At 45.7% G+C, this 144,179-nt stretch overlaps 4 protein-coding genes across 4 annotated transcripts in view; 3 read left to right on the top strand and 1 right to left on the bottom strand.

Moving 5' to 3' along the window:
* The window catches only part of lrfn2b (leucine rich repeat and fibronectin type III domain containing 2b), an 83,023-nt gene extending 50,905 nt beyond the window's left edge, over nt 1-32,118 (top strand). Inside the window, exons 2-3 of the mRNA XM_056294692.1 lie at nt 5,601-6,997; nt 30,336-32,118. Coding sequence (XP_056150667.1) covers nt 5,622-6,997; nt 30,336-31,323 — 2,364 coding nt within the window. The 5' untranslated portion in view covers nt 5,601-5,621 and the 3' untranslated portion in view covers nt 31,324-32,118. The remainder of the gene's footprint in view (nt 1-5,600; nt 6,998-30,335) is intronic.
* A 26,423-nt stretch (nt 32,119-58,541) lies between these two features.
* On the bottom strand, nt 58,542-111,478 carry cenpe (centromere protein E). Its single transcript, XM_056294224.1, has 46 exons — nt 111,388-111,478; nt 106,248-106,366; nt 106,040-106,159; nt 102,695-102,769; nt 102,553-102,604; nt 102,262-102,349; nt 101,600-101,729; nt 101,303-101,422; nt 99,956-100,108; nt 99,704-99,857; nt 99,457-99,550; nt 98,689-99,055; nt 98,435-98,491; nt 97,652-97,819; nt 96,986-97,060; nt 96,536-96,604; nt 96,018-96,149; nt 92,393-92,570; nt 91,631-91,785; nt 90,798-91,058; nt 90,338-90,484; nt 88,407-88,427; nt 87,993-88,172; nt 87,343-87,510; nt 87,051-87,203; nt 86,112-86,753; nt 85,871-85,963; nt 85,695-85,778; nt 84,070-84,186; nt 83,705-83,821; nt 82,733-82,816; nt 82,389-82,550; nt 80,864-81,439; nt 78,269-78,685; nt 74,970-75,041; nt 74,667-74,852; nt 73,744-73,953; nt 72,412-72,624; nt 71,880-72,083; nt 70,780-70,956; nt 70,520-70,632; nt 68,883-68,980; nt 68,309-68,444; nt 67,873-68,198; nt 67,736-67,789; nt 58,542-58,672 (listed from the first exon to the last, which is right to left on the bottom strand). The coding sequence occupies exons 1-46, from the start codon at nt 111,476-111,478 to the stop codon at nt 58,542-58,544; spliced, it is 7,539 nt and encodes a 2,512-aa protein (XP_056150199.1).
* A 28-nt stretch (nt 111,479-111,506) lies between these two features.
* Nucleotides 111,507-126,601, top strand: ddx51 (DEAD (Asp-Glu-Ala-Asp) box polypeptide 51). The gene is made up of 17 exons (XM_056294223.1): nt 111,507-111,690; nt 111,886-112,226; nt 112,756-112,949; nt 113,122-113,272; nt 113,728-113,873; nt 115,218-115,289; nt 115,380-115,486; nt 117,535-117,643; nt 117,855-118,000; nt 118,778-118,994; nt 119,883-119,998; nt 120,121-120,237; nt 120,951-121,052; nt 121,591-121,654; nt 124,294-124,428; nt 126,058-126,161; nt 126,439-126,601. The coding sequence occupies exons 1-17, from the start codon at nt 111,668-111,670 to the stop codon at nt 126,599-126,601; spliced, it is 2,307 nt and encodes a 768-aa protein (XP_056150198.1). The 5' UTR covers nt 111,507-111,667.
* On the top strand, nt 126,075-142,845 carry katna1 (katanin p60 (ATPase containing) subunit A 1). The gene is made up of 11 exons (XM_056294787.1): nt 126,075-126,161; nt 129,139-129,336; nt 129,505-129,644; nt 131,286-131,481; nt 131,801-131,916; nt 132,700-132,805; nt 133,244-133,402; nt 138,251-138,377; nt 140,303-140,437; nt 141,095-141,221; nt 141,883-142,845. Exons 2-11 carry the CDS (start codon nt 129,175-129,177, stop codon nt 142,079-142,081), a joined length of 1,467 nt encoding a protein of 488 aa, XP_056150762.1. The 5' UTR covers nt 126,075-126,161; nt 129,139-129,174; the 3' UTR covers nt 142,082-142,845.
* Nucleotides 142,846-144,179: the final 1,334 nt, after the last annotated feature.

Below are 144,179 nucleotides of genomic sequence, written 5' to 3'. Positions count from 1 at the left end.
TTATCCAACAGATCTTTCAGTATCTCAGTTAGTAACTCAAATTCTTACTCAGCCCCCATCTTCTGTGGTGTCCCCCAAGATTCCATAATTGGTCCAATCTTTTTCTCCATCTATTTGCTTCCACTAGGCCACATTACTCAAAAACATAACATCCTTCTACTGTTACAGAGAGAGATCTACCTCCCCCTAGAGCCTAAAAGCTACAACAAACTAACTGACCTCAACAACGGTCTTCTAAGACATCAAATCCTGGATGGCTGAAAACTTTTTTCAACTCGATGAAAATAGAAGTGAAGTGATTTTATTGGGACCACAAAATTTGACCAACATTATTTCTCCTCATCTTCACCCATTGGCCCCCTCTGTTAAATCACATGTAAAAAATCTTGGGAGTCATATTCGATTCAGAATTAAAGTTTGACAAACAAATCAATCAGGTAATAAAATTAAGCTTTGCAGCTCCGCTCCATCTCCAAACTCAGATCAATTCTCTGTATTTATTTGTTTGTTTGTTTGTTTGTTAGCAGAGGTACCTGGTGTTGCCAAGCGAAAATGTTCTCCCCAAAACAACCAACACGATCTGGTCTTTATGATATAAGCGATGATGAAATATAGGATAATTTGTGATACGATACATGTGATAAACGAATGTTGAATATACGAATCTTATTAACAAAAATTATCAAATGTCATAATTTTCAATCCACTCATCAAGCTTCTTTGCCAATGTGTGTATTATTCGCTCAGTGCTCAAGCGCCTCAGGGTAAACCACGTTGTGTGCCGTCAGGCTGGCATTGACAATGTTAGGTGTAGTGCCTCCCTTGACCACTGGAAGGATTTGCCGGAAGTCCCCACAAAGCATCACTGGAATGCGTCTTTCGCAGATAAATCAAAATTTTTACTTGGTTTTTGAAATATTTTTCTAACTGTGCAATCCTTGGAACGTGCTGATTCTAAAGAAACCTTTCTTTTTGTTCTACAATGAGTATTTCTGGAGTTTTAAGCGAACATACAAAAATACACTCTTGCTTTATATAGATTTTTTGGGGGGATTTTTCCCCCACGCCTTTTCTCCACAGTTGTATCCAGCCAACTACCCTACTCTTCCGAGCCATCCCGGTCGCTGCTCCACCCCCTCTGCCGATCCAGGGAGGGCTGCAGACTACCACATGCCTCCTCCGATACATGTGGAGTCGCCAGCTGCTTCTTTTCACCTGACAGTGAGGAGTATCCCCAGGGTGACATAGCGCATGGGAGGATCATACTATTCCCCCAGTTCCCCCTCCCCCCCGAACAGGCGCCCCAACCGACCAGAAGAGGCACTAGTGCAGCAACCAGGACACATACCCACATCCAGCTTCCCACCCGCAGACCCGGCCAATTGTGTCTGTACAGACACCTGACCAAACAGGAGGTAACATGGGGATTTGACCCGGCGATCCCCGTGTTGGTAGGCAACAGTATAGACCGCTACGCTATCCGGACACCCCCCAATTTTCTGTACTTCTGAACTGGATTATTGCAACTCGTTATATTTTGGTATCACTTAGTGTTTTTTATCCCGTCTCCAACTAGTTCAGGATGCAGCAGCAAGAGTTTTAACCAGATCAAAAATGAGGGAGCACATCACTCCCACTCTTACTGCCCTACAATGGCTGCCTGTTAGCTACATGATGGATTTTTAAATCCTGTTGATTTTAAAATTCGAATGTTTGTCTACAAAGTGTTAAATGATCTCGCCTCCTCTTACATTACAGAACTCCTGTCCCCATGTATCCACACTGTGAGACAACTGAGATCATCTGACCAAAGACTTGTGTCTGTCCCTAGATCCAGGACTAAGTGTTATGGGGACAGGGGCTTCTCTATCGCTGCCCAAAACTAGGGAATTGTTTTCCTCCCACCTTCCAATTCTCCCCCACTCTTGAGATTTTCAAGATTCATCTTAAAACACACTTTTACTCATTATTTTATGTTATTTTTACATATTATATTTTTAGATATTTTCTACATTATATTATTTCATATTTTACTCATCATTTACTCATTAGCCTTGAAATGTGCTTACTCAACCAGCTCAGGTATTTTTCTGAAGTCTCTGTAGGTCTGTGCTGTCATTATGGGCTCTGTGTGGCCATGTGCCCTTACTATTATTATTATTATTATTATTATATTATTGTTGCTATTAGTCCTGTGGTGGACTGGCAGCTTGTCCACGGCGTCTCCCCGCCTGGCGCCCAATGACTGCTGGGATAGGCTCCAGCATCCCCACGGCCCCGATTGGGATAAGCGGCTTGGATAATACATGGATCATTATTATTATTATTATTATTATCATCATCTCTGATTTTTCCTCTCTTGTGTTTGTTTCCTTTCATTTTTGTTCTCCTCTGTGTGTGCTGTAAAGCACGTTGGATCAGCTGTGTTGTGTGTAAAGTGCCATATCAATAAAACTGAGTTGAGCTGATCGTAAGATTACTTTATGATTAGGGTTTTATCTATGCCTGAAAGCCATATGATGCCAGTGAAATTGACCCGAGTCACATGACATGACTTCCCAGATAGAGACCATTGCAGTGTTGCTGGGGGGGCTTTAAACAACCAGCTAGCCTTACAAGACAGATACAAGATGAAGTGATTTAATCATACCATGTTTGAGTAGATAGTGTACCACCAGATGCTTTAATATCCCACGGGAACTTTTAATTCTGTCATCTTCTTATTTGTCTTGCTTGGACATAGGTAGGACGGCACGGTGGCCCAGTGGTTAGTGCTGTTGCCTTACAGCAAGAAGGTCCTTGGTTCAAACCCCAGGCCGTCCCAGATCCTTTCTGAGTGGAGTTTGCATGTTCTCACCGTGTCTGTGTGGGGGTACTTCAGTTTCCTCCCACCATCAAAGACATGCGTGTTAGGGTTAATACTCCTGCCTGTGCCCCTGAGCAAGGCAATAGGAAAAAAGAACTGGAGTTGGTCCCCGGGCGCTACGCTGCAGTTAACCACTGCTCCTAGCATAGGATGGGTTGTGTTGTATGTATGTACAAGGACAAAAAGATTCAAAAAAAGGACTGGTTGTTAAAATCCCGAGTGTTTTCACTGCAACAGTTTCGGTGGGAATTAAACTGGAGATGTCTGCCAAGGTGACATTGCCACCACCAAGACACATCATCAGTTGTGTACCTCAGCATTACAGGGTGTTTCGGCCTTTTATCACAAGACACCCTCCGCTGAGGCAGGCCCACCACAGGTTGATCGGTCCTGGGCGTGTGACCTGTGGTTAGCTGTTCATACCTGGCAGCCCAGACGGCGTCTCTCCTTTTGATCCAGATCCAGTGGCTAGTCCTCAGCAGTGTTGGCTAGCTCTTTGATCACTCTCCTGTGGGCCTGCCCCCTGACTCCTAGTTCCCTCAGGAGTTTTGCTGTGGAGCTGGCAACAAAGCCCCTACAACCCACCTCCACAGGGCGCACCTTCACCTTCCAGCCTCTGTCCTCTGCTTCGGCTGCTAGGTTGGCGTACCGCAGCTTCTTACGCTCGTACGCTTCATCGACTGCATCCTCCCAGGGGACTGTCAGCTCAATGATGTAAGCGAGCTGGCAAGAATTGGACCAGAGGACGAGGTCTGGTCGCAAGGTGGTTGTTGCGATCTCTGTCGGGGAGATGAGCTTCTGGCCTAAGTCCACTCGCATTTCCCAATCCCTGGCTGAGTTTAGTGAGCCTAAGTTGGGAAGTGAAGGGTTGGCCTTCAGTTTATCCCCCTCCCAAACGAAAGCTGGAAAACGCCGGGGCCCTTCCTGGTTGTTGGAAGGGTTGGGCATTGATGGAAACCCTCTTGTGATCGAGTTCAGCTGCCAAGCACCTGATTGTGTCGCCAGGTGTATCGGCCTTGGGTGAGGCTGGTCTTGCAGCCAACCAAGATGTGCTTGAGGGTTGCTGGGGCTGTACACAGGGAGCAAGATGGATTCTCCAAACCAGAGATTTAGATTTGTGGGAGAGGGCAGGACATCATATGTGGCTTTGATGATGAAACAAATAATAAAGTGTATCTGTGTCTAGGTATTTTCCTAACCAGATAAGATATAGAAGATATAGAAACTTTTTTAATTTTGAGACCCCCCCCCTTTTCTCCCCAATTGTATCCAGCCAATTACCCCACTCTTCTGAGCCATCCCAGTCGCTGCTCCACCCCCTCTGCCGATCCGGGGGAGGGCTGCAGACTGCCACATGCCTCCTCCGATACATGTGGAGTCGCCAGCCGCTTCTTTTCACCTGACAGTGAGGAGTTTCGCCAGGGGGACATAGCGCGTGGGAGGATCACACTATTTCCCTAGCCCCCCCCCCCAAAAAAAACAGGTGTCCCGACCAACCAGAGGAGGCGCTAGTGAAGCGACCAGGACACATACCCACATCTGGTTTCCCACCCGCAGACACGGCCAATTGTGTCTATAGGGACACCTGACCAAGCCGGAGGTGTTGGTAGGCAACAGAATAGACCGCCACACCACCTGGACGCATAGAAGCTTTTTTTGATGCATTTTCTCTGCTCACTCTCATTTTCAACTCCCTCTCTCTCTCTCTGTCCCCACCTCTCCCTCTCTCTGCCCCCCCCCCCCCATGGCACCAATGAGCATGCTGTAAAAGTGGAAAAGTCAGGGATCAAACTCTTAGCTCTAACGCCTACGGTTATTTTGACAGCCCTGCAGCTGGACTAAAGACTAGTAAGGATCAATACACCTCAGCATGGGTCCTTGGGGTCTAGTCAATGGACTGTAGGCCTTGAAGTCTCAATCCTCTTGGCCAAATCCTGCAGGGATTACTTAAAACAGCAGCAGCTCCCTCTCCCGTGTCTGCCAGATGAACCAACTCGCATCCGATGACGGCCTGGGTTAAACTGAGCCCCGTTTTGATGAGGTGTTCTCTCATCGAAATCCCATGCGTGGTTGGCAGCTACTTCCAAATGCAGGCGCAAGGTTTTTTGTTTTTTTTTTCTTCAATCAAAACTGAGAGACGGGATCATGTTTCGACCTGTTTTTCCACTTTCTCTCTCTGTTTTTGAAGATTATTTTACAGATCTCTTCCTCGGCGACATCTTGGCCTGGCTACATCCAAGATCCTTTTTTTTTTTAATCTACTTTGAGACAATTTGCAGCACGAGATTCTCGGACAGGAACCATCCAGAAGAAACAAAAAAATTAGCCTCACTTTTATTCATTGATTTGTTCTTGAAATCCGTTTAACCCAGTTCAGGTCTGCAGGAGGCTGAAGCCTATCCCAACAGACATTGTTCCGAAAAATGGGGGATACCCTAGAAAGCTCGCTAGTGTATCACAGGGCCCACACACAATCGTGTCTATTGTTATTCATTCCCTGGGGGCAATTTAAAGTCTACGATTCAAATCAAACCTATGCTTTTGTGCCGTAAGAGGGAACCCACGCAAACAGAGGGAGAGCACACAAACTCCACACAGAACTGGGATTGAATCCCATTGAAGGACCCATTTCTGTAAGACAACAAGGCACTGTACGCTGAGCCACAACACCACCCATTTTTAATTTAATTGTCACTGTTAATTTCTCTTTCCGTCTCTCTTTTTCCCCTCTCAGGTTCCTGTGTATGACTCTACCATGGACCACATCATTTGCTGCCTGCTGGTCCTGGGAACCACAGTGATGTTCGCCCATGCATGTCCCAAGTACTGTGTGTGCCAGAATCTGTCCGAGTCCCTGGGCACATTGTGTCCCTCCAAAGGTCTTCTCTTCGTACCGCCGGACATCGACCGGAGCACGGTGGAGCTGCGGCTGGGGGGGAACTACATCCTCCGCATTACCCAGCAGGACTTTGCCAACATGACTGACCTGGTGGACCTGACCCTCTCCAGGAACACCATCAGCTACATCCAGCCTTTCTCCTTCGGCGACCTGGAGACGCTGCGCTCACTCCACCTGGACAACAACCGGCTGATGGAGCTGGGCCCGGATGACTTAAGAGGCCTGGTCAACCTGCAGCACCTCATCGTCAACAACAACCAGCTCGGGCGGATTCATGACAAGGCTTTCGAGGATCTGGCACCTGCCTTGGAGGACCTTGACCTCTCCTACAATAACCTGATGTCCCTGCCATGGGACTCCGTACGCCAGATGGTCAACCTGCACCAGCTCAGCCTGGACCATAACCTGCTGGACTTCATCCCTGAGGGCACCTTCACTGACCTGGAGAGACTGGCAAGGCTGGACCTGACATCTAACCGCCTACAGAAATTGCCCCCGGACCCCATCTTTGCCCGCGCCCAGGACTCAATGATCCTCACCACTCCCTATGCCCCCCAGCTGTCCCTTAGCCTCGGTGGGAACCCACTGCACTGCAACTGTGAGATGTTGTGGCTGCGACGGCTGGAAAGGGATGATGACCTGGAGACCTGCGCCTCGCCACCTACTCTGAAGGGCCGTTACTTTTGGTATGTCAAGGAGGAGGAGTTTGTGTGTCAGCCACCCCGAATCACTCAGCACACCCATAGGATGCTGGTCTTGGAGGGGCAAACGGCCAGCCTCAGGTGTGAGGCCATCGGAGACCCCGCCCCTACCATCCACTGGATCTCTCCAGATGACCGGCTGCTAGGCAACTCCTCCCGCACAGCGGTGTACAGCAATGGGACCCTGAGCATCACTATCACCACCTCCAAGGACTACGGCACTTTCACTTGTATTGCTGCCAATGTGGCAGGCGAGTCCACCGCCTCCGTGGAGGTGTCAATCATCCAGCTCCCCCACCTCAGCAATGGCACCGGTCAGCCGGCGCAGCCCAAGTCCCGCCTCTCTGACATCACGGGGACCACTAGGATCAGCAAGGGGGCTCCCAAAAGCCAACCAGAGAAGGCTGTGTCCGTCAGCGAGGTGACAGCGGCGTCGGCACTGGTGCAGTGGACGGTCAGTAAGTCGGCCCCCAAGGTGAAGATGTACCAGCTCCAGTACAACTGTTCAGATGACGAGGTTCTCATTTACAGGTAAGAAATTCATTTTAATTCACTTTATCTTGTTTTCTAATTGTTACTTGAAATGTGATAACTGTGGGGATGGCTTATTTCCCATACGTTTCATTGTGCGTACTTGGTGTAGAATTTCCTCTTGGTAAATACGTTTTTGTTTTCCCTCCAATATGCAGCTCTTGACTTATCACCCAGGGAGTCTACGCGGCATGAAAATATTTTATTTAGGAAGCCGTTACGAACATTGTTTGCTCTGATCAAATCATACCGGTCTCCTGGGACTTGGAAATTGCAGTGGTTAATGTGTCAATCTCGTCGGTTTTTAAATAAATTGTGTTGCCCTAACTAGCGCTTCACTGCCAGAAGATCAGAGAACCAACGCAGCTGCAGACAACTGACTGAGTAATGGTGTTTGAATAAGAGAATCGGTTCAGGAATCAATACAGTACCGAAAACAACAGGATACTGTACTGTGCCCTGGAGGAAATAACGCTTCGTTTCTAGAACATTTCTAAAGACAAATAGATGTTGTTTGAACATTAAGCGTCACCTGTTTGCAGGGATTTATTCACAGAACTTCCCAGGCGAGGCGTCCCAGCGGAGCCCGTTTATTGCGCGCACACAGTTCTCCATAACATTATACGGTGGCGGCGTTCAATCCCGGGGATCCATCCGTCATCCGGTGCCCCTGTTGTCCGTCGAGTTGGTTAACGGCAGCAAAAACAACCCTCACCCCCCTTTCTCCTGTTGCTTCAACTTCATCTGACGTCTTTCTCACGGAGCACTGTGCTGCGCTGGACTCGATTATGTCCGGTAGCCTGGAACGAGGGGAATTCCTCAGCCCGGTGGGCGGGCGTTCTATCAGTATGCCGGCATTTGATGGGGCTGAAACTGTACTAGATGAGACTGGATTCGATGGGCGTTGCCTTTAAAATGAACGTGAAACTAGATGGAGGACAAAAAATGAAAATCCAATTACTTAATGCTGTTTAAATTAGTTTGTCTTTTAAAAAAAATACTGGGGAAAGGCAGATAATTACAAGTGTAGCCTAAAGGAAGTAAGTAACCCTTTCATCGTGAAGGCCATTTTTTAAAATTTTACGCTCCTGGTGAAATAGCGAGAATATTTTTCAGACAGATTTACTTTTCTGAGTTCATGTAATTACATATCACTCCGCGGTGCATAGCGATCCATTTAATTACACGCGATATCGACATTTTATCGTGGTGTAATCGTTCGGACAATGTGCTGTTTATTAAGTTTCCACCCATTGGTCAACAGTTCATCAGGTGTCCTGCGTATCGTCGTTTCAGTTTTAAATGTAACAGTTTAAACAGACGTCACACCGATCAGCCAAAACATTAAAACCACCTGCCTGATATTGTGTAGGTAGGACCCCCTCGTGCTGCCAAAACAGCTCTGACCCGTCGAGGCATGGACTCCATAAGACCTGTGAAGGTGTCCTCTGGCACCAAGACGTTAGCAGCAGATCCTTTAAGTCCTGTAAGTTGCAAGGTGGGGCCTCCGTGGATCGGACTTGTTTTTCCTGCACATCCCACAGATGCTCGATCGGATTGAGATCTGGGGAATTTGGAGGTCAAGGCAACACTTTGAACTCTTTGTCATGATCCTCAAACAGGGTTGGACAACCCTGGGGTTCGAACCCAGGACCTTCTTGCTGTGAGGCGACAGCACTAACAACTGCGCCACCGTGCCGCCCTGGTCACTGCCGTCAGGGAATACCGTTACCATGAAGGGGTGTACTTGGTCTACAACGATGTTTAGGTAGGTGGTACGTGTTAACATCCACATGAATGCCAGGACCCAAGGTTTCCCAGCAGAACATTGCCCAGAGCATCACACTGCCTCCCCCAGCTTGCCTTCTTCCCATAATGCATCCTGGGGCCATCACTTCCCCAGACAAACAATGCACACGCACCTGGCTGTCCACATGATGTAAAAGAAAACATATTCATCAGACCAGGCCACGTTCTTCCATTACTCCATGGTCCAGTTCTGATGCTCACATGCCTACTACTGTAGGTGCTTTCGGTGGTGGACAGGGGTCATCATGGGCTCTCTGACCGGGGTGCGGCTACACAGCCCCATACGCAGCAAGCTGTGATGCACTGTGTTTTCTTACACCTGCCTATCATAACGAGCGTTAACTTTTTCAGCAATTTGAGCTACAGTAGCACTTCTGTGGCATCAGACCAGATGGGCTAGCCTTCGCCCCCCCCCCCACATGCATCACTGAGCATTGGGCGCCCATGACGTTGTCACCAGTTCATTGGTTGTCCTTCCTTGGACCACTTTTAGTAGCCACTGACCACTGCATACTGGGAACAGCTCACAAGACCTGCCGTTGTGGAGATGCTGACTCAGTCGTCTAGCCATCACAGTTTGTCCCTCGTCAAAGTCACTCGGATCTTGCCCATTTTTCTGTTTCCCACACATCAACTTCAAGAACCGACTGTTCACTGGCCACCTAATATATCCCACCCTTTGACAGGTGCCATTGTAACGAGATAGTCAGTGTTATTCACTTACCTGTCAGTGGTTTTAATGTTTTGGCTGGTCGGTGTATATTATCGTCATCTTCTTCTTTCGGCTTATTCCCTGTTTCTCAGCACCATTGGCAGCCGTTGTTAACCCAGGACTTCACTAATCTGATATGGAGTCTCAACCAATCCGGTATGGTCTTGTCAATCCTCACACTGATTTGGCAACATTTTAGGTCGGATGCCCTTCCTGACACAACCACTAACCTTATGGACGGGGGCACAGGCAAACCGCTGGATGCCATCCCAGTATTCATGGGCTTGTGCCCATGCCTGTCACTACTGCTGATCAGTGTATATAGCACATACATTATTCTAATAACTTCACACAAAATCAGCGCACTTGATGTATATTATATCATATTCTGCATGAAAATTATGGCTAACAACTTATCAGTTATATCTGGCCGTCAAAATAATGAAAGTAATCAGCCATTTTCTCTTCAAAGCCTGTAGTTGGAAGACAGCTATATTTATCCGCATCCCTGCGCTAACAGAAGCAACTTTTCATTGTAATTTCCTTATTTTTTTTAAACAAGGTTTATTTTCAATTTTCAAAACACACAGCTACAACCTCAACCCGCTGCCCATCCACCCTCCCCACAGACCCATACAACATCCCCCACCACACTCCCACAACGCCTGGCATGCCCCCCGAAATAACACGAATTAAATTATATCATAACAAAAACTAACAAAGTAAACAAGTTACAAGCATAAATTAAATTAACAAAAGAAAAGGGGAAAAATTAACTAAAAAGAAATAAGCAAAAGAATAAAAGAGAAAGGGTTGAGAACTAGATTTCAAGCACATCAACCCCAGCCACCAAGTGAGCATCCAACTGCTGCACAAAGTCTGAAAAGGGCTTCCATGTCGAGTGTACTTTGGATATAGATCCTCTCATGGTGTATCTGATCTTCTCTAATTTCAGTGACTGCATAAACTCTGCAGTCCAACATGTGAAAGTAGGAAGGGGAGCCTACTTCCAGTTGAACAGTCAGTCTCCTCTCTAATAGAGTGGTGTAGGCCAACAGATTTGCCTGAGTAGCAATTAAATGTGCACCAGCTGGAATAACCCCCAAGATGGCACTCAGAGCAGAAGGTTCAAGTGGGAAACGTAAAACAGCGGCCAAGGCCTCAAAGATGGAACGCCAGAACTGGGTTAGTTTCGAGCAGGTCCACAACATATGTAAGAGACTGGCAGTGGCTTGTTTGCACCTGTCACATGTGCACCAATGAAGGCGGTGCCCTACTTTGAACTGGATTATGCCATGTCTTGTACATATACAGGGGGAACGTATCCTCTTAATTACTAGATCCCAAGTTTTCCCTGGAATAGACATTTCCATATCACTCTCCCATCGATTTTTTTTTTTTAGGGGTTCAAGTGGTATTTGATCGAAAGTATTAATTGCATAATAAGATTTACTGATATACCCTTTTTCAGTGAGATTAATTTCAAGAATGTAGTCCAATTGAGTCTTTGGAGACAGAACTGGGAATCGATTGAATTTAGATTGAGCAAAATCATGAATCTGCAAATATCTGATAAAGTGACTTCGAGGTAAATTAAACTTCTCAGACAGCTGATCGAAAGACGCAAAAGCGTCATCAATAAATAGGTCCTTCATTGGGCGTCCCCACAGACACAATTGGCTGGGTCTGCGGGTGGGAAGCTGGATGTGGGTATGTGTCCTGGTCGCTGCACTAGCGCCTCCTCTGATCGGTCGGGGCGCCTGTTCGGAGGGGGGGACTGGGGGGAATAGCGTGATCCTCCCACGCACTACATGCCCCTGGTGAAACTCCTCACTGTCAGGTGAAAAGAAGCGGCTGGCGACTCTGCGTGTATTGGAGGAGGCATGTGGTAGTCTGCAGCCCTCCCCAGATCAGCAGAGGGGGTGGAGCAGCGACCGGGACGGCTCAGAAGAGTGGAGTAATTGGCCAGGTACAATTGAGGAGAAAAATGGGGGAAAATCCATCCATCCATTCCATTATCCAGACCGCTTATCCTGCTCTTAGGGTCGCGGGGATGCTGGAGCCTATCCCAGCAGTCATTGGGCGGCAGGCGGGGAGACACCCTGGACAAGGCCGCCAGACGTGTCAAGAGAAGACCATTAGTGATATTTCAGCTGGATTGCAGTAAGGCCTCAGAGCAACGCTTACACCCTGTAATGGCTCAAGTGTTGCATATCATGTGATTTAACGCCTATGCATCTGTGCTACGAAGATGCATTTAAGAAGTAAAAGCAAACCCCGGGGGCGATTATTATTGGGCATTAGCTCAGCTGAAGAGACTGAGAGATTGGCGGAGTACTTTGTGTCCGCAGGAACATATTGAATTGATGGCCGCTCTGTGAGAATCAGCATCTTTTTCACCATGAGGTAAGTTACAGTTGTTTGCCCGGAGCAACAACTTGCTGGGTAAATGTGATCTATGAGTGTCAGAATCAGCGTGTTTTAATGGGAGTGTGTTATAGATGTGCAGGAATTCATCTTTGTGCGACTGGATTTTAAATCACATACCGAGTTTGCTCCTGCAGAGTTATCCAGTACATACTCACAAAACATTGTAAGGATACCAGAACTTACAGGATTAGCGGTGACCGAAAGGAGCTGGATCAAGTGCAACTGGACTTGGTATATATCCGTGAAGACGTCTCGCCTCTCATCCAAGAGACTTCCTCAGTTCGTGCCTTTCTGACTAGACCAAGCTAGTCTGACTGGCTGGTGATGAGACTCAGTATTTATCCTCTAGGAGTCGTTGTCAGAGCTATTGATATACGTGGCTCTTTGTGATCAGATGTTTACCAACGCCCGTCGCTAGCAGAGCCATAGATATGGGTGGCTCTTTTGTGTACCGATGTTATGGCCGCGAACGGGCGCGGCCATAACATCGGTACACAAAAGAGCCACCCATATCTATGGCTCTGACAACGACTCCTAGAGGATAAATACTGAGTCTCATCACCAGCCAGTCAGACTAGCTTGGTCTAGTCAGAAAGGCACAAACTGAGGAAGCCTCTTAGATGAGAGGCGAAACGTCTTCATGGATATATACCAAGCCCAGTTGCACTTGATCCAGCTCCTTTGGATAACCATGACCTGGATCAATGAGAACATTCACAGACATTAGCTGTGACAATTTTACAAGTCTGTTCCCGTTTTGTATTCACCACTCATGTTGTACATACAGTGGATATAAAAAGTCCACACACCCCTGTTAAAATGGCAGGTTTTTGCGATGCAATAAAAATGAAACTGAGATAAATCATGTCAGACCTTTTCCCACCTTAAATGTGAAATTGCAACGTATAAAATTCCCAGTGAAAAACAAACTGAAACCTCTTAGGGAGGAAAAGTGACGAATCTGGTTGCAGAAGTGTGCACACCCCTCCCTACACTATTACTTTGTTGAAGCACCTTTTGACTGTATTACAGCACCCAGTCTTTTTGGGTAAGAGTCTGTCAGCTCGGCACATCTTGACTTGGTGATATTTCCCCACTCTTCCTTACGAAAACATTCTGGATCCATCAAGATTGCGAGGGCATCTCCCGTGCACAGCCCTCTTCAGGTCACCCCACAGACTTTCAAGTGGACTCAGGTCTGGGCTCTGGCTGGGCCATTCCAAAACATCGATCTTCTTTCGGAGAAGCCATTCCTTTGTTAATCTTGATGTATATTTTGGGTTGTTGTCGTGCTGCAGACTAACATGCTTCTTCTAATACATGTGGAGTCGCCAACCGCTTCTTTTCACTTGACAGTGAGGACATCGCCAGGAGGACGTAGCACGTGGGAGGATCACGCTATTCCCCCCAGTTCCCCCTCCCACCGAACAGGCGCCCCGACTGACCAGAGGCGGTGCTAGTGCAGTGACCAGGACACATACCCACTTTCGGCCAGTTGTGTTTGTAGGGACGCCTGACTAAGTCAGAGGTAATACGGGGATTCGAACCGATGATCCCCATGTTGGTAGGTAACGGAATAGACCGCCACGCCACCCAGACTCCCTGGATGTATTTTTGTTTTTTTTGTTTTGGTCAAAAGGCTTCCATCTTGCCACCCTACCCCATAGTCCAGACATATGAAGAATACAGGGCGTTGTTGTCAACCCGAACTCTTGGCAGCCTCCCTGACCACTTTCCTCCTTGTCTTCTCATCAATTTTGGAGGAACGTCCTGTTTTTGGTAATGTCACCGTTGTGCCATATTTTCTCCACTTGTTGATGATGGTCTTCACTGTGTTCCATGGTTTATCTAATGTCTTGGAAAGTCTTTCGTACCTGGCCCCTGATCTATACCTTTCAACAGTCAGACCCCATTCATGATTCGCAAGCTCTCTGTGGACCAGTTGGATGCAACCAAGAAGATGTCGGTGAAGTCCTACAAGAACGGCTGAACTTTATTTGGGGTTAATCACAGTCACATTAATTGATGGCAGGTGTATACCAACTACAATTTAACATGAGTTTGAATGTGATTGGTTAATTCTGAACACAGCCACTTCCCCAATAATGAAAGGGTGTGCACACTCATGCAACCAGGTTATTGTCAGTTTTGTATTTTTTTTCCCCTAAACTGTTTCTGATTGGTTTTCACTTTATGTTGCAATTACACATTAAAGGAGATAAATGTTCTGACGTGATTTATCTCGGTTTCATTCCCCCCCCCCTTATATATCCCAAAACCTGCAGTTTTAACAGGGGCGTGTATACTTTTTCTATCCACTGTACGTACATTTCCGTGCAATTAATAGAGGGCAAATCCACAATCCCCCACGGCACAGACAAACATGATGCTACAGCAGCCCATCCATTATCCAAGCCGCTTATCCCAGTCGGGGTCGCGGGATGCTGGAGCCTGTCCCAGCAGCTACAGCAGTCCATTATAGTGAATTCCAGGGTTCATGTTAAAAATTTAGTTTTTTTTTTATTGCTAAATAAAGTGACCCCTGCTGGTAATCACTTTTAGGCTGTGTTGTGGGACGGTAAACCGAACACTGTGTAAGGGAATTCCACACTGGAGGAGGATTGTGGATTTGTACCCCGTAAGTAGTGTAACCATGGTTACTGTACACATTTTAACGATTATTTTATTTAAACATTTACATGTGTAATATTTAAGTTGTTATTTCATGTCCCCTTGCCTACTACTGCTACTACTACTTTCGGCTGCTCCCGTTAGGGGGCGCCACAGCGGATCATCCATTTCCAGCTCTTCCTGTCCTCTGCATCTTCCTCTGTCACACCAGCCACCTGCATGTCCTCCCTCACCACATCCATAAACCTCCTCTTTGGCCTTCCTCTTCTCCTCTTCCCTGGCAGCTCCATATTCACCATCCTTCTCCCAATACACCCAGCATCTCTCCTCCACACACGTCCAAACCATCTCCATCTTGTCTCTCTTGCTTTGTCTCCAAACCGTCCAACCTGAGCTGTCCCTCTAATATACTCGTTCCTAATTCTGTCCTTCTTCATCACTCCCAATGTCCCCTTGCCAACAAAGAAACATTAGTTCCTACCTGAAATTGTTTAGGAGGGACAGTTGTGAGTGTCACAGAGAGTCTGTAACCCGGGCGTGTGGTTAGTAAGCGGGCTACAGTTTCTTTTTAAACATCTTCAATTTGCACCAGCATGGCAAGATATTACAGAGCATCCAACTTCCCTCTCTCGGAGTTCACCACCTTCATCGCATTTCCCCCACTCTACCACCACACGTGTTACTTCCCGTCTGTGACACTCATAACTGTCCCTCCTAAACAATTGCAGGTAGGAACTAATATTCACTCGTAGGCAGGGGGACATGAAATAACTTAAATCTTACACATGTGGTGGCGCAGTGGTTAGCGCGGTCGCCTCACAGCAAGAAGGTCCTGGGTTCGAGCCCCGAGGTAGTCCAACCTTGGGGGTCGTCCTCTGTGTGGAGTTTGCATGTTCTCCCCGTGTCTGTGTGGGTTTCCTCCGGTTTCCTCCCACAGTCCAAAGACATGTAGGTCAGGTGAACCGGCCGTACTAAATTGTCCCTAGGTATGAATGTGTGTGGGAGTGTGTATGTCGGCCCTGTGTGATAGCCTGGCGGCCTGTCCAGGGTGTTTCCCCGCCTGCCGCCCAATAACTGCTGGGATAGGCTCCAGCATCCCTGCGACCCTGACAGCAGGATAAGCGATTCAGATGGATGGATATTACACATGTAAATTTGTAAATAAAAATATATACTTGGCACAAAAAGTAAGGAAATGTGTGTTTGGTAGATTATTTCTTTGTTGTAACAGTGCTTCTTGGCAATAAATCTCATACCGTTGGGAAGCCTGTTTATTCCCCTTTTAAATGGCGCCACATGTGTAAGGAACATGCATTTGTGGGATGAGCAGCAGAGCTGAGTATGTGGGTTGCGCCCATGAAAAATTTACCAAATCTTCTCTGCCAATGCCAAACAGCTTATTTTGCTGCTGCTATTGACTCTTGTTTTGAGCTTCTGGTACCCCAGGTGCTGACAATCAGTTGCCTGATATAAGATTTATTGCCAAGAAGCATCATTACATCAAAGACATAATATACCAAACACAAATTTCCTTACTTTTTGTGCTAAGTTTAGTTAAAATGTGTAGCGTAACTAAGGTTGCAGTAGCACTGAACTGTCGATGGCGAGACAGAGCCGGGTGTCCAGCATGAAGAAAAGGATGGATGACTGAAAATGAATCTTACCTATCTCTCTACATAGAGATGGGTAAGACTCATGTGGTACATGCACTACATGAGCAATGAGTACGAAATAAAGGATTCAAAAACTCTCAGTTATTCCTTTAACATGTAGCTTAGGGGAACAGCAGGTGAGTGTCCCGCGGACAAATGTACCATAAAGAATTTAAAATGAGAAAAAGTAGCTTTAAGACGAAGCATATTACCAGACCCTGGAGAACTACACCGCTGTGAAAACTGTGCAGTGGTTGCGAGGATTAGAAGTCAAATCAATTTGTCAAATTGCATAACCAGTTAATGCGCGCCGCTTCACGAGCCTCTATTCCCAGTTCACATTAACAACACTGCGAGCCTCATTTCAGGGATTGGAGTTCAAGAAAGTACAATTCTGTCTTGACAAAGCAAAAAAAAAAAAAAGGGCAGCAAGACTTCAAGTTGGTCTGAAAACGAGTCTGTCATTTTTTTTTTTCTTCCTTAGTTGACGTGAGGTCGGAGCAGGATAAGCGGATCAAGCATCACCTCTAACCAAGTCCACAAATCGCCCCGTTTTTAAAAGATCTTCCAAGTAATTTAGCGGCGCAGCGTAAAAAAAATGTCTGCAGACATTTTTATTGGTTTCACACTGTGAACAGAGAACTCATCTGGCTCTGAGGATTATTGACGCTCCGCTGTGTGTGTGCGAGATGGGATCATTGAGTGTGTTTTATAAAGGGGAAATTTCCCGGCGTCAGACATTGGCGTACGTCCCTTCTGTGCAACCAAGATTACTGAACTGCTACAGCGTCAGTACTTCAGAAATGTCATATTAGTGCTGGGCGATACGGAAAGTACTACTATTAGTATTATTATGATCAAAGAGAGTTTCCGGGGAAATCAAAATATATCAGCTTACATAAGCAGAACTATCAAGTTTAAGAATCCGACTGAGGTTCATCACATTGAACTGTTTGGTAGTGCAAAGTATGACGTCAAACCAAAACTAGTTTTCTAATAATACTCCGTCATGGCAATTATTCAATTCTGCTCTGACAATAAATGAGGAGCGAGACAAAAATCTCTTAAAGTATTGTCACACGTTAATATATGTTCATGAACAGACACACAAAGCACAGAGACTTAAGTGCATGCCCTGATCTCAGAGCGTACTCCCTTCATACCTTGCAGCACAAACTGCTGAGTCGTGCTTATTGTCAACAGTCTGACTTATGATCACAATGGTATGTACCCAGAGCTCCTCTCTAATCCTGTTTGGAGGAAGAAGCTTATTTTATTGCTGGACTGTCATCCTAACGGATAAAAGAACTTGCATATTGTTCAAAGAGTTCATAGGTCAGGTCTCCTCTCGTCCTTATCTTCCAGCTCGTAATTCTCCAGGGCCGTTCCTTCAGACCTCGCTACAGTCAAATGAGCTTCCCATACATTCCTCTGCTGTCAGCTAACAGTTAATAATAGGCCTTTATTATCTCATATGGAGAAGACACTCCATAACACTACCTTTGTTCTGCTACACATGAGCTTTAAGCATCGATCTAAGCAATACAGACTAAAGTTAAACACAGTATAGATCATACACAGTCAAAGATTAAAAGTAAGCAAACATTATATATGATTATATGGCAGACAAATTGCCTTCACAATCCCCCTTTTGATTACTTACAATCAACAACAAACTCACCCAGATAAAACATCAATTGAAAACATGACAATACATCCTGGGGAACAGCTTATCTCACGCAGAATAACTGCGAGGCCTGTCTGTCAGTTGTAAGCCAACTGAAATGCATCAGGTTTACATCAACACACTCCATATAAACTCACCAGTCAGACAGAAGTCACAATCATTCTATGCCCTCTCGAGCCAAACACTTGACTAGAAATGAGTAAAAGACTCGAGAGAAATTATCTACACTATCTGAGCAGGCACATTCCGGAAAACCCAGAGTTGACATTTGGGGAGAACCTATGCGAATGCTCAAAAATGATCTAAAAACACAGCATAACTTCCAGTAACCTTAATCAATGATTAAAATTATGAAACAATAAATGGGAGATTTGATCATAACTCAGAACGTAACCCTCAACTGTAAAAGTCATGAAACAAGTACACATGTTGATACGAATAACAAAACATAACAGTAATACAAACTGTACTCACGTCCTCTTCACCTAATGTGAGCATTATTATGGCTCATCCGAAGGCTGGCCCCATGAAAGTAAGGGGTCAGAGGTTACTAGCACATGAACTCCGCTTACATATCTGTGAAGTCTTCATCCACATTACAGAGTTGTTGCAGTCGTTGAAGACAGTTCTCATCATTAGTATAATATGCTGGAACCCAGTGATTTGGAGAATATCTGACTTGTATAGCGTTAAGGGCAGTCTTAATGCAATATTTACGGATCAGCCCAATCATACAAGTAATGAGGGACAAGATAATGCCCACAATCAGGGTATGAATAAATGACGCACTCACAGATGCCAAGGGGTCAAACACTACTGAAAAGGGATCCCATCCATGAACAGTATCCAAATCTTTTACCCTTTGTTCAGTGTCATGTTTCAATTCAGATATTTCAGCCATCATTGCTAGTAATATATGTGCAGCATTCAGTAGAGATTTACTTTACATACACCAACCTGTGAGGCTAACAGAAGATCCAACACCATCCTGTTTTCCATTGCTACGTGTCCAATATCATCTAAGCATCTCGCCGTGGCTGTAATGGCAGCTGTAGAGATGTTGATGTGATGTTCTAACACCATAGAGTGACTTGATCTCTTCCTGGGCTGCATATATACCGCACGAGAGTGTCAGTGTGCTAACCTTGTGCTGAGCAGTTGATAAGGCATGTTTGGCCTTACGATGGATTGATAGTAGCTGTCTGATTAAGGGCACGACAAATGCAAAGTAACACTGACTGTGGGTTTCTCTTGGGAAACAGATATAAGCTTATAAGCCTGATCACCACATATCTTTACTGTCTTATTCCAGTGAATAGTGTCTGCTATGATTTCATAACCGGGATCCTGTACACACAGAGAAAACATCAGGCAGGGCATGAACACGTAGAGTAGGCCAAGTAAATGAAGAGCTATGAGTCAAAGACTTAGTAGAGCATATGGGCCTAGAGCAATTATGTAAAACCTAAAAATGCCAGCTGTATCTGCAATTTCCATGGGGCTGAATACACCCCAGCCTTAATATAATAAATATATTCTGGATCCATTACAGGCTTACATTCTACATTGTTACTGCAGTTACAGCCAGGAACTCTACACAATATTGAAGCCTTGCATTTATCGCTGTTTCAAATTTAGATACCCTCCAAATGGAGATACCTTCAAATTTAGATAGCTGTGCGGTTTAAGTCATGAGGCCTGTATACTTTATTTAATATGGACAAGGGAAATGAGATTATATCTACCTTACCATCGAGTAGATCATAATGAACAAGTCCTGAGACAGAATAGTCTGAGGAAGTGTCGAATAGGTTAATATTGTATACCTTACAGTCTGCTGTAGACAACAGTACTGGAAATACCATAGGTGATTGGGATGATGCAGGTAGTTGTTGACAAATCCGACAATTAGTAAAGTTACGAGAGGTGGCCCATTCATTCATCATAGCTGTAGCCAGATTTCCCCTATAGGTATGCTTAAGAGGGGTTTCAAAAGTTTCAGTGGCTACCGGGGGCTTAGCAATATCTTTACATAGTTGTGATTGATGCCCTGGTGGCCCATCTGAATCTGCACGGCATGTGTGTTTTCCATCTTTTTGGCAGCAGACCGCAGACTGTTTCAAGCCCTTAGCTATAGGTTGGTTTGTGACTAGCACCTTACAGTATTTTGTTCCACATGTAGTAACACAATACCATTGCTGTTTATGACCAATAAACTTTGCCTAGCCGACCATGATAAACTGTAGGGTTAATGGTTAGTAAGCAGATATACACTCACCGGCCACTTTATTAGGCACACCTGTCCAACTGCTCGTTAACGCAAATTTCTAATTAGCCAATCACATGGCAGCAACTCAATGCATTTAGGCATGTAGACATGGTCAAGACGATCTGCTGCAGTTCAAACCGAGCATCAGAATGGGGAAGAAAGGTGATTTAAGTGACTTTGAACGTGGCATGGTTGTTGGTGCCAGACGGGCTGGTCTGAGTATTTCAGAAACTGCTGATCTACTGGGATTTTCACGCACAACCATCTCTAGGGTTTACAGAGAATGGTCCGAAAAAGAGAAAATATCCAGTGAGCGGTGGTTCTGTGGGCGAAAATGCCTTGTTGATGCCAGAGGTCAGAGGAGAAGGGCCAGACTGGTTCGAGCTGATAGAAAGGCAACAGTAACTCAAATAACCACTCATTACAACCGAGGTATGCAGAAGAGCATCTCTGAACGCACAACACGTCGAACCTTGAGGCAGATGGGCTACAGCAGCAGAAGACCACACCGGGTGCCACTCCTGTCAGCTAAGAACAGGAAACTGAGGCTACAATTCGCACAGGCTCACCAAAATTGGACAATAGAAGATTGGAAAAACGTTGCCTGGTCTGATGAGTCTCGATTTCTGCTGCGACATTCGGATGGTAGGGTCAGAATTTGGCGTCAACAACATGAAAGCATGGATCCATCCTGCCTTGTATCAACGGTTCAGGCTGGTGGTGGTGGTGTAATGGTGTGGGGGATATTTTCTTGGCACACTTTGGGCCCCTTAGTACCAACTGAGCATTGTGTCAACGCCACAGCCTACCTGAGTATTGTTGCTGACCATGTCCATCCCTTTATGACCACAGTGTTCCCATCTTCTGATGGCTACTTCCAGCAGGATAACGCGCCATGTCATAAAGCTCGAATCATCTCAGACTGGTTTCTTGAACATGACAATGAGTTCACTCTACTCAAATGGCCTCCACAGTCACCAGATCTCAATCCAATAGAGCACCTTTGGGATGTGGTGGACCGGGAGATTCGCATCATGGATGTGCAGCTGACAAATCTGCAGCAACTGCGTGATGCTATCATGTCAACATGGACCAAACTCTCTGAGGAATGTTTCCAGTACCTTGTTGGAATCTATGCCACGAAGGATTAAGGCAGTTCTGAGGGCAAAAGGGGATCCAACCCAGTACTAGCAAGGTGTACCTAATAAAGTGGCCAGTGAGTGTATGTATCTCTCCTGCACAAGAAAGACAATCTCCTGTCATCTGCACGTTTGGCATTTGGCAGTGGTGGGGGTGAAAGGGAGTGGATTAGAATGTAACAGGGGTTGTTGTTACATTGTTATCTTGTAGAGACTCAGAACTCATTAAACAGGACTGACAATCACAGTAGTCATTGTTGCAAGACAACAAACACATCGCTCCCCTGAGACCAAAACCCATTCTCCCTAAAGGATGCCAGGGCCTGCTGTCAGGCACTTGCAGTTCCTGCTTTGCCTTGCTGGTCCATTTCATCACTGTTTTAACCACAGGCTTTGCAGATTTTGGTTTCTGGCTGTAGGTTGGAATAAGATGAACCATGCAGTGAACAGAGTGCCCCAACGCCGCCCAGGGGATAGAGTGATATGCATCTTTAAGAATTGTGTAGCAGTGGCCCAGTGCTTTGTTATCCCTGGTGGGACAATTAATATGCTGTTTGTATTTTGGTAGTTCATGGTTTAATTTTCCATGAGACTTCTGGCCAGCCTCCTTGCACTCTGTCCCATTTCAGTTTCACCCTCAGCTGTATCTGGCTGATATGGAGGTGAAGTGGTCACTGTGCTCCATACGACAGGCTCTGCTGCTGCAGCTAGCTGTGCTTGGGCCTCTTGATATAGATGGGCAGGCTGCTGCTGGTCTGCGGCAGGTTCTTGCTGGTCTGCAGGTCTCTGATGAGTGGCTGAGACAGGAAGGAAATCCTGTGAAAGCTGAGGACAGTGATTAATTGCCCCCCCCTCCCCCTCATATCGCTTTTCACTATTCTTTCTTTTCTCTTTCTCCTCTTTCCACATCATAAATGCGTTCCAATCTACTTTTCCCTTTCCCTTTTTTCTTTCATATTTTTCCATCATGTCCTCAGTTTTTGTAGCTAATTTACACTAAAACTACCACTTTCAGGAAATCCAAATTTATTTTCCCACATTGAAAGCTTTTGATAGGGGTCGTCCCCATGTTTTTCAAACATAATTTTTACACATCCTGTCAAACAAGACTTGTCAGTTAAAAGGTTGCTTTTGTTTTTCCCCATTCTGTTATCAAGAATCAAGAACAGTCTATTGTCGTTTCTATCATGTACTTGAGTACACAAAAGAAGCGAAATTTTGTTTCACCCAGCACACAGCAGTGCAACACAAAAGATAAAAACATATCCAAATTTCCAGAAATGACACCACCAAAAACATAGCCTGCAGTCACTCTCTTACCTGGAAATTTCCTAATCCTTACATTCAATTGATAGTACTCATTTTATCATTTGCCAATAGATTGTCACCCCTAAGTGAATGTCATTACCTTCAGACGTCTTTCCATGGCCTTCAATACTGTATCCACATTTAAATAAAAAGCCATATCACACAGTCCCTTCCCCACAATCTCACAAACAGTCTCTTCTCACCCCGGGAGTCAGTTACAACTGTCCTCAGGGGCGGTAGACTTCCTGGGTCTTAAGCGCTTTTTCAACCCCTTCACCAGACTGGCCAGCCAAATTCAATCCGTGCAGAGAGTGGGTCAAGGAAAATGTGAATTAGGCATCCCGGACGAGCCCCCAAATTGTGACAATTATTTCATTTCACTCTGACAATATATGACGAGCGAGACAAAAATCTCTTTACAGTATTGTCACACTTTAATATGTTCATGAACAGATGAGCATAGATACTATGTAGATGCATGCCCTGATCACAGAGCGCACTCCCTTTATACCTTGCAGCACAAACTGCTGAGTCATGCTTATTGTAAACAAGTCTGAGTTATGATCACAATGGTATGTACCCAGAGTTTCTCCCTAATTCTGTTTGGAGGGAGAGGCTTATTTTATTGCTGGACCATTAACAAAGTGTTCATAGGTCAGGTTTCTTCTTGTCCTTATCTTCCAGCTCGTAATTCACCGGGGCCGTTCCTTCACACCTTGTTACACTCAAATCAGCTTCCAACACCTTCCTCTGCTATCAGCTAACAGTTAGTAGGCTTTTATTAGTTCATATGGAGAAGACAATTTTAAACACTACCTTTGTTCTACACATGAGCTTTAATCATCTATCTAAGCAATATAGACTAAAGTTAAACATAGTATAGATCATACATGGTCAAAGATTAGCAAAGTAGCAAACATCATATATGATTATATGGCAGACAAATTGCCTTCACATATGCCCTCAAAATATTTCACACCTCATTTTGTGAGAGATTTTAGCTCATAGTCTCATTATCATTAATTTACAAAAGAAAATTATGTATCACAATATGGCAAAATTCTATTTCATCCTGATACAATAACATTGAAAGATGATAAATGATAGTCCAACCCTATGTCATATGTTATTCTCTCTTAGAGATTGTACAGTAGTTTACTAGGAGTATTAGTTACACAGCATGTTTTGGCCTACAAAATAGTCTCAAGTCAGTTAAACATCCATCCATTATCCATACCGCTTATCCTGCTCTCAGGGTCGCAGGGATGCTGGAGCCTATCCCAGCAGTCATTGGGTGGCAAGTGGGAAGACACCCTGGACAGGCTGCCAGTCCATCACAGGGCTCACATACAAACACAAACACACACACATTCACACCTAGGGACAATTTATATTAAACATGACCATTTTATTGTTGTGTAGTAAATTAGTTTTCATTTGAGGTTTTGTTTTCCATAGGAGTTATTTCAGACATGATTGCACTCACTTTTCCTACAGCGAACGCTTCCTGATGCATTAGCTGCTATCTTTGAAACCTCTTTGTGACAGTTGTCTACCCCATCTGAGCTGTGATTCTGTTTTTAATGAGAGCCAGTTGTCAGGGAGGTAGAGACGTCCTGCAGTGTGGCACAGCACGTCTTTACAAGCCGTGTCATCACATGTACGTCAAGTCAGGGCCTTAGTGTAAATCACCGGCCCTGAGTTACCACTGCCATTTCCTACATCAAGCTGCTCTGACTTCTGCTCTTCCCCCTTCCTAATGTATTCTTCCATTACAGTTAGAGAGAGGGGATGTTTTATTGTGGATCAGGATACACTCAAGGGTACAGACACCGACATGGCAAGATGTCACGGCCCATTTAATGCCACCACTGCTACAATACATCTGCATAGGGCAAGAATGCTTCGGTGAAAGGCCATTAGGGATTTTGCTTATATAAGCATAATCAAATTTCCCAGAAGCACCCTGGTGTTTAGGTTGAGTCAATGGGGCAGGTGACCATTTGGCATGACCTTGTCTGTGTTTGTCCATAAGGAAAAATGCCTTAAGAAATCAATGACGATAATGAATAATGTGTCGGAAAGTAAACTCTTTTCCAGCGGGAGTGAAGCCTGAAGTAAAGATTTATTTCTTTTGTCAGGTCCATATATAAACGGAGAAAATATGGTGAATATTAAAACTCTTGACAAATCTCTTGAGCTTAAAGCTGCTTAAGCAAGTGGCCCCCTCCATCTCTCTCTTTCTACCTCGTTCTGTCTTTCTCCCTTTCGATGTCTCACCATCTCTGACTTGCTGTGCTTCTGTCTGCCTCTCTTTCATTCTGATTAATGTAATGGCCTGACGCCATCACTGGGAACTGAGCAGGGTGCTCTCCAATTTCCCTTTGGTAGCCTGAAGGAGTGTGTGTGTGTGTGGGGGGGGGGGTTATAGCTCATAAGCATGGCCATACGTTTCCCATGACTTCCATTTTATCTCTATGCATTGGAGTTTAAACAAATTAATCGGCCTGAGTAGACAACCTGAAATCAATTGGATGAGGACACAGGAAGAAGCTGTGCTGAGAAAAACCATCAGTACGCCACAGAATTTCTCTCTCAGTTTCGGGCAGGCGATTATAATTGTGAAATAGACCATATCAGTAGTGTGTTAAGGAAGTGGAAACTTAATTTTTTTTGTTCCTTTTACTGTGAAAAGATCTTCCTCTGGCTTTTTCCTGGTGGCACAGTACACCAAGGCAGTTGCCAGACATGTTTGTGATTCTGGTTTGAATCACATAGGACTGGATGGTATGGAAAATATTAGCATGATAATAATACGAAAACTTGCACAATATCAGGAGATATATATATATGTGTGTGTGTGTATATATACTACTACTACTTTCGGCTGCTCTTGTTAGGGGTCGCCACAGCAGATCATCTGTTTCCATTCCCTGCATCTTCCTCTGTCACACCAGCCACCTGCATGTCTTCCCTCACCACATCCATAAACCTCCTCTTTAGCCTTCCAATTTTCCTCTTCCCTGGCAGCTCTCTCTCTCTCTCTCTCTCTCTCTCTCTCTCTCTCTCTCTCTCTCTCTCTCTCTCTCTCTCTCTCTCTCTCTGAGGTTCAAAGAAGGTTGAATCAGTTCATCTGAATACGTTTATTGACAGATACGTTTCATCACTCAACTAAGTGACTTCTTCAGTCTAAACTGACTGCAGGTATACTCTATGAATAGTACACATGGCCACTGAAACTCTAGTTAATGGTCACACTCATATTTGCATATGAAACTGGTCATTGGTTTCAGTCGTTATGCAACTGTATCGTTTATAAGGGGTGGGGATACCTGCAGTCAGTTTAGACTGAAGAGGTCACTTAGTTCAGTGATGAAACATTTCTGTCAATAAACATTGTATCCAAATGAACTGATTCAACCCTCTTTGATATTCTGGATTAATGAGGATGCATCAAGACAATACAACTGAGGGTTATTACATTGAACTGTTTGGCAATGTAAAGTATGATATCAAACCAAAAGTGTTTTTCAAAAAATACTCCCTTAAATATTTCAGAACTTATTTTGTTAGATATTGTAGGTCATAAGAGTCTCTTTATCATTCATTTAGACAGCAAATATATTTATCACATGACATTATCATAATTTCATCGTGATACTCCATTGAGAAATGAGAAGTAATGTTGAATTATTGCCCAGCCCAAGACTCACATATCAAATACTGGATTCTCTCTCTCTAGCGCCTTAAGAAGGGATTCACCCCCCTTTAAATTTTTCACATTTGTTCCAGTTAATGCCTCAAAAGCTTTAATGCACTGGAATATTTTCCCCTTTCACTAGCACAATAAATGCAACACATTTAAGAAGCAAAAAAACCTTTATTTTAATGCAAAAACATTTTGTTTTTGAAAAATTGAATACTTACTCATTTCTGTTGTACTAAAGTATTCACCCCCCAGAGTCAATTCTTTGTAGGCCTTTGGCAGCAGTTACAGCTGTGAGTCTTCTTGGGTGTGTCTGTTTAAAAAATACCAATTCGATTTTGGTTTTTTTTTCCCTTTCCTCCATGCAAATTTGTTCCAACTCTGCCATATTAGATGGAGAGCATCAGTGGACAGGAATTTTCAGGCCATACCAGATATTCAGTGGGATTTAAGTTAAGGCTCTGATGGAGCCATTCTGCATTATTGACCTTTTTATCGCTTTTCCTCTATTGAAGCACCATTTTAAGTTTTTGCGTGCTTTGGGTCATTTGTTCTGTTAAAAAATACATACTGGTCCTAGACTCTGATCTATTCTCTGACAGAGGTTTGCTGGGATGCTAGAGCAGGGATGCCTTGCTCAAAGGCACCAAAAGGCCAAAAAGCTGGCAAATCTTCAGACAGGGTGAAGCATTTCGGGTGTACTTTCCCCAACTACTATAACTCTTGTTTGCGCTAAATAAAGTAAAATGGTTTACCATAAACATGTTTAACTAAATGCATAGTGTGCGCTCGTTAATATGGGGGTAGTTATGTTTTTGTCTTTTCTGACACCTGCAATTGGGCTGCCTTGCAATTGGAATGCCATGAAATTCATCTCATATTTTCATTCGCATTTTTTTTTTGACAAGGTTCTAATGGTTCTTTACTCATGTAATTTTTACTTGCCACTTGTGGCAGTAGCCTCTGCATTTATACCAGGCATGCAATGATTTTGCCTCCTTCTTCAATAACAAAATTCAGAAAGTTACACAGGTAGTTAGTGCCTCCATACTAGGTACAGGGTATGTGTTGTCCTTGTGTCCACCTAAAACCAACTCAAATAGCATGACACAATTTGATCCCATCAACCATAAAACTTGGAAGACATTATACAACATCTGAAATCCTGCTGCCTTGGTATTCTGCCAACAGGCTTTTTGAAAAATTTTACTGATTGTATGGCCTCAGATCTTCTACAAATTGTCAACAAGTCTCCTCCCACAGGCCCTGAAAACTGCATTCATCAAGCTACTCTTAAAAAGAACAATCTAGACACTTCGCTAATGAACAATTATAGGTCCATCAAACCTCCCATTTCTAGGGAAAATCATTGAAAAAAGCTGATGCCCAGTAACTGAACAACATCTTGGCACTAAACAACTGTTTTGATGTCTTCCAGTCAGGATTTTGACCACACCACAGCACTGAGACTGTTTTTATTAAGGTCTTTAATGACATCCGCTTAAAAACAGACAGTGGCAGAACCTCAGTCCTGGTATTGTTGGATCTCAGTGCTGCATTTGACACATTCGACCACAACATATTACTAGACTGACTGGAAAACTGGGTGGGGCTTTCTGGCTCAACACTAAACTGGTTTGAATCCTACGTAAAGGACAGGGAGTACTTTGTGTCTATACGTAATTACAAATCTGAGCAGCCAAAAACAAAAAAAAAAATCACCTGTGGCGTTCCCCAAGGCTCCATTCAGGGTTCTCTTCTGTTTAACATCTATATGCTCCCACTAGTTCAGATTATGGAAAACAACAACATAAGTTACCATAACTATGCAGACGACACACAGATTTACATAACCATATCACCAGGGGACCATAATCCCATACAAGCCCTGAGTAAGTGCATTGAACAAATCAACGATTAAACGTCTCAGAACTTTCCTCAATTAAACAAAGATAAAACTGAAGCAATTGTCTTTGGAGCCAAGGAAGAATGATTCAAAATCAGCACTTAGAGGGCGTCCGGGTGGCTTGGTGGTCTATTCCATTGCCTACCAACACGGGGATCACTGGTTCGAATCCCCATGTTACCTCCGGCTTGGTCAGGCATCCCTACAGACACAATTTGCCGTGTCTGCGGGTGGGAAGCCGGATGTGGGTATGTGTCCTGGTTGCTGCACTAGCGCCTCCTCTGGTTGGTCTGGTATGTCTCCCTGGCAAAACTCCTCACTGTCAGATGAAAAGAAGCGGCTGGCAACACCACATGTATCGGAGGAGGCATGTGGTAGTCTGCAGCCCTCCCCGGATCAGCAGAGGGGGTGGAGCAGTGACCTGGATGGCTCAGAAGAGTGGGGTAATTGTCCAAGTACAATTGGGGATAAAAGAGGGAGGGGGGGGATCAGCACTCAGCTACAATCGGTAATGTTAAAAACCAAAAACCAAGCCAGAAATCTTGGTGTAGTCATGGACTGAGACCTGAATTTCAAATTAGTCACATAACGATAATTAAAGTCAGCCTACCTGAAGAATATAGAATTAAAGGATTTATGTCTCAGCAGGATTTGGATGCATTTATCTTCAGTCGAGTCGACTACTGTAAAAAGACCCATAGAGAGACCTGTAAAGATGCCGTGTCTACAGGGCTCTCTAAAAAAAAATCGATCAAACAGCTGCAGGTGATTCAGAACACTTCTGCTCGAGTCCTTACTAAGACCAAAAAAGTTGATCACATTACTCCTGTTCTGAAGTCTACATTGGCTTCCGGTCCATCAAAGAATTGATTTTGAAATACTGCTCGTTTATTAAGCACTGCATAGTTTAGGGCAAAAATACATTTCTGATTTTCTGCTATGCTATGAATCATCCAGACCGTTCAGATTATCTGGGACAGGTCTGCTTTCTGTCCCCAAAGCTAAAACTAAACATGAAGAGGCAGCTTTCAGTTTTTATGCACCACATATCTGGAACAAAGTCTCAGAAAACTGCAGGTCTACTGCAATTCTTTCCTTTTAAATCAAGGCTGAAGACTTCTGTTTGCTGCTGCCTTTTATTATATCAAATTTGAAGCTTTTGATTAGCATCTTAAACTGCACAGTTACTTTTACTCTCTCTCTTAGCTATTTTATCTATCTTTTTAATTGTATTTAAATGTCCTTTTATTGCCATAAGTTGCTTTTTTATGCCTTTTATATAAAGCACTTTGAATTGTGTTGTTATTGAAATGTGCTATACAAAGAAATTTGCCTTGCCTTGCCCTTTTGCTCTGTCTTCTGTTTGCATCCTGATTTCCTATTGGCTGGATTCTATTTTCTGCTGTTGCCGGGAGCAAATATCCCACAGGAATCACTATCCAATTCCCCTACGCTGATCATTAAAATTTTAACTAATCTGATCTAAATAGCCGCCACCTGATATGCTCCTCTGTGCTGCTGTCCATAACATGACAGGTCTCTGAGGGGCCACAGCCAAAGGGGATGATAGTCCTGCCTGTTTAAAGTGGACATCGGTCTTCAGCCTTACTGGCTCTTTCCTGCTTTTTCTGTTTATTTATTTAGCACTGCTCCCCAGCTCAGATATCAAATGGACCCCTCTGTTTAGTGCAGTGAGACAGATGGCTGCAAGAGATAAAGCCAATTACTGCTGGCTATCTGTTAAAGCAGAAACTGTGGAAAGACTAAGCAACAGGGAGATGCTTACAGGGAATGCAAATGTAGAATCCTCTCTCTCCTTCAATGAGAAATGGTGTTGTGTTCAGCTTTCATGCCTCTCTGCAGCTGTTAGTTCAGTTGTCCGCCTGCTGAAAATTACATTTGTAGTGTGTTGTTCACATGAGGATAGCTCTATCCCTCACCTGTCTCACTGTAACTCTCTGTTTTTTTTACAGCCACCTCCATGTCATTAAACAAGATATCAGCCTAGGCCATAAGTGGGAACGGGCTTATTATATTTAAACAGTAATCAACCCGTCAGTCTTAATTCTCCTCTCTTGTCTTTGTTAAGGATGATTCCGGCCTCCAGCAAAGCTTTTCTGGTGACAAACCTGGTTTCTGGAACCCACTACGACCTGTGTGTCCTGGCCGCCTGGGACGACACGGCCACCACCCTCACTGCCACCAATGTTGTGGGCTGCACCCAGTTCTTCACCCAAGATGACTATACCCAGTGCCAGTCTCTTCCCAGCCAGCTGCTGGGGGGCACCATGATCTTGGTGGTTGGGGGCATCATCGTGGCCACCCTGCTTGTCTTCATCGTCATCCTTATGGTGCGCTACAAGGCTGGGGATGGTGAGCAACCGGTGGGAAAGCTGACCATCGTCAGCGACACACACTCTCAGACCAATGGGGGTCGGCTGGGGCAGAATGGAATGCTCCTCCCCCAGCCCCAAGCCCCAGCACAGCCCCAACCTCCACCCAAAGTCAAAGCCAAAGCGACGGTGCAGGACGAGGTGGTGGAGTTCAAGTGTGGCTCCCTCCAGAGCAGCCTCACCTCCTCCTCCTCCTCCTCATCCTCGGACTCACTGGCCGGGGACTCTTATAGCCCAAACAGCACACTAGCCAACATCTGGAGGTCGGCGCCCTCCAAGCCTCGGCCCAACCTGGACCACCTCCTCGGGGCCTTCACCTCGTTGGAGCTGCGGGGACCACAGGGCCGAGAATCTGCAACATCCAGTAGTACAGCACCAGCAGTGGCCAAGCCCCCCACAGACAGGGAGCCACTGCTGGGCCGGATGCTGGACTCTAGGCTCAGCCGGCTTCTCATGCTCCCCATGGACTCCAAGCCAAAGAGGAGCCAATCCTTCGACATGGGGGACGTTACGGCAATGGGCGCTGCCCAGCTGTGCACTTACCCACGGAGGATCAGCAGCATCTGGACTAAGAGGAGCCTGTCAGTGAATGGCATGCTGCTGCAATGCGACGAAGAGGGCGACACGGGAGGGAGCAAGGGAACAATAGACAGCGCCGACTGGGTGATGGAGAGTACCGTCTAGGAAAGACGGGGGACATCACACTCCCATCAAACACTGCCCATATGGATGGCAGAGCAGCCATGCCAAGACAAACCCACCACCTGTCAAAGAGCCCTCCCTCCCTGCTGTGCATGAAACGCATCCGTTTTTGTTCTCCGCTCATCTGCGGATCTATTGGAGTTGCACCGGAGTGGTAACTCCTGCAGAAGGAGGGGAAGAGTTCTGTACAATACGACATGTGGGGGCTTCATAATTATGGCCAAATCTTAACTGTGGGAATAAGACCATTGAATTGTTTTGTATATATATGTGGACAGAGTCTTGTTTTAAGCCAGACATCGTTTTAGTGTCCATCAGGACCACAAAAGGAAGTGACAGAGTGATAAACTCTGTGACCACGCCCTTGGACTATGCTGTGTAAAGTTACATGTAATACAAATAAAGTTTTATATTTTTAATTTGCTGGTCAAACAGATTACCCATCGCTGGCCTCCCATCTGCATACAAGCAGGATAAAGGCTGGTATTTACAGTCCGAAGTCTTAATATAAATCCATCCTCATTTCTAATGAAAGAAACCTCGCAGAACCGGGTAAATCCAACCCTGTGCAGTAAGGTTTACCTGGTACTGGTCCAGTGTACATAGGTGTGATGCTACGATTCAAAAAGAAAGGAGAAAAGATTTGTTGGCGGAAGCGTGACGTGACTCTATTCATTTCTATACAGAGTATATATTTGAGGGTGCACTGAATAATTCTGTATGGTGTCCATATTAAATTTTATGTGAATACATAGATTATGAAGTAAATCAGCTCCTAAGCCATGGGTGTATGTGAACATTGAATAAAATGTTAACTGTTGACATGCCAAACTATTTAGAATTCTTCTTCAGTGAGAAGACCGTTTGATGACGACCGCATCTGATTTTTGTTTTGGTTTTTTTTCAGTGGTTATCAGTACAAAGTTGTATATCCCATTTTTCTTTTCGGGGGGGGGGGGCAGCTGTTCCTCATTTCTTATCTGTAAAACATACAGGCACTGGTCTGTCAAGAGTTTTATAACTTTAAACAAGAACTTAAATAACTTTCTGATTTAAGCTTGTGCTAACAGTCATTTTGTAAGGGTTGCTGGTTTTCAAACGGTGACTCGCTCATTTGGGCACGATCGTTCCCCTGCCGTCCCATGAGCAGTGGAAACCGGACTCCAGCCGGACGTGTCAAAACCAATAGACGCGCTGCGACTGGACCATTTTGTGGTGTGGTGGGACGCAGCGCGGGTGGTCCGTGTCCGTTGAAGTCGTTGGCTTTTTTGCTGCATGTTCTCAGACCAACTGACCCGTGAGATTGTTACGAGTTACAGTGTAATACCAGTACACTCTGTGTGTGCTGGCTTTTCTTTTCTTTTTGTACCGCACTCCAGAGGTGTGTGCGTTCACAGGAAAGACCTGCACTATTGAGTCGCTTCCCTCCTGCGGAGAGGAGGAGGAAGAGGAGATGCCTCATGGGGTTGTTTTTGCATAACAGCACACGTTTCTGACGTGGAGCTGTAAAAGACGTTTGTGTGGTTTTTGCTACAAAAAGATGAAAACAAAAAAACAAATGGATCGGCCGTGTGTATGTTGCAGTCGTAAACAAGGACAGTTCGTTTAAGTTGTTCATGAGGACTGCATTTTAGTAGCAAGTCCTATGAAATGCTGGATTTATGTGCCCCCCCCCCCCAACTCTTTTCTACTTGCCTAAGAGCACAAGGGGAGGCTGTTCTCTACATTCCTTGCCCAGGTTTTCTTAGCTGGTCCCCGCTACTTTCTAAAGAGCAACCCACCCACCCAACCCACACACACACACACAACGCCCCCCCATAACCTCTCAAACTGTTTACAGAGCATTTCCCCCCGTGTCACAGGTAGTGACTTGTGGATTCCTCTGACTTCACTGGCTGCTCTGCGCCATCACGCCGCGCCACGGGTACGCGTCCACGGTGAGGTCAACTTCCTTGAAAATCCCAGTTTTAGCTCACCCTGAACTTAGGCCAAGACACCGTCACGTTTCTGTATACCATGTGTATGAGAGGGCGATAGAGATCCATCTTAGAACCCTCCGGTGACCCTTAATCCTGTTTTTGTTTTGTTTTTTTTGCACTTCGGTGAAGTTTTTTATGAGCAAGGAAAGCTTAACAAGCTTCACTTGAAGGAAAAATCATGACCTTTGGAGAATACCGTGGCCTTCTCACAAGAGTTCCTCTTGCTGATTGGATGTTTTCACTGATTACTCACATGTAAAGTGGAGGACCTTGAACAAAACAAATGGCCAAGCTCCACTCATTACCACCCACCTGAAAGCCAATCTTTCAAGAGGATTTTGTCTTCAACAACACTTCAGTTTTACAAGCCAAGTTCTCAAGATAACTTATCCTTGTGCCTCTCGTTCAGGTCCTCAGGTACCACCAGTACTGTTGGTTCTCTAGTCTGTCAGGTGGCTCATTACATTCCAATCATGGAGGTTTTAGACCTGGAACAACAGGCGAGTATAATGAACTATCTGGTAGACTAGAAAACCAACAGTACTTGGTGGCACCTGAGGGCCTGAATGAGAACCACTGATTTAGACTTTTTTTATTCATAGACAACATGTGTTGTACATGCCAGTTAGCAGTCCTCTCATTAAAGAGGGCACTAATTGCATGTGAGATGGATGCTTCCCTGTCTTGGAATGAACCCTCGGTCTCGCATTTCTGATGCTGATAAGGTGAAGCTAATTAGGGGAATTCTGTATGTGTTCCTACAGTCAGTGCAACAACATTAGTGAATGAGACGATATCGCAGTGCCCTTCCTTCTATTTTAATAGCAAATGAGGGTATATGGGTACTGTAATGGGGTTGAGAAACTCAGAATAAAAACACATCTTGAAAGGAAGACTTCGGTACATGTGCACAAATTATCCTAACAACAGTCACAGTAGAACTACAATCAAGTAATCCATCGTCAATCAAGATTCCCACTTGAGACAATGTTGAGTCGATTAATGACAGCTTCTGACCGGTTGGGTGAAGGCTGGCGCATTTTGGCTACTGCTGCTCATTTGGATCCCTTTTCCCCCCCGCTTGTTTTGTTTTGAATACTGGCTTGTCATACTGAATACTGGCTCTAAGTTGAAATCATGGTAAACCTCAAAACGCTGTCATGGATCACACTTTCTACCATCCCAGATAGCAGACATATTTCGGCCTAATGCGGGTACTTACGGCACTGGTAACAGTTGTGTGGGGCCAGACATGGCCCAAATGTAATGAACCGGGCTTGACTTGGGTTACAGCACATACTGTGTGGGCCAGATGTGGCCCGTGTGGCTAAGTTGCGGCAGCCACACTCACCCTGAGTCAATGCCGTCATTCAAGGCCAAATGTGGGCCATATTTGGGCCAAAGATTCTTTGTTAGCTGGGATGCTATCCTCCATCGCCACTATTAACCAACTGAGATACTCACTGGATGAACTATACCAACTTCGGTCACACTACGAACCTCCAAGAGATCTTCGGTTCCATCGAGACATTCTTCGACATCTAAAGTACATTCACCATGGATCTTGTCGTAACTTCAGTTTTGGTGGTGGCAATGCTGAGACTGTCAGCCCCTTCTGGTCAGCAGCTTCACTGTCAGCCTCTTCTGGTCAGCAGGTTCACGCCGTCCGAGTAGCTCTGACCGGCATGTAGACCACAGTGTGCTAACTCCATTAGCTAAATCAGCAGTTTTTACACGCACGACCTGTCATAGGTTTGCCCTCTACAATATCCGATCTATCACCAACAAAGTACAAACTGGACTATTTATGTCTCACAGGAAACCTGGCAGTCACACTTTCTGCAGCTAAATTTAGCAACTCTACCGGAATTTGTTTACATATGCAAACCTCAGTCTTCGGGCAGAGGAGGCAGCCTCGCGTTGATCTATCATGACTGTATAAACTAACGCCACTCTCTCCACCTGATCAATCTTCATTTGAACCGCTGGCTGTTAAGATCTATGGATCTACACCCACCATTATTACTGTTCTGTACAGACCACCTAAAGGCATCGAATATATTTATCACTTAACTCTCAACAGTGCAATGTCTCCGAATATCATCCTAATGGGGGGTTTAAATGTTCATTTTGATAACACTGACAATATGTTCACTAAAAATTTTAAAGCAATGTTAGCTTACTTTCATCCAACAAAATATGTCAACTTTACAACCCAAACCAAGGGTCATATACTTAACGTAGTTTGCTGCTCTGGCAACACACCATATAACATCACCTCTGCTGAAGTACCCATCTCTGACCATAAAGCTGTGTTATTAAACACCAACCTACTGCTCAGTAAATTAAGGGTGCATCGTATCATATCATACTGCAACATTAGACATGTTAATCCAGATGATCTCAGCAGTTTAATTACCTCAAACCCCATTGCTGCTCCCACCTCCTCACTCCTGGATATAATGGACTACTACAATGATAGTTCATCTTCCGCACTTGATACTTTAGCTCCTCTGACAACATGGGTTGTCTTATTTGCCCATACTGCTCCCTGGTACACACCTGAATTACGTCAGCGCAAGACTATAGGTTGTTACCTGGAGAGGCTTTGCACCAAGCCTGGACTTGCTGTTCACAAGCAAATATATTCTGATCATATACCCCATTACAAAAATGCTCTTTCCATAGCTAAAACATCCTATTGTGCAAATATCATCAGTACAGGTGAAGGGAATACTAGAACCCTCTTCTCCACAGTGAAAAGGGTACTCAATCTACCTGAAACTAATATGAAGAATAACCTTTCTAATGAACAATGCTCTGCTTTTCTTTTTTTTCCAACTCCCAAGATTAGTACAATTCATGAGCAGCTGGCATCTGCCAACATCATGCAGATAGACTTACCATCAGCAAGTGCCATGAAACTGACCCATCCACTGTCCTCTGTGACTTCAGTCTTCCAACTGAAAATCAAATTTTTGAAATTATTACTAAGACCGATACCTCACCTGGATCCAATTCCCACAAACCTAGTTAAAACATGCCTGCCCTCTATCATCTCTCTGATAACCTCCATCATCAACTCATCTCTGTGCACTGGTACAGTTGCCCCTTCAGTGAAGGTTGCCATAATCAAACCAACTAAAAAAATCTGGTTTAGACTCACCGCAGCCTTTGATACTATATCCCATCAACTCCTCATGGATCGTCTGGCTAGCACTGGAGTTGGGGGCATTGTGTATCAGTGGTTTGCTTCCTTTCCTACCTTACATGCAGGACACAGTTTACACAGATTCACAATTACCAGTCAGAAAGCCTCATAGTTCGTCATGGAGTTTCACAGGGTTCAGTGTTGGGGCCACTCCTCTTTATTATTTTCCTCCTCCCTCTTGGCAACATCTTCCGGCACTATGGTATCCATTTCCACTGCAATGCTGGTGATAGACAGCTTTATGTGTCCACTAAGCTGACTTCCACTCCCCTCCAGTACCCTCACTGCTTGTCTGCATGGTTTACAGATATGGATGACAAACAATTACCTGAAATTCCACAGAAGGAAAACTGAGCTACTCCTCATTGGCACTAAATCTACACTCTCAAAAACTAATGTTTGCTCACTCCCCATTGCTGGAGCCACCATACCTGTCTCCACACAGGTTAAGAGCCTTGATGTTATCCTGGATAGTACCCTTTCTTTTTCCAGTCATATAACAATGTCTCCTGGATTGCCTTCTTCACATTGTGAAACATCTCCAGACTACGCCCTCTTTTAACACAACACTCCATGGAAGTCTTTGGTCACATCACACATTGACTACTGCAGTGCGATCCTGGCAGGCCTCCCCAACAAACTTATTCACTGACTTCAACTCATTCAGAATTCTGCAGCATGGATTATTACATGTTCAAAGTCCACTGACCATGTCTCTCCCCTGCTGATTCAATTACACTGACTTCCTGTGTCACAGCGGATTAACTTTAAAATTTTATTATCAACATTCAAAGCTCTTCATAATCTGCCCCCTGCTTATCTCACAGACCTATTTCAGACTTACACTCCCTCTCGCTCCCTACGGTCTTCATCAGCAGGTCTATTGGCCCTACCAGCCATCAACCTCAGCACAATGAGTGCCAGGGCTTTCTCCTATACTGCAACCTAATTTTGGAACTCCCTTCCCCGTCCCATCTGCATACTGGACTCCATTACAGAATTCAGAACTGGTCTTAAAGCCCATCTTTTTAAACTGGCTTACTGACTTTAACTGCATCAACGGCATCTTGATTTAACTCCTTGCTGAGTGAGCTATGCCCTGTTGCTTATTGCGTGTTTTATTGTCGATTGTACTGATGTTTTTTACTGCTTTGTTGTTTAACGTATATGATGTAAGTTGACCTTTGAGTGTCATGAAATGCGCCATTAAATAAAATGTGTTATTATATTATTACTATTATTATGATGATTCTCACCGTCAAAGGATTTATGCATTAGTTTACTATCCAGTATTTCAGCATGTCGCACAGTCCGTTAGTGCCTCCTCTGGTTTAAACACACACACACACACACACACACACTTATCTGTACTTGTGGGGACCGACATTCATGTTAGAGTCAAAACCCTATTTCCCTAACCCCAAACCCAAACTTTAACATTTTCCTTAAACCAAAACAGAATTCCAACCATAATTCTAACTTCAACCCATATCTGTGGCATATGTCCTGCCACCGGTAGGGGGCGCTAATTTAGGAAACGCTCCTGTGGGTCGTATTAGAGGGTATACGTCCTATGTGGTCGTATGGGTTGGAGGACTTGGAGATGGGGTGGAGCAGCAGCAGCAGCCGGGACGGCTCGGGAGGGTGGGGTAGTTGGCCAAAGTAAATTGGGGAGAAATGCCCCCCCCCCCTTTAGTACTGAACCCAAGCTTCTTCCTCATTATGACCAAAATAATGTCCCCATGAGGTAGCAGGTTTCTGGTTTAAGTATCCTAACATTTGGTCCTCACAAGGGTGGATAAATGAAAACACAAATACGCCTTACTGCTGGTTCTTAACAGTCCGGATAAATCCGGTTCCTGTTGCAACACTACGACTATTGACACAAACCTGGGAGCTCACGAACACCACAGACAGCGTCTTCGTTCCTGCCAGCCTTGGCAAACGCACAGGACACGTGTGTGCGCGGAGTCACCGCTCCCGGCAGTCCAGCAGGGGGCGTGCCTGAGCCGGCTCCGGGCGCCGCGCAGCCGTGAACGCTCTCAGCAAACAGCAGCGGGGGGCCAGCGGCGCCTCCAATTAGCGGGAAGATTCAAGCGGCTTTGCGCTAGAAATCACGTGAGCACACAGCGCTGTCGCGCGACACAACCTCGGCGTTGCGTCGTTTATTTACACCGACTCAGCGTCGCAGGCAGACCCGATCAAACGACCCAGAGCCCGCAGGCATCACCAGTCGATCCCAGCACAACAGAACAGCGCCAATGTCGATCTGTGCAGACGTAACGCCCGGGCGGCGCAGCTGTAACCGAAGGGCTCTTAGCAGCCGCGGCGATCGAACTGCCGCAGCTCCATGTGAGCGCCGCGACACGCCCCCTGCCGGTCAACAATCGAAATGCAGAAGAATCAAATAAAATCACTCGAGTGGAGTAATGACGTGGGGTTGGTCTGCGGAGTCATGACGTGGATTTGGTCTGCGGAGTAATGACGTGGACTTGGTCTGCGGAGTCATGATGTGGATTTGGTCTGCGGAGTCATGATGTGGACTTGGTCTGCGGAGTAATGACGTGGTTTGGTCTGCGGAGTCATGATGTGGATTTGGTCTGCGGAGTAATGACGTGGACTTGGTCTGCGGAGTAATGACGTGGTTTGGTCTGCGGAGTCATGATGTGGATTTGGTCTGCGGAGTCATGATGTGGACTTGGTCTGCGGAGTAATGACGTGGTTTGGTCTGCGGAGTCATGACGTGGATTTGGTCTGCGGAGTAATGACGTGGACTTGGTCTGCGGAGTAATGACGTGGACTTGGTCTGCGGAGTAATGACGCGGATTTGATCTGCGGAGTCATGACGTGGACTTGGTCTGCGGAGTCATGACGTGGATTTGGTCTGCGGAGTCATGATGTGGATTTGGTCTGTGGAGTAATGATGTGGATTTGGTCTGCGGAGTCATGATGTGGACTTGGTCTGCGGAGTAATGACGTGGATTTGGTCTGCGGAGTAATGACGTGGATTTGGTCTGCGGAGTCATGATGTGGATTTGGTCTGCGGAGTAATGATGTGGATTTGGTCTGCGGAGTCATGATGTGGACTTGGTCTGCGGAGTAATGATATGGACTTGGTCTGCGGAGTAATGGTGTGGACTTGGTCTGCGGAGTAATGATGTGGATTTGGTCTGCGGAGTAATGATGTGGATTTGGTCTGCGGAGTCATGATGTGGATTTGGTCTGCGGAGTAATGATGTGGATTTGGTCTGCGGAGTAGTGTAAAGGAACGTTTGGCGTTACAGATTAATCGGTAATCAGATTACAGTAAATGAATGATTTATCTTTTGCAGTAATAAGAAAAAAGCACCATAATTAGCTCATAATTACCTTTACAAATAGACGTGACTCGTTGTCACAAAATCTTAGAGGAAGAAAAAAGGCCATATAGTTCAGTAAATTACACACACTAATATATTTTCACACATCTTGAAATAATGTGAGCTGGATGCAGATGAGTATAATAACACGCCCCCCCCCCCACCGTTCTCCCCAATTGTATCCGGCCAATTACCCCACGCTTCCGAGCTGCTCCACCTGCTCTGCCGGTCCGGGGAGGGCTGCAGACTACCACATGCCTCCTCCGATACATGTGGAGTCGCCAGCCACTTCTTTTCACCTGACAGTGAGGAGTTTCACCAGGGGGACGTAGCGCGTGGAAGGATCACGCTATTCCCTCCAGTCCCCCCCCCGAACAGGCTCCCCGACCGACCAGAGGAGGCGCTAGTGCAGCGACCAGGACACGTACCCACATTCAGCTTCCCACCCGCAGACACGGCCAGTTGTGTCTGTAGGGACGCCTGACCAAACCAGAGGTAACACGGGGATTCGATCCGGCGATCCCCGTGTTGGTAGGCAACAGAATAGACCGCTACGCCACCCGGACGCCCCGATAGTTATAATCACACTCTTTAAACTGTAAACCCATGAACTGCAAAGCATATAAAATCAATCTTACGTTGCATTCTCTCTAGTTCAAAAGATTTGTTAAGCCGGGGGAAACTCTTCATCATCACCACCCACCTCTCCTACACTGGCATCGAACATGGGAGTGTTATATCCAATCACTGCAGGAGAAAAATGGCAGCCCTGTCGCTCTGAAAATGCACCTGGATTTTAAAGTTGCTCTTAAACTAATCCTGTAAACTTCCCACTCGCAGTTATTCGATGTACATTCATTCACTCATTCATGTTCAGCCGCTTCTCCGGGGTCCGGTCGCAGTGGCAGCAAGCGAAGTAGGGCACTCCAGATGTCCCTCTCCCCAGCAACGCCCTCCAGCTCTTCCTGGGGGATCCCAAGGCGTTCCCTGGCCAGACTGGACAAGTCATCCCTCTAGCGAGTTCTGGGTCTACCCTGGGGTCTCATCCCAGTTGGCCGTGCCCGGAAAACCTCCAAAGGAAGGCGCCCAGGGGGCATCCTACTCAGACACCCGAACCACCTCAACTGGCTCCTTTCGATGCGAAGGAACAGCGGCTCTACTCCCGAGCTCCTCACCATATCTCTAAGGCTGAGCCCAGACACCCTACGGAGGACACACATTTCCACCGCGATCTCACCCTTTCGGTCACTACCCACAGCTCATGACCATAGGTGAGGGTAGGAACGAAGACTGACTGGTAAATTGAGAGCTTTGCCTTCCGGCTCCCCGAGCTACAAAAACTACATAAATATGCGCATAGGTTGACATGTTACCTACAGGCCCCATTTCCCATGGTAACAGGAAGGGCCCTGGATGGTGGTCTGTCTGATGCGTGTTGCTGTCATGACTAAAACATGAAAGCTGGAGGGCAGATGTGGGCAGAGCCTGAGGCGACAGCCATGTTCTCCACGTGCATGCTGCACACAGACCCATGCTGTGTATATACAGTGCATCCGGAAAGTATTCACACCCCTTCACTTTCCCCACATTTTGTTATGTTACAGCCTTATTCCAAAATGGATTAAATTCCTTTTTTTTCTCTCATCAATCTACACACAATACCCGACAATGACAAAGTGAAAAAGGTTTTGTAGAAATTTTTGCAAATTTATTAAAAATAAAAAACGGAAATATTGCATGTACATAAGTATTCACACCCTTTGCTATGACACTCAAAATTGAGCTCAGGTTCATCCTGTTTCCACTGATCATCCTTGAGATGTTTCTACATCTTGATTGGAGTCCACCCGCAGTAAATTCAATTGATAGGACATGATTTGGAAAGGCACACACCTGTCTATATAAGGTCCCACTGTTGACAGTGCATGTCAGAGCAGAAACCAAGCCATGAAGCCAAAGGAATTGTCTGTGGACCTCCGAGACAGGATTGTATCGAGGCACAGATCTGGGGAAGGGTACAAAGAAATTTCTACAGCTTTGAAGGTCCCGAAGAGCATGGTGGTCTCCATCATTCATAAATGGAAGAAGTTCGGATCCACCAGGACTCTTCCTAGAGCTGGCCGCCCAGCCAAACTGAGCAATCGGGGGAGAAGGGCCTTGGTCAGGGAGGTGACCAAGAACCCGATGGTCACTCTGACAGAGCTCCAGCGTTCCTCTGTGGAGGTGGGAGAACCTTCCAGAAGGACAACCATCTCTGCAGCACTCCACCAATCAGGCCTTTATGGTAGAGTGGCCAGACGGAAGCCTCTGCTCAGTAAAAGGCACATGACAGCCCGCTTGGAGTTTGCCAGAAAGCACCTAAAGGACTCTCAGACCATGAGAAACAAGATTCTCTGGTCTGATGAAACCAAGACTGAACTCTTTGGCCTGAATGCCAAACGTCACATCTGGAGGAAACCAGGCACCTCTCATCACCTTGGCTAATACCATCCCTACTGTGAAGCATGGTGGTGGCAGCATCATGCTGTGGGGATGTTTTTCAGCGGCAGGAACTGGGAGACTAGTCAAGATGGAGGGAAAGATGAATGGAGCAAAGTACAGAGAGACCCTTGATGAAAACCTGCTCCAGAGTGCTCAGGACCTCAGACTGGGGCGAAGGTTTACCTTTCAACACGACAACGACCCTAAGCACACAGCCAAGACAACGAAGGAGTGGCTTCAGGACAAGTCTGTGAATGTCCTTGAGTGGCCCAGCCAGAGCCCAGACTTGAACCCCATTGAACATCTCTGGAAAGACCTGAAAATAGCTGTGCAGCAACACTCCCCATCTAACCTTACAGAGCTCGAAAGGATCTGCAGAGAAGAATGGGAGAAATACCCCAAATATAGGTGTGCCAAGCTTGTAGCTTCACACCCAAGAAGACTTGAGGCTGTAATCGTTGCTGCCAAGGGTGCCTCAACCAAGTACTGAGTAAAGGGTGTGAATACTTATGTACATAAAATATTTCAGTTTTTTATTTTTAATACATTTGCAAAAATTTCTACAAAACCTTTTTTGCTTTGTCATTATGGGGTATTGTGTGTAGATTGATGAGGAAAAAAAGGAATTTAATCCATTTTGGAATAAGGATGTAACATCACAAAATGTGGGGAAAGTGAAGGGGTGTGAATACTTTCCGGATGCACTGTATGTACATTTACATCCTACTGCTGAGCACTACATCGAGAGAGAGGTAAGAACATACAAAGATAATGAGAGATATATGGAGATAGAGATACACGGTAGATGTATTTAGATATATATGAATGGAGATGAAGACAGAGACAGACAGGCAGACAGACAGACATAACATTGTTACAGCAAGGGGCGTCCGGGTGGCGTAGCGGTCTATTCTGTTGCCTACCAACACGGGGATCGCCGGTTCGAATCCCCATGTTACCTCCAGCTTGGTCGGGCGTCCCTACAGACACAATTGGCCGTGTCTGCGGGTGGGAAGCCGGATGTGGGTATGTGTCCTGGTCGCTGCACTAGCGCCTCCTCTGGTCGGTCGGGGCACGTGTTCAGGGGGGAGGGGGAACTGGGGGGGGGGGATAGCGTGATCCTCCCATGCACTATGTCCCCCTGGCAAAACTCCTCACTGTCAGGTGAAAAGAAGCGGCTGGCGACTCCACATGTATCGGAGGAGGCATGTGGTAGTCAGCAGCCCTCCCTGGATCGGCAGAAGGGGGTGGAGCAGCGACTGGGACAGCTCAGAAAAGGGGGAACCCCCCCCCCCAAAAAACCAAAACATTGTTACAGCAGTCTGACACAAATCAACATAGCATAGTGCAAAAGCAAATATAACAAATTGTTGAATAGCAAAGGAATACACATAATATAAAATCAAAACTGTGAAAATACAAAAAAACAAAACTATCAGACACATGGAAACAACAGAGCTATACACAAATTAAACAAACTATAATACAGCAGAGAAATGGGTACTTGTGAAATTAAAAAAGAGTACTAAGCAACTCAAATTGATTGAGATGGCTTGGACATGTGTGGAGGAGAGATGCTGGGTATACTGGGAGAAGGATGCTGAATATGGAGCTGCCAGGGAAGAGGAGAAGAGGAAGGCCAAAGAGGAGGTTTATGGATGTGGTGAGGGAGGACATGCAGGTGGCTGGTGTGACAGAGGAAGATGTAGAGGACAGGAAGACATGGAAACGGATGATCCGCTGTGGCGCCCCCTAACGGGAGCAGCCGAAAGTAGTAGTAGTAGTAGTAGTAGTAGTAGTAGTAGTAGTAGTAGTAGTAGTAGTAGTAGTAGTAGTAGTAGTACTAAGCAACTCAAATTCTGCTTAGGCCTCCAAAGAGGCTTGGCCGGCCCTGCGTAGTGTTCTCTGCAGAAAACCAAGTCTCTGAACACACACGTCAGACCACTACCGCCACCAAGTGGCCACACACACACACACACACACACACACACACACACACACACACACACACACACACACACACACACACACACACACACACACACACACACCAGCCCCCCGAGGCCAGAGGTTGGTTTACTCAACATCTTTTGCACATTCACAACTGATGTGGAACTTGGCCATTTTACTACAGCTCCCCAAAATTCAATATAGACACAGATAATAACTAACACAGCTGTTCATCTCACTGATGTAAAACACAGTTTTACATCATAAGAATTACATACGCCTGATTTCATGATATTTACCAGAGGCTCTGCTGCATTATTTACATGAAAGTGAGTTGAACATCTGGCATACTTACACACACACACACACACACACACACACACACACACACACACACACACACACACACACACACAGATATGCCTGTATACGTTAGACATGGATAACATGGACGCTATCATTACTACAGGTCACAGGGAGAAAGTCAGAAAAAAAGTGGAGAAAGAAAGAAAAGACCTGACTGCTGTACAGCACTAGGTGTGTTAGCCGCAGACTCTTACTGGAGACTTGTCCCAACCAGGGTTTGAACCCCTGATCTCCAGCATGGAAAGCTGACTTTCTTACCTACTGAACTAGCTAGCTAGCCAGATGGATGGATGGATGGATGGATGGATAGATAGATAGATAGATAGATAGATAGATAGATAGATAGATAGATAGATAGATAGATAGATAGATAGATAGATAGATAGATAGATAGATAGATAGATAGATAGATAGATAGATAGATAGATAGATAGATAGATAGATAGATAGATAGATAGATGGATGAGTGGATAGATAGATGAGTGGATGAGTGGATAGATAGATAGATAGATAGATAGATAGATAGATAGATAGATAGATAGATAGATAGATAGATAGATAGATAGATAGATAGATAGATAGATAGATAGATAGATAGATAGATAGATAGATAGATAGATAGATAGATAGATAGATAGATAAAAATAAACGCAGTCCATCTGATCTCATGGAAGATGGCATTGCAGCAAGACACTGACAAGAAAGGCCTCATCCCTCAGGGACGGCTGGTATAAATGTGCTGGCAAGGCTAAGCCCTCCCTATCTTCCACAACAAAGACGAGAAAATCATTGTTAAATAACCTTAGAACAGATCGTTTTACATTAGGGTGGAACCCAGAGCAGCAACAGCACCAAACAGTCACAAGAAAAACACAGGACATATCTAAATGGCCTTATTTTTCTACAGCCCCAAACACAGCAGCATCAGCTTCCATTCATCTCCGTAGTGAGTGACAGGCATCATGACACGCCCCCTTGATTTGCTGGTCATTTCGGCTGATCTCAGGCCGCTGATATCTGACCATTGACAGCGGACATACAGAGAACACAGGCGTTAGCATGAACCCACACCCCCCCCCCTTTTACTCCTCAGTTGTACCCAGCCAATTACCCCACTCTTACAAGCCGTCCCGGTCGCTGCTCCGCCCCCTCTGCTGATCCGGGAGGGGCTGCAGACTACCACATGCCTCCTCCGATACACGTGGAGTCGCCAGCCGCTTCTTTTCACCTGACAGTGAGGAGTTTCACCAGGGGGACGTAGCGCGTGGGAGGATCAGGCTCTCCCCCCCAGTGTAATTGTGTATCATTTCATCTGCAATGGAAAATAAATTAATCAACGTAATATGTACTTAGCATATAGAAAAAAGGTAGTCTATACAAAACAACAAGTAAATCATTGTGTGTTATTCACAGTACCGTTCATGTGTAGGTTCAGGCCTATCAAAAAGAAAATAAACAGTGTAATTATTTCTCCCTAAAAACATTTTTTGCCATACAGCCATGGCAGTGTTGGACCAGCCTTGCAGCGAGCGAACCAAAAAAATGGGTGCTGGGGATGTTGGAAGCGGGACAGACAACACGAAGACCAGTCCTTAAGATTGTCAGAGGGCGTTCAAGGAGTGACCTTTTGCCTACCATACGGCAACAAGTTAGAAGTGGCACAAGCTTCGGGCCGGACGAATGGGGAGCACGTCACAGGGCTCTGACACAGGAAGGCTATGTCCGCCACACACACACAGTGCCACCGAAGGAACCCTGTGGATCCTGCCTCCTCAGCCCACTCTCAGCGTATGGAGCAGGCACGGCAGACCTTCGTAGTTGACGCCCGGCACCACAGAGGGAATCGTACAGCAAAGCTGCAAAAAGAGCGCCTCAGATAGTGATCGAATGGGAGTACAGGCAAGGAAGAAACCCCAGATACGGCTTTCTTGGCCACACGATTCACGACATGAAATACAACGTGCGTGAATGTCAGTGACTCTCTCCCTCTTTTTCATTTGATATCTGTGATTTTCTCTCATTGAGTTTGGCTTGCACTACTTTTTCGACATTAAGGGACAGGTTAGTGCCAAGTCACCCCCCCGTCAGTAATAAGAAACTTGGCTTCGTCGACCATTGAAGGGTACTTACAAATGCGGCTTTGGCCACCACTGTGTTAATGTAAAGGAATGCAAGCAATTCAGTGACTTTAAGACTTATAGGGTGTATAAGCATTTCTGAACGGTAACACTACGTTTGTTGTGTACCGTTTGTCTTGCACCGGTGGTTGCTTTTGCATAAGCTGGACAGAGACGACTGAAAGACAGTCTCAGGGCATATCAGTAAAGCTCATTTGGATTACCCTGCGGCTAAGCACTATCATAATGTACATAACAGTAATCCAGACAGCCTTATAGTTGAAGGTCTAGAAACCATCAAAAAGAACATCCGGGGTGGTGCCTGACTGAAACTACTGCAGAGAAACTTTTCATACCAAATGTAGGCCGCAGCATACCCAGGACCAAATGAAGAAATTTAATTTAGCCCTTTTTTTGTAGTTGTTCTGACGCATGTGGTCTGGTGCCTATGTTGCTGTAGACGGGTATAGATTCATACATCCATTTTTTTTTACACATTATATTTTTCTTCCTTCTATACATTTTATGGAGCCATCTAGTGGCCATACTTTGCATTTGTCACCTGTGAGTTCTTCGCCTCTGTGTTCCAGGGGTTCGCAGTTATTTTGTATCTACTAAAGGGGAAACTCGTGTGCTGAGGGTTACCCCCCCCCGAAGAAGGCTGTTGGGGCAGCTACGCGTGGGTAGTAACCTATGGATTCTGTCGCCATAGTAACCCATCTCTATTTTAACACGCACAAGTGTTTATGTTAAGACTTTCACCATGAAATAGCCACGTGACTAAAGGCTTTTACCCCTGTAAACTACTAACGAGACACGTTAGCCCCTAGCTAACGAGTCTGACCCTTTAGCCGAGCGGTTAGTGACGTCGCCTTGTGGTGCAGTACACCCCGTATCGAATCCCGCACCGGGCAAGAAAATAACCGGTTACATCGGTGGCAGCGGTGGGATCCGGAAGTGTGCAGATCCTCAGAAGTCTCTTCGGAGCGCGGGAAGAACAAAGCGCGAGGGCGCGCTTCCGGGAGAGGGTGACGAATGTAAACTACTAATAAGACAGGTTAGCCGAGCGGTTAGCGACGTCGCCGTGTGGTGCAGTACACCTCGTATCGAATCCCGCACCGGGCAAGAAAATAACCGCCCACACCCCTTTTGCCAGAAGGGTGCCTTGGACCTTTCTTGTTTGTTTTTTTGTTATTGTTTTTTTTAGCTTTTGTGTTCCCTACCAAAGAGCACCTTCGCCACGCTAGTTTGAACTTGCGAGCACCGCGGAACTTTTCTCTATGAAAATGTTGCAGTTGAGCAAAGGTTATAAAAAGTAAAAGTCATTTGCATTTAAATTGTTTTTCTGTGCCCTCACCTGTTGTCTTGATGCGCGCTCAGCCAGATGCAGACGGAGCGGGGTTACACCCGAGAGTCTGCAGATGAAATCTTCGGTCAGGGGCCACCGAGCTTACCACACCCTCCAGAAGGGAAACCAGGGCCGGCTGCACGACCAACAGGCTGAGACCATTTTTTTTACCAGACGCTGTGAAAGCCAAACAGGAGCCGATCCAGCGGACCCGCGTCGCGTCTAGATGACGTCACCTTGCACCGCGTTACTCGGGTTCGCGGATATGACTCGTCTAGCTCGGCGCGAGAAGTCGAAAACCAGGCGGCCGAAGAAGTCCGACCTGCTTGCTGCACGCCAGAGACGTCGACGGATAACCGACAGCGCCCCCGGCGGCAGTCGGCGAGACGGACAACTCACCCAGGCGGAGACGGACATCCTTGCTAAGGGGCTCAAGTCCCGCCGGTGGAACCGGTCACAGCCGCGGCATCGGCGCTCCATTAAAACGACACTTGCGCGGACCCGGAAGCGGAACAACTTTTTTTTTTTTTGCTCCCCAATTGTACCCGGCCAACTACCCCGCTCTTCCGAGCTGCCCCCGGTTGTTGCTCCACCCGCTCTGCCGGTCCGAGGAGGGGCTGCACACTACCGCATGCCTCCTCCCATACATGTGGAGTCGCCAGCCGCTACTTCCCTCCTGACAGTGAGGAGCTTCGCCAGGGGGACGTAGCGCGTGGGAGGATCACGCTACCCCCCCCACCCCGAACAGGAACCCGGCCGACCAGAGGGGGCGCTAGTGCAGCGACCAGGACACACACACACATACCCACACCCGGCTTCCCCACCCGCAGACACGGCCAGTTGCGTCTGTAGGGACGCCCGACCGAGCCGGAGGTAACGCGGGGATTCGAACCGGCGATCCCCGTGTTGGTAGGCAACGGAATGGACCGCTACGCTACCGGGACGCCCTCCACCGGAAGCGGAACTGCGGGCGAGCGTTTCAGCCAGCCTCGCTGGAGCCGAGAGGAACGCTCGCCACGCGCGGTAAGGGCGGTGACGTCATTGTAATATTTGCTAGTAATATTTGATTTGCTAATGTCCCTTACGGCTTTCCGTAGCGCCACAACAAAGTCACGTGATGTACGTAACAACGTCAGTCGGAATCCGGTCGGTGAATAAACACCCAGCACGAGAGAAGTCGTCCTTGCTTTATTAATGTTATAAGTTAACATAGCCAGAGGGCACAGAACATTACATGGTGTCAGAGTAGCGGAGTTTAAATACCCAATATGGATTCGTACGGCGTTCCAGCTCCACGGATGGACTGGGAATCGGCGAACTTACCTGAAGCATGGAGACGATTTCGACAAACAACGGAGCTAATGTTCAAGGGCCCCCTGCGCGGGAAGAATGAAGAGGAGAAATGCAGCTACCTCCTGCTCTGGATAGGGGAAAAAGGGCGCGATGTGCACAACACTTGGACACTCAGCGGAGAACAAGCCAAGAAGCTAGAAACGTACTACGATAAGTACACTGAGTACATCACCCCCAAAGCAAACCCGATTTATGCCAGATATAAATTTCATGAAAAGATGCAGGGAGAGAGTGAATCCTTCGAACAATTTATAACTGAGCTAAAGCTCCTAGTCAAAGACTGTGGCTACCCAAATGCCGACGAGATGGTCAGGGACCGCATCGTGTTTGCCACCAACTCACCCAGAGTGAGAGAAAAGCTACTTAGCCAGGGAGCTGAGCTAACGCTAGAAAAGGCCATAGATGTAGCCCGCTCACACGAGCTAGCAAAGCAACAGCTAAAGTCTATGGGCCAGGGCAGCACACATGAAACGGTGCACGCAATAGGCAGAAAGACTTACAAACCGAACGCACCCAAAGCAGCTAACGCTAACTTCAGACAAAGGGAGGGTAACGTTAGCACCGCCGCTAGGGCGTGTAGCTATTGTGGAGGGCTACACGGCGCTAAAGCCACTTGCCCAGCTAAGGGTAAACAATGCATTAAATGCAAGAAGCTCAATCATTTTGCTAAAGTATGCAAGTCTAGCTCCCAGGGACAGACAAAGTACTACCGCGGCACAGTACATGCCGTCGGAGAGAACCCAGAAGAGTACACCACTGACAGAGAGCAGGAAGAACTGTACTTCGACAACATTACAGTGGAGAGCACCGCTGTGGGAGAACAGACAGAGCTGTACATAGACTGCATCTCAATAGAGAACAACGGAAAAAGCAACGAGCAGGCTTACGTAGAGGTTGGAATTGGCACACCTCCACAGAAGGTAAAGTTTAAACTAGACACTGGGGCACAGGCCAATACTATTCCCACCAACCTGTTCCAGGCGCTGTTCAAAAATGTGACACTGAAACCAGCAATACACAGACTCACTGAATATGGAGGAGGCGCGCTGAGCGTGAAAGGCACATGCAAACTCAAATGTAAGTACAGAGACAATGCAATTATGCTGGACTTTTACGTCATTGACACAAACGCCCCACCAGTCATGGCAATGAAAACATGCCGTGACCTAAACTTGGTAAAAATAGTGATGGCTGTGAGCGAGGAAAACAATGTCACATCACAGAGCATAATGGATGAGTATGCAGATGTTTTCCAAGGAATAGGAGAGTTCCCAGGCGAGTGCACCTTCCGCGTCACACCAGATGCAACGCCGGTCGTCTGCCCGCCACGCAGAATCCCCATCGCCCTACGCAGCAAACTGAGGGACGAGCTTGACAGCATGGAGAAAGGCGGCATAATCTGTAAGGTAACAGAACCCACAGAATGGGTGAACGCACTCGTCATTGTTGAGAAGCCAAAGACAGGCAAACTTAGAGTGTGTTTAGACCCCAGAGCTCTTAACAAAGTGATACAACGACCTCACTACCCCCTCCCCACGCTGGAGGACGCCACCACAAAGCTTGCTGGAGCTGAGTACTTTAGCGTGTTAGACGCGCGGTCAGGCTATTGGGCCATCAAACTGAGCACTGAATCCTCAATGTTGACGACATTTAACACAGTGTTTGGCAGGTATCGTTTCCTCAGACTGCCATTCGGAATCGTGTCCGCTCAAGACGAGTTCCAGAGACGCGTGGATGAAACATATGAAGGATTGGACGGTGTGACGGCCATAGTGGACGACATACTAGTGTTCGGCAAGACTAAAGAGGAACATGACCAGCGTCTCAGAGCGATGCTGAAGCGCACAAGGGAGCGAGGGGTGCGGCTCAACCCCGACAAGTGTCACATATGCGTGTCCGAGGTACGCTACTTCGGCCACACGCTCTCACACGAAGGCATCAAACCAGACCCACACAAGGTGAAGGCGGTCAAGGACATGCAACCCCCACAGAACAAAGCAGAGCTGGAGACAGTCCTCGGCATGATCAACTACCTCGCCAGATTTGCTCCACACCTCTCACAGATAAACTCACCCCTCAGACAGCTTCTGAAACAGGACAGTGAGTTTGTGTGGGATGCAGTCCACGACAAGGCGTTCCAAGAGATGAAGAATCTCATTACACAGCACCCAGGTCCAGTACTCTCATATTTCGACCCGCAGAAAGAGCTGCGACTCCAAGTGGATGCATCCAAAAGTGGCCTTGGGGCTGTCATGCTCCAAGATGGCAAACCAATTGCCTATGCGTCCAAGTCACTCAACAGCACTGAAGAAAACTACGCACAGATAGAGAAGGAGCTCTACGCTGTGGTCTTCGGCTGCAAGAGGTTCCACGAGTACATGTATGGACGAAAAGTGATTGTGGAGTCAGACCACAAGCCTCTGGAGGCAATACTAAAAAAGCCACTGGCAGCAGCACCACCCCGGCTGCAACGGATGATCCTGGCGCTCCAAAAATACGACATCCAAATCATCCACCGCCCCGGTAAGGACATACCGGTGGCCGACACACTGTCACGCAAGTCAATAGAACACCACGACAGTGACCTACAGGAAGGGATGGAGGCCCAAGTGCACACAGTCCTCAGCAACATCCCTGTGAGCGACACAAGACTCACAGAAATCAAGCAGGAAACAGCGCAAGATCCACAGCTCACCGCACTCAGACGAGCCACACTCACTGGCTGGCCAGACACAAAGAAAAAGTGCCCGCCCAGCATCCAGGAATACTGGAACCACAGAGCAGAAATCTCAGAAATGGACGGTATCCTGTTCAAAGGTGAGAGAATCATTGTCCCCCAAAAGCTTCGCAAGGACATGATACAGCGCATCCATGCCAGCCACCTTGGCGTGGAAAAAAGCAAATGCCGAGCAAGAGACTTACTGTTCTGGCCTGGCATGGGGAAACAGATCGAGGATGCGGTAGCAGACTGCAGCATATGCCAAGAACGGCGCAGCGCAAATGCAAAGGAACCAATGATGTCACACGCCATACCCGAGCGGCCGTGGCAAGTGATAGGCACAGACCTATTCACATGGAACTCACAGGACTTCATAGTCACTGTGGACTACTACTCCAGATTCTTCGAGCTAGAGAGACTTTACAGCTGCACCTCATCTGCCGTCATCATGAAGCTGAAAGCAGCAATGGCTCGACACGGAATCCCCGAGACTATCATCAGCGACAACGGTCCGTGCTACAGCTCTGGTGAGTTCCGCAACTTCTCACAGACATGGGGTTTCTCACACACCACCACAAGCCCCCACTACCCACAGAGCAACGGCCTCTCCGAGAAGACTGTCCAGACGGCCAAACGCATCCTGGACAAAGCCAAAGCTGAGAACAAAGACCCCTACATGAGCTTGCTGGAGTATCGCAACACACCGGTGGACAACCTGAAATCACCGGCACAGCTACTGATGAGTCGGAGGCTGCGGTCCATTCTCCCATCAACAGCAAAACACCTGCAGCCACAGATCGCCAGTCAGGAGGATGTTCACAAAAGGAGAGAGGTATGTCAACAGCGCCAGCAGGCATACTACAACCGAACAGCCAAACCTCTGCCCCACCTGCCCGCAGGCACACCAATCCGCTTCCGGCAGGAGGATGGATCCTGGAGACCTGCAACTGTGGAAAGACCAGCGAACACAGACAGGAGCTACCACATCCAAACCAAAGAAGGTCAGATCTACCAACGCAACCGTCAACACCTGCGACAAAGCAGAGTGAACACTCACACTACACACACACACACTTCACAGCAGACTGTTACCAGCGCTAACAACAACACACAAGCCCATCAGCAAGAGCATGCTGAACCTCCAGACACGAACAATCAGCGACAACCAGACACACAGCCTGGTTACACCACGAGGTCAGGTCGCACGATCAAACCAAGACAAATCCTTGACTTATGAATGTTAAAAAAGAGAATTTTACACCAACCTGTACTATACCTGCTATGTTTTGAAAAGAAATATTTACAGCGTTCACTTACCTTGTGTACCTACCTGCTGTTTGCAGTTACCAGTAATGAAATGAAAAAAAAAAGATGAAATGTTATTACGGTGTCACATTTAGACAGTGAAGGAAATGTTTTACACTACTTTGTTGCAGTCCAGTTATATAAGAGTTCCATTTTCATATTCTTTCTTATTAAGATTGTATTCGTTTATAAACGTGCTCAACGTGGTCTGTATCTCTGCAGAGAAAGCAGCACTTTTCAGAAAAAGGGAGATGTAATATTTGCTAGTAATATTTGATTTGCTAATGTCCCTTACGGCTTTCCGTAGCGCCACAACAAAGTCACGTGATGTACGTAACAACGTCAGTCGGAATCCGGTCGGTGAATAAACACCCAGCACGAGAGAAGTCGTCCTTGCTTTATTAATGTTATAAGTTAACATAGCCAGAGGGCACAGAACATTACAGTCATCACCCTCCCAGCGGACCGGGACAACCGATGCGCCGTCTCATTAAACCAGACAGGCTGCCGTGAGAAAGTTATGACGTTACTCGGCGACATAAATCCCTATGAGCCCCTGAAACGGGATCCAGGCAGCGGTTACGAGGGAAAAGGGGATCGTCTGAAGCTGTCAGGGCAGGACGACGCTATTGGCAGGATTTTGTAGCATAGATTATACCCAGGGGAAGCCACACCTAGTCTGTATGGGTTACAGGATGTGCCATCATGGCCAACTGTATGATGAACTCAGTGACCTATAACCTCTCTTAAGTCTCTGGCATCTATTCTTAACCCGCTGGTAGGCAGTCATGACCATCACATTCAGGACACTATGTGGATGAGGTGACGGACATCATTATGGAGAGGGGTGAAACGATGGTGCCTTCCTGTTGATGAAGCAGTGGATGGAGGTGGTCCGTATGAAATTACAAAACCACCCCACCCTTAGCAGCAGGACCACCCTTAACACTGACCAAGTGTGTCTGCTCCTGAACCTGTGTCTTCACGCCACATACTTCACATACAGGGGGCAGTACTACAGGCAGAGGCCTGGGTGTGCTATGGGTTCCCCAGTCTCACCTGTAGTGGCCAACTTTGTATAGGGAGGAAGTGGAAAAGAGGGCTCTGATGTCCTATCCGGGGCATCAGAGCCCTCTAGATGCTGAAATGACACAGCATCTAGCCATTGGCTCAGATTTGTGGACGACACCTGGGGTAAAATTAAACCTCAGGACGTACCTCATCTCACCGACCACATTAACTCTGGACAACCATGTCAAGTTCACCAGGGAGGATGTGAAAAATGACAGGTTGGCCTTCTTAGACTGTGACATTGCAATTGGTGATGGGGGACATTTGGTTGATGTTTAGTGTAAACCAACACATACTGATCAGTACGTAAGGTTTGACTCTCATCATCCACTGGAGCACAAACTAGGAGTCATCAGGACGCTGTACCACCGACCCAGCGGCCGGGGGAGGGGAGAAACCCCACATTAAACAGGCCCTGGTTAAGTCAAAGAAGGTTGAATCAGTTCATCTGGAGGCAACATTTATTGACAGATAAGTTTCATCACTCAGCTCAGTGACAACTTCAGTCTGACATCTTCAGTCAGAATAAACGTGGTGTCCAGATGAACTGATTCAACCTTCTTTGAGTCACCTGTTGTTCTTAATCAATTTCACTCAAAATGCTGTATATTAAATCCGTTATATATAATGGGTAGTATGAGTTTTGGCGACTCAAACTTTGGTAATCAGTCCAGTTGAAATACTGGAACAAGTAACAGTTTCACTAAACCAGAGTTTTTGGGTATCGTTTAGTTCAAATAGTTTTACGAAACTAGTAAAGGCATATAAAGCAAACAATTCCTCATAGTAAAGTCAGACCTGTAAGAATAAATGCAATAAAACCAACTGAGGTAAATGTAATACTTTTTTATTATATTTTAAAGTGAAAGAAGTAAAGTTCAAGTCAAAATTTTTGCACCATCAGAAAAACTACATATGGATTTAAAACTCAGGAATTCTGTAGTCCAGGGAATTACTGATTTTTACACATGTCAGCTTGCTTCGGAGATAAAGGCCACCAATCCTCCTTTCCCTCCACCCCTGCAGCAGCTTCTGAAATGACACAGCAACCAGAAAGTACTTCTTAGAACAATGCTAATACACAATAAAAAATACTTTGTACTGTCAAAAGAAAAGAAGAAAGAAAACAGTTGGTAAACAGTGAGGAGACTTTTCCCCCCTGTTGATCAGTATAATGTGAAAAAGATTTTTCTCCAGGCTGTATTTTAGAGGTACGTTTATTTATACATGGAGGTATCACATGAGCAGTTGTGCTATTGGACCTGACACAATGCAAAATAAACATATTCTAGGTAAAGGAAGTGCTGGGGCTGACTGCACCTGAAGTTAAAAAACGATATATGGATATTAAACCCTTTATCACAGATGAAGATTCCATGGCATTCTTAAAGAAGAAAATAGATAATGAATAAGTATATTATGCACAATAACTGTGCCACAAACGCGACAATTTTCAATCAAGCAATAGTTAAAGACATGCAATAAACATTATTAATAAGGTGTCGTTTAATCTCTTGTCCTGGAAGGATTTTCTAGGGGAATTTAAGAAATAACCAAGCCTCAAAAAAGTACTAATCCTGTACAAAAACTGAATTAGGTGAATATTCAAAATAAAAATCAAATGGGCTTAACTTTGCACAATTACAGAATTTGTATTTGGTGTAATTTCATACAGCGTTGCTTATTCAAACACAGGTATAAGGCCTTCAGGTATACGGTGTGTTAATCCCAAACCCACCGCCCACCTGGAATCCGACTGTGGTATTTCTGAATACATTTTGTATTTTATGTACATATGTATGTTCTATGCATGTTTGAACTGCATTCATGTTTATGCACATTCTTTACTTGCTCCCATGTAAGGCTCATTGCACTTTCCTGTTCAAAATGTGCTATATTGTACATAACGTTTGGTGGATCAACTGACTGAGGATTTGAAGGCGTCCTCGTGGGAGTGGCTAGCTCAAGTCAATCCAAGAGGACACCCACCAGTGTCTAAGCGTGCTTTTAAGCCCTTGGATGAGCATTGAATAGTTAAAGCTGAAACTGGAATCAGTGACTGTTTACATGCACACCAGAATTCTGATAAAAGCCAGATTAAGACCATATTCTGTAGGACACATGACCGTGTAAACAGGTTTGATCACCATAACCCATAAGATGCCTTAATCAGAGTTGGCATACTTCAATTAAAACGTGGAATGTTAAGATCTTATTCAAGTTATTTAGGGGCGAGTTAGACATATAAGCCCCTTAATTCACCTTGTACCACTGCGCATGTGTCGGCATTGTTTTACTATTGGAAGGTCTGTCATAAATTGACATTATTTAGTTTTTAGCCTCAACTTTATGTTACTTTTAACAACTTTTGATTAATTTTATGGTTTGTCTGTACTATTTTCTGGATTCTATGGGATCATCGATTGCTGCACGGACTTAATCGCACTGGAGTCTCCGACTCCGTAGTGCTTTCGCCGTGTGTGGCGAAAACTGTATGGACTCAGCTCTCTGCCATGGCCGTAATAGGCGGTTTTGTTTTTGTTTATTTCGACTTCCTCGCTGAGCTTTTTGTCTGATTTCTGGAAAGACAGCCATGTTCCCATTTTCAGTCTCCAGGCTTTGGGAAATGCCTCCCCTCTCTTCTCCCTCCACTGAATGTACCAGCTGTGCCACGCTCAGCCAGAAAATCACAGAGCTTGAAAAAAGAATCTCTAGGCTTTACCAAATACAAGAGAATGAAAAACTTCTTGACACTCTGTTTGCTGCTTCCCAAGCTGATGTCCCAGAACTGGCTGACGATCAGAACCAGGGACATGAAACACGCTGCGAAGCAGCCTTCGGACATAATGAGCCCCATGCTGATGACTATGCGAACACTATTCCCTGGTCTGGCCTGAACCCACTTGAGACCGACACCACATTGGATCTGGATATGTGCTATTGGCTAAACCAGGGAGCAAGACCAAAGACCTGTTCGACCCCCGCAATGTCAAACCCAGAGCTCTGGACAGACGCCGGGGTAAAAGCAGAATCGGACACAACAAGCACAGTTCCACTAATGTCTCACCAGAGGTTCAGCTGGAGAACAAGTTTCTTATTCTGGATGAGCTGCCTGTCAGTCAGCACAATGCTAATGCCACAGTTAGCCCACGGCTTGCTTCCTGCTCGACACCAAACCACCAGTCGTCCTGGGCCAAAGTGGTGCTCCGTGGTCATAAGAGAGACTCGGACGGAGCTGCCTCTCCCCCTCGCCTAAGGCTCCCCAACTACTATGCGACAGTCTGGCGACACCCCGGTCAACCCAGCCGATGCTCCTGTTCCGAACCCCTCTCCTACAACGGTGTGTGCCAACACCGCGGCTTCCACACCTCCTGTGGCTAGCAATATTCAGGTGGTTTGCCACCCCACTGCAAAGCCAAATCATCGGCCCTCATCCCGGTCAATGACTTCCTGTCATAGGATTCTGAGAGAGGCCGTGCTCGGAAATGGAAGTCTTCCTTGTCCAGAGTCGGCAGGGAATCCCTCTCCCAGGTCTGTCGTCGCTGCCTCGTCACAGCACTTGCCAGCCCAGAGACCCTTTCATCAGCCAGCGACATTAACAGCCTGTGGAAACAGATTATGCTGTCTCCAGCCCTGAGAACCCACAGCCGTCAGCTCCTCATTCTCTCTTCCCCCCAACTACATTAATAGTGGGGTATTCCATAATCAGGAACATCCGTGTCTTTCAAACAGCTACACGCTGTTTCCCTGGAGCCATGGTCCCTGTCATCCTGGCTAAGCTCCCAGGGCCGCTTAGCTCGCTCCCATCCTCTACCAACCGCGTGATAGTGCATGTGGGGACTAACGATGCAGCTTGTCAGCAGTCTGAACTAACAAAAAGGGTTTTAACAACCTTTTTAACCTTTTAAGTTCTTCTGGAAAATCTATTTTTATTTCCAGCCCTATTCCCACAGGCCCGTGGAGTAGGGCGCTTCAGCAGAATCCTCAGCCTCCACACTTGACTCCGGTCTGCCTGCAGAGCCCATAATTTGGGCTTCAATGACAATTTTGATTTGCTCTGGGGAGGATTTTCCTTTTTTAGAAGAGACGGTATCCACGCCAACAAGCTGAGTAGCCGCATGTTAGCGGCCAATTTTCATTACGCTGTGCAGTCCTCTATTCATGAATGACTATTTATGCTCCACGCAGTCCCCCAGGTTAGTTTCATAGGTATAGATAAAAAATACCTTTGCTACATAAAACATGTCTCCAGTTCGTTATCACCTGTTGCCCTGTGTACTCCAGCTCTTCTAAAGGTGAGTTCTCTCTCATCCCATGGCTCTTACAATATTCCTGTTAAGATTAGGCCACAGTTTAATACCCACTACCCTTGGCATTATGTGTCTTCAACTGTCAGGCCAGTGTAGTGATTCCAGTCCAACTAAGCCCCTTATTCCAATTGTTTTTGCTCTTTTAAATGCCCAGTCCATGTCAAATAAATCTTTTATTCTCAATTATTTAATTACTTCCCTCAACCTTGACTTTCTATTTCTTACTGAGACCTGGCTTAAGCCTGGGGAGTGCGCCCCTCTAGTGGCGCTCTGCCCACCCAGTTATAATTTCCTGAATGCACCCAGATTAACAGGTTGTGGTAGGGGTATAGCAGCTGCTTTTAAGAACCATTACACTTGTATTGGTCTGGTGTGGCGTGTGTAGAGTCTTATGTGGTCTGGTGTGGCGTGTGTAGAGTCTGATGTGGTCTGGTGTGGCGTGTGTAGAGTCTGATGTGGTCTGGTGTGGCGTGTGTCAAAAACACACAAGCCGCCTAGCGCAATATAAAGCTTCTCCCAGACAAGTCAGCCTCACCTTCTCGAGGTTCAGACTGTTTTCACTAACGGGCCTCTGACTATAGGCGAATCACCGGCATCCTATAAATTAACCGGTACACCGCTACCTTGTGGGATAAGGCTTTTTAGCCAAAAGCTAGGGGTGGGGCAACCCTGAGCAGAAACCCCCGGAGGAATAACCCCCTATAGACTCATTATCATGGCCCACTGGCATGTGGACACGCCCTGATAATGAGTCGAGATAACCCCAAGTTGTGGGTTAAATAACAAAGCTATGGGGATGCAGCGAAGCGGATGTGATATTTCAGCGGAAGAGCCCATCAATGACCAGCGGTGAAACTCACAAGACGCTGAGCGGAAGAACCTTTTGTGGTCAACGGTCAGGGTCACCAACTCAGTCGAATCTGATACTGCTCACGTCCATAGTTGCAGCCAAACATGGACGTGTTTTAGTAAGACTTGCCTAACCAAACAAGCTTATCGAAAGATGAAAAACATCCGAGGACACTCGACCTGATGATGATGAAGATGACACTTGTATTCCTTTTACTTTTGGTTCTTTTAATAGTTTTGAAATGTTGACTTTTAAAATTGTGTGCGACAGCCTGATTTGCTGTATAATCATTTATCGACCCCCCCTCGCAATTCATCTGCAGGTTTTCTCAATGAATTCTCTGACCTACTGTCCTCTCTTGTTCTTAAATATGATGGGCCCATTATAGTTGGTGATTTTAACATTCATGTTGATATTCATAATCCTTTTAACTAATTTTTCATAGATTTTTTTGAACATTTCAAAATCTTTTAACCTTGTGCAGCATGTCACCGGCCCCACACAGAACCGTGGGCACACCCTTGACATAGTTTTCACCCTGAACACATCTCTTAATTCCCTGAATAAGATTGGCCATAAATGTTTTACCTTTGATGCTTCTTTACCACCTACTACACTACCCCAGAAACGTATCATTAACTCTGGCATCTTTAATAAGCAGTCAGCAGCCATGTTTTTCTAGTTATTTTTCCAGTCTGGCCAGCTACCCTCCTTATTTTGCCAACATTAATGACCAAGTTAGTTGGTTTAGTAATTTGTGTACAACTGCCCTTGATTTTTCGGCTCCACATACTTCCAGGGCTGTCCCAGTTATTAACACAACCCCTTGGATTAATGAAAACATCCATCAAAAAAGAAGGGAATATTGGAAGGCCGAACATAGATGGGAAAAAAAATCTACTCTTGAAGTTCATCAACTCCATATAAGGAGTTGTTGAAATTGAATCAAATTATTAAAGATTCGAGGGCTGTTTACTTCTCTTGACTTGATTGAGAGTAATAAACATAACCCTGGGTTTCTGTTTAGTACTATTTATCAGCTTGTGAATCCCTCTCTTCCTACCATTTCTGCCTGTTCTGCTAATGACTGAAAATTTCTTGTCTTTCTTTTTTGACAAGATCGATGGTCTAAGGTCCAATGTTACCCAGACTGCCCCCCCCCCTTTCAGCCATCTGATTTTGTTGTCGGAATTTGCTCCCATTTCTCTACAGTTTCTTGTAAATACCGTAGCCCTTATGCCTCCTTCCTCCAGTCCCTGTAATATGGTTCTGACAACATTTTCAAAATCCATCCTTTGGCTTTGGTCCCAGCCTGCTCTCTATCATCAACTGCTCACTCACGTCCAGGTTCGTACCTGACTATTTTAAAATCACCTGTGTTCAGTCCCTCCTCAAAAAGCCCTCTCTTGATCCGGCAAGGGTAGAGAATTATAGACCAATTTCCAATCGCTCTTTTTTAACCAAAATCCTTGAAAATGTTGTTGCAGACCAAATCCTGCAGCAGACTGAGGGTCATAACATTTTTGATAAATTCCAATCTGGCTTTTGTCACAAGCATAGCACTGGGACTGCATTACTAAGAGTGTCCAATGACATTCTTGTGCATGCTGATAAAGGTGACCATCCCTATTCTCCTAGATTTAATGGCTGCCTTTGATACCATCAATCATGCCATCTTACTTGATAGGTTGGAAACTGGGTTGGCATTTCTGGTACAGCATTAAACTGATTTTGCTCTTATCTGACTAATAGATATTTTAATATTTGTATTAACAATCTTGTGTCCTCGTCAGCTCCCCTACTGTGTGGAGTCCATCAGGGATCTGTCCTTGGGCCAATCCTCTTCTCTTTATAGATGCTTCCTCTGGGTCATTTGTTTAGTCACTTTCAAGACATGCCATACCACTGTTATGCCAATGATACTCAGATCTATTTCTCTGCCAAACCCAATAACCTGAATCAACTGTCCTCCCTCCATGATTTCTTAGCTGCCACCAAAGACTGGATTTACCTTAATTTCCTCCACCTAAACGCCGACAAAACTGAAGTTCTCTTAATTAGTCCTGAGAACTTTGCCACTGCAGTTGATCAGTTTATTGGTCTTCATTCAAACATCAAACCTACTGCTAAAAATCTTGGTATCATCTTTGATCGGAATGTCTTTTGATCACCATGTTACTAAGCTTGTCCAATCCTGTTCTCTTGAGCTAAGATATATTGCAAAAATCAGAAATATTTTGTCTTTTATGGATATTAATTAACACTTTCATTTTCTCCCATCTAGATTACTGTAACTCCCTCTACTCTGGCCTCAACCAAGCTACTTTAAATCATCTACAGTTGGTTCAGAATGCAGCTGCTAGACTACTAACCAGAACTAGCCGCAGGTCCCATATTACCCCTATGCTTGCATCCTTCCATTGGCTTCCTATAAAATTTAGAATAATCTATAAGATCTTATTGATTACATTTAAAGCACTGCATGATCTTGCCCCCAGTTACATGTCTGATCTTCTCATTCTACTTCCTGACCACTCCAATCCTCAAACCTCAGTCTTTTATCCATTCCTCACTCCAACTGCAAAGCAAAAGGTGACCAAGCCTTTGCAGTTTTAGCCCCAAGCCTCTGTTAATAATCTTCCCCAATCCATTAGATTTGCTGAATCTTTGGACTGTTTTAAGCGGCTTCTAAAAACCCATCTTTGCAGGCAAGCATTTTTATAGAGCCCCCATCTCTGTTTTGGTTTGTTTTTAGCTTGGTCTGTTACTCCCTATGCCTTGTTTTATATTCATTCAATTTATTTTATGTATTTATTCGTATTTTCTGTGCTGAGTGTAAAGTGTGTAAAGCACTTGGTAGCTGTGTTTTTAAAAGTGTTATAAAATTTTACTTACTTACTTAATTCGCCTTGTTCACCTCAATGCCATGTTTGATTGACTGATGTCATGGGGGGGCTTAGACGCAGAAGTGCCATAGACTCCAATGTTAAAACGCCACTATAAAAATACTATTACAAGACTAGTAATGAATAAAATGACAGATATCAGACTATGATAATTTCAAAGCCCTTATTAAAAGACTTCAAATGTAACCGTCGTGGTTTTTATGATAGAAAATGAATGAAGGTGAATGGCTGCTTTGCTGATTGGCCTTCAGTCATTCTAAAGCAATAAAACAACGATAAGAAAACACCTCAGCCATGGGAAATGTTTTATTGTATTCGCTGAGACGATTTCTAGCTGTGACTGATTAATCCTATTCTTGAAATTGTATTTTTATATCAGAGTTTCATCATTGGAGTATATGACACCTCCGCGTATAATCCATGATGCCAGTTAACGAAACATGGCGGCAAGGTGAATAATGATCGCTCCAAGTCTTTTGTGTTTTTCTGTCACTTTCCGTCAACTGACAAGTTATAGCTGCATGGACAGCACTCACTTGGTGTTGGCAAAGCTATCATGAAGGACTTAAGTATTTTTTTTTTTTGGAGGAAAGTTCCTACGTAATGTTTTGTCAGAAACTCATATGGCTGCGACAAGGATCCTGGTTGTAATTATAAACAAGGAGAAAAAAAATTGCATGTCAGGGATCGTGACGGCTGTGATCTGTAAAGACCTTTCATGAGTAATTATTTAGAGTTCAATCCATTGCATGTAGACTGGAATATGAAAGGAGAGGGTTTTTTTTTAAACACCTCAAGTAAACAGCTCAATCAAACTATTTTCTCATTTACAATAAGCACCTTAAACTTAATTATAGTCTCTTTTTTTTCTCCCCAATTGTACCTGGCCAATTACCACTCTTTCGAGCCATCCCGGTCGCTGCTCCACCCCTTCTGCTGATCCGTGACCAGGTGCCCTGACTGACCAGAGGAGGCGCTAGTGCGGCGACCAGGACACATACCCACATCCAGCTTCCTTCCTGCAGACACTGCCAATTGTGTCTGTAGAGATGCCCGACCAAGCCGGAGGTAACATGGGGATTCGAACCAAAGATCCCTGTGTTGGTAGGCAACGAAATAGACCGCTACGCTACATGGATGCAATAATATATAATCTTAAACCTTAACCTTGGCATTAAATTTTTGCCAAATCAAATATGCGGATATAAGTCAGATTTCCATAACGGATCAGTCGAGTCCCAGGTTACCAACAACGACCACCGGTACTGTTGGCCAGCAGGGTGCCAGGGAAAACTATGTTAGTGTTAGGCGAAGGAGAAGGAGAGGGGGAAAGCACGTCCAGAGGCAGTGGGAGAGGAGGAAGGGTAGGAGTGTGGAGATGAGAGTCGAAACTTTGAACGTTGGCACTATGAGCTGGCTGATATGATGGAAAGAAGAAAGGTAGGTATACTGTGTGTGCGATAGACCAGGTGAAGAGGAGTAAGGCCAGGAGCATCAGAGGTGGGTTACAACTCTTCTACCATGGTGCAAATGGGAGGAGAAATTGGATAGGGGTAATTCTGAAGGAAGAGTATGTCACAAGTGCTGGACGTGAAGAGAGTGTCAGACAGAGTGATAAGTATAAAGCTGGAAATCGAAGGTGTGATGATGAATGTTATCAGCACATATGTCCCACAAGTTGGCTGTGAGATGGAAGAGAAAGAAGAATTCTGGAGTGAGTTGGGTGAAGTGGTGGAGAGGGTACCCAAGGAGCAGAGTGGTGATTGGAGCGGACTTCAATGGACATGTTGGTGAAGGGAATAGAGGTGATGAGGGGGTGATGGGTAGGTATGGTGTCAAGGAGAAGAATGTAGAGGGACAGATGGTGGTCGATTTTGCAAAAAGGATGGAAATGGCTGTGGTGAATATATATTTCAAGAAGAGGGAGGAACACAGGGTGACGTGTAAGAGTGGAGGAAAGTGCACACAGGTGGAATATATCTTATGTAGGAGGTACAATCTGAAAGGGATTGGAGACTGCAAGATGGTGATGGGAGAATGTAGCCAGGCAGCATCGGATGGTGGTCTGTAGGATGACTTTGGAGACCAAGAAGAGGAAGAGAGTGAAGGCAGAGCCAAGTATCAAATGGTGAAAATTGAAATAGGAAGACTTTTGTGTGGAGTTCAGGGAGGAGTTAAGACAGGCACTTGGTGGTTGTGAAGAGTTAACAGATGGTTGGGCAACCGCTGCAGAAATAGAGGGAGACAGCTAGGAAGATACTTGATGTGCCATCAGGATAGAGAAAGGAAGACAAGGAGACTTGGTGGTGGAATGAGGAAGTACAGCAAAGTATACAGAGGAAGAGGTTGGCAAAGAAGAAGGGGGATAGTCAGAGAGATAAAGAAAGTAGAAAGGAGTACAAGGAGATGCAGCAAAAAGTGAAGAGAGAGGTGGCAAAGGTGTATGATGAGTTGTATGACAGGTTAGACACTAAGGAAAGAGAAAAGGACTTGTACGGACCGAGCTGGAAAGGATGTGCAAGAGGTTAGGGAAATCAAGGATAGAGATGTAAATGTGCTGACAAGTGAGGAGAGTGTGCTGAGGAGGTGGAAGGAGTACTTTGAGGGGCTGATGAATGAAGAAAATGAGAGAGAGAGAGAGAGAGAGAGAGAGAGAGAGAGAGAGAGAGAGAGAGAGAGAGAGAGAGAGAGAGAGAGAGAGAGAGACAGAGAGAGACAGAGACAGAGAGAGAGAGAGAAGGTTGGATGATGTAGGGATAGTGAATCAGGAAATACAGTGGATTAGCAAGGAGGAAAGGCGGGCAGCTATGAAGAGGATGAAGAGTGGAAAGGCAGGTGGTCCAGACAACATACCCATGGAGGCATGGAGATGTTTAGGAGAGATGGCAGTGGAGTTTTTAACTAGATTGTTTAACACAATCATGGAAAGTGAGAGGATGCCTGAGGAGTGGAGAAAAAGCATACTGGTACTAATTTTCAAGAACAAGGGTGATGTGCAGAACTGTAACAATTACAGAGGTATAAAGTTGATCAGCCACAGCATGAAGATATGGGAAAGAGTAATAGAAGCTTGGTTAAGAGGAGAGGTGATGATCAGCGAGCAGCAGCATGGTTTCATGCCAGGAAAGAGCACCACAGATGCGATGTTTGCTTTGAGAATGTTGATGGAGAAGTATAGAGAAGGCCAGAAGGAGTTACACTGTGTCTTTGTGGATTTAGAGAAAGCACATGACAGGGTGCCGAGAGAGGAGGTGTGGTATTGTATGAGGAAGTCGGAGTTGCAGAGAAGTATGTAGGAGTGGTGCGGGATATGTATGAGGGAAGTGCGACAGTGGTGAGGTGTGCGATTGGAATGACAGATGGGTTCAAGGTGGAGGTGGGATTACATCAAGGATTGGCTCTGAGCCCTTTCTTGTTTGCAATAGTGATGGACAAAATCAGGCAGGAGTCTCCGTGGACTATGATGTTTGCGGATGACATTGTGATCTGTATGTCTTGATGCGTGCTCAATAATCCAGGTAAGAAAATCAAAGAAGGTTGAATCAGTTCATCTGAATACAACGTTTATTGACAGAAATGTTTCATCACTCAGCTACGTGACATCTTCAGTCTAAACTGACTGCAGGTATCCCCACCCTTATAAACAATACAGTAGCCTAATGACTGAAACCAACGACCAGTCTCATATGTAAACATGGGTATGACCATTAACTAGAGTTTCAAAGGCCATGTGTCCTATTCACAGAGGATTAGAGAATGTTGCAATCAAAGAGGCCATCTATATTAAGAGGGAACGACCATCCCTTAACCAAGGGGGAGAGCCTAAGAGTACATTTCTCGCCATGCTGTGATTGAAACTATTCCCCAGTCCCCTGTGAATAGTACACATGGCCATCGAAACTCTAGTTAATGGTCACACCCATATTTGCACATGAAACTGGTCATTGGTTTCGGTTGCTGGGCAACTGTATTGTACTGTATTATTTATAAGGGTGGGGATACCTGCAGTCAGTTTAGACTGAAGATGTCACGTAGCTGAGTGATGAAACGTATCCGTCAATTAACGTTGTATCCAGATGAACTGATTCAACCTTCTTTGATTGTGATCGTAGCAAGAGTAGGGTGCAGGTTGAGGAGAGCCTGGAGAGGTGGAGGTATGCACTGGAGAAAAGAGGAATGAAAGTCAGCAGGAGCAAGATGAAATACATATGCGTAAATGAGAGGGAGGACAGTGGAATGGTGAGAATGCAAGGAGTAGCGGTGACGAAGGCGTATGAGTTTAAATACTTGGGGTCAACTGTCCTAAGTAATGGGGAGTGCAGAAGAGAGGTGAAGAAGAGAGTGCATGCAGGATGGAGTGGGTGGAGAAGAGTGTCAGGAGTGATTTGCAACAGAAGGGTACCAGCAAGAGTTAAAGGGAAGGTTTACAAGATGGTTGTGAGACCAGCTATATTATATGGTTTGGAGACAGTGGCACTGACGAAAAGACAGGAGGTGGAGCTGGAGGTGGCAGAGTTGAAGATGCTAAGATTTTCATTGGGAGTGACGAGGAAGGACAGGATTAGGAACGAGTATATTAGAGGGACAGCTCAGGTTTGGAGATAAAGCAAGAGACGGTTTGGAGACAAAGCAAGAGAGGCAAGATTGAGATGGTTTGGACATGTGTGGAGGAGAGATGCTGGGTATATTGGGAGAAGGATGCTGAATATGGAGCTGCCAGGGAAGAGGAAAAGAGGAAGGCCAAAGAGGTTTATGGATGTGGTGAGAGAGGACATGCAGGTGGCTGGTGTGACAGAGGAAGATACAGAGGACAGGAAGAAATGGAAAAGGATGATCCGCTGTGGCGCCCCCTAACGGGAGCAGCCAAAAGTAGTAGTAGACAATAAGCACCTTAATCAAGGTATTGTGTGCATGTAAATGTTGTCAGTGTCGATTCCCAAAATGTGCCCCATGCTGTTCTCCATTCATTCACACAGACACTTAATGTGGCTTCCCCGACACAGTGCACATGCTCCCGTTAATGAAAATCCAGTGATTTCCAAAATGAGATGTATTAATCGGCTTTTTACCCTTCTTTTCATCATCATCGTCCACATCTGTGTTTTCGACAACACCAGAAACTTCTGGTAAAGGAAACAAGCGAGTTGTCCGATTATCTTACAGCAGAATGACAGAACAAGGGAAGTAAACCAGACAGTGTGCTCACCTGGAACGGTGCCAAGGTTGCTGTTGTCGAAAAACTTCTTGGAATAGTATTTGTTAAGGGACTCCGGATTCGTGCCAACATCAAAAAATTGGCTTTTCGGCGAACTGGGGACGGAGATACCCGGAGAGCCCAGTGCTTTCTTGGGCGTGCCCAGGAACCGCTTTGGGGAACTCGAGAAGTTGGAGCTCTCCGAAGTCACTGAAAGACATCGCTTGGTGGGGGTGCAGGGTGACAAAGGCTTCTCCACTACCGCCTTGCTCTTCACCTTGAGCTTAAGGGCTCGGCTTTTCCACTTGGTGCTCTCTGCTTGTTGGCTGGCCACCAAGCTGTTGCGAGAGGACGACCAACAGTGAAGTAGAAGTTAGCAATATCTTTAAATAATTAATTTATAAAAAAAAAACTACAGCATTATGACTCTGAGTCAGGTTAACGGTACCTTTCCTGTTCAGTTATTTTTAAACGGAGTTGTTTTACTTCCTCTTCTAGTTTGTTCTTTTCCAGAATGACACTGCTCTGGATGGTACGACCCTTGGGGTGAGTCAGTCTGTCATGGAGGTCCTCACCCTGCAGGACTGAACAAAAGCAATGTTTTGTGAGATCAGAGTAATTTACGAACCCAGTTTTCACTCTGCAGTACTTGTTTCCAAGAGTAGAATTGTGACTGAAATTTAGAAAAATGAATTAAAACCGAAAAGTTATAATTGTACTCCTGAAAATGACATGAAATGGGTGGCACCTCCCAAGTGGCTGAAACTAAAAAGTTGGTAAAACATACCCACGTGCATACCCAAACCAGGAGGACTTTCGAGCAACAAGTCTTTACTTGGTTCAGAATTGAGAACACCTAAATGTACACACTGGTTGACTGATCAGTGAAGTTTTTTTTGTATGTACAATTCAAAATGATGCCCAACAGAGTTTTCCATTTTCATGAGGTCTGGGTTTAAATAAATTGAACCAATCTTTTAAATTACATCTGCCGTCTCCACTGATATTTGAGTCTCACTTACAGGAGTCCTCCCCTTTCAACTGAGACTTCCTCAGTGTCTCCTTCAGCCTCCTGAGCGAATCCTCCTTGATGTCAATCAGTGTGGTCAGCCTCCTGGTCCTGGAGGGGACAAAACTGGGGCTGAAGAGGTTGCAGACCAATAAAATGATGAATCATGAACCGAGATACAAGCTTCTGAACGTCTTTCCAAAACCCCTGGGCCCAACCAAATTAAGTGAAAGTCAGAACCTATTTGTTTTTCACATTTGGGATGAATTCCTGAATAGTGAGGGTCATATTCTTAATACTCGAGGGGTTGTGTGTAATCTTGGGATTATTTCATATTGTAATTCAAAGGGTTTACGAGAACAGGTAATGTTGGATTTCCATATATTTTCCTCGAGGTCAACTTTGAGGTTATGTTTCCATAAAAGAGAGAGAGAAAATATGTATATATAAACACTCAAAAGTAGGGAAAGTGCTCAAAAAATATGGAGCAAAATAATCCAGTGATTCAAGTAAATTCTTTATGAGACAGTACAAGGCTTGTACTACCCAACCCTGCTGCTGGCTTTTTCAATAATATTTATGATAAATTGATAAATGATGATAAATAAAGACATGTAGGTCAGGTGAATCGGCCATACTAAATTGTCCCTAGGCGTGAATGTGTCAGCCCTGTGATGGTCTGGCAGCCTGTCCAGGGTGTCTCCCGCCTGCCGCCCACTAACTGCTGGGATAGGCTCCAGTATCCCACAACCCCGATTGGGATAAGCGGCTTGGATAATGGATGGATAGAAATCAAAAATATTGATGCTTGACTAAATGCTTTTCTATTTTTATCACAAATTATATATACGTATATATACGTATATACGTGTGTGTGTGTATGTGTATATATATATATATATATATATATATATATATTTCCCATTTATTTATTTTACTTTATTTTATCTTGGGTGGGGGGGATTTTTTTTCTCCCTTTTCCCCCCCAATTTTATCTGGCCAATTACCCCACTCTTCTGAGCTGTCCCGGTCGCTGCTCCACCCCCTCTGCCAATCCGGGGAGGGCTGCAGACTACTACATGCCTCCTCTGATACATGTGGAGTCACCAGCCACTTCTTTTCCCCTGACAGTGAGGAGTTTCACCAGTAGCACGTGGGAGGAACACGCTATTCCCCTCAGTTCCCCCTCTTCCCCAAACAGAAGCCCTGACTGACCAGAGGAGGCGCTAGTGCAGCCACCAGGACACATACCCACATCCGGCTTCCCACCCGCAGACACGGCCAGTTGTGTCTGTAGGGATGCCCAACCAAACTGGAGGTAACACGGGGATTCGATCTGGCAATCCCCATGTTGGTAGGCAACGGAATAGACGGCCACGCTACCCGGACACCGCCCTACAAATTAGATTCTCCCTGCATGTTGTTAGCATCACAAACTCCCAGCCTTTCAGTGTTCTTTTTCAACATACCGCAGCAGTCTGCCTTATACTGAATTCTCCTATCTGGCTGACATACCAGCAAATAAAGGAGTGAAAAATAAAAAAACTGCATCAAGACTTGAACTTCCTTAACTGTGACTGCAAGTCTGCTGGTTAGACAAGTTTAAAGACATAAACTCAGTGGATGGGAGTGAAACCAGTGGAGACTTACTCCTCTTGATGTTTAGTGGATGCAGATGTCAATGCCACCTCCAGTTTCACCACTTTATCCCGAAGATTTTCTAACTCTGCGGTGCTGGAAGGTGCATTTTTCTTCATGATGGCCTGAACCAGGAAAGTAAAAAAAAAAAAAGAAAAAAAAAAGCAATGGCTAGTCAGATGACAATTCAGTGTGAAACACAGCTGATTGTTTAGTCGCACTGTCTCACAAAGTCAAGGAACTGCAAGCCAAATGGAGGGTCTCGGACGTACCTCATTCTCCTGCAGTTTACTCTTCAGGGTTTGGATCGTGCTCTCCTGAACCTGAACCCGTGCATAGGCATCCTGCACCTCTGTCTGCAGAAGCTGGGTGGTCTGTTTGTGGTTGGACAACCTGTTGGTACTTTTAACTTGGTCCTCTTCCAGCTGTTCAATGCGTATATGCATGGCCTGAGAAATGGGGGGGGGGGGGGGATTTAGACAACAGAATGAACAGGCACTGTCTCAATGACTTTTTTTCCCCCCTTTTCTCCCCAATTGTACCCGTCCTGGTCTCTGCTCCACCTCCTCTGCCGATCCTGGGAGGGCTGCAGAATACCACATGCCTCCTCTGATACATGTGGAGTCACCAGCTGCTTCTTTTCACCTGACAGTGAGGAGTTTCGCCAGGGGGACGTAGCTTGTGGGAGGGTCACGCTATTCCTCGCCCCCCGCCCCCCGAACAGGCGCCCCGACCGACCAGAGGAGACGCTAGTGCAACCACCAGGACACAAACCCACATCCGGCTTCCCACCCGCAGACACGGCCAATTCCATTGGTAGGCAATGGAATTGACCGCTACGCTACCCGGACACCCCTCAATGACATTCTTGACTCCGTTTACACCTAACATTAACATTTGTCTTAGGTGGTCCGTCAGCAACCACAGTGTTTATCTGCACAACAACCCAAATGTTTCCGAGACACAAAGGGGATAGGTTTATACACGACTGCTCAAACAGCCGATGGCAAACGAAAAAGTAGGCAACAAACAGGAGGAGAAAACTGCATACTGCATTGGAAAGTACAGGCAGAGTCCGATGGGTTTTCTATCAGATTACCAGAGACACGTTTTGATAACCGGTATAACTGTAATGTGAATAAATTAATTTTGGATACAGAGTTACTGAACTGTTAAATGCTATTCGTAGCCCTGTTTATTTTTTTATTGAGACCTTGCCGAACTTGTTCATTTTCACCAACCGACAGGTAACAGTCTCTGGTGAGTTGAAAAAGATATGCGGCTCTGCTGTGTGAATACGCCATATGCTGAATTGTTTGCTGTGTGTCAAAAACTGTGAATAATCAGGAAATCAGGAAATGAGAAGGCATACTTCAACTTCTTTTTCAGTTTGCTGAAGCAGCAGGACAAGTCGCCGGGAGTCCTCCAGAAGATCGAGCTCCGTGGCGGGCACGACGTTCTCCCGACCCTGCAGCAGGGTGGCGGTCTTCCTCTTCTCTTGTGTCAGCAGAGTCTGAGCCTGCTCGCAAAGCAGCTCCAGCTCGCGGGAAAGGCCTTTGTGCATGTCAACAACGTTCTGAGACAAAATGTGGGCGGATTAATGGTAGGACAAGTGAGGGACTTTACATCTGGGAGATGCAGAGACAGGTAAACAAGCTCAAGCCGGCTTGATAAAAATAATGTGTCTGAATGAGAAAACACAGGCTAAACAAAATACATCATATAGAACCAAATAAAAGTGTAACTAGTTTCAGCAGGATAAAAAAAAAAGTGTATGAGATTTAATCATTTCAAGTTATACCATTACTGATGTCTCTTCTGTAATTTTATGGTTTAAACACTATATTGATAGTCCATCATCAAATTAACCACAGGATAATGGTGTCAGTGGGGATGCTCTTTACCTGAAGGGCCATTTTATGGCTTTGTGCCACTGAGGAGCAGCGGCTGAGCTCGACACTTAAAACGTTGTCCAGTAGGCTCCAGTTGACTGACTGTTCACTGCACACCACCCGCAGCTGCTGGTTGAACCTCTCCTGTGCTCGGACCTCATCTGACAGGTCGCGGGGGTAAGTAGCTACGTTCGCTTGGAGTTTCTCAAAATGGTCGGCCATTTTCTGTAAATCCCCAGAGAACATCAGTGATCGGGAATAGCGTGTTTGTGTGTGGATTGATCAGAGAGGTTATGCATGTACTGAATATACCGGCTCAATACAATGCCACCATGGGGTCCACAACCACTCACTCACCATTTATATCCACGTGCAATCTCCAATTAACATGCCACAAATATCTTTGCACAATGAAAAGTTATCCACACGAAAACGGGGAGAAGGTACAAACTCCACAGATGGGGTGTGATTAATACCAGGACCCTCTTGCTGTGAGGCAACAGTGCTAACTAATAAGCCACCTTCTCCCCCACTGAGTCACCATGGTGCACCTCTGAGAAGCCATACTGCCTTTCCTTGAAAGTAAATGCAACATTTCTACATTCTTAAAGTTATAGTAAATGAAAAATTACATGCAAACAAATGTCCTTTTTCACACTTTCTATTGCTTGCATATTTAAAGCAACAGACAATAGTCCATGAATATCCAAATTGAGAATGTTTTTGCAGTTGCTCATTTAATGGTTATTGTCTAGAAGGCGTTTCATGGGAAAACTCCTATTGTGAGGGAATTTACATCTTCACCAGAGCAGCCAAATGCGAAAGAAGAAGGCAGGTGGTGGTAGTGGTGAAATTGCTGTGGCCAACAAGCAAATATGACAGATCAATTTTTAAAAAAAAATTTTTTCAAGACATAACTTTTGGCATTTTCCACCTGTATTAGATAACGATAGTCAAGGGAGACAGGAAAGGTAGGGGGAGAGAGAGGGGATGACATGCAGCAAAGGGCCCGGTCCGGATTCAAACCCAGGCCGCTGTGGTAATAAAGACTCAGCCTTATGTGGTACGCGCTCTACCAAGTAAGCCACCGGGGCACCCCTTGACAGATCAGTCTTGTAGAACAACTTTACCAACAGCCACTAAGACTGCTATACTGATGGTTTAGATGGTTTTAATTTTTATACGGCTGTGGTAGAGGTGTTTACACAACATCATGGCTACTCCGCTTTTTTTCATATGCATCCCGGAGATTAAGAGTGGTCAAACAATGCAGTTACTAGTATCACCAACTATGTCAGCTAGTAAAAACAAGAATAACTATATAAAAGGTTTAGTAATGCTCACTTGAAGGTAAAAGTCCCTCTTATCCAGCAGCTTAGAGAGCTTGTGCTCCCACACAGTCTGTAGGTCTTCCTCCTTGACTGAGTATCTGCTGGCCTGGGCCCTGAACAACAGCACGTCTTGCAGCCGGGTCTCCTCGAACACAGCCAGGTCGCTCTCCACCAGCTCCTCAAACCGCAACTTGTAGTCTTGGGCGTAGTGAGTCAGCATCCGCTGAACAAGAGAGGAAACAGGTTTCTCTGGTCATTAGAGGTCTGTTATTCTTTATCCGTCGAGTTCTTACAACTGCTGCCCAGTTTGGCCAGACTGGATGCAGCACAACATTCATACTCAAGCCAACATGCACATCTTTGGACTGTGGGAGGAAACTGGAGTTCATGGGTGGATATTACAAATACCCCACAAACTCCACACAGAAGGGTTGGGATCAAACCCAGGATCCAACAGAGCTAACAAACTAAGGAGCCATGCTGTCCGTTTATCTGGCATGAGAGTAATTACAACCGACACGACAATTAATGTCATTACAACTGACACTAAAATTTGCCCTGCGTCATCAGATGGCGTTTATTGGCTTAAATATTCAAGTGCAAATGCACCCAATAAGCATCGGGGATGGAATGCCATCGGATTGCTTAAACCATCTCAGGAGGTGGTTTGAAATCCATTGTGGCAATAAGTTAGCCAATTATAATAATGATGTAAATGGAACAGTTTCTCTGAGATACGGGTGTCGGCTCTCTCCTCCACCCAGATGGGTGCAGACAGGAAGAGGGATTTTCACACTGCGTGGGACAGCGCTTCAGAATTGCAATTAGATATGTTTGGTTACAACATAAAAAACTCCACAAACACACAAATGTAATTGAGACCTACAAGGACACACACACACAAATATATAACCAACTCAACTTAGAAATATTTACCTTGATATTCTCCAGACTCTTCATAGTCTCCACAGTCAGTTTCCTGACCGCACCGCAGGCCTCAAGGATGTGCTTCGGAGGAGCGGACAAGTGCTTGAGCATCATGGAGTATTGCCCCTGGTCCTTGGGCATGACGCTTTGCTTCGAGCAGTCCTTTATAAACTCCTGAAACCTACTGAAGGACTCCTGTGAAAAGATGAGAACCACCGGTGTCACCAAGATCCTGCCCAGCAGACTCTTTCGATGTTTAATAGGGAGGCGTTCACTGAAAATTCATGTATAAAATCAGAGGGCAAACCCCACCTCCAGTTGCAGACTGGAGTCTTGCAGCCTTCTTGAACTGTCCCGCTGTTGCTGATCTTGAGTGGTTGCAGCCTGAAAAAAAGGTCAAGTTTTGGCGGATTATATACACAAGCATGTGGAGCACAAGAAAGCAGGAAAACGGAGTCCCCAGCTCTACAATAAAGAACAAAATCCTGGAATTCTCAAGCAAACACATTAAATGACAATAAAGGTTTTATAAAAGCTGTTTTTCCAGACAAGTAAATCATTTCACTTTCTCCATTTGGAGTTGGAGATCATTCTCCAATCGGCTTTTCTGTTCAATGAGTCTGTAAAGAGGCATGTAGCTGCTCCATCTGTAAATTAATGTTTGAATGACTGGAGTCCTGATTCAAAACATACACAAAGTATTTAAAAATTCATTGGTCAGAAAGACAAACACGAGATTCACAACTCAAAAGTACGACCATTTTGGTTGCATATTTAAGCCAATCAAATTGATCTGGAACTCACTTTGGGAACACTGTGTTGACTACTAAACTTGTTCTGAATAAACACGACGTTTATCTTCAGTGAAACCGACTTTATTCACTCCATTTCTTCACGATACCAAGTGACCAGCAACTTGCTCTCAGCATGAGCACCACCACAACTGCCCATGACAAGAGACTCCCGCCTAGAAGGGGCAATACACTGCACATGCATAACCTGACCAGAAGGGGAGCTGTCCTCCATTACATTAACTAAATAGGGATGCATAGAGATAACAACATGTTCACAATCTCATTCTCTTTTTTTAAAGAAATAAACAGAAAACAAAAAATGAAATTCACAGCGTGAATTATGGAACATACATTTCCAGAGAAATCAACATGTCATGGAAACATTTGAGAACAAAATCAATTGTCCATCCAACACCCTTTTAACCCAGGTCCCATTGTCCTTCACAGAGTGCCTTTAAGAGCACAAGAGCCGATGCTCCTTTCTTTGTGAGACAGTCAGCGAGTTGAGTTTTCGTGTCTGACCAACGCACCTCCTTGATCTTCTTGCTTTGTATGAGTTCTTTAATGCTACTGATTTCCAGCCTAAGTCTTTTCTCTGTGACTTGCTTTGTAGACTTGAGAGCATCATACAGAGAGTGGTTATCAGTCACACAGAGCACGGAGGGAGCATTCAGTTCAGCATTGCCAGTAGTTAGTTCAGAAAATAGTGTGGCCAGAAACATTGCATTGTCTACTCCATCTGACATAGCAAGAGTTTCCCCTGCGAGTGTACTGCGGACCACACGTCTGATTTTCTTAGAGTGCCAGCTGAGTGGGGAAAACTTCCCTCTTTCTCCCATAAGTGTTATCAAAGTACCTCCCTGTGAACCTCCATCAGGGAGGTTCCCAAACGAAGCATCACTGAATACTATCAAGTTCAAAGCATCAGTGTTTCCCAGACGTTGGAATCTGAGTGTTACCTTTTCAGATTTAAGCTTACGGATAACCTTATTAGCCTCATGAATAGATTGTACTGTTGCCCCTTTTATATTAGAAGCCAAACAACACGAGTCAAACATAACATCAGGTCTTGTTTGTTTAGCAACCCATAGGATTTGTCCTATTTATGACCGTAGCTGCTCTCTTTCAGTGTCATTAAGGGGCTCACTTCTCTGTGTGGCCCGACCTGCTTGAATGGGTATAGGCTGCAGATTGTCAATGTAACTTTGTTGGTGTACCTGTACCTCACCGTTTACCGTTACAAAATCCATTCCTACATAAGAAAACTTTTCATGCTCCTCACGACCAACCTTAAACACAGATTTCAGTTGCGGGATTACGTTTGATGAAAAGTTTGATGTGCCTGCCCAGAGAAAATCATCTACATGACATGCAAGCACCCCAGTGACCTTACATTGCTCATCCAACCAATAAAATATTGCTGGATCCACCTGAGACACTCTACCACCAGTAGTCTGCATGATTTCCTTCACTTTGTTGTACCAATATAGTGATGCGTCTGCAAGTCCATAAACACATTTCTTAAGTTTCCATACAACATGTTCACAGCCTGCTTCTGTAGGGGGGCGGATATAAATATCCCTGGATAGCTCCATACCCTGTAAAAATGCCGATTTGATGTCCATAGAATGCACTTCCCACTGGTTTTGACATATCACTGATAACATAAGTCTAAGTGAATCAGTAGCACATGTAGGGGAATCCTTTTGTAGCTCTTGAATATTTATCTCTTCAAAACCTCTGGCAACCAATCGTGCTTTAGGCACAATACCCTTAGGTGTTTCTTTAAGACTACAAACCCATCTAGTAGAGATACATTTCTGACCTGCATCTTTAACTACCTCGAAGACATTATTATTGTGCCAGTTCTTTATTTCTTCCTGTTTAGCTGCATCAAATGAGATGTCTTTCGTTATAAGTACATCAGCTTCTCTGTCTGTTTCTATGTGGAGATTATCAACTTCTGAGATATCAACTGATACCTTTTGCCCATCACTTCCATTATTCTCTAGATGTTGCATGTTATACCATGTTTTATATTTCCCTGTAGCTTTGCCTGCTCTCCCCAAGACTCTTGCTCTAAGTAGAGTATTGTCACCTCTGTTCATATATGTTACAGTCTGTCCTGTTTTTAAACTCATACCTGCAGAGGGGACAGGATTATCATGTGCATTAGGCTTATGGGCCATTTCAGTTTGTGCAACATTACTTTCAGGTAACTTATTTTCTCTATTTTGTTCACTGGCTAAATCATCAGCTACATTGTTTATACCTTGTTGATCATTTCCTGTTTCTGTGTCTTGTTGATCATTTACTGTTTCAGCATCATTTTCATTTTGTACCATTTGTTCTTCGTTAACCCTTGTGTTCACCTTGGAAAGTCTAGAGTGATGTACTCGCACTAAGATTCCACCATGCCTTACAAAAACAACAGCTCCATCCTGACCAATAACAATTCCTGGTCCTTTCCACTCATTACATTCAGCTCGTTTGTAATACACCTTGTCACCCATGTCATATTTTTCATCTGTAGCTCTGAGCTGTTTACGTAGTGCTCGTCTTATCCTTTCTGAGCACTCTGCTTTCAGTGAATGCTTTTCTAGCAGCATGTAGGGCCGAAATGTGCTCTCCTACTCTAGCACTCATAGTAGTACCCTCTAGTGCGGGTGGTTTATCAACCAGTACAGAAGGAAGGTTAGGATTCAAACCATACACAAGTTGACGTGGACTGTAGCCGTGCACATTATGCATACTGTTCTTAGCCATAAGAGCCCAGTCCAGGGCCGTTTCCCAGTCACAGCCACTTTCTCGCCTGACCTTCAGAATGATGTCGGTGAGGGTCTGATTATGCCTCTCCAGTAGTCCGTTGCTCCAGGGACTGTATCCCGCTGTTGTTTTCATCTCAATGTTAAAGTTCTCAGCCATATCACGGAACTCTGCATTATTGAATTCTCCTCCGTTATCGCTGTAGAGCCTCTGGGGGGCGCTGTGGATTCCTATCCATGTATGAAGAAATGACTTGACGATCTCTGAGGACTTCTTGGTTTTTACAATGCTTCCTGCGCTGAACCTTGTGAATTGATCAATGATGTGGAGGTACCATACCCCTGGTTCCAACTCATGCAAATCTACTGCCACCGTTTCATTAAACGTTGAAGCAAGAGGCAAGCCCACAGCAGGCTTTGGCTTCGTCTTGCTGTATCTATGGCAAATATCACAGTCCTGTACTATGTGCTGCAAAATCGTGTCACACTCTGTGTCTTTATTTCCAGAGCTATGGATGAGCCGCTGCAGCCTCTCGGCGGAGGCGTGACCGAACTGTTTATGCAATTTCAGAAGAACTTTGTGTTTCTCATTTGCGGTCATATTTTCTGTGACTGTGAGGACCTCATCTTCATTCAGGCTGTTCTCTGGAGCCGTCAGTGCTTCAGTTTCTATTGGCTTTGTTTCTGTGCTCTTGTCTCTGATATCTATACAATAGTGTCCCGAGCTGGTTAATTCAAGAGGGATATTTTGATTAAACATCACAGCACTATCATTCTCCATATCCAAAATGGTCCCTGCCCTTTTCAGTGAAGTCTTACTCAGAAGCAGTGGGATATCAGCTTTAACTACTTCAGTTTCCACTTGACATTTTGTCTGTCCTATTTTTGCAGGCAGTTTCAGTATTTTGGAGGAATGTACTATATTCCCATCTCCAAAGCGAAATGGTCTGCTGCTTGGAATTTCACTTTGCGCTATCTGGTTCACTTGGCTTTGACTGAGGTCTGCGACAAAATTTTCCAACCACTTTTCTCCGCATACTGTGCGGGTACATGCAGTATCAATGATAGCTGTCCCTAACGACTCAGTCAGAAAGATCTCTGATGCTGATTCAGACAGCGAGGCTTTGGTAAACAATGTGTCCTCTACTTTTGCTGGCTCTTCAGTTAGCTTTACTTGCTCGCTATTCTTGTGAGGACAGTCCTTGGCCCAATGGAACGTGCTCTGACATACAGCACATTTTGATCGCCTACCGAACCTATCCAGTGGGTTAGTACCTTGTAACGGTGGCTTTTGTTGTCCAACCTGTGTTGTCTGTGACTCTTGTCCAGCTTGCTGCACAACGTTACTTGTTCGTTTAAATCTTCCTCGCGAGCGCTGCTCTGTGTAGAACACTTCATCTTTTACTTGTATGCCATTAGTCGCGTCGACTTGTATTTTCCCTCCAAAAATCCTCCTGAGCGCGGACTTCATTGCCGCAAACGTTAGATCCGTACACGCTGTCAGCGCCATTTGCCTACTCCTCTCGTCTAGACAAGCCGTATCCAAAAGTTTAAAAGCCAATACGGCATCGGGAAGAGTCATATCATACTTTTTCATTCTATTGTATCACTGCTCAAAGTCAATCACATAGTCCGCCATGGACACAGAACTGTCCTTCTTGATACAGTCAAAATACGAATAAGCATCGTAAGCGCGGTCCCTCTCTTCTTTGAGAAACATTCCATCTAGTTTTGCAATTAAAACGTCCATACCCCCATCTGTATTCAAGTCTGCAGCGGGTATTTCCATGGCGATATCCCTTGCCCTTCCTTCAAGCCCCAGGACGACAGCAAGGGCCTGTTTCTTCTTATCCAGTTCAGTAACGAGCTTCCACATAGCAACTTCATTTTTCCAACTCTCGTACGGTCGGGACTCATCGAACTTCGGTGGAACTTTGTAGCTAGCAGAAGCCATTTTCTGCTAACCGTCCTCTGCTACCAATGTTGACTACTAAACTTGTTCTGAATAAACACGACGTTTATCTTCAGTGAAACCGACCTTATTCACTCCATTTCTTCACGATACCAAGTGACCAGCAACTTGCTCTCAGCATGAGCACCACCACAACTGCCCATGACAAGAGACTCCCGCCTAGAAGGGGCAATACACTGCACATGCATAACCTGACCAGAAGGGGAGCTGTCCTCCATTACATTAACTAAATAGGGATGCATAGAGATAACAACATGTTCACACACTGGAGTAACTTTACGAGTAATTTCCTTATTTGCAAAAAAAAAAAAAAAATCCCTCCATTTTGGAAGGCATCTTTTCAAATTCACGTTGCAAACAAGACTGGAAAATCCAGAGGGATCCTTTGTCAAGATCCAAAACTTGAACTTAGGTAACATAAAATTAATTCAAACAGTTGTGTTATTTTGCAAACTAACAGTGAAATGTTCAGTAAGAGATGTACTTATACAATTGTGTGGCCCCACCAAGTGGCCAAAACCAGTTCAAAAGCAAGAAATAACCAATCACACAAAGAAAATCATACAACATCCGTACATAAATAAATGTAAGATCGGACATCTAAACAGAATATTTGTGGATATCTTATCTCTGTACAACAGATATCTGAAAAGAACAAAGCATTTTTCCACGCACCGTTTTCATCTTGTCCTCCATCTCTGCTTTGAGCTGGTTGTCCTGCTTCAGTACCTCCACGACCTTCAGGAGCTGGTCTCTCTCCTCGGTGATGCACGTCACATTAGAGAGCAGCTTCTCCACATCCTCTCTAGAATTCTGAGCACTCGACTTCATCTCGGACAGGAAAGAGTCTCTCTCGGATAGGAGAGCGTCTCTCTCGGACAGGACAGTGTCTCTCTCGGACAGGACAGCGTCTCTCTCGGACAGGAGAGCATCTCTCTCGGGCAGGAGAGTGTCTCTCTCGGACAGGAGAGCATCTCTCTCGGACAGGACAGCGTCTCTCTCGGACAGGAGTGTGTCTCTCTTGGACAGGACAGTGTCTCTCTCGGACAGGAGAGCATCTCTCTCGGACAGGACAGCGTCTCTCTCGGCCAGGACAGCGTCTCTCTCGGACAACAGAGCGTCTCTCTCGGACAACAGAGCGTCTCTCTCGGACAACAGAGCGTCTCTCTCGGACAACAGAGCGTCTCTCTCGGACAGGAGAGTGTCTCTCTCAGCTCCCAAGCTTGTGATTTCCTCAGTCACCCTCTGGATCTTTGAGGATTTCAAGAGCAAAGAACTAAATGTGATTCTAGAAGCTTAAACGAGTGAGAATAGATATAGAATCCTTTGGCATCTTAAACCATAAACAAAATAAAGACCAAAACTGGCCAGATTTCTACTTGCAAAGATTATACACCAATCAGCCAAAACATTAAAACCACCTTCCATTGCTCCATAGTCCAGTTCGGACACCCCCATGCCCATTGTAGGCACTTTCAGTGCTGGACAGGGGTCAGCATGGGCACTCTGACCGGTCTGCAACTATGCAGCCCAATCAATACACAGCAAACTGTGACGCACTGTGTATCCTGACACCTGTCTATCATAGCCAGCGTTAACTTTTTCAGCAATTTGAGCTACAGTAGCTCTTCTGTGGGATCAGACCAGACAGGCTAGCCTTCACTCCACATGCGCAATGAGCCTTGGGCACCCATGACGCCGTCACCGGTTCACCGGTTGTCCTTCCTTGGACTACTTTTGGTAGGCACTGACCACTGCATACTGGGAATACCCCACAAGACCTGCTGTTTTGGAGATGCTCTGATCCAGTCGTCTAGCCATCACAATTTGGCCCTTGCCAAAGTCGCTGAGATCCTTACCCTTGCCCATTTTTCCTGCTTCCAACACATCAACTTCAAGAACTGAATGTTCACTTGCTGCCTAACATATCCCACCCCTTGACAGGTGCTATTGTAATGAGATAATGTTATTCACTTCCCTGTCAGTGGTGTTAATGTTTTGGCTGATTGGTGTATTTAGTTTAGGGATGAGACATTTCCAATTGAGTATAAATCTAGCTGGAAGATAATTTAAATGTTTGTGTTAAAATAAACCATAAAAACCAACTGGTCTACCCAAAAAAGGCAATAAATAAATACCATTGATTCTGCACTATTTCAACACCACACATCTCTTAAATGTGTAAACAACAAAGGTTTACCTGGCTTTGCAGCTGTTCCAGTTGGAGGTCTCTCTCTGCTTCCCTTCCGCTGTCTGGTCGACTCTCTGGCTCCGTCTTTTGAGACTTTACGAGGTCAATTTCCACCCTGAGAACTCTGATCTGCTCCTGAGCTTTCCGGAGCTCCCCTTGGTTCTCAGTAATCTGAAAAATATTACACCTGGAATATGTTGAAACTGCATCCACATTACCCCTTTAACAAACAAAGCTCTGTACAAAAGAAGGTATTAAATGTCAATAAAGGCCAGCCATAACTAAGCCAAATTAAACGACCAGCACATAAAATCTTGAGCTGCAGAAATGTGATGCTTTGTCCAAGACCTCACCATCTCTGCCTTCTCCTGAAGGTCAGTCCTGACCTGGTCCCTCTCTTCTGTAACCTCCCCCAGCTGCTCCTCAAGCTGCTGGATCTGGGAACCCATTCATTATGATTATAATATATGCATATTGGTAATTTTTTCCTTCACCAGGTACTTGGAATCAAATATGCATTTGTAATTAGTAAACCCACCATAATAAATTTAAAGAATGTCTGATTAAACCCTATACACTCTGTAGAACATTTGAAAATATGATAAGTAAGCATTACGAATAAATAATTATACAGCATACGTGGGCAGCAATAGGATGGCAATCAAAACAAACACTAGATTATTCAAATTTTGCTTTGCTCCGGCTTGGCCGGGCGTCCCTACAGACACAATTGGCCGTGTCTGCGGTTGGGAAGCCAGATGTGGGTATGTGTCCTGGTTGCTGCAATAGTGCCTCCTCTGGTCGGTCGGGGGTGCCTGTTCAAGGGGGAGGGGGAACTGGGGGGAATAGCGTGATCCTCCCACATGCTACGTCCCCCTGGCGAAACTCCTCACTGTCAGGTGAAAAGAAGCGGCTGGCGACTCCACATGTATCGGAGGAGACATGTGGCAGTCCGCAGCCCTCCCTTGATCGGCAGAGGGGGTGGAGCAGCGACCGCGACGGCTCGGCAGAGTGGCCAAGTACAATTGAGAGAAAAACGGGAAAGAAAAAAAAATCCAATGAAAATAAAAAAAATTGCTTTGCTCAGATAGTCTCATTTTCCCTCACCAAGAGATAGTTGAGGAACTTTAGATACTAACTGGTTATCGATCCTCATATTTTTCAGACTGAAGAAATTTTTCACGCATGTTCAAGACAATATAATCAAACGGATCACTTGCATTCCTCAGATAAAACCGTGAGTTACAGCTAGTTTCAAGGCCAACAAGCAAGTTCAATGGCAGCCCCCCCCCCCCCATTTGACAGATTAAGAGTCTAAAACCAACCTTTTGTTCTGAAAGAGCGTCCTTCTCTTGACGTTGTTTTTCCAAGTCAGAGTTAATTTGCTTGTGCTCTTGAAGCTCTTCTTGCAGGGACAGCAGGAGGCCCCATGTCTCATCAGCCTAAAAGGAAAAGTAAAGGGCCATGCTTTGCAGGTCACAAGAAGCAGATTCTTTCGCCATTGACCTGATCAACCTGACTACTCTTTCCAACCATCAGTGAGCTTGTTGACGGAGGAAAAAAATAACTAGAGCTCAAATTTCAGCTAAACTCTCCACTGACCATGAACAGCCATCAGATAATGACCGTTGTTATGTGACGACCACGCCATTAAACGGAAGGTAAGTGAAAGAAATTCATAGAAAAATACCTTTTGCTCAAACTGAGTCTGCTTCTCTTGATTTACTCTTTCCAGGTCACAGCTGGTTTGCTGTTCCTTTTGGAGCTGCTCTTTAAGCGAATGCAAGAGGTCTTGGGTCTCTGCAAACTATAGAAACAAACACACAAAGTTCTTAATCATCCTAAAAAATTGTATGCCATGTATTGCATGCATTTTTTTTTCAAAAAAAAAAAAATCCATGGAATATTAAGCCTTGTTCAGACTGCCAGCCCAAATCCAATTTTTAGCATATGCATATTGTATCCAGATTGATTTTAGACTGGACAGCGAAACACCACATGAAATGCCGACTTTTGCAAATCGGATCTAACCCACATTTGAAGGTGGTTTGAAATGTGATTCATACAGATGCATCTCAGCCCTGACGAAAAGACAGGAGACGGAGCTGGAGGTGGCAGAGTTGAAGATGCTAAGATTTTCATTGGGAGTGACGAAGAAGGACAGGATTAGGAATGATTATACCTATTAGAGGGACAGCTCAAGTTGGATGGTTTGGAGACAAAGCAAGAGAGGCAAGATTGAGATGGCTTGGACATGTGTGGAGGAGAGATGCTGGGTATATTGGGAGAAGGATGCTGAATATGGAGCTGCCAGGGAAGAGGAAAAGAGGAAGGTCAAAGAGGAGGTTTATGGATGTGGTGAGGGAGGACATGCAGATGGCTGGTGTGACAGAGGAAAATGCAGAGGACAGGAAGAGATGGAAACGGATGATCCGCTGTGGCGACCCCTAACGGGAGCAGCTGAAAGTAGTAGTAGTATTAGACAGATTCGTCTTCAGTCTGGACACTCTAGCTGTGCAAATCGGATTTCAAACTGTCTTTTTGCATCACTCACAACACGTCACAATGACCCGCCATGGCTGCGGCACGGAACATCGCAATGTATGCCAGCCTCCTCCGTCGCCAAGTGTGTGTGGTGTGACAGAGGAGTTCTGTACCACAGTTGACAGCGCGATTGTTTGGAGGTGAGATGACGGATCGCCGTTTCTCATACTTCCGTGTTGGTAAACCGCATCACCAGCGTATGTAGTTACTCACGCCTACGTCGTTACCACAGCAACCCATGCATATGGGTTGGTGATGTGTGGACACACAACTCCGATCTGATCACTTGAAAATCACAGTGTGGACAGTCTGTCTTAAAGATCTGATTTGAGAAACAAATCTGATATGTCTGCAGTCTGAACAAGGTCTTAAGTTTCCAAATATCCAGTTCCCCATCAGGAAGTTATCAGCAGGATGTCTCCAACACCAGCAGCAGGGTAATTACACATTTTTAATTTGCGCAATTGTCTTAATGAGTGTTAGTAGCTTTTTGCACTGTATACAGAAAAATATCTATCACCCAATCTTTCCTTACCTATCTATGATTTACATATTTTGATGATATAACAGCTATCTGATATAACTACTTTAAGGACAACGTAAGATTTTCTTTGGTTTTCGAATTTAAAACTTTATATTCACGTCAGTTTGTCTATGTCCAGTGTCCCACCCAGATAAAGTACCGGCGTGACGTGCAAATCTATTTCTCTGTCCATAAACTGATCTTAAATCCTAACATAAGACTGAAGATAACCGAAAACACTCTCTCACCGTCTCGGTTTTATGCTGCAGATCGATCTCCACCCGACTCTTCTCCTCAGTGACTTTCTGTAGAGCGGCGTTCAACTGCTCCAGCTAAGGAGGAGATAAGGTTACATTCCATACCTGAAATCTTTAGATACGCAAAAGACAATAACAGGCTTATCTAATGGGAGACTTTTCCTTACTTGTTGCTGAAGCACCAGTGTCTGCTCTTCTTGTGCTTTCAGTTCTGAGACGGGCATGTGATGCTGGTTTACATTTGCCTGAGCCTGTGCAACCTGTACAAACAAACAAACTTTTTTGAAAATACTTATTCACTTACTGGTCGGGGGTTTGAAATTTAAATGGTGGAATCGGTTTGGGGTGGATATGAGAAATTTGTTGTAAACGTGACGCATTTCAGAATAATAAGACAATTTAACACACCATGTCCATCTTCTCCTCCACCTCCACTCTAAGCTCGTTCCTCTCCTGCCTTAGTCCCTCCAGGAGCCCCTGGAGCTGGTCTCTCTCCTCGGTGAGATATGTCACTTTGGAGAGCAGCTGCTCCACATCCTCCATTGAACACAGAGCACTGGATGTCTTTTTAGACAGGAGGCCGTCTCTCTCAGACAGCAGGCAGTCTCTCACAGACAGGAGGTTGTCTCTCTCCGACAGCAGGCCCTCTCTCTCGGACAGGAGGCCGACTCTCTCGGACAGCAGACCGTCTCTCTCGGACAGCAGACTGTCTCTCTCAGAGATTAGGCCATCTCTCTCAGAGAGCATGGCATCTCTCTCAGGCAGCAGACCGTCTCTCTTGGACAGCAGATCATCTCTCTCAGACAGCAGGCCGTCTCTCTCAGACAGCACGGCATCTCTCTCAGACAGCACGGCATCTCTCTCAGACAGCAGGCCGTCTCTCTCATGGAGCAGGCCATCTCTCTCGGACAGCACGACATCTCTCTCGGACCGCAGGCCGTCTCTCTCATGGAGCAAGTCATCTCTCTCAGACAGCACAGCATCTCTCTCGGACCGCAGGCCGTCTCTCTCCACTCGCACAGTCTGTATCTCCTCACTCAGAGTCTCCACCTTTCAGCAAATGGGGCCGTCATATTAGAGATTAGCTCAAGCAAAACACAGGACAATCCTTTCGAATATTTTTTAGTCACTTGAGGGGTAAACAAAGTATATAAAATTCAAGGAGGGAAATTCCCTTTTGGTCAAGCAACATGTGTGGCAACCCAAGAGGAGTTGCGATTAATTATACCGATCAAGATTTGCACCCTCCAGTTGAGGGATGGCCTCAATAAGCACTAGGCTATACTAACACCCAAGGTAAAGTCAGGGACCATAGACCATTTAAATGACATTGTTAAAAGGTCTTACATTGTTTTTCAGCTCCTCTAGCTGAAGTAATGATGCCTCATTGTCTAGACCGTCTGGTTTGGTCATTTGGGCAATTTCCAGGTGTTTGATCTTCTCCTTCTGCTGATGGTTCTTCTCCAGAGCTGTCCTGAGCTCCTCTTGGATCTCGATCATCTGATGAAATAAAGTATGAGTAAATCTGAGGTCTTTGCTCGAAGCTATGAGACTCAGAGGATGTGCGTGTGCACGCACAGGAAAAGCCTGCGTACAATTTTCTATTTGGATTGGTTGTGCAGTCAACGGATAAACCTACCATCTCCACATTTTCCTGCAGGTCCATCTTGAGCTGGTCTCTCTCCTCGGTGAGAGACGCTATTGTGGGAAGCAGCTCCTCCACCTCTGTGGAGCTCTGAGCGCTGGACATCTTTTCTGAGAGGAGAACATCTCTCTCGGCTCGAACGCTCTCAAGTTCCTCAGTCAGCTATAAAATTAATTTTGTTTTAAAGATAATGCATGACGTCTTGAATGAACATACAGCGGAGAGATGGGGGGGAAATAGGAGGTAACACTTAATAGTTGTTAACTCGAGCAGACATAATAGGCAGCTTAGAACCCAGAGCTTTAAAGTAAAAAAATAAAAATAAAAATTTCATTTTCAGTTAAAAAGGAAAATAAATATACAACTAAAGTTCAGTTTACCCTACCATAGAATTAGAGGTTTTATCCGTGGCTCTCTTGAGTGTTTATTATTTTGTCAGTGAAATGTGACCGTCTTATACTAAATCCCTGCAGGAGTGCTACAGCAGAGATGTCACACACTGTCCAATATGTTGGCGCCGACCAGATCTCGGTGGTTGGCTTATAACACAGTGACTACATGTCATTTTTCCATTTCATTACTTGTTACCCCAAAAGACTGATTTATATACCGCACAGTCGATGGGCAATTACTTACGAACCTACCGTGTTGACCTTCTCCTGCAGGTCCATCCTGACCTGGTCTCTCTCCTGGGTGAGAGACGTCACTGTGGAGAGCAGCTCCTCCACCTGCCCTGTGGAGCTCTGAGCGCTGGAGGGCTTCTCAGAGAGGAGGACGTCTCTCTCGGCTCGGACACACCTGAGCTCCTCAGTCAGCTGGGATATCTAGGAAAACAACCGGTGGTTATAGGATGTTTGTTTCTTCTTCTTTTTTTTTATATATCACTTTCAAAATCATCACTACTTGTGTGTGAATTTTATGGGGAATCTTATGAGTGTATTTGTTCTGTGTTCGAGCGCTGTGCTGTTGTGCTATATTCATATTCCAGCTGCTTTATTCTGTTTTAAAGAGAATCCTCTCTCTGGTGACAATTAACTGTCATCTAGTTATTCATCTACCTCCATGTTTAATTTGGCAGTCTACAAAGAACGATAACAACACAGGGTAAACAACACAAAGAGAACACTTTAAGTCCCCTTCCAGTCATGTCTTAAGACATCAAATGCTCTGCTTGATATAATAAGTTGTCTAATGTGTTTTTTTCTGCAAAATAAGTTCAATTATCTTGCAACAATATTGAAAATCACATCTACTCCTTCTCCCTCATTAAAAAAAAAAAAATTCAGAATCGGGGTGTCCGGATGGCATTGTGGTCTATTCCATACAAACACGGGGATCAGCGGTTCGAATCCCCGTGTTACCTCCGGCTTGGTCGGGCGTCCCTACAGACACAATTGGCCGTGTCTGCCAGTGGGAAGCCGGATGTGGGTATGTGTCCTGGTCGCTGCACTAGCTCCTCCTCTGGTCGGTCGGGGGTGCCTGTTCAAGGGGGAGGGGGAATAGTGTGATCCTTCCACAAGCTACATCCCCCTGGCGAAACTCCTCACTGTCAGGTGAAAAGCAGCAGCTGGCGACTCCACATGTATCGAAGGAGGCATGTGGTAGTCTGCAGCCCTCCCCGGATTGGCAGAGGGGGTGGAGCAGAGATCGGGACAACTAAAAGAGTGGGTTAATTGGCCAGATACAATTGAGGAGAGGGAGGGGGGGATCCAAAAAAAAATCCAAATTATACCTGTCCTCAATTCAAATCTCCCTCACCCGCAGCTCCCCAACTCTCCGCCGCTTGCCTGTAGTGCATACGCCTGCTCACCGTCAACTCTGCTCATCGAGCATGGTAACCTCTGCTTGTTTTCTGTTTTGCTTGCTACTTTACGCTACAGAATGGCAGGTGGTACTATAGCAGTAATTCAGCCATACATGTTCGAATTGGAAACCAATTCTGAAAAAGAAGAGCAAATTGGAGAGGACTGCTTTGGCTTGTTAGCGTAAGCGGGGAGGACACACCTGAGGCAATTTGGTGTGATTTTTGAGCCTTTATTCTCCCCTGCGGAGCCACCGGTTCGCTCTCTTGGGCCAGCATGGCAAGCAGAGCCTCACTACCACTGCTGCCACAACGGGCGGAAATTAAATGTACCAGATGACCGAGACGGACGAGACAGAAGAGAAAGACAGAGGGAGAGACGGAGTGCACCGACGCCGCAGGGGAGTGCTGGGCCGTGGGCGCAGGATCGAGGGCAATGCTGCGTATGCCACATCCAGCACAGAGCAAAGGGTGGGGCCACTGCTGGTTGGCTGTCACCGTGAGGAAGCAGAGTCAGAGATGGGAAGGGGTACGAGGTGCACCGGGGAAAAACTGGGAAAGCCCTCCGTGCTAGCCAGATCTGTGGCTGGCTCTGTCTACTCTTTGTGTCATAATAAATATGTATATCCGTGACTGACGATAATTGCCTCCATCCCTCTGGAAGGAAACTCTAGGGTCCGGTTTACATTCAAAAACTGCACACGCTACCATGTTTGCTGTCAAAACGTTCACTATACAAATGCAAACTCGCTCTCTGCACTGACAAGTCCTCTCTGTGCACGAGGTCTCAGATTTCTTTGCCCGCCCCATATTTACACATTAGACAGCGACTGGCTTTCAGATTTGTGACATATGAAATCTAGCTTGCCCAGGGTATGTTTGAATCCCAGATTTTAGGGAAGTACTCAGACATCTACAGTAGAGGAATGTGAAAACATCGCTCTAGTGACAAACTTTGCACAAATACAAGTCAGTATATAGTCAAGGTCAGACATTTTAGGGGACACAAACCTAAGAAATACACATTTTTGTGTGGAGAGGATCTTTAACATAAGGCCTTGTTACTAAGGTTTGAGAAGCAACTTAGTGCTTAGCCTATCAAAATACTAACGATTTATAATTCAGAGATGTTCATGTAAGAGTTGCAAAAAAACTTAATTATGCAAGTATCTGTCATCTGTGTCACACCTGCTCTTGAAGTTCTTTGCTTATCTCCTCTTCCGTACTTCTGGACAGTTCGCTGTCAGCCAGTTTCTCCTCCAAATCTCTCATCAGCTGTTGTGTCTCGTTCAATTTTTCCTCGAGTGAGGTTCTTTGCTGTTCACTCTCATCAAGCTGAAATTAAATGGTGATAAAATAACTCTGTAGTAAAGGATAGCTTTAAAGTTCTTCCACCAGCATTACCCATTTCTAACAGGTACCCTTTATCTGAAAAGCTAGACCGATTGATTTCAACAAGAACAGTCAAGTTGTTAGATCTGCCATTTATATAACCTTAGATTAGACCCGAGATCAAATCCCAACAGATATTTTCCCTCCCATGTCTCTGCTACTCTCTCCCATCTGTATTCCAACAGTCTTAGCTTAAAATAAACAACCAACAAAGACAAAAGGACAAAAGTCGGTATTCACTAGACATACAACTTACTCTCAGACAGGTCTCCTCCACGGTCTCCAGGTCTGACTGGAGTTTATCCAGCTGCTCGGTGGCGTCGGAGCACCTCTGGATCAGCTCCTGTTCCCGCAGCGCCGCAGTGTCCAGGTCTCCTCGGAGTTTGAGGACTTCCTCCTGGGAGCTCTGTTGGGCGTCTCTGAGTTGCTGGCTCTCATCCTGGCTTTGGCCCTGGGCAGAGAGCAGGCCATCTCTCTGGGTCTGAACGGCGTACAGCTCCTCGGTCAGCTCACACACCTGGGACAGCCAAAGGGGAGATTTGGTGATCCTACCACCTTCATTCTTTGTCAACAGTTTCAAGTGGTTCACAATACATTAAAAGGGGGAGGAAAACAAACAAATAAATAAATACCCGCGCACAATGGATCCTTGTCCAGTGTAACTCACTGAGTAAATGACTATTGTGTAAACAGGCCAATCCCAGAGTGATGCTACTTGCATGTGGTTTTTATACAGTCTATGCCAGTAACCAGTTATTCTAGTTTCAGCGCCTTGGACCTTTATCCAAAGCTGTGAATGCACTGTATGCTTTTTGGACAGATCTGCCTTTGAAAATTGCTCTTAATGAGAGGGAGCCCGAACCTGATTTCTTTAAACATCAATGGGATCGAATTAAGTCTGGACTGGCTCGCGAGGAAAAAGGATGTCTAGTACGTCCTGCTGCTTTTAAGAAATCATACCTACTTATTTCACTGAGCATGATTACATGGATGTTGTGAACGATATAACATTTCTTCAAGGCATTTTAAAAATAAACGCCATCTTCAATTCAGTCTGGTGTCACATATAGCGCTGGTTACAGAGCTCACCTGCTTCATCAAGTGGCTCATCTTGTCCGGGAGTTCTCTGAGTGGAGTCAACTCTTTAAGCTGAGCCTGAAGAGCTCCCGCTGCATCACGAGACTCTGCAAGCTCTTTATTCAGGTTAGCCACCGTATTCTCAAGTTCCATGCTGTCGATGAGGTCTAAAAAGAAAAAAGAAAAAAGGAAAAGAAAAGGTTTACACTTGTGCGACATGAGAGGTCAGTAAATCTTTGTCAAGTTAATCCAGTTCAGATTTGCGTCTGCTACAGCCTGTCCCAGCAGGCTTTGGGCTAAAGGCAGGCAGACACCCTGGACAAGTTGCCAGTCAATCAAGGGGCTTACAAAAAAAAACAAAAACAAAAGAAACGCTCACTCACATTCTACCAATAGCCAGTTTAAAGCCTCCAATTCTCCAGATCACCTAACAAGCAAGTCTTTGAACTGTGGGAGAAAACCCACACTAACGTGGATTTAAACGTCACACAGAAGGAGCTGGGTCAGCACCAAGGCCCTTCGTGCTGTAAGGCAACACTGCTAAACACTATCCAACGAATCGCTGACACACACATTTTCAAAAAATTATTCAACTCCTCCGTTTCATCCACTTTTGTAAAACACACTAAGAAGCTGCTTGACTGTAAAATAGATTTGCAGAATAAAATGGTTTAATTCTGCCAAAAATACAACCTAAACTCATGTACGTGTGAACAGGACAAACAAGCCTGCAGAGTCCAACTACCAACACAGACATCCCTGCTCAATACCCACTTTTCGGTACTTTGCCGTCCAGCAGAGAGGTAAGCTTTGTGTTCTCATTGAAGACGACGTTCAGCTCCTTCTGAAGGTCTGACTGCATTTTCTTGTAGCGTGACTTCTCCGTTTCAAGTTCGCTTTGCAGTCTATTTAGCTCACACTCAATCTTCTCATGGCTGGCAGTAAGGGCCTCCTGGAGAGAGACACAAATTGAGGAAGATTAGACAATGATTTCATGTGAAATAGTGTCACTTAGTCTTCTGGCAGCCTGTTTAAATTAAAAAAACAACAACAAAAAAACAGTTATGCTACTTATGTGTACACAAACTGCAGGGGGACTGTAGGGGGAAGCATAGAGACAGACACTTGTTGCATTGGTCTGATGTACCATGAGACTGGAGTACAGAACAGAATCACGCACACTTTACTGCCATTACATATAAGCACTGGATAATGCGCGATCCTCATGCTAAAATGCAGGACCAGGTTTCAATCACCGGATGAAGCCAAGTTTAACTAGTCTTGTTAAAAAGGTAGAATGAGGGGCATCCGGGGAGCATAGCAGTCTATTCGGTTGCCTACCAACACGGGGATCGCCAGTTCGAATCCCCGTGTTACTTCCGGCTTGGTCGGGCGTCCCCAAAAGACACAATTGTTCATGTCTGTGGGTGGGAAGCCGGATGTGGGTATGTGTCCTGGTTGCTGCACTAGTGCCTCCTCTGGTCGGTCGGGGCGCCTGTTCAGGGGGGAGGGGGAACGAGGGGGGGGTAGCTTGATCCTTCCACGCGCTACTTCCCCCTGGCAAAGCTCCTCACTGTCAGGTGAAAAGAAGCGGCTGGCGACTCCACATGCATCAGAGGAGGCATGTGGTAGTCTGCAGCCCTCCCCCGATCGGCAGAGTGGGTGGAGCAGCAACCGGGATGGCTCGGAAGAGTGGGTTTAATTTTCCAGATACAATTGGGGAGAATTGAGGGGGGGGGGGGTAGAACAAGTAGGATTTTCCTAGAAATCAATGTAGATTCATACAAAATGAATCCCTCTAAATCAGGGGTTTCAAACTACCAGCCCACTTTTGTGCGGCTCATGCTATCTTTTAGATTTATTAAGAGAGCCAGACCGCGTATCCATTTTGCGTACTACTTTCATGTTGTTTTTTAAAATGTTTCTGTGTTTCTAGTTCTAAGTACTCGGTTAAGTTTAGTTGTGAGGCCAGTTGCAGATGACATAGCCTAATGTCAGTTTTGCATCGTTCTCTCTCTCTCTCTCTCTCACACACACACACACACACACACACACACACACACACACACACACACACACACACACGAGTACATAAACCCAGTAGGCTAGCCCACTGCCAAATATCTCACGTGATCTTGCCAACGTAAGTTGTTGTCTGTAGATGTTTTGTAAAGACATCACTTTCAATAGCCAAAAGAAAAGCCGACCAGGAGCGCCAACAGTAACAAGACAAATGGACATGCGACTACGTCCTCACTGGATTTAACGCATCCGCGAACTATCTAATTTGCAAGGAAAAGTTTGCCGTCCCGAAGGATTTCAATCTGAAGCAAAATTACACTACTGAACATGCAGAGGAGGACGATCGGTTCAAAGGCGAGGAGAGGGAGACAAAGGCTTTCAGAAAAGTCTGTCCCGTCAGCAGAACTTTTTTCACAAAGCCGAACAAGACTGTGATGCAGCTAGCTATGTGGTACACGAGGCAAAAGCGAAGGCTGGCAAGCCATTTACGGAGGGACGGTTTCTGAGAGACTGCATGCTGCGGGTAGCGAATATCGTTTGCCCGGAGAAGGCGTCTTTATTCGGAAATGTCGGTCCCAGCCCAAATACAACGGCAGAATGGCTCAGCGAGTTGTCAGGCAACATTTACAGACAATGATTTCACGCACTATTCTTTGGTACTCGATGAAAGCACATGCAAATGACCACGCTCAGCTCACTATATCTATAAGGGGTATGAACGACTTTTTTGAGTTAACAGAAGAACTGTTAACTTTATATCCAATGCAGGGAAGGAAAGACTACAGCCAGAGATATATTTCAGGTGCTGTACAGTGAAAGTGAGGGTGCTGGTCTACCCTGGAGTAAATTGGCTGGAATCATCCCGGTGCCCCGTCAATGACGGGAAGAAAAAAATGGGCTTCTAGCACGGATTCAAGGAAAGCTGGCGGAGGAGAATGTAGATTCCCGCAATTGCATTGCACTGCACCATTCACCAGCAGGCACTCTGCAGCAAATGCTTGAAATTTTGCTGGGGAGAGGGTCGTCTGGAGTGCCCTACTGAGCTTGCTGCCATGGTGACCTGACCCCGGAGAAGCGGCTAGTGGTGAGACGAAATGAGATGAGAACCTTTGGGCAGCGGGACATGGCAACCAGGTGCCAGATCAAGAACATAAGTGCACATCCAAGAGGAAGTTATGAAAATGGTGGACACAGCGCCGAAAAGACGCAATTATGGCGAGGCGAAACGCCAAGCGGACAAAGCTCGTTCCAAAACGAGAGTGAATCTGGGGTTGGCTTTCACCCGCTGGCGAGCACTGAAGGAGGAGGATGAGAATGAAGAGCGACGCAGTTGACCTGTACACCGGGATGTGTTGTGGCAACTGGTCAGGGGGCGTGTCCTTCTGGAGCCAGGGAGGAGGAGCCAACTTTGAATGTTGTGTTTACGAACCGCGACCGACAACTCCTACTCGTTCTACCTTTAGGGTTTCGTCATCAGCCAAGTAACTCTGACCATACAAGGAATGTGTCTTGGTGTGATTCTCAAATCGAAAGTACAAAAAGAAAATTTGACCGAAGTAAAAGAAGACTACAATTTTAAGAGTATCAAGAAAAGAGTATCTAAGGATTAAAGGAAAACTACATATATATGAATGGGGACTGAGGGAACAAATATTGTAATTATTGCAAAAGGCAATAAATTAGCATTAGAAAATGTGCAGATACTGGATCTCAATTGTACAATATTACAGTTGAGACTACAGTCTTCGGCTCTCATAGAATTGAACTTGTGAGATAAAAATGACATGAAAATATAGAAGACTGGGAAACACCGACCTCAATAGGTCATTTTACACAAATGCAGTATGGAATAATGTATACATGGGAACTACAACAGAATACATTAGCGCCACACAAAAGGTCTCCAAACAGCAGCTATTCACGTGCAGACGTGGCCGTTTCAAAATACAGAGAACTGTATTGTCTCACCAGTGGACAGAAAACTGTCCAAGACATCAGTTCTCCACAGTCAGAACAACGAACAAAGGGCATTATAAACAAGTTTGGGGAAAACAAACAGTAAAAATAACTAAAAGACAACCAAATCATATTCACACTGTTTTTGTGAACGATGTTCGCCGGAGGAGCAGAAAGCCAGCATGGAGGAGTTAGACAGGGTTAGGTTTGTGAGTGCGATTATATTCCCGACCGACTAAATGAAGACCTGTGGCAATGGTGTCTGGCGGAGTGAGTTATTCTACATGCCTGGTTAATGACCCTTGAATTTTTATCATTATTATTGAGAAAATAACTCAATCGACCAAAATTAGGTTTATGCTAAACAACAGCTACATTCTTTTTTGCTTCAGGTTTGTTTGTGTGCGTGCTTAAAACTTACGTCCCTCTCCTTGAGTGCAATGTTCTGGCTGCGTAGGTGAGCCCATTCCTTCTTGGTGTCTCGACTGAGTCCCTCTGCATCCTCCAGGGACTGGCGGAGCTGTGTCACCTCCTGCACCAAGTCCTTTCCACTCTGGAAGAGAGCAGCAGAATGTGTTAGCCGTGGTCAGTACCCAAACGGTTTTCTTTCTCTCGCTTGCCGATTTGTTTGCGTTAGGACGATAAATTGCTGAATTTTTTAACTTGCTGTGGTCAGATAGTGCATATTATCCTGACTACGGCTATGCTTGTTAGCTATGGATGTAGCAAAGGGAAAAAGTAAATTGCTGAGGTGAAGACAAGGTTTCACGATGAATGGCATTATATCAGGGCTTGACTTTATCAACACATGGTGAACTCAGTGTTTAAATGCTCAAAAAAATAATGTCATAAGCTCATAACCATGATTCATGTGTTACATAAGCATTGTCGACCACAATAAATGGGTTAGGAGATATGTAAGATACACCATTAACATACCATACTCTGAAGCTCCTCTGCCCACTCAGACTTCTTCTTGAGCTCCTCTGACAGAGCTTCTAGTTTGGCCTTTAGAATTGGCAGGGAGAAGCAGATTCATCATTGTTGTCAGAAATGATAATCCCAATGTAAAATAGTCACAGAGCCCCCCCCCCCCCCCCCACCACCACCACCACCACCAGATTTGAACATTTTGGGTCATGTTCGTTGTGACGTGTCATGATGGTCACATCAGACAACAGCCATCCACAATATTACATCTGGCTGTAATCGAATATTATTTCTCACAACGAATACCATGATATGTAATGACAGTGGGTTTTCAATGTGTGTGGTGTGTGTCTTTTGGACCAGACTCTTTTAGGTTCTTAGATTAGAATGCTTTTTCAATACTTTTTCAGACCTGTGGATGAGCCCTGCATTCAGCCGTCTACTAGCACGCCGTCTTACCTCAAGCTCTTGGCATTTCAATTCAGAGGACTCCAAGGCCTGCTTCTGGGATAAAATTTCCTTCTGCAGCTCGTTCTGTAAGAGTATACAAATACAATGAACACTATGCCATAAAAATTTTGATTACAAGACAACCAAATCATACCCTCCTTTTCCACCAACGTGAACCTAGTTCTAGCTCTGGGCTGGTTCTAGTGCCGGTTCGCAGTTGGTTCAACTTGTGAACCGTCTAAGACCCGGTTTGCTTTTCCGCATACTAGAGCTGGCTAGAGAGCCATGTCATTATGTCACTGTATGGTCATGTGTACTAGCCAGAGGATTGGGGAATAGTTGCATCACCGCATTGTAAAATGGCAACATGTGCATAATGCGTACATTGCAACAATTCTCCAGCTGTGAATAGTACACATGGCAATTGTAACTCTAGTTAAAGGTCACAGCAATTTGCATATGAAACCGATCGTTGTTTTCGGTTGTTATTCCACTGTATTGTTTATAAGGGTGGGGATACCTGCAGTTAGTTGAGACTGACAAAGTCACTTAAACAAGTGATGAAACATTGTGCCCAGATGGATTGATTCAACTTTCTGGGACTTCCTTACCTGGATTATTGAGCATGCATCAATACACAACACAGGCTAAAATTGACAGAACCAATGACGTCACCTCGTTCTCTTCTCTACATTTGTCTTCCAGGGACTTGAACTCGTCCACCTCTCTTTTCTCTTCCAGTTCATGCACAAGTGCAGCTTTCTCCTTCTCCATATTTTCTGTCTGCTCCATAAATAAGCCCAGCTCCTGCCTCAAGTAGTCCCTCTCAGAAGACACCATCTCCTACAAAACAGACATCATCCACATGAAGCCGAATATGCAAATACAGGACATCTGCAAGATTCATCCAGTTAAATTTCAGATATTTTTGGACTATTTTGGATGCCAGTTTGATTGATATGTATATAATTGGTTTTACAGGTGAAAATGACAGAAGACTGTACGACTGGGCCGATTTCTCGAACAAAAATAGAGTAGTAAGAAAGTTCACTTTCAAAACTTCCAATACCGAATTCAGGACTTAAAATGTTTTATTTCACCATATTGCAAAGCAGTAAATGCTGTGAAATCTAGAAATACTATGTACATAAGATGTACAGCAGTAAATATGCCTTTATGATAGAGGAATACTTCAAGTTTATGGATTGGATTTTTTATGCAGGTATTGTAATGTGCATCATAAAACAGCGATCATATTCAGACTGCATTTTAAGATCACTTCAAATAGGAGGAAAACAGTGAAAACCAACTGGCAACTGATCGATCAAAACAGTCTTGAACGGATCAAGCAAGAGCCAAAATTTCCACAAAGTCATGTTACAAACAAACAAATTTTAAAAGCTCTGACGGACTGAGATTCAACAATCAGTCTTACAACGGAGTGAAATTACTCATTACCTTCTCAAAAACCAGGGTCTCACACAGCTGGATGGTCTCAGCAAATTCACTTTTCATCTGCAGAAGGACAAGGTAGGGAAGTTTAGTACCAGAACAGGCTACTGAAACTGGGTATTAAAAAAAAAAAAAAATTATACATACATTTAGAGAAGTACATATATCACAAGCACTCCTTCTGTGCACCTGTTTTTAGAATCGAGGATTACTGCTCTTACACAGGGGGGGAAAAGTATTCTGGAAACAAAACGACAGACCTTCTCCTCAGTTTCGCTGTGCGTGCAACGCTGCTCCTCCAGGCGCCTCTCCAGGTCAGCAACTCTGCTCTCCAACATCTCTGACTTCTCAGCGGCCTCTCTTCTCTGCTTGATCTCCATTTGCAGCCGGAGGTCCAGCTCTGTTGCGTCCTGCTCCGCTTTCTCCGTGGTGTCCGGTTTATGCTGGGCTTCCTGTTCCCGCCTGGCTTCAAGCAAAAACTCCAGCTCGTCAACCTTTCTGGCCAACATCTCCACCTTTGCTAGGGCCTCCTCTTTCTGCTGATTCTCAGCCTCCAGTCGCAGTTCCAAGTCAGACATCTTCTCAGACAACTCGGGCGTCCCGTTTGGAGAAACGAAGCTTTTGGGGCTGAAATTAAGGAGACGGACCCACCGATGACCCTCAACAGGAAAGCTCAGACTGTATTGTCAGGACGCTTATACAAATACAACACGAAACAACTGCAGATGATCAGATTCTGGCTATAGCTTTTATATGGTTTGGAGTCACACAACTTTCTCCAACGGTCGAATTCTGAACAGATTTTTATGTTAATTGGGTTAGTTCACCCAGAGAAGGATGTGACACGGTGAGACATAGCCAGATTTTGACCTCCGTGCATGTTCAAAGATCTTTCCACAATACCCAAGGTCATGTCGTCATGCATATAGAAAAACCTCCCTGTATTTCAGTGTCACAGCATAAAGTACCCAAACACATTGCTACTGGCTCGGTTGAGCTTCATTCAGCAGCAGCGTGCCGATGCTCACCTGTCTCCGAGGCTGCGAAAGGTCACATTGCACTGGTTCATCTCATACGGAAGCTCATCGCCAATTCCCCAGTGAGAATAAAGGTCCTCATCATCTGACCAAAAACACAAAGCAACAATTTAATTAAATATTTAATTAATAAGGGTGTATTGTAAGGGTGTATTGTAATCACAGAAGGTAGACATTCTTTCATGTACACTATGATTCCTAACAAGTTTTTCCAAAGATTTTGTTGGCCAATTCTGACCTTCGGCCATCTCCATTAAATAGGACGGATTAGGTTTTCTCTTGTGAACGGCCGGTTCGGCAAAACTGAGGTCCGAACGACCGGCGTCACTGTCTGACGGCTGGGTGAGCCTGAGCAGCTTTCCTCCTCCCCATGTTACCCTTCGTTTTGGCACCTTGAGTGTAAGAGAACGAAAAAAAACAAACAGCTCATGAGCGATAGGGTAGAAGCCAAGTTTCTTTCGATATATGGACACGGCGCTCTGTTACTAACTTTTTGGGCAGGAGCAAAGTTTGAGCTGGTGACCAGGAGTTTGGTGAGGTTTTTGATCCTGTCCTCCTGCTCTCTCTGGAGCTGATCCTTCTCCTGCAGGAGCTGGGAGAGACTCTCCCTCTCCGTCACGGTGGTCTGCGTCACTGAAGAAACCTACAGCGCGGGTTTAAACAATCCACATGTTTTAACGGCCAAGGAATAACACAATGATGCGCCTATCAGATTTGCCAAGAATGAATACTGTATCGTTCGGATACACCATTTCAAATCATTTGCCTCCTATGTACCTTGATGGTCTTCCCTGCATTTTATTTAACTTATCATACTTTAGGTACATACCAGAGCAAAGAATCCGTCTCACTTTCTCTTGTGCACATTGATTTTAAAGAAATTGTATGGGGTGTCCGGGTAGCGTAGCTGTCTAGTCTGTTGCCTACCAACATGGGGATCACTGGTTTGAATTCCCATGTTACCTCCGGCTTGGTCGGGGATCCCTACAGACACAATTGGTCATATCTGCGGGTGGGAAGCCGGATGTGGGTACGTGTCCTGGTCGCTGCACTAGCGCCTCCTCTGGTCGGTCGGGGTGCCTGTTCGGAGGGGAGGGGGAACTAGGGGGAATAGCGAGATCCTCCCACGCGCTACATCCCCTTGGTGAAACTCCTCACTGTCAGGTGAAAAAGAAGCGGCTGGCGACTCCACATGTATCGGAGGAGGCGTATGGTAATCTGCAGCCCTCCCCGGATCGGCAGAGGGGGTGGAGCAGCGACCGGGATGGCTCAGAAGAGTGGGGTAATTGGCCAGATACAACTGGCCAATTACCCCATTAAAAAAAGTCCAATACTTGCACTAATTTCTCGATATATGGAGATCCAGACTCTCTTATACAGGGAAGACCAAACATTACTTTTTTACGATTGTGACATTTTCACTTTTTACGTCAAAAGCCCTATCTGGATGGTATTTTACAGGGCAATATGAGTAATAAAATATTGTGATGAATCATCAGTAGTTATGTCATCAATCTGGACAGCTTTTAAACTTACAGACAGAGGGTAAGTGTCAGATGAGCACGGCTGTAGATGTCTCTTGCATGTCAATCAAAATCTAAAAGCCAACATGGCATCCGAAAAAGTAACGAGACCAAATACGGCTGTAAATCATATGATGCAACCTCCCCTATTGAAACTAATCCCATCTGAGCGGGGATTTTTATTACTTTCTTTCTTAAATTTTGTGTTGTGTCCAAGTGTCACAATGACCAAAAAAACTCAAGTCTGTTTTCACATTCCAGAAATTTGAGTCAGTAAGACTAGAGGACCAGTAACGGGGATGTATAAAACTTGCCTCTTGAAGCCGTCGTTTGAGGTCCACTATTTCATTGCGATATCTCTTGAGAAGGGCTCCGTCATCAGAAACCTCTGTGACGTGAGGGTCATTCTTCATGTTCTTTGCTGCGCTGGCGAACTGGCGGATGAAAGAAGAGCTCTTAGGGATCCAAATTCACTGGGAACGTCAAAGTTTGTTTGGACTTGCCATTTCAGCATTTCCTCTTGTGTTTCAAATCTCACTTCGGAAATCAGGTATAAAACAGTGTACTGTCGGCATAGCACGTCATGGATGTGGGAGTTCAGTTTCACCAACCTGCAGGGTACTAAGCGTCTCGTCAAGTGCGGCAAGGGTGACGGTGCAGATGATGACAGTTTTGGCGTTCCCACCCAGGGAATTCTGCAGGATGCGGGTTAGCTTACTGTCTCTGTAGTTTGTGAAACCCCTAAGTAGAGAAAAGGAAGCAAACTAGACATTTTCAAAATGCCCCCTCAAACGAAATAAGGTCATACCAAAGGCTGTCGAAGTGTAATCCCACACGCTATCCTTTCTTTCCTTAGACGGTCTTACTGATGCATCACAAAAATGAAAAACTTGCTCCCAAATCAACAAAATTAAGAAACAAGACTACAGACTGATACACTGTTTAAACTTCAACACCCACATGAGGCTGACAGTGCTTAATTGTGCATCTATCTTAGCAGAATGCTGTTGCAGCCTCATTCTCCATCTTGCTCCAACTAATTCGCTTAAGGGTGACACAAATGTCTAACATCCGATTAAGCAGCAGGCTGAACCATCTGACGGCGAGAGCAATGAATGATTCCTAATGAACAGCAAACACTTACGGGACATGGCAATGGCATCTCTGAAGATGCACATTTAAAATATTAGAGGCGCAATACTGAGCAGAATGTATTGTCTTGTAAAATTCAAATTCATTGTATATAAACCAGCCGTGAGGGCTCTCAATCCACCTTTGGTTCTCCTCAGACAATTTCTTGATCACTTGGCCCAGTATGAAAAGGCTGCGGTTTATGTTGCACCCTTCCTTGAAACGTGTACCTGGAAAATCAAAACCAAACGGTCATTTGAGCTGCAGCGTAGGCGAAACACCTCTCAAATAAGTGGTGTTGAGCTACTGCAAGCATGTTACAAGTAGCTTCAGTTTTCCCATAATGATCGTCTAAATTCTGACTTAATCTAAGTGAGATGGCAGCAACTTCATTAACATTACCACCTTTATTAAGTGTTTCTCGCCAACTTACCCTCAGCTCCTGTTTGACTTGCTCTCTCTGATCCAGCCAGATCAACCAAATTCTGGTGGAAAACAAGTCAAGTAAAATATGAGTACGCAATAATTTGAAATGATAGCAAGCTTAAAAAAAAACAACTGCCAAATCATCTTACCAGGTGGGATACAAAAATTGCCCCGTCAGCACTTTCCCCAGACGCTGGGTCACTCCTTTCCCGGCTCTCCAAGATCTGAGGGAGACAAGATCGGTAAAAACACAGCCCCTACTTCGTCTAGAATATATAAGATGACATACTGCAGTTCTCTAACCATGCGGAAAATTGTGTGCGACCGACTACTCCGCTGGTTCATCTTGGTCTTCCCATAATGCCGGTTTTCTGGGAGGGAGGGAAGAGGAGGAGGAGGAAGGAGGGATGGATTGAAAGAGGAAAAAAAACAAAGAATAAGTACATAATTCAAGATGAACTGTAAATATGAAAGGGCACACAGGACTGCGGCATATGCATGCATCGATTATTCTTGATCTAGTGGTTATGTCGAGATGTCACAGGAAGTTGAATCAGCTCATCTGGACACAACGTTTATTGAGAGAAGCGTTTCATCACTCATCTAAGTGACCTCTTCAGTCTCACCTGACTGCAGGTGTCCCCATCCTTATAAACAATACAGTGGCACAACGACCGAAAACAACGACTGGTTTCGTATGCAAATTACCGTGACCATTAACTAGAGTTTCAGTGGCAATGTGTACTATTCACAGAGGACTTGGGAATGTTTGCAATCACAGCGTTGTAAGATAGCAAGATGTACTTAGACCCCCCCCCACCCCCCTTCGGTTCAGGGATGTTCGTTCCCTCGTCACATAGATGGCTTCTTTGACTCCCTGTTCAAAAAAGCGCTCCTCCCTACCAAGGATGTGCACATCCTCATCCTGGGTATAATAGATTCTGCCCAGGGGAAGCTACACCTAGTCTGTATGGGTTACCCAAGATACATAAACAGGATGTGCCACTACGGCCTGTTGTTTGTATGATTAACTAAGTGACCGATAACATCTCTTAAGTTTCTGGCATCTATTCTTAACCCGCTGGTAGGCAGTAATGAACATCACATTCAGAGCACTATGGGTTTTGTGGATAACGTCAGGGACATTATGGAGGGGGATGAAACGATGGTCTCTTATGACGTCACATCCGTCTTCACATGCGTTCCCGTTGATGAGGCAGTGGAGGTAGTCCGTATCAAATTACAAACCCCTTAGCACTACGTTTACATGCACAGTTTAGTCGAGCTATGGTTACAGCTCGATTAGTTCATTAGTCCGACTACTGCCTTGGTCCCAGTATACACACGCGGGAGGGAAATCGATTTACTGACGGAGTCATGTGGGCTCCGCTACGATAGGTGGCGATATGCGCTCTTTCAGCTTGTTTGTGTTGGGCCATTACCGGTTGGCCTATTACGTCACACACGCGGAGCGCAACGATCGTCGCGGACTTTCAACCGAGTAAGCGTATACTCCGTCTCTTCATCCGTCCAAAAATGAGCTCTCGATGTTTTCGCCATGTTTGCAGTCACTGGCTTCCTCTTCTTGTGCCCCCCCCTTCTTCCGTTTACGCTGTTCGACTTCCGGGTCAGATTTGGCGCGCGGAAAGTTAGCGCGTGCGCAGATCGCCTCGGCCAGCTCCAGTCCGGCTAAGGTGTACACATGCAGAAGTAAATCGACTTCCAATCGCGTTATCTGGGCGTGTTAGTCCGACTATTACAAATTCGATTTCAGTCGAGCTAACATGTTTACGTGCATTTTAAAAGTCTTGTTTTAGTCGGACTGACGCAATAACTCGATTTTTTAAGTGTCATGTAAGTGTGTGTCTGCTCCTGAAGCTGTGTCTTCAGTCCTCATACTTCACATACAGGGGGCAGTACTGTAGGCAGAAGCATGGGTGTGGCAGTGTTTCTCAACCGGGGGTCCGCGGACCCCTAGTGGTCCGTGGTGTAACTGCAAGGGGTCCGTGAAAATAAAATATCTTTTAAAAAAAGATCCTATGACATTTATAGAAATAGGATTATTTTACTCAAATGTGACTGAGACCTTTACCTAAACTATAAAGGGTAACAGGACTTTTTTCTCTAATTACCTCTGTTTCACAAGTGTAATTTATTGTATTTTAATAAGAGATCTCGCTCCCGTTTGCATTGTTAAAAGTTACTGCATAAAAAATCTGTTGTTACATATACCTGAAAGTTACTGAATACATATTCTGTTTTGTTAACTATATCTGAAAGTTACTGCATAAGAATTCTGTTTTGTTAACTATATCTAAGTTACAACTGAAAGCTCTTATTTTTGCCCCAAAGAGTGAATAAATGCTATAATGCAATTTAAAATGCAGTTTCTACTGTTTCTATCAAATTGCAACCCCCCTCCCCCAAGATCAGGTGGAGGGGTCCTCAGGGTAAATAAAAAATACGCAGGGGGTCCAGGACCCCAAAAAGGTTGAGAACCACTGTGCTACGGGTTCCCCAGTCTCACCTGTAGTGGCCAACTTGTATATGGAGGAAGTGGAAAAGAGGGCTCTGGTGTCCTATCCAGGGACACCACCTAGCCATTGGTTCCGATTTGTGCACGACACCTTGGTTAAAATTAAATCTCAGGACGTACCACATCTCACCGGCACAAACAGAGCAATATAGCATACGCTGTTAAGTGCCAGGAGGATTGCCATGACTTGTACATCAGGGAAAACAAACGGATGCTGGCGAAGAGGATGGCACAACACAGAAGAGCTAACCACATCAGGCCAGGACTCTGCAGTCTACAGCCATCTACAGGCCAGTGGCCACTCTTTCAAGGATGAGGATGTGCACATCATTAAGAGGGAGGACCGCTGGTTTGAACGGGGAGTCAAAGAGGCCATCTATGTGAAGAGGGAACAACCATCCCTGAACCGAAGGGAGGGGCCTAAGAGTACATCTGTCGCCATCTTACAATGCTGTGATGCAACCATTCCAAATCCTCTATGAATAGAACACATGGCCACTGAATCTCTAGTTAATGGTCATGGCAATTTGCATATGAAACCAATCATTGTTTTCAGTCGTTATGCCACTGTGTTGTTTATAAGGGTGGGGACGCCTGCAGTCAGTTGAGACTGAAGAGGTCACTTAGATGAGTGATGAAACGTTTCTCTCAATAAATGTGTCCAGATGAACTGATTCAATTGTCTGTGATTTTCCTACCAGGATTATTGAGCATGCATAAAGACCACGTTGAGATATCTTACTTTCTCCTTTTCTGATCCAGGCCAGGGCTTGTGCAGGGGAGGTGACCAGTTCCTCAGTCAGGTCAGCCACATACACATTTGTCTGTACAGAGGAATTGTCAAGTTACTTTCATATATGCAACAGCAACAAGCACATCTCCCTCAATCTTTGTTCATACGCACTGTGGCCATGTAAAGCCATCACCAACGGTATCTTTCATGCATACACACACTTACATCGATGGTCCCGCGGACCTCCAGAGGCTTTCTCTTCCAGCTGTCAACAAGCAGGTCTGTCACCGTTTCGTTGTATATTTCCATGTAAGACACTCGAAGGAGGAACTCCTTCTTTGGAAACTGCAGACACAAACAGAAGCGATCAGTCACAGTTAATGACGATTACACAACTATCTTCAATTGATCTTGAATTACTCGAAGTTCTCACATTCTTGATGGTCTGAAAGACATCCTCCATGGCCATGGGTATGACTCCTGGATTCAGATCACTCCCCATCATGGTGAAAGTTTTTCCCGATGAGGTCTGGCCATAAGCAAATATTGTGCCTGGGAATTAAGAGTGGTGGAAATTTTAAATATCGCAAGTTAAAAGAAACAACTTCGTTGTTGAGAAATTGATTCATGTCAGCTAAAGAAATTGGGGTATAGATTACAGAACATAAGATGAAAAGAGTTAAAGACGACAAGTAACTTTGATAGACAGATCAGGCGACAAGTAATTTCAATACAGACAAGGAGACAAGTTATTTCAACAGATAAGACAACATTATCCAAAAGAGCTGAATCAAGTGCAACTGGATAAGACAACAATGTAGATAGATAGATAGATAGATAGATAGATAGATAGATAGATAGATAGATAGATAGATAGATAGATAGATAGATAGATAGATAGATAGATAGATAGATAGATAGATAGATAGATAGATAGATAGATAGATAGATAGATAGATAGATAGATAGATAGATAGATAGATAGATAGATAGATAGATACATAGATACATAGATACATAGATAGATAGATGTGGTGGCAGACAACAATTGCGTGGCATAACATATAGTAATTCATAATAAAGAACCTCAAAAATCTACCAGTAAGTAAGCTAAAAGAAGGAAGAACAAGAAAAAGATACATAGAATGACAAGTGATTGGGGAAACAAGAAGAGCAAAAATAAGAATGGGGGGGGGGGTAACGCTGCATCACTAGGGTCTGAGGATAGGATGTTGTGCTGCTGCAAACCACCTTGAGGCAAATTTGTAATTTGTGATATTAGGCTATACAAATAAAATTGACTTGACTTGTCCAGTCTCACCGTGTCCAGTTTCAAACACATACCATTATAACCCTCAACAGCAGAAACAACCAAAGGCTTCGCAATTTCCTGGTACAAGTCGTTGGTGGTTTCCTCAGCATTGAATACTCGGTCTGTAAATAAAATGAACCAACAAAAAGGATGAAATGCATGACTGACAAGACGCATCTTTTTTTCTATTTCTTGGGGGGGGGGGGTTCTCCCCTTTTTCTCCACAGTTGTACTTGGCCAATTACCCACTCTTCCGAGCCGCCCTGATCTCTGCTCCACCCCCTCTGCCAATCCGGGGAGGGCTGCAGACTACCACATGCCTCCTCTGATACATGTGGAGTCACCGGCCGCTTCTTTTCACCTGACAATGAGGAGTTTCACCAGGGGGATGTAGCGTGTGAGAGAATCACGCTATTCCCTCCCAGCTACCCCTCCCCCCTGAACAGGCGCCCCAACCGACCAGAGGAGATGCTAGTGCAGCGACCAGGACACATTCCCACAACCGGCTTCCCACCCACAGACACGGCCAATTGTGTCTGTAGGGACGCCTGACCAAGCCGGAGGTAACACAGGGATTTGAACTGGTGATCCCCGTGTTGGTAAGCAACGGAATAGACTGCTATGCTACCCGGATGCTCCCACAAGAAGTATCTTTTAAATGTTTTTTTTAAGAGATAACATATATTGTTAATATGATACGTTTACTAAACAGCACGGAAAAGCCCAACAAGATAGATAATATTCAAGTCATTCGGCCATTTTTTTCCCACCCAAACCTTCTCATGGCACCATGAATGTCCATGTCTGGCACCAGGTAGCTGAGTAGAACTCGAACCCCAAACCCTGGCAGCATTAAAGCCATTTGCAGCACATTGAGCTATGGAGTGATGCAAAATCCAGCATATCAGATAAGTGCTGTGATTTACTCGGGACAGACAAGACCCAGTGGGAGATGGAGACACCATAGGGGTCTCCCCAAATTGAGAGCCTGCATACCACAACGCAAAAATTGGGAAATTTTTAACATTTTGTGAATTCATTATTTCATTGAGAACCTGCCTTTGACATCTTGACTTCAAAAGCACGCCAACACTTTTTCATTAACATCTAGGGAAACGTGTACATCAGATTCAGATCAACTTGACATGAGAACAACTATAAACCACTTGCAGTCTATATCAATAAGGTTGAGTTTCTAAATATGTGGTTGTTACTGGTTATACATGTTTCAAAACATACCGAATGTAAAGTTCTTGGTCAAATTTCCATCATCAGTTTGTTGAATTGATTTCTTTTCAGCTTTCCAATAGACCTGGACAGGGTGGGCACTTTCTGCTGCAGTAGTTTCCTCTCTGTGAAGAAGAGGAAGATTAATTCCCCAAAATGAAAAAAGCATGCATACTGTAACATATCTGACAGTAAAATTTACATCACAGAAGCTGTAGTCTAAGCTTGAAAATCGAAACAGATTTTCCCCCAATTATACACGATTGATACAATTCTCTTGACTAAGCAAACCAGAGCCAGATGTCTGTGTTGCTCAGTGAGCATGGCAGTGCTCTTGCAACAGTTCCTTGTCAGATCTTTAAAGTTGAGTTAAATGTCACCTCACCAGCAAGAGGGTCCTGGGTTGGATTACAGCTCATCTGAGTGGAGATTGTATATTCTCCCCATGTTTACCTGGGTTTCCAGGTACTCCAGTTTCCTCTAACAGTTCAAATGCATGTGGTTGAACTGGAGCCTTTAAATTGCCAATAGGTGGTAAACTTTTCATCAGTTCAGGTACAGCATATCAATTTTTTTGCTCACATGTAATTTGTAAGGTAAACCATGTTATTAGGTTGTAACCGCTAGCTGCTGACCACGTACAGTGACCTAGAATAGTTAGAAAAGTTATTTATTTACATTATAAGTCAGGCAGCCATACCAACATGTACCCTAGCTCTGCCAAATGATGGAAACTAAGTAGGTATGGGCTTGGCTAGTACTTGGATGGAAGACCTCCCGGGGAAAACTGAGTTGCTGCTGGAAGTGGTGTTGGTTGGGCCAGTAGGGGGAAGTCTTCCCTATAGTCCTACTATCCATCCATCCACTGTCCAAACAGCTTATCCTGCTCTCAGGGTCACGGGGATGCTGGAACCTATCCCAGCAGTCACTGGGCAGCAGGCGGGGAGACACCCTGGACAGGCCGCCAGGCCATCATAGGGCCAACACACACACAGTCACACCTAGGCGCAATTTAGTATGGCCGATTCACCTGACCTACATGTCTTTGGACTTTGAGGGCCGGAGCCTTTAGTCGACTGGCTAACGTAGTCACCCGTGGTGCGGGAGACCCGGGTTCGCGTCCTGGCGGTCCCCTGAATTCTGGTCCTAATAAAAACAACAAATATCAAATCCCAATGCCCCAGTGCAGTGACGGGGACACTGTTCTGTAGGAGATGCCGTCCTTCGGATGAGACGTTAAACAGAGTTTCCTGACCCACTGTGGTCATTAAAGATCCCATGGCACTTATCACAAAGAGTAGGGGGTTCCCCAGTGTCCTGGCAAAATTCCCAACCTGGTAGTCTCCATCTGGCCATCTAACCCCCCCCACCCTCCAAAAAAAAAAGAAAAAAGAAAAAAGTAACTGGCTCATTGATTCCCCCCTCTCCACCTCAAGCTGATGTGTGGTGAGCGTTCTGGCTCAAAATGGCTGCCGTGCGTCACCCAGGTGGGTGCTACACATTGGTAGTGGTTGAAGTGAGTTAGCCCCTTCAATGTGAAGTGCTCTGGGTGTCTAGAAAAGTGCTATATAAATGTCCATCCGTTCATCCATTATCTGAACCATCTATCCTGCTCTCAGGGTCGCGGGGATGCTGGAGCCTATCCCAGCAGTCATTGGGCGGCAGGCGGAGACACCCTGGACAGGCCACCAGGCCATCACAGGGCCGACACCCACACACACACACACACACACACACGCACATATACATTCATACCTAGGGACAGTTTAATATGGCCGATTCACCTGACCAACATGTCTTTGGATTGTGGGAGGAAACCCACGCAAAGACGGGGAGAACACGCAAACTCCACACAGAGGACGACCCGGGACGACCCACCAAGGTTGGACTACCCCGAGGCTCGAACCCAGGACCTTCTTGTCGCCGCTATATAAATGTCTGTGAATTTTCTCATTCATCCAGGTCATAGTTATCCAAAGGAATATATAAATGTAATGATAATTATTAAAGCAACATTTTAGTGGTTTTAGGGAATGTACTGGTGCAGCAAGAAGTCTCTTAGTAGCATCCATATCTGGGAATGTTCTCATTTATCCAGGTCATGGTTATCCAAAGGAGCTGGATCAAGTGCAACTGGACTTTGTATATATCCGTGAAGACGTTTGGCCTCTCATCCAAGAGGCTTCCTCAGTTCGTGCCTCTCTGACTAGACCAAGCTAGTCTGACTGGCTGGTGATGAGACTCAGAATTGATCCTCTAGGAGTCGTTGTCAGAGCTATTGATATGCGTGGCTCTTTGTGATCCGATGTTTACCAACGCTTTAGGGAATGTGCTGGTGCAGCAAGAAGCCTCTTTGTGGCATCCCTAGTTTCCACAGCAGGACTTCCCAACTCGGGAAATGGGACCATCAGTGGAGCTCGTGAATGCACTATAGCGTTAACCACAACAGTAATATTGAGACGACGCACTTAAAATAACTGTCCCGTCTATCAGAAACAATTTAACTAACTAATCGATTACCTGGACCTTACTTAATGGCTGAGCTAGTTAGCATGTCTAACCGAACTGACCCCGACGTTAATCAATATATCGATGCCTTGGCGTTGGTTAAAGCTCACCGTTTGATGAGGGGACGAGCCCGAACGCAAACTTTGACAGACGATTCCTCCGCCATTGCCGCTTTTGCTCCGTAGCGCCGAAAATTATCAAAGAAGTCGTTCAGATAATCACCAACTCATCCCAAGAAATCGAGTTAAAAAGCCCACCGGAACCACCTCACACCGACTACTGTTTTCAAATACGCGCTGTGTGCGCTGATTGGCGAGCGATCGTTTTTAAAAAATCCCGTACTGCATCCTGATTGGTGGACATCGTACGGGGACGGCTCCATTACAATGGGGGGGCTAAAACATAAAAACACATATCGGTCACGCAGAAGCGGCATTGTCTCTCGCACGGTTATATCAACTTTCGTTAATTAACTCCAAAAATCACGCCAGGATCATTAAAATTTGAGAAATAGTCGCAAACGTACCAGTGAGTTTGTTCGTTTTTATAGCGCGCACACAAGCCGGCGTGCTGATGGTCGCGTCCCGATTGCGGCCTGAGGCTGCGACTGACGTCATTTTTACGCGTCCTGTGTGGTGGGAACCACATGAATATTCTGCCAGAAAGTTTCTCTTAGGAGCGTTTTGGTCAGATCGCTTACCTTGAGCCATAATAAGTCTAAGTTATGTCAGTATTTCCTTCAGTTGTACCCATGTAGGAAATTTGAAGAGAAACAAATCCTTTTCAGGACGTTTTTTTAAGTTATAATGTCTCTGTTTGCTGTGAACAGGTATGCATGTTTAATTTGCTATTCATTGCAAGTTGCCTGCTTCAACAAGACAGTTGAGTCGGTGATTCCAGAGTGACAATTCTGTTACGTCACTTACCAGTGTTTTCACGTTTAGGGAACACCACACTGTCGTTTATTAATTAAAGTTTGGCTTTTGCATTTGTAATAACGTAATGGCTTTCGTGCTCTTCACAGATACCTTGGAGAAGGTGGTGAAGAGAGTGTCTCGCACAAAGAGTCTCGGTCCAAAATTTTGTTGGCGAGGCTACAGCAGAAAGCAAAAGAAAGGGAGGGACAGAGTTTGATAAACTCCAGAGAACATCTCCCCGACGGCCGGACAGTTTTGCAGGAGGCCAAGAAGAAAAGAAAACAGGAAGAGGACAGCAGTCAAGAGCACAAAAAACATTCAAAGAAGAGGAAAGGAGAATTAACTCGGACTGCACCTTCGCCTCTTCCCGAAACTGTCAGCCAACTGGAGTTGGTTGGAAAGAAGAAGAAAGGGGAAAAAAAGAAACAGAAGAAGAGTGATCAGTCAGGTTTGTGCTTGTGCTCCTATACACTTGTGCACTCACACTGACAATATTATTTCGTCGATGCCACTCAAGTGAGAGTCTTTAAATATTCTGATGGTTAAGGAAATGTAAATTAAGGTTGTTGATTGATTGACGATCAGCTTTTACCAAAAGCAATAAACCAGAGAGTAAAGGACTAAAATGTGACGTGATCAGCTGGGCGTTGATGTTGAGCATAGTGCGGTGGTCTTAGCAGGTGGCTGTTGTTCTGGTTCTTTCAAGGCATTTGGGGAAACACTGTTGAGAAAGAGACTGAATGGACTCACCAGAGGCATGGCACCAGATTATCAGATGATGGACTTGGAACAGAATATATTTGCATGAGAGCTAGCAATGCAGCCAGATATTGTTAACTCGTAGCATGTTTACAGTTGTGATATAGTTAAAGCAAATCATTAGATGTAGATAACAATAAAAATGATCAAAAATACAACATCCAGTATGCCTTTTATTATTTAATTTGTCTTCAATGCTCTTTTTGTTTACATTTTAGAAAATTTAGTAGAAGTTCTTCCTGACACTACTGTAAAGGATGAACATAGAGAGACTGAAAGTTCAGAAGAAAAGGAAGAAAGACAGAGTGACCACAACAAAAAGGATGCAGAACAAGACGAGAAGGATGGGAAGATAGCTACCCAGACCAGCTTCAAAATCCTCGGAGGATTTGAGAATAAACCTGTCCGAAAGGTAAGCGTGACCTGCCTGAAAAATACAGCTTATAATTTTCTCAAAGGTTTGAATCCAAGCTTTATTTCACTTCAGATCTCCTTTATAATGCACTTATCTGGGAAATAAGGATAATATTGCATGAAAAGGCCTACATGGCATTCACTGTGTCTGTGCGTTCTTTTGTTCCCAGGTGCACAGAGTCCTGCCCCAGTGGCTTGCCCAGCCTGATGTGATACAAAGAGACATCAAAAACAACCTGGTTCCTGTCTCTGAAGTTCAAGGACTTTCTGCTAACCTTATGAGGAAGCTAGAAAGTAATGGAATCCAACACTTCTTCCCAGGTGAGGACACAAAGTTTGAGTTCTTTTTTCATTATCATTATCATTATCAATATTATTGTTAAATGTTGTAAGGATAAAAGTTGCGTGCCTTTTTGGTCTCTCAAATTATCACAATCTCACACTATAAGTCTTTGACTCAGTGACAGTTTGACACTAACCTAGAACTTAATCTACTGTTTGTCGACAGAAGACATGACCATGTTTGATAAGGCTGTACCATTAAAACCTGCTCACAAAATAGATATGGTCTTTTCCCCCTTGTATTAACCATGTACACATAATTGACTCAACCTAATCAAATGTATGCTGTTCAAATTCTCTTTATCTTTCTACATTTATTCACTATGGGCTTGACAGTTTTCAGTTTAAATTGCTCATCAAATCTAATCTTTCTATAAGACTCCACAGAGCATTTTGTGAGGATGTGTTAAGTATGTCGTGACTATGTTGTGCAGTTCAAGCAGAGGTCATCCCGGCCATTTTGGACTCGGTTCGCCAGGGGCTGTTGATCGGACGAGGCGGTTACAAGCCCAGGGATATATGTGTGTCAGCACCAACAGGGAGCGGGAAAACTCTTGCGTTTGCCTTACCCGTCATACAGGTAAACCCTCCAGAGCAGGAGGAATGAATCCACCTCCACATCAGAATTCACATGTCATCCAACATGTCTTACGTTAAGTTAGTGTTTGAGATCAGGAGCATCTTTCTTCCAAACAATATCAACTAGAGATTCAAGGACGTCAAATGTAATTTTAGTGAAAGCATTATATTTATATCCCCTTTGCCAGTTTTATTTACATTTCTTTTGAATACCCATTTGTTAACCTGGCTCTATTTTCTTATTTACATGTTAGTCCTATATCCAAAGGTGTGTTGTTTTTTTATACATTGCTATCAGGTATGAACCAAAAAATGTTAATTTACTTTTAAAATCATTCATGGCAGTTTTAATATAATAATAATATTTCATTTATGGAGCACTTTTCAAGCAATAAGCATAAAGTGCTTTCCAGGGTGAAAAATTTTAAAACATAGGCAATGTGAGAGAACAATTGCAAGAGGTCCATAATGAAACATGCGACAGGCATGGGCGCAAGTCCGTGAATACTGGGATGGCGTCCAGCGCATTACCTGTGCCCCCATCCTCAGGGTTAGTGGTTGTGTCAGAAAGGGCATCCGATGTAAAATTTTGCCAAATGAGTATGCGGATTGACAAGACCATACTAGATCGGTCTAGACCTGGGTTAACAACGGCCACCATTGGTGCTGTGCCCTCACAGGGTACCGATGAAAACTATAAAATGCACTGTGGCGACCCCTGAAAAACAGGGAACAAGCCGAAAGAAGTCAAAGAAGCAGTTCCAGTAATACCCGCCCGTTGTTTTAGTCTGTCAATAAGGACAGAATGGTGGATCATAGCAAAAGCTGCACTGAGGTTAAGCAATAATAGCATGGAACATGCACCAGAGTCTGCAGCCATCAGTAAATCATTTGTGACTCTGAGAAGGGCAGTTTCTGTGCTGTGTAGCTTGCGGAACCTAGATTGAAACTTCTCAAAAATGTTGTTGTTTAGTGCCTGTAGTAGTTGGTCCAGCACTGTCTTTTCTAGGATTTTTGAAATGGAAGGCAGTTTGGAAATTGACTAGAGGTTTTTTAAATTTGTGAGATCTAAACTGGGTCCCTTCAGCAGTGGTTGAACACAAGCCGTTTTAAAAAGATCTAGTACAACTCCAGAGGTCAGAGAGCCATTGATGATGGTCAGCAGTGCAGGGCCGATTGACTCTATTGTCTCCAAATTCAGTCTCCCATTCAAGGGAGATGCACCAGTCCTGAGGCTTGTTTGTTGATGACATGCTCATGATTTTTGTCCCCATGTTTCTGTATTTGGGGGTGTCCTGTTCACTTTAATGTTTAACGACACAAGACATTTTATCAATCATATTAGGCGCTGATGGAGCGGGTGGTGTGCCAAGTCCGGGCTTTGGTTGTGTTGCCAACCAAAGAGCTTGCTCAACAGGTAACCCTTTAGTTAGCATGAGATGTTTGTTGCACCTTTCATTGCTCCAGCAGTTAGAAAAGCTTTGTCAACTGATGCTCTCCTACACAGGTTTACAGAGTATTCACATCGTACTGCGAGGGCACCAATCTAAAAGTTGTCATGCTGGCTGGTCACAAGTCCTTTGCTGTGGAGCAGGCTTCACTTTTAGAAAACAGGTGAGGATGGAGGGCAGATGTTGCCCCAGGGGATAATGCCACTTATCTCTGGTTCAGCTGGGGATGACAAGTCAGTTTCCCTTGTCTGCTGCACTGTGTCGCTGGTAGGCAGCATAACGGTACTAGCAGCTGTCGTCCCTCGGCTCGCTTGCTCAGCCAAGTACCATAACATCCTCTGTAGTTCCTGTGAATACACAGAAACAGCTTCGGGGCAGTGTAGGGAGAATGATGGTAGTCTGCTGATGCGTAGGACTGGCTCCTGATTATAATTATAATAATAATAATTACATTTATATAGCTCTTTTCAAAAGAAATGTGCATGTTAGGGTTAATACTCCTGTCTGTGCCCCTGACCAAGGCAATGGGAAAAGAGCTGGAATTGCTCCCCAGGCGCTGCATGAAGGCGGCAGCCCACTGCTCGTAGCTGCACAGATCACAGCTAGAATGGGTTAATTTGCAGTAAATGAATTTCCCCAAGGGGATTAATGAGAGAAACTTAACTTTCTAGACACCCAAAGCGCTTCATATTGAAGGAGGTAACTCACTTCAATCACCACCAATGTGTAGCACCCACCAGGGTGAGGCACGGCCGCCATTTTGCTTCAGAACGCTCACCACACATCAGTTTGAGGTGGAGAGGGAGGAATCATTGAGTGAATTACATGGTGGGGGGGGGGGCTGGTTAGGTGGCCAGCTGGAGACAGCCAGGTTGGGAATTTTGCCAGGACACCGGGGAACCCCCTGACCAGAGGGAAGACTGGCCCACCAACACCACTTCAGGCAGCAACTCAGTTTTCCCAGGAGGTCTCCCATCCAAGTACTAGTGTAGCCCATAGCTGCTTAGCTTCCATCATTTGGCAGAGCCAGGGTACATGTTGGTATGGCTGCCGGCATGGTGGTGATTGGTGGGCATCTTCCTACAGCATCACACACATGCACAGACCATAATGTTGCTGCCACCAGATGGAGGAGCACCAATTCCTAGCCCTGGCTGCCACTCTTCGAAGATCATTCTTGGAAGAAGCCTCTATAAAAACAACAGAGGTGGATCACTTACAACAGTGGTACAGATCATGTTTTACATGTGTACCACATGAATCACACAAAACCTTTTACACTAATAGTCAAATTCAACTATCACTATTGAAGCCTTGCATGCATTCTAATTTCAACATGTCATTATAACCAAACCTGTAGGGGTGTAAGTTTCATCACGAGACGACATTATATTGATTCTTTGAACAATGATATTTTCTGATATCACAAACTCTGCCAGAAAAAACAATTTCAATTCGATTTAACTCAGGGGCCAGTGATCGATATGAGACGGTGTCACATGCCCATTTAACGCAATCAGTTATGTTTATATCAACTCACAAAAAGCAGCTAAAATGCGATTTGACAGTTTTATTACTGAGCTCTTCCAGACATTTAAATGAAAAACAATCTGTTGTTTTAAATAAGAAGAATAAAACTAGACCTCCCGTCGTTCACTATAAAGGGCCACACTTCTCGGTTTAGGTGCGTATGCTTTTCATCAGTTAACTGAAAGAGCCCCTGATGACCTTTCAATTGTGAACATACACCATGGACATCCCTGCTTCATCCCCTTGGATTTGCAAGGCTGTCTGTATGTTCAGTGGTTTAGAGATGTTGAGCTTTAACATTTTCACATCCCAGGCGTGTCTTAAAGACGATGACATAGAGCGATGTTTTCACTTTGCGTCGATGATATCGAATCGGCAATCGATAAATCGACCCAGATCAATGAATCGCTCCATGCCGACAGACCTGATCCATGAAAATAAGAAAGCGGCTGTGACTCCTCATAATGGAAGTGTGGTTACACATTTATCATTCATTTTCATTAACGAGGCAAAAAGGGAAAACACGGAGCTTCCGCTATTCCGTCACTGGACGCCTGTCGGTACAGCCACCGCTCACCTTGTATTTCACGCTGATATCCATCCCAGAAGGATCCTACTGGGAAAGAAAAACCGCTTAGCTGTTTTGTGATTGTGTAATTATGTTTTGTTTTTATTTTTCAGAGGCGGAATGACACGGAGTTTGGCAGACATTGTTGTGGCGACCCCTGGCCGACTGGTTGATCACATCAACAAGAACTCTGGCTTCTGTCTGGACCACCTCAGATTCCTTGTAATTTCTTAAAACCAACGTTCCTTCAACTGTTACACTTTGGAAAAGTCTGATAAATTTAGCATCGCCAAAGAAAGGACGTCAAACAAGTGCTCGCCACTGGCAGTGTGTTTGTGAATTTGTGAAAAGAAATGACTGCAAGGGAGCGGCCACTAGAGTTGAAACCCTGATATCAGAACTCCTCAGTTTGCAATTAATCGTCTGTCCCCAGGTAATTGATGAGGCCGACCGGATGATTGACAGCATGCATCAGTCTTGGCTTGGTCAAGTCACCAAGGCGGTGTTCAGGTCAGGAAGTGGCCCCGAAGCCACTTCCCTCTTCAGGAGGACTGAGCCCACGCACATCACAGCAGCCAGGTACGACAAGCTTTCAACTTGGTACCAAGTATCTTCACATGTCAGAGCTTTGTCAGGGTTTTTCAGCAGAGACGGATAAAAGCAAATGTTTCCACACTTGTCCATTTTTTTTTTTTGATTGATGCGAAATCCCTGTCTTGTTTTGGTTTTCAACAAAGCAAAATGTTTCTTGGTTTTTTTTCTTTTTATAATAATGCCCTGTGGGGCGTCCGGGTAGCGTCCGAGGATCGCCTGTTTGAATTCCGTGTTACTTCCGGCTTGGTCGGGCGTCCCTACAGACACAATTGTTCGTGTCTGTGGGTGGGAAGCCAGATGTCGATATGTGTCCTGGTCGCTGCACTAGCGCCTCCTCTGGTCGGTCGGGGCACCTGTTCGGGGGGAGGGAGAACTGGGGGGAATAGCGTGATCCTCCCACGCACTAACTACATTCCCCTGGTGAAACTCCTCACTGTCAGGTGAAAAGAAGCGGCTGGTGACTCCACATGTATCGGAGGAGGCATGTGGTAGTCTGCAGCCCTCCCCGGATCGGCAGAGGGGGTGGAGCAGCAACCGGGACAGCTCAGAGAGCGGGGTGATCGGCCAAGTACAGTTGGGGGAAAAAAGGGGGGAACGCCCCCCCCCCAAAAAAAAGATTCCCTGTGGATTAAACTGACTTTTGAGGTATTGTTTACTGCATTCAAATCCTAAAATTGGTTAACAAATTTTGACCCCAGAGGTCATACCAAGTCTCCTGCACACAGTCAGTGACCGTGCCGACCTCCTGTCACTCCACCCCAGCCTTTCCCCACCCCAGATGCCCCTGCAGAAGCTCCTGTTCTCCGCCACACTCACACAGAACCCAGAGAAGTTGCAGCAGCTGGGCCTCCATCAGCCCAGACTCTTCAGCTCCGTTCACAGTCACTGCTCCCCATCTGCCACCGCCACAGGTCATCCTGGCACACAAGGAGGCGCGCCCCAAACACAGGAGCGATTCATCGTCCCTGAAGGTCTAACAGTAAGTCGGGTTACCAGGGTGGTAGCGTTTCTCACCGGGGTTTACCACCTGTCAGTTCCATTGATCCATTGATTCCATTGTCACTCTATGGGTGTGCCATGGATCTTTTCATTTAGACACAAAATCCTTTTTCCGTCAGTTCCCAAAGTTTGGAATCACCTCTGCTTGCACAAGACAGTAGCTGACCCAAGGTGAAGTTATAGTTTGACAATGGCGAGTAACAGGACATGATGCCAGCTCTATTACTCTGCATTCAGTTAATAATCAGCATTTTAGGCACGTCATTGCACACAGGTGTTCCTGTAATAACATGCGCCACTGGGAAAAAATTCCCGCCTGACAAGAAGAGAGCTCCAACAAGGAGAGTTTGCAGGGCACCGTAGTTCACTGACCTTTGGGTGGTTAGCGCTGTGACCTGACAACAAGAAGGTCCTGGGTTCGAACCCCGGGGTTGTCCAACCTCGGGGTCATCCCAGGTCATCCTCTGTGTGGAGTTTGCATGTTCTCCCCGTGTCTGCGATCGGTTTTCTCCGGGTGCTGCAGTTTCCCCCACCATCAGAAAGACATGCATGTTAGGGTTGATACGCCTGTCTGTGCCCCTGACCGAGGCATGGCAAGACGAACTGGAGTTGGTCTCCTACCTACACAGCTAGGATGGGTTAAATGCGGAGCGTAATTTCCCTACAGGGATGATTAAAGTACATCAATCGATCAAAATCTTTAAAACCGTGATGACACCCAGACATTGAGCAGGAATTTTGTGATGCTGATGTAGTGTCTTTCCACAATGCTTGCTACTCAAAATTCATCGATGGAGACTTTAGTGTTTGTAACTTACTGCGCCTCACAGGGGATTCAGCTCTGGTTTATGTGGGTTCTCCTCTCTAGGAATACTATGTGCCTTGCACGCTCAGCAAAAAGCCCCTCATCATCCTCCACTTCATCCTGCGTCTGAAGTTCAGTCCCATCTTGTGCTTCACCAACTCCAAAGAAGCGGCACACAGGTTGGCTGGAGCAGCAGTCTGTTGATGTGATACATGAACATGATATACTGGGTGGGGGGGGTGTCAGTTGTGAGGTTAATTTTTCAGTTCAAGTGAATTATACTCAGTTTTTCCTGTGGCAGGTTGCGTCTGCTACTGCAGCTCTTCGGTGGAGTGGAGGTGGCCGAGTTCTCCTCCCGACTCTCTCCCGCTGAAAGGAAGAAGACACTGAGGGATTTTGAGCGTGGAAAGATCCAGCTGTGAGTGTGTGTGTGTGTTGTGTGTGTGTGTGTGTGCGCGCGTGTGCCATTATATAGCATCAACTGTCTTGGATCTGCTGTCACCGCAGCAGTAGGTCTTTATCTTCCAGATCTAATTATTCACTATTAAATGACCTCTGGACATAAAAGAGAAGAACATTACTGTATCCCACATCACCATGTTATATCTGAACTAATTTCTTGAAGCAAGTTTTATGGTGGGCGTGGCACGGTGGTGCGGTGGTTAACATGGTCGCCTCCCAGAAAGAAGGTCCTGGGTTCGAACCCCGGGGTTGTCCAACCTTGGGGGTCATCCCATGTCATCCTCTGTGTGGAGTTTGCATGTTCTCCCCGTGTCCACGTAGGTTTCCCCTCCACAATCCAAAGACATGTAGGTCAGGTGAATCAGCCGTACTAAATTGTCCCTAGGTGTGAATGTGTATGTGTGTGTGTATCGGCCCTGTGATGGACTGGCGGCCTGTCCAGGGTGTCTCCCCGCCTGCCGCCCAATGACCGCTGGGATAGGCTCCAGCATCCCCGCGACCCCGATTGGGATAAGCGGCGTGGATAATGGATGGATGGATGGAAGTGTTACGGTGAAAGTCGTGGAGACGACGGGTCCCCAACGTTAACAATATTTGTGAGCAGCCACTGACAATTTCCCGTCGAGGTACGTTAGCTAACATATACCAATACACAATATCATTTCAAAGGTTGGTCAGCACAGACGCTGCTGCCAGGGGCATTGACATCGACGGGGTCAAGTACGTCGTGAACTACGATGCTCCACAGTACATTCGGACATACATCCACAGGTATGTCTCCCTATCACATTACTTACCCAAAACCACATTTTCATAACCGCCATCTTGAATTTTTTTTTTTTTTACTTGACAATGGCCCTTGCAAAACTTAATTCCTAAAATAAGAGTTCCTCCACAAGCTGTTGGTACAGAGATGGACGTTAAAAGTGACATGATGTGGAAAATATTGGCTGATCCTTACATATACGTGTTGCTACGTTCCCGTCAGGATGTTAAAGGTTCTTTTGAAAAGTAAAACAGAAATCAGCTGCATAAAAGCTGGCCGGTTTTAAACAACGCGCTCCCTGTGCCACATCATCAGAAACAACAAAAAGAAAAACTGAAAATGGTTGGCAAGGACTCATTTTTGAACCAATTTGAACTATTTTTTGAATTCGTTTAAAAATTTGAACTAATTTTTTAATACTCTTTTTTTCCAATTTTTGTTTTCTCTGTATTTTTGTTCCATTTGAATTTCAGAAATAGATGATGGAAACACACCTCTTGTCGTGCCGCGCTCACTTATTCACTGAAATCTGTTCTGGTACAGGGCCGGCAGAACCGCGAGGGCTGGAAAAGTGGGCCTGGTCTTCACCTTCCTGCTGGGAATACAGGTAACATTTCCCTCTCTATTTCAGATACGAGCCACTGTGTAATGCCCACAGACAAGTCAATATGTGTGTGAGAGAGAGAGAGAGATGTGAGGGAATAACAGACAGGTATACAGTGGCTTCAGAAAGTAATCAGACACCTTCACTGCAGACTTTGTGTCATAGATTTAATCCTAAACGGATAAAATTGCCGTTTTTGGACGTCAGTGTACACTAAATGACCCATAATGACCCAAAGTGAAAACATGTTTCTAGAGATTTTTGTAAACGTGTTGATCAAAAACTGAACTGTCTCATGTACATAAGTATTCAAACCCTTTTCTGTGGCGCTCCAAGCTGTGGTCGCGTGCGTCGTCTTTGCTTTAATCATCCTTGAGATCACAGGAAGGTGAATCAGTTCATCTGGACACAACGTTTCATCGCTCAACTAAGTGACCTCTTCAGTCTCAACTGACTGCAGGTACCCCCACCCTTATAAACAATACAGTGTGGCACAACGACTGAGAACAGTGATCAGTTTCATATCCAAATTAGCATGACCGTTAACTAGAGTTACACTGGCCATGTGTACTATTCACAGAGGATTTGGGAATAGGTGCAATCACATCGGTGTAAGATGGCAACACATGTACTCTTAGGGCCCTGACACACCAAACTGACGGTCGGCCGTCGGTGAGCGTCTGTGACCCTAATTTTTGTGGTTTGTCCCGCACTGTCGGCACTAGTCGGACCCCTGCCGGCAGCTTTTCGGCCGATTCAGCATTTTGAATCGGCAGAGCCCGTCGGTGTGAGAGATCACTCTGATTGGCTGTTCAGCTTAGCGAATCAGTGCTAAGCTAACGCATCAGGGCTGTCAGCTGTAGTCTTTGCGGTGTGTTCAAGTGCTACTTTTTGGCCCAGACGGCAGGCGACGTGAGGCAACACAGCAGCCGGCCCTCGTCGCCGCTAATCGGTTTGGTGTGTCTGTGCCCTTAGCCCCCCCCCCCCCCCCCAGTTCAGTGTTGGTCGTTCCCGCTTCACATAGATGGCCTCTTTAAATTCATTCCATTCAAATCAGCGTTCCTCCCTATCAAGGATGTCAGTAATTTGCGTATGAAACTGGTCGTTGGGTTCGATCGTTATGCCACTGTATTGTTTATAAGGATGGGGGCACCTGCAGTCAGGTGAGACTGAAGAGGTCACTTAGATGAGTGATGACACGTTTCTCTCAATAAAGGTTGTGTCCAGATGAACTGATTCAACTTTCTGTGATTTTCTTACCTGGATTATTGAGCATGCATAAAGACTTTCTAAAAACATGTTTTCACTTTGTCATTATGGGTTATCAGAGTCATGTTTATTGGCGATGTAGGTTTGCACATACATGGATTTTGACTCGGGTTTCGTGGTTCTGTCAGTATACTTACCATAGAATAACAACACTACAACTCAACAATCTTCATATACTATATACACAAGGATTGACTTATACAGCTGAAATAAGAGGTGATAATGTGCAGTTATTATTATTTGATTTTTATATATTATTTAGTGTAGATTAATGGGCAAAATTGGCAATTTTATTCATTTAAGTCTGTGAATGTTCTCATTCATCCAGGTCATGGTTATCCAAAGGAATTGAATCGAGTGCAACTGGACTTGGTATATATCCGTGAAGACGTTTCGCTTCTCATCCAAGAGGCTTTCTGACTAACTAGGCTAGTCTGACTAGACCAAGCTTGGTCTAGTCAGAAAGGCACGAACTGAGGAAGCCTCTTGGATGAGAGGCGAAACGTCTTCACGGATATATACCAAGTCCAGTTGCACTCGATTCAATTCCCTTGGATTTATTCATTTAAAATGAAATCTACAGCACAATAAAGTGTGTAAAAAGTGAAGAGGCAGACAAACCTAACAATACAAATCTGTTTATTTAGCACAATCCACACATAAAAATAAGTCGCAATTACCAAACACCTGGATCACCGGTCCGAATCCCCGTGTTACCTCCGGCTTGGTCGGGCGTCCCTACAGACACAATTGGCCATGTCTGCAGGCAGGAAGCCAGATGTGGGTCTGTGTCCTGGTCACTGCACTAGTGCCTCCTCTGGTCGGTTGGGGGGGAATAGCGTGCTTCTCCCACGCGCTACGCCCCCCTGGTGAAACTCCTCACTGTCAGGTGAAAAGAAGCAGCTGGTGACTCCACATGTTTTGGAGGAGGCGTGTGGTAGTCTACAGCCCTCCCTGGATCGGCGGAGGAGGTGGAGCAGAGACTGGGACTGCTCAGAAGAGTGGGGTAATTGGCCGGATACAATTGGAGAGAAAATCCACACAAAAAAAAGTCCCAATATGCTTACATGACAAAAAGTGAATAAAAATCATCAGCCTATACTGTGTGTGTGTGTGTGTGTGTGTGTGTGTGTGTGTGTGTGTGTGTGTGTGTGTGTGTGTGTGTGTGTGTAGAATGTGTAACCCCAGTGTGGGTAAGGATCCAGGTGCAGGCGTGATATGAATCCGACCCGACCGGGAAATGACCCTGGTCATGGTCACAATGTAGAAAGAACTATATATATATGTGTGTGTGTGTGTGTGTGTGTGTGTGTGTGTGTGTGTGTGTGTGTGTGTGCGGTTAAAACACAAACGTTTGCACTGCGATTCCACAGGAGAGGAAGTTCCTTCAGATGGTTCAGGATGCAGGCAGTCCTGGGATCCGAAAGCAGATAGTCCGACCCGGGAACTTGCAGAGTATGGAGGAGCGCTACGAACAGGCACTGCAGAAGCTAGCCACTGTTGTAAAGGTACAGTTTCTGTTTTAAATGCTATAATTGGGGGAATCTGTTACCTTAGAGAAGGCCCCGAAACCCTCCTTTTTAATTACTGCTTTTCCCTGTGTCCTTCCCCGACCCTTAAAACTTACCTGCCGTTATTCGTCAAAATTGCTGTTAATGAAAGTGTGCAATATATGTAAAATTTATTATTTTCACTTCTTTTTACAGAAAGAAAAAACCAAAAAAGGAATTCACACCTGATGAAGTGAAGCTGACCCTGACCAGACCACACAAGCCCATCCTTGTCATATGTATTTCCAAAATGAGATTTTTCTTGTTGTATTTCATGTCATTTATTTTGGCCAATAAAATAACTATTCTGCTGTTATAAAGAGATGGTATTCAACCCTGTCTTTCCGATGCTGATGGGAAGGAAGATATTCATTCACTACCCCCTGCTGCTAAAGTTGCAAAAGAAGCTGAAAATATAGAGGAAGATGTGTGCCTACTTGACTCACTGGATTTTATATATATATATATATATATATATATATATATATATATATATATGGCATGGTGGCACAGTGGTTAGTGTAGTCGTCTCGCAGCACGTAGGTCCTGGGTTTGAGCCCCGGGGTAGTCCAACCTAGGGGGTCGTCCTCTGTTTGGGGTTTGCGTGTTCTCCATGTGTAGGTCAGGTGAATCGGCCTTACTAAAATTCTCCCTAGGTGGGAATGTGTCGGCCCTGTGATGGACTAGCAGTCCAGGGTGTCTCCCCGCTTGCCACCCAATGACTGCCGGGATAGGCTCCAGCATCCCCCGCGACCCTGAGAGCAGGACAAGCGGTTTGGATAATGGATGGCTGGGTGGATGGGGATCGCCGGATGGAGCAGCGACCGGGACATCTCGGAAGAGTGGGGTAATTGGCCGGATACAAAGCACTTATGATCCTAATTCTTTCTGGAGGTGGTAGGTATTGTCTCAGAGAGTAAGGGGAAAATCCCAGAAAATTAAAATTATGCATAATTATGCATAATTATGCAAAATATGCATTTTTCTAAAAATGGCTAAAAACCACTTTTCTCGGCATTTCAGATGATTCTGAGCATCTTTGATTTTTTCACCTATGTAAAAAAAGATTTTCTGGGACTTGGAAATGTTTTGGCATTATGCAAAATATATATGCATTTTTGCAAAAATGCACTTATGATCCTACTTTTTTTTTGGAGGTGGTAGGTATTGTTCCAGAGAGGACCAGAAAAATAGCAGAACATTAAAATAATCAAGCATAATCAAGCATAATTATGCAAAATATGCATTTTCTAAAAATGGCTAAAAACCACTTTTCTCGGCATTTCAGACGATTCTGAGCATTTGGGGGGAGGGAGTTGGAGTGGTGGGGGGGGTTTAGGGGCAGGGGGGGAAGGCGGTTAGCTGGCAGGATGAAGAGGAGGGAGGTTTAGACGGGTGGATCACCAAACCGCTACATTGTAGCGGGGTTCTTCTAGTCGCGTTTAGAATTTCAAAAGAGTAAAAACAAATACCACGTCACGGGTCTAAGGGAAGCTTCTTTTTTTCTTTTTTTTTTTGTGCGATTCAAAATTGGCCCCTTCGCCCCGCCCCTGTGGGAACAACCGGAACTCGTCATAACTTCCACAGCCCGGCGCTCCGTGCGCGCCTCAGAAGTTCGGCGGAGACCCGGTGACTGCGGCGGAGACCCCCCGGACTGCCCTGGAGACCCCCCGGACTGCCCTAAACTCCAGGTACAGCCGGTATCTCTTTATTTGGGATCAGTTATTCGCTCGTACGGCCTCGTTTCCCCGCTTCGTTTGCGACTCCATCAAGCCGGGGCGTGGGAAGCAGCCGGCAGGGTAACTTGCCTTAAAGTAAAGGGCGCGGTGCGTCTCTTTTGACCCGGTAACGCGGATCAAAAGCTGCGACGTTATTGTACAGGCGACGTCTTTGGTTTGACGCAGCCCACGAGAGCGCACGCGGCGCCAATTCGCGTGCGTGCCGCTTGGCGCGTTCGCGTGACAGCAGATTTGGCAACAGGTCCGTGTCGCGAGGCGTGAGGTTCCGGCTGCCCTCGGTGGAGCTGAGGAGCTGCTGCTGCTGCTGCTGCACCGTTTCTTCTGAGCTGCTGCACCCTTTTCTTCTGAGCTGCTGCACCTTTTCTTCTGAGCTGCTGCACCGTTTCGTCTGAGCTGCTGCACCCTTTTCTTCTGAGCTGCTGAGCTGCTGCACCGTTTCGTCTGAGCTGCTGCACCGTTTCTTCTGACTTGCTGCACCGTTTCTTCTGAGCTGCTGCACCGTTTCATCTGACTTGCTGCACCGTTTCTTCTGAGCTGCTGAGCTGCTGCACCGTTTCGTCTGACTTGCTGCACCGTTTCTTCTGAGCTGCTGCACCGTTTCTTCTGAGCTGCTGCACCGTTTCGTCTGAGCTGCTGCACCGTTTCATCTGAGCTGCTGCACCGTTTCGTCTGACTTGCTGCACCGTTTCTTCTGAGCTGCTGCACCGTTTCATCTGAGCTGCTGCACCGTTTCTTCTGAGCTGCTGCACCGTTTCGTCTGAGCTGCTGCACCTTTTCTTCTGAGCTGATGCACCGTTTCGTCTGAGCTGCTGCACCGTTTCTTCTGAGCTGCTGCACCGTTTCATCTGACTTGCTGCGCCGTTTCGTCTGAGCTGCTGCGCCGTTTCTTCTGAGCTGCTGCACCGTTTCATCTGAGCTGCAGCACCGTTTCATCTGAGCTGCTGCACCGTTTCATCTGAGCTGCTGCACCGTTTCGTCTGAGCTGCAGCACCGTTTCATCTGAGCTGCTGCACCGTTTCATCTGAGCTGCTGCACCGTTTCTTCTGAGCTGCTGCACCGTTTCGTCTGAGCTGCTGCACCGTTTCGTCTGACTTGCTGCACCGTTTCTTCTGAGCTGCTGCACCTTTTCTTCTGAGCTGCTGCACCGTTTCATCTGAGCTGCAGCACCGTTTCGTCTGAGCTGCAGCACCGTTTCGTCTGAGCTGCAGCACCGTTTCGTCTGAGCTGCTGCACCGTTTCATTTGAGCTGCTGCACCGTTTCGTCTGAGCTGCTGCATCGTTTCGTCTGAGCTGCAGCACCGTTTCATCTGACTTGCTGCACCGTTTCGTCTGAGCTGCTGCACCGTTTCTTCTGAGCTGCTGCACCGTTTCGTCTGAGCTGCTGCACCGTTTCATCTGAGCTGCTGCACCGTTTCATCTGACTTGCTGCACCGTTTCATCTGAGCTGCAGCACCGTTTCGTCTGACTTGCTGCACCGTTTCGTCTGAGCTGCAGCACTGTTCTTCTGAGCTGCTGCACCGTTTCGTCTGAGCTGCAGCACCGTTTCGTCTGAGCTGCTGCACCGTTTCATCTGAGCTGCTGCACCGTTTCATCTGAGCTGCTGCACCGTTTCATTTGAGCTGCAGCACCGTTTCATCTGAGCTGCTGCACCGTTTCGTCTGAGCTGCTGCACCGTTTCTTCTGAGCTGCTGCACCGTTTCTTCAGAGCTGCAGCACCGTTTCGTCTGAGCTGCTGCACCGCTTCGTCTGAGCTGCTGCACCGCTTCGTCTGAGCTGCTGCACCGCTTCGTCTGAGCTGCTGCACCGTTTCGTCTGAGCTGCTATACCGTTTCATCTGAGCTGCTGCACCGTTTCATCTGACTTGCTGCACCGTTTCATCTGAGCTGCAGCACCGTTTCGTCTGACTTGCTGCACCGTTTCGTCTGAGCTGCAGCACTGTTCTTCTGAGCTGCTGCACCGTTTCGTCTGAGCTGCAGCACCGTTTCGTCTGAGCTGCTGCACCGTTTCATCTGAGCTGCTGCACCGTTTCATCTGAGCTGCTGCACCGTTTCATTTGAGCTGCAGCACCGTTTCGTCTGAGCTGCTGCACCGCTTCGTCTGAGCTGCTGCACCGCTTCGTCTGAGCTGCTGCACCGTTTCGTCTGACTTGCTGCACCGTTTCGTCTGAGCTGCTGCACCGTTTCGTCTGAGCTGCTGCACCGTTTCATTTGAGCTGCTGCACCGTTTCGTCTGAGCTGCTGCACCGTTTCATCTGAGCTGCTGCACCGTTTCGTCTGAGCTGCTGCACCGTTTCATCTGAGCTGCAGCACCGTTTCGTCTGAGCTGCTGCACCGTTTCATCTGAGCTGCTGCACCGTTTCGTCTGAGCTGCTGCACCGTTTCGTCTGAGCGTGGCTTGTGTGTGCGTCATTACCTGCTCTCTATTGTGTCATCGTTGTCATTTAGTGTTTTCGACTGGCGGTTGAGTGTGAGGTTGGAGTTCTGATTGGCCTTTTGCTCTCTTCTTCTGCACAATCTGTGTTTAGCCGTTGGTGAGTGTTGTGTTTTTCTCCTTCTTCTTTGTGCCAGATAAGTAGAAATTACACCATTTTGCCTCATGTTAGTATAACGGAGTAATCATTTGAATTAAAAAAAAAAATCAACCCCAACCGTACTGCAAGTTATTATCTGAAGTTTCTGCTTTTCTTGGCCAGATGAAATGACAGTCAGACCAAACAAACTAATAATAGTATATATTAACTAACTGTATCTGTCTGACTGTCTGTCTAACTAATGTAATTTATATGGGGCCCTTCAAATGCAGCTCACCGTGGTTCACGTCAGAGAGAAGCGGATGTAATAAAAAAGATACGCTAAAGGCAGTTTAAAAAACAGCTAGAAGCACAAGCAGCAGATATTTAATATGCTACTTTTTCTTTTTTTTTGCAAAGTGCCAACCTTGCTGCTGTCCAGCTGCCACATCCGGGATGAACCTCCGGGAGATCAACGAGAATGTGAAGCTGGCAAGAGAGTATGCCTTGCTGGGAAACTACAACTCGGCCAGTGTCTTCTATCAGGGAGTACTGGAGCAAATTAAGAAGTATGTGTACACCGTGTGCGACTGCAGTTATCAGCAACGGTGGCAGCAGGTACATTTGACACAACGTGTACGTTCTTGTTTCTGTGGTTCAGAAAAGGTTGTCACAGTAGTAACAATTACAGGAAACGATACGACAACAACAACAAAAAAATCCCATCGGTAAGCGACGCTTACTCGTTTGCTTTGACTCTTGCCTCTTTTTTATTTTCCCCAACAGTTGTGGCAAGAAATAAGCGAAGAGAATAAACATGTGCAGGAAATTATGTCCACTTTGGAGAGTTTTCAACTGGACACCGCAGCTCCCAAACCAAGCCACCATGATGACAGCGACTTAAGACCCATACATGTGGAGCCGAGGTATGACCCTTTGGATGTGATTTTTGATTTGTTTTCCACAATCTCCAGCTTTTTGGCTCCCTCGTACATGCTTTATCAAAAGACTTTCCACGTTCGTTTGTTCACTCAGGGTTTTCTGTGTCGTTTTTCCGACGAGAGTCCTGCACAGGTCTTTTGATTGACCCTAATGTGGGTTTGAAGTCGGGATCGTTTGATAAACCGCATATTTTGCCTTTTAATTTCATTTATACCGAATAAGTGGGGGGTGTCTCCGCTTCACCGTCCACCCCCTCCGCACACAATTTGGTGTGTGTTTGATTGTATAAGCTGTTTGTCTGCGCTCAATAACTCGACGAGGTGGTCATATGAGTCAGATTAGCACTGCTTTGAGTGCCTGGTGCGAGACGGTTTTTGTTCCTGTTCTGCCCTCTGGAAAGGTGGCTTACAAATCCCATTAACCTCCCTGATATGTGCCCCTCTGTTGCTGAGTTGCTCTTCACTTGGAGTCTGCCGCTTTTAGAAATATCCTGTTTTGTTTTTCCGTCCATTACCCGAACCGCTTATCCTGCTGTCAGGGTGGCGGTGATGCTGGAGCCTATCCCAGCCAACATTGGGCAGCAGGCGGGGAGAGACCCTGGACAGGCTGCCAGGCCATCACAGGATGATCACAAGACTTGGAATAAGACATTTTCCCCCAAACGGGAAACCGTTTTGTTTTGTTTTTTTTTTACTACTTCATTAATCCCCTTGAGAGGGACATTCTTTTTTGGGGGGAGAATTTCCCCCTTTTTCCCCCAGTTATATCCGGCCAATTACCCCACTCTTCCCGAGCCGTCCCGGTCTCTGCTCCACCTCCTCTGCCGATCCAGGGAGGGCTGCAGACTACCACAGGCCTCCTCCGATATGGAGTTGCCAGCCGCTTCTTTTCACCTGACAGTGAGGAGTTTCCCCGGGGGGACATAGTGCATGGGAGGATCACGCTATTCCCCCCCAGTTCCCCCTCCCCTCTGAACAGGAGCCCCGACCGACCAGAGGAGGCACAAGTGCAGTGACCAGGACACGTACCCACATCTGGCTTCTCACCCGCAGACACGGCCAATTGTGTCTGTAGGGACGCCCGACCAAGCCGGAGGTAACACGGGGATTCGAACCGTGTTGGTAGGCAATGGAGTAGACCACCACGCTACCCGGACACCCTTCTTTCTCTGCATTTAACCCGTCGTAGCTGTGTCACGAGCAGCCGCCGTGCAGCACCCGGGGACCAACTCCAGTTTGTCCTGCCATGTGTCGGTCAGGGGCACAGACAGGAGTATTTACCCTAACATGCATGTCTTTTTTGGATTTGGATAATGCCCTCATGGCTAAATGAAACGAGTCCTCATTTTGCAAGGGAAACCCCAGGAATCTCCGTTGGGGGGTCTGCTGGCTCCACTTTCAGACCCATTTATTCACAGTTTCCATGTCTCTTAGCAAAAGTCTGAATGTACCATGGTAGATGCTACTCGCAAGACTTAAGGGGTCAGTTTAAAACACTTCTTGGACGGCGGCGTCCCCGCCTAGAAGTCCTATCGGGGAAATACTTGTGCTGCTGAATGAAGCAGAATGTTTGATTTCACACACTTCAGCCTGCCGTTCTCTGCCATCTCTCTTCTCTCTTAAAAGATCGCCCACCTTCCCGGCAAGGAGGCCTGCCAACCCCTACAAGGACGGCAAACCTCATAACAACCGCCTCAGTGTGGGCGTACGCTCACAACAGCGGCACGCAGCACGCGGGGCCAATGGAGACAAGAGCAAAGCGCCCAAGGGCAAAGAAAGGAAGGAGGCGAAGGAAGCCCCCGGGAAATCGAAGGATGACAAGGTGACAATTTGGATGGTGGTCTGAGCCAAGAAGGGTTTGTCTTTTGGTTTTTGGGTTGTTTTGAACAAGTCATTTTGGCAAGAAAATGAGCCCTGATAAGTGTTATCGGTTGTCGTGTTGCTTAAGGCACTTAAACAAAAAGTATTTGCATGGTTGACTAAACAGTATTCACAGTGTGTGTGTGTGTGTGTGTGTGTGTGTGTGTGTGTGTTTACCCAGTCAATGCCAAGCCGGTCATTCCAGTTTTCGGTGGAGAGGGAATGGAGAGGGGACTGCAGGCATCACGTGTAAAAATAACATCGGTTCGTTTGCCTTCCAGAACAAAGCGGACGTTCAGGAGACGGAAGTGAAGAAGTTTGACGGTTCAGGATATGACAAAGACCTGGTGGAGGCCCTGGAGAGAGACATCATTTCCCAGAATCCCAGTGTTAAATGGTGCGTCTGTCTCTCTCTCGCTCTCTCTCCCTTGACATTATCCAAGTACAAACACTGTCCCCCCTGTCCACAGATCCTCTGCACTTTCTTTCAAGTCAGTTTGGGTCAAATTTATAGATACTCAATACTCAAGTTTTCTCCCAAGCCACTGAAAGAAAGTACTTTTTTTTTATTGTCTTTTTTTTGGGGGACCCCCCCCCCTTTTTCTCCCTAATTGTCTCCAGCCAATTAACCCACTCTTCCGAGTTGTCCCGGTCTCTGCTCCACCCCCTCTGCCGATCCGGGGAGGGCTGCAGACTACCACATGCGTCCTCCGATACATGTAGAGTCACCAGCCGCCTCTTTTCCCCTGACAGTGAGGAGTTTCGCCGGGGGGACGTAGCGCATGGGAGGATCACGCTATTCCCCCCAGTTCCCCCTCCCCCCTGGACAGGCGCCCTGACCAACCAGAGGTGACCAGGGCACATACCCACATCCGGCTTCCCACCCGCAGACACGGCCAATTGTGTCTGTAGGGAATTTATTGTCAATTTTGACACGTAAAACAACAAACAAACAAACAAAAAAGATCATCGGAGCGTCCAGGTCAGAGCAGCCAGTTATTTAACAGTTTGCAGGCTCTCGTCTGTCTTACCGACTTAATTCGCTCTTGACTTGATCCTGCAGAAGCACGGGCACAGTCGTATTCACAGACTTTGTTAGAACAGCAAAAGGCCTCAGCCGATACCACTAGTTTAGTCCTGGAAGTGTAATCTCTGAATAACCGGCAGTTTCTTTCCTTAGGGATGACATTGCAGATTTGGAAGATGCCAAAAAGCTCCTGAAAGAAGCAGTTGTTCTCCCAATGTGGATGCCGGCGTTCTTCAAAGGCATACGAAGACCGTGGAAGGTAACGAAAGAGCTCGGCAGTAAATCTCGATTCACTTATTTTCTCGTGTTTCTGATAATTGAAACTACCTGTGGATGGAAAAGCACGCAAACGGCTTTTGATGGGCTCCAGGTGCTTAAAGTATTGGTATCTAGTCTGACTGAACCACTGAAATATACTGTTTCAGTATCACGTACCACAAAAGCTGCCATGACAAGCTAGTTATGAGTCACTATAAGTGCGGTCATTCTGATATTTATTGCTGCAAAGAACATCTTGAATTACCAAAATGCAAAGCCACGTCAGACGATCACCATCCCTGCTATTCCCCCAGCTCTCTTTTTTTTTCACATCGAGTAAAATCCTGAAACGCAGTAGAAAATAAGCGACATGATTGGTGTAGAATTGCAATAAGTCACCATGAATGTAGAGCTTATCGTTAATACAATTCATTTTAAGGGGGTGCTGATGGTGGGTCCTCCAGGCACAGGGAAAACCCTCCTGGCCAAAGCGGTGGCCACAGAGTGCAGAACAACTTTCTTCAACGTGTCTTCTTCCACGCTTACCTCCAAGTACAGAGGGGAGTCCGAGAAGTTGGTCCGCCTGCTCTTTGAAATGGTGAGATCTCTGAAATGTCACATCTTACGAGTGGTTGGATTTGTAGTCTGGCGGCTTCTGGGGCGGGGGGGGGGGGGGTCCTCATGGTTTCAGCTCAGCACCGTATCCCTGTTCACCTCAGGTTACCGTGCAGGCCCCTTAAGTCTGGCAAAGTACTGAAGGTGAGTTGATCATTTGTAGGGCTTGGGAAGTTTAAGCGAGGGGACAAGGATGTGAGCAAAATTTCCATTTAAGAATGGTCCCTCCAATCTATCGTTGTATCCCTGTATCTGTCAGCAGACAGCACTAAATCTTTTGTAATGAGAGCAAAGGAACAAAGGCCAGGAACCGTTTTGGCTGCACCAGACCGGCGGGCCAGCCCTACAGACATGTTAGACTGCTGTGACTGAGGGATCAGGTTGACACGATCGGCCCGCTGGTGACCAACAGCGTCACCGAAGTTACACGATTGGTCAGCCATGCGCCAAGAGGCATGAAGGAGAGCGGACACTTAAAGCACCCCAAGGGGATCGCTGGTTTGAATCCCCGTGTTACCTCCGGCTTGGTTGGGCGTCCCTACAGACACGATTGGCCGTGTCTGTGGGTGGGGAAGCCAGATATGGGTATGCGTCCCGGTCGCTGCACCGGCGCCTCCTCTGGTCAGTCGGGGCGCCTGTTCGTGGGGGATAGCGTGATTCTCCCACGCGCTACGTCCCCCTGGCGAAACTCCTCACCGTCAGGTGAAACGAAGCGGTTGGCGACTCCACATGTATCGGAGGAGGAGTGCGGTAGTCTGCTGCCCTCCCCGGATTGGCAGAGGGGGTGGAGCAGCGGCTAGGACGGCTCGGAAGAGTGGGGTAATGTGCCAAGTACAACTGAGGAGAAAAAGGGTGAAACATAAAAAAAAAAGCACCCGAAAGACTCGGAAGAGCGGGGTAATCGGCCAGGTACAATTGGGGGAGGGAAAAGGGGAAAAAATCCAAACAAAAGCAGCCCAAGTAACAATCACTCTGACAAAACACTCACTGGCGAATTCACAAAAGAGTTGCGTGGCTTTTGTGGCCGCTAAACTACTACTACTTTCAGCTGCTCCCATTAGGGGGCGCCACAGCAGATCATCCGTGTCCATCTCTTCCTGTCCTCTGTATCTTCCTCTGTCACACCAGCCACCTGCATGTCCTCCCTCACCACATCCATAAACCTCCTCTTTGGCCTTCCTCTTCTCCTCTTCCCTGGCAGCTCCATATTCAGCATCCTTCTCCCAGTATACCCAGCATCTCTCCTCCACACATGTACAAACCATCTCAATCTTGCCTCTCTTGCTTTGTCTCCAAACCGTCCAACCTGAGCGGTCCCTCTAATATACTCCTTCCTAATCCTGTCCTTCTTCATCACTCCCAGTGAAAATCTTAGCGTCACTTGTGGCCGCTAAACCTGGACTAAAAAAAAAAAAAAAAAACCAACACAAAACCGTATAATTCTCAAAGCGCCCGCAAACGGTGAAATCGCCCCCTAACTGCGCTCGGTGTCTGATGCTGTCGGCACGTATTCAAATTAGGCAATATGCATACATTTGGCAACACGATTGGCCCCTTTATATGCAAATGAACCGCCTTGCAAAAAAAAAAAAAAAAAAAAAAGCCCAATTCACAAACACCAGCACTAATAGCCACATGCGGTTTAGAGTGAACATTATTAGCGTCTTCAGAGAGTCGTGGGAACGGACGCCCAGACTTCCCAGGTGGCGGCACCGTCATGCCAGGCGTGCTCGTGAGCAGAGGAGAATATCACCTTGTGGTTGAACTGAGACCGATGCGGGTCGCCAGGTCAAACAGTTGTTGCTGTATACTTGACGACATCAAGGATGACGTTAAACCCGCCTACTGGGTTCTCGGTGCAAAGCCTCCATTAATACTTTGCCACATGGGTAATTGCAGTCGGACGCAATGTGCAATATCTTTCGTGAATCGGACCTCGAGATGGGGCAGACGGCGGTTGGCGGTTATGCACAATTCGTGGTGTTATCAGCGGCCGCGATCCATTCCTTGTGGATTCGCTCGCTGAGGCAGAGGCAGAGACATCCGCAGACAAACGGAGGGAAAAGGAGTGGTAGTTAACCGATAAGCAGAACATGTATTGCCGCTTCAAATCGAAAATCCCAAGATATGAGTAGAAAGTATTGTTCTTGCAACTGCATTTATAGCCTCTTTTCTTTTTTTTTAACTAGACCGTAGCGTCACCGTGTCATGTGATATGCCACTTCAGCGCCAGTGGTGTGTTAACACTTGGCTGTTCCCCTGGGCACCAACATTCAAGTGTGAATAAAAGTAAATACACCACTGTCCTGCCAAGGCTACTCACTCCCATATCAAGTTATGGGGATCCATCAGCGTAATCTGGAAAAATACACAACTTTTACTTCTAAGTAATGTAAACACGGGTCGCAAGAGCGCGTTTCACTGACGTCCATTTTCCGGTGATGCACAGTCGTGTTACGGCTCGATTTCATTTGGCAAACGGATCTTACACTGGCCTCTCTCCTGTCTTTGAATATGCAAACTGGTGAACACGATCACCGAAAAGGTGAACCAGTTCATGTGGCTACAGCGTTTATTGAGAGAACACGTGTCATCGCTCATCTAAGTGACCTCTCCAGTCTCGGCTGACTGCAGGTACCCCCACCCTTATAAACAATACAGAGGCACAGTGACCAGTTTCATATGCAAATGTGGGTGTGACCATTAACTAGGGTTATAATGGACATGTGTGCTGTTCAGTGGCGCAGTGGTGAGCCCAGTCGCCTCACAGCAAGAAGGTCCTGGGTTCGAGCCCCGGGGTAGTCCAACCTTGGGGGTCGTCCCGGGTCGTCCTCTGTGTGGAGTTTGCATGTTCTCCCCGTGTCTGCGTGGGTTTCCTCCGGGTTCTCCAGTTTCCTCCCACAGCCTGAAGACATGTAGGTCAGTTGAGTCAGATGCACTAAATTGTCCCTAGGTGTGTGTGTGTGTGTGTGTCCTGTGATGGACTGGCAGCCTGTCCAGGGTGTCTCCCATCCTGCCACCCAATGACTGCTGGGATAGGCTCCAGTATCCCCATGACCCTGAGCAGGATAAGCGGTTTGGATAATGGATGGATTGATGTGTACTATTCACAGAGGATTAGGGAATGGTTACAATCACAGCATTGTAAGATGGCAACAGATGCGCACACACACACACACACACACACACACACACACACACACACACACACACACACGCCCCAGTTCAGGGATGGTCGTTCCCTCTTAACATAGATGGCCTCTTTGCCTCCCTGTTCAAACCAGCGTTCCTCCCTATCGAGGATGTGCACATCCTCATCCTGGGTATAGTAGATTATACCCAGGGGAAGCTACACCTACTCCGTATGGTGTTATCAAGAATGATATCGTTACGTAATAACAATAATAATCTGTAAATAATCGACGTATAATTTTGGATAATAAGCTGTAAATCTGTATAACATTAATCTCTTTAGGCGTGACACCATACATCTTGTACATACATTTCAATAGAATAAGTTTTGTAACGGTATCCGTTTTTATTTCAACATATTCGGTATTTTATTTCAGTAGTGTAACATTTCCACGGTAGCAGCAACGGGTATCCAAGGAGTTTACGTTACCAGGGTAACACTGAGGAAGCGATGTCTGTGTTGGTGATGTTGCAGGGTGTTCTGAAAGGAGGAATTTTGTCAAGGGAAGTTCCCTTAACCGAGCTGAGGCCAATACAGAAGCGCCTTAAGTTGCAATCCCAACCGGGCCACTAGGTGGCTGGCGCCCTAAAAATGTTTCGATGTAGGTCAGTTAGAGAATTTCCAGCTTTTACCTTTTTAAACCCAAATTCCATAAAAACATTTTCTCCTGGTTGTTGGGGTCGAGTTGGCTAATGTCGAGTCTTGACACACAGTGTGAGGGTGGTCTCCCCCCCAGCTCCACCAACTAGAAGTCTGCAAGCCGGTCCGATCCCGACGGGTCCCGACACGCGGAGTCAGTTCGGGCCGGGCTCGGGCCTTTTCGTATAATATCTATAACTTGGGACTCATTTAACTTCCCACGTACAGGCAGAGCACGTATAGGCCACTGTATGAAATATTGTTATATGCATTATTATTTATATTATACGCATATACGTGGGCATTACACATGACGGTTCACCATGCCGTGTTTGTGTGTATCGGCGAGGACATGCGTCGGAGACGGTGCGTGTCAGAGGGAGCTTAAAGTGATGTTGGTGTCGGGCTCAGGCTGAAAAATTGCAGACTTTATCGGGCTGGGGCCAGGCCGGGGCTTGGAACACCATGGGGCAGGGCTGGGCTAGGGCTGGGCTAGGGCTGGGCTAGGGCTGGGCTAGGGCTGGGCTAGGGCTGGGCTAGGGCTGGGCTAGGGCTGGGCTAGGGCTTGAACACCATGGGGCAGGGCCGGGCCAGGGCTTGAACGCCACGGGTCAGGGCTGGGCTGGAGTTTTGTCTCCGGCAAGCCTCTACCACCAACGCTGCACTGCGTTGCCCAAATTTGCAATTTTGGACCCCCTCATCTTACAAAACGGTGCAGTGCATAAAGCCAAATTTTAGGCTTCAAAATGCCCCTTCAGAAACCAGTGGGTGACGTCGAAGGCGCCACAGCCATCCTTTTTTTTTTCTTTTCTAGGGTTGAAAAATGCAAACATACAAAACATTGGAAGCATGTGAAGCTTCATGCTTGTTTATTCGACATTTGTCACATACACCCTGTTGTTTCTGCTGTTTTACTGTTGTTGTACCTCATTGAATGCAATAATGAAATTTAATGGGAGAGACAATACAGTCTATGGTTTTTTTTTTCCCCTCACCCAGGCGAGGTTCTACGCCCCCACTACCATCTTTATTGATGAGATCGACTCCATGTGCAGCCGCAGAGGAACCTCAGAGGAGCACGAGGCCAGCAGGAGGGTCAAGGCGGAGCTACTGGTGCAGATGGACGGTACAGTCAAAACAATGTTAAGATGGGGTCAGACTTTTCAAGGATCCCCTGTGGAAAATCAGATCTTTGCGACAGCTAAAGATTAGGCAATAGAAGACAGCCCACAAACAACAAGGAACAGAAAGTAACTGAAGATATTTCAGCCTATGAATCCCTGATTATTGAAGATAACTGAATAAATGAATTTAGAAGATGGAGGTATGGCATCTGCCTCATGTTAGTCCAGAGCATTATATACTGATGAATTTACTGGTTAACATGTCGTGGTCCAGTCCAGGGCAAGAGTGGATATATACACACCGGTCAGCCAGAACATTAAAACCTAATCAGCCTAATGTTGTGTAGGTCCCCCTCGTACTGCCAAAACAGCTCTGACCCATCAAGGCATGGACCCCACAAGACCTCTGAAGGGGTCCTCTGGTATCTGGCACCAAGACGTTAGCAGCAGATCCTTTAAGTCCTGTACATAAGTAGCGAGGTGGGGCCTCCATGGATCGGACTTGTTTTTCCAGCACATCCCACAGATGCTCGATCGGATTGAGATCTGGGGAATTTGGAGGCCAAGGCAACACCTTGAGCTCGTGGCAAAGTAACATCCACATGAATACCAGGGCCCAAGGTTTCCCAGCAGAACATTGCCCAGAGCATCACACTGCCCCCGCCGACTTGCCTGCTTCCCATAGTGCATCTTGGTGCCATCTCTTCCCCAAGTAAACGGCGCACACACACACCTAGCTGTGCACATGATGGAAAAGAAAACATGATTCATCAGACCGGGCCACCTTCTTCCACTGCTCCATGGTCCAGTTCTGACGCTCACATACTCATTGTAGGTGCTTTAGGTGGTGGACAGGGGTCATCGTGGGCACTCTGACCGGTCTGCGACTACGCAGCCCCATGCGCAGCAAGCTGTGATGCACTGTGTGTCCTGACACCTGTCTGTCATAGCCAGCATTCACTTTTTCAACAATTTGAGCTCCAGTAGCTCTTCCGTGGGATCGGCCCAGACAGGCTAGCCTTCACTCCCCATGCACATAGTGGTTTTAATGGTTTTGCTGATCGGTGTATATCACTAACTAGTCATACAACTCGTATGTATTTAACAATAGTATATCTAGTACACAGTGTGGGTGTACAATATATCAGTCAGCTTACTGGTGTTGGCCAACAATTGTTTTAAAAATGTTTTGTTGGTATCGAGACACATATAAAAATTATGCCCATTACGTTGCAGTAACACGATGAAGCATTAATTAACATGAATTGACGGCGATGGCGGGTGTCGATGGAAAGACAGGTGGTTCTACAGCCAACAGAGAAATGTAAACCCTTTTGATATAAGAGACGATAAAGTGATAGTCACCATTTTACAGAGAAGCTTTAAGAATTGACCCTTTGTGAAACGAAGGCAAGAGCAAAATATTTGAAATATGATGCAAAAATAAAGGTTGCACGTTTTCTTCATTTGACACTGCCGTTTGTAAGATTTTGCATTATTTTATCCATTTTAAATGCCGTGATGATGTGATTCTGTTGGACAGAGTCAGTAAACAGACCCGCCGACACTGACCCTCCGGGACTGCAAATGAAGTGTGGCAGCCATTATGGCTGGTGTGCAGTTGTGGCAGTTCCCACCCTTGTAAAAATGGATCCTGGGACCAACGCTAACACAGACAGTCTGATGTACTACCAACTACATCACTCTGTATGGGAACTATATGGGAACACTGTTCTGCAGTCATATTGACTGTCACGGCCACATCGGCATCATGTTCCAGTGTTTTTCCCGGCTAGAGTTGTTTCCAACGTGTACGTGTTGCCGCCGCTGCTGCACCAGTGGCCATCTTACCCGGTCAAAACATTCCAGCTTTCTTTTTATTTTATTTTTTTTTCTTGATTTGGGGTTTTCGTTGTTCTCACTGCAGGGGTCGGTGGCACGTCGGAGAACGACGACCCCTCCAAGATGGTGATGGTGCTGGCTGCCACCAACTTCCCGTGGGACATCGACGAGGCTTTGAGAAGACGGCTGGAGAAGAGGATCTACATCCCGCTGCCCTCTGGTACGCTGGGGCATGTCCATGGGCTCCTGACTGGGGCATCTCCATGGGCTCCTGACTGGGGCATCTCCATGGGCTCCTGACTGTGGAGATGTTTCGAAGAACTACAGTAGAAATCACAGGAGCGGACACTGCCGTTAAACTGACTACTTGGAAATATAGCTTGCTGTTAAGTCAAGTCAGTTTTATTTGTATAGCCCAATATCACAAATTTGCCTCAAGGGGCTTTACAGCGACACAACATCCTGTCCTTAGACCCTCATATCGGATAAGGAATAACTCCCTAAAAAAAAAACATTTAACAGGGAGAAAAAATAGGAAGAAACCTCAGGGAGAGCAACAGCGGAGGGGTCTCTCTCCCAAGATGGACAGGTGTGCAATGGATGTTGTGTTTACACAATTTACACAACACAGCAATTGAAAGAGGATAACAGAATTATAAAATATATGAAACATATGAGGAGGAGGATGCCAAGCAGGGTCTGAACAGCCCAGGACCCGAGCCACGCAACCAGCACCACCATGTAAAAAAAAAAAGTTAAATAGCAGAGGTGACTGGTAAAACCTTATTGGTGTTAGGGTGTATACTGTGGCCCCAGGGGCACCAGAAAAATAATTGATTCCCCTGTCCTACTTAATTGTGTGTGTGTGTGTGTGTAGCCAAGGGGAGGGTGGAGCTGCTGAGGATCAACCTGAAGGAGTTGGAGCTGGCCAGCGACGTGGATATGGACAAGATAGCGGAACAGATGGAGGGCTACTCCGGAGCGGACATCACCAACGTGTGCAGGTGAGTTTGTTGACCAAGATGAGCTCTGATAGACGTTAATGACGGGTAAAGAAAGCTGCCATCCCTTTTCACTTGCACACCTTTAATGTGCCGTCAGACTGGTCTGTTGGTTTTGTGCAGAGAAATCGTCGAAATTGCAAGTTCCGAAGTAGAAAAGCAATTTATGCGCAACTACAAAATCTCCCCCCTGCTACCAGGAAAAGGGAAGTCCCCTAAAAGACTCAGTTGACCGCATTGTTCAAGTTGAACATTTGTATTTACACTTAAAGCAAACATCCCCCTGGCGAAACTCCTCACTGTCAGGTGAAAAGAAACGGCTGGCGACTCCACATGTATGGGAGGAGACGTGTGGTGGTCTGCAGCCCTTCTCGGATCGGCAGAGGGGGTGGAGCAGCGACCGGGACGGCTCGGAAGGGTGGGGTAATTGGCCAAGTACAGTTGGGGAGAAAAATCCAACCAAAAAAAAAAATGGCCATTCTAAAACATCATCTCTTGGATCGGTACCTGGAGTTGACCTTCGGTCTCGGGAGCAGAATTCTCACCATCCACCCTGAAAAAAACCAAACAAAAAAACCAAAACAAAATCCTTCAGTTAACCTGATGGTACCAGCCGTTGCTCCGTTTCCCCACATTTAGACCCCTCTCTCCCCTGCCACTGTAGGGACGCCTCCCTGATGGCCATGCGGCGAAGGATCGAGGGCCTGACGCCCGAGGAGATTCGCAACATTTCCCGGGACGAAATGCACATGCCTACAACCATGGAAGACTTTGAGTCGGCCCTAAAGAAAGTGTCCAAGTCGGTGTCGGCTGCCGACCTGGAGAAGTACGAGAAGTGGATCGAGGAGTTTGGATCCTGCTGAGAACGCCCGGCGGAGGCCCCCCCCCACCCCCCACCCCAATCACTCAGTTGGTGCAAATCTCGGCATCAAGCTGAGTAGCTGGCGTGACTATAGCTTTCTGTCCCGGCTCTGTATGTCTAGACTTGAATTTGTTTCCTAAATTATTGATCCACCTGACGATATACGATTCCGTCACCTTCTTACGATCGCATCTCAGTAAATACGAGCACTAGAAAAACAGCATCTCGCCACCTCCTTGTTTGCATGAGCCGGGATTGTGGAAACCAAGATCGGAGGTCATTTCACCGTGTTGGCCTTTTACTGAAGTCTCATCTCCAGATGTGCATGTCAGGAATCGAGGCGTCTTTCCCTTTGTCAGGTCATTTGTTTTAGATAGCTTTTTGTGTTTGTTCCTGCAGTGGTCATGAATCATTTTCTATATGTGGGAGAAAAACCAGAACTTCCAGCGATAGGAATAAATGGGTAAACAAATTTTTTTGTTTTGGTTTTTTTTTTTGCAGCATATTTGCATATTTACATTTTAATTTTTATTATTTATCCACTTTAACATTTCCAGGTCCAGCTTATACTACATGTTGGCTGTCGGCGTCGATATCGTTTGTATCCAACAAAACAATATCTTTGTATCAAATGATGTTAGATACTAATTTAGGTTTTAGATCACCGTTTCTCCAATTTTTCTATGCACTTGACTATCTGTAATTATGGGAACATGTGGTTGTCCTGATAGCACACTACCCAGATAGTTGATGTCAAAATCTTAATAAAAATCTTCATTATGAAGACTTTTGTGTCTGATGATATTTGTATCGTCTGTCTCTGTCCTGAAAACCAAAAATGAAGTTCTTGACCAAACTCCTCTTTATAAAGGTAACGTATTTTCCCCATTTTTAAAAGAAAAACAAGAATTATTGTGTGTGTGTGTGTGTGTTTGCATGCTCATAAGTGTGTGGAAATTTCTTTTTGACAGAAGAATGTGTCAAAAATGACAATGTTGATTTTTACTTGAAAAACTGACTTAAGATCCCTGTGACAGGGTAGTTATGTGTCATCTAACTTCAACAGATCTGCTCCCCTCATGTTGACCTAGCTTACTCTTCATGAAGTGATCCACTTGCATTCATTTAGTTCAGTTCTCGTCAGGCCAGAAGGGACTGACAGGGAGAGAACGGGGGTTGGGTGGGGGGAACCCCACAGGAACAGCAGCAGTTTTTCCCGCGCTGTCCCTGTCGCAGGTTATGCAGTGAAGGCCGAACAATCGGCGAATTGCCCCTTTAAGTACATTTAACACGCACACATACTGCACGGGTTGAGAAACTCACTTGTCAGCCTCAGCTGTACTCCGACCCTTCTGGATGCGGCAGCCCAAATCTCCAAAGCCGCTTCTCAGGTGAAGCTGACCAAGGGCAGTTTGACACAATATGACGAAATGGAAAATCCACAGAGTAACACGGTGGTTTCCCCCAGCACACAAACGTCATGTCATACACGCAACAGCACGGTGCAGCAATAGCCACTTGTGCAAAATTGACAATTTGTAAATAGCCCCTCCTACATATCTACCATGCGCACTACCTCTTTACACTAGATGTGCAATACAGATGTTTGTGCAATAGATGTTTGTGCAATACGGATGTTTGTGCAATACAGATGTGCAGTCATAAATACAGCCGCTGTATACTGGTCACAAATTATTGGTTGTTGTTGTGGTAACATAGGTATATAATACAGTATGCAGTTGTGAGGTGGATGTGTGTGAATATAGTGTATCCTTCTGGTACATAAGATAATATAGTGTAGTATAGCGTGAGTATATAGCATTGTATATGGGCATGATAGGTGGTGGACTTGTGGTATTTGGTGCATGATTAGCACTGTTGCCTCACAGCGAGAAGGTCCCGGGTTCGAACCCCGGGCCGTCCCAGGTCCTTTCTGTGTGGAGTTTGCATGTTCTCTCCGTGTCTGTGGTGGGTTTCCTCCGGGTGCTCCGGTTTCCTCCCACCATCAAAAAGACATGCATGTTAGGGTCGATACTCCTGTCTGTGCCCCTGAGCAAGGCAGTGGAAAGAAGAGCTGGAGTTTGTCCCGGGGCGCTGCA

Source organism: Lampris incognitus, chromosome 15 (genome assembly GCF_029633865.1).
Source record: "Lampris incognitus isolate fLamInc1 chromosome 15, fLamInc1.hap2, whole genome shotgun sequence".
Taxonomy (NCBI): domain Eukaryota; kingdom Metazoa; phylum Chordata; class Actinopteri; order Lampriformes; family Lampridae; genus Lampris; species Lampris incognitus.
The sequence above is the reverse complement of the archived record's forward strand: the minus strand, read 5'-3'. Positions and strand labels throughout refer to the sequence as shown.

Coding starts and splice junctions, on each gene's coding strand:
- cenpe (XM_056294224.1), bottom strand. CDS start 111,478: ATGACGTCAGTCGCAGCCTCAGGCCGCAATCGGGACGCGACCATCAGC. Junction 101,423..101,599: donor AGACGCTTAGTACCCTGCAG/GTTGGTGAAACT, acceptor TTCATCCGCCAG/TTCGCCAGCGCAGCAAAGAA. Junction 74,853..74,969: donor ACTCCAGTCTGCAACTGGAG/GTGGGGTTTGCC, acceptor ATCTTTTCACAG/GAGTCCTTCAGTAGGTTTCA.
- ddx51 (XM_056294223.1), top strand. CDS start 111,668: ATGTCTCTGTTTGCTGTGAACAG. Junction 115,290..115,379: donor CCAAAGAGCTTGCTCAACAG/GTAACCCTTTAG, acceptor TCTCCTACACAG/GTTTACAGAGTATTCACATC. Junction 120,238..120,950: donor GAGCGTGGAAAGATCCAGCT/GTGAGTGTGTGT, acceptor ATCATTTCAAAG/GTTGGTCAGCACAGACGCTG.
- katna1 (XM_056294787.1), top strand. CDS start 129,175: ATGAACCTCCGGGAGATCAACGAGAATGTGAAGCTGGCAAGAGAGTAT. Junction 132,806..133,243: donor GCATACGAAGACCGTGGAAG/GTAACGAAAGAG, acceptor ATTCATTTTAAG/GGGGTGCTGATGGTGGGTCC. Junction 138,378..140,302: donor GCTACTGGTGCAGATGGACG/GTACAGTCAAAA, acceptor TTCTCACTGCAG/GGGTCGGTGGCACGTCGGAG.